General features: G+C 41.2%; 2 protein-coding genes across 3 annotated transcripts; both read left to right on the forward strand.

The window, feature by feature from the left end:
* The first annotated feature begins 820 nt into the window (after positions 1-820).
* On the forward strand, positions 821-50,157 carry dner (delta/notch-like EGF repeat containing). Its single transcript, XM_069147850.1, has 13 exons — positions 821-1,436; positions 28,236-28,580; positions 28,714-28,811; positions 32,753-32,916; positions 35,011-35,159; positions 35,754-35,907; positions 36,744-36,857; positions 41,559-41,792; positions 46,758-46,880; positions 47,057-47,170; positions 47,426-47,557; positions 47,725-47,971; positions 48,683-50,157. Exons 1-13 carry the CDS (start codon positions 1,095-1,097, stop codon positions 48,792-48,794), a joined length of 2,328 nt encoding a protein of 775 aa, XP_069003951.1. The 5' UTR covers positions 821-1,094; the 3' UTR covers positions 48,795-50,157.
* Positions 50,158-52,791: 2,634 nt separating this feature from the next.
* On the forward strand, positions 52,792-84,309 carry pid1 (phosphotyrosine interaction domain containing 1). Of its 2 annotated transcripts, XM_069147851.1 has the most exons (4): positions 52,792-52,965; positions 63,403-63,549; positions 73,502-73,588; positions 81,546-84,309. In XM_069147851.1, the coding sequence occupies exons 1-4, from the start codon at positions 52,936-52,938 to the stop codon at positions 82,044-82,046; spliced, it is 765 nt and encodes a 254-aa protein (XP_069003952.1). In that variant the 5' UTR covers positions 52,792-52,935; the 3' UTR covers positions 82,047-84,309. The 2 variants fall into 2 exon arrangements, with proteins under 2 accessions (XP_069003952.1, XP_069003953.1); XM_069147852.1 differs by lacking the exon at positions 73,502-73,588.
* The last annotated feature ends 59,870 nt before the right edge of the window (positions 84,310-144,179 follow it).

Genomic DNA, 144,179 nt, shown 5'->3' on the forward strand with positions numbered 1-144,179 from the left:
TCTGGTCAGCTGCTGGTTCCTGCAGCTGTTTCAAATTAAAAGCCTCGCAGCCTTTCACAACGTTCGGTGTTTGACCTCGTCTTGTTTCTCTTATGAATCGAAATCATTGTACTCTCGATTAAATTAATATATGCTGCAAATGTCGGCAACACCTCCGAGTATCTTTAATTCACTGTAGAAATTCAAAAAGAAAAACGGACTGATTTGCTTTTACCAGCCGATGCACAAGATAACATCTGAATAAGGGAAGTACTGGCACTTTTTTTTTTCTCTCTCTCTCTCTCGCCATGAACCTCTCAAGAACGACATTGAACCCAGTTTCATGAACCACCTTCATGACTTGAGCCAACCTGGATCCTCTGAGTCCATCATCTTCCTTGTGGTAACACCCGCTGCCCGTTATCAGTGGAAAGCAGCGAATCTCATTGCAAAGCTGATGAGGAATTTCTCCAACCATCACCACCGTTCCCTTCTGCTTCTCTGTCCTCCTCCTCCTCCTCCTCCCCCCCCCATCCCCTCCCAAATTATAGCCTCCTCCCTCCTTTCTGGTTGGCCCGCTTCCACAAAGAGGTTTTGAAGCGAGGAGGGTGCAGAGCTCCTCTCCGTTACTCCACACAGCGAGTGTCTTAGAGAGGCTGGGAAAGGGGGAGGGAGTGTGCACAAAGGTGTGTGTGTGTATGTGTGTGTGTGTGTGTGCGCGTGTGTGTGTGTGCGCGCGTGTGACGTCAGCAAACATCGTCACTGTGACTCGGAGACAGAACCGAGCCGAGAGCCGTCCCCTTTTCCTCCCGCATCCCTACCTTCTCTCCCTCAGCCAGCTTCCTCTCAGTCATTCTGCCCCGCGCACAGCTGAGGCTCAGCATCCTTAACAGTCTGCCTCCTCCTCCTCCTCCTCCTCCTCCTCCTCCCCTCTCTCGCTCTCTCTCTCTCTCTCTTACACACACACACACACAGTCATTCACACATCTCTCAGTTGCTGCTGAGCCCAGCCAACACGAACAGCAGCTCTAAGCAAAGAGGACCAGGATACACAACAACAACAACAACAACAACAACAAAAAGAGAAGAAAAGAAAGCAGCCTAAGAGGATCAGGATGAGGATGAGTGTGTTCAGTGAGCCGGCGGTTCCCTGCCGCCGTCCCGCACACATTGCATGGAGCTCCGCGTCCCCCCTTCTCCTCCTCCTGCTGCTCCTGACCAGCGGCGGCGGCGGCAGCAGTGCCGGCTCCTATCTCTTTCGATTGCCTTTCCCGCTGGCCCCTGACACCACTACCTGGCCCACCCCCACCCAGGCCACACCTCGTCCAGACCCCTGCGAAGGCCGACCCTGTCTCAACGGGGGACTCTGCTTGGCCCTCCCCTCCGCCGGCGGGCCAGAGGACACCAGGGAGTACACATGTACATGCAGCCGGGGCTTCGCCGGACGCAACTGTGAGGTAGGAACCCATTTAGTTCCATCTACCCGTATGACACAGCATCGCTACCGAGCGCTCTCCGTACTCTCTGTGGGAGTTGTTGCTCGAGAAGATTACAGAGTGAACATGAAGTAAAGGACAAGAAGCAGCCAATGGGGTTGTTTATGTGGGAATTTGGTTGACACAACTGCTTCATACAGATAAAACTATTGTTTATAACAATATGTGTTATTTACTTCATGTGCTTTTGATTTATACTTTGATATTCATTATTTCAGTTTGGTGTCTTTTGTTTTAGTCTTGTATTGAACATGTCATCATCACAAGGATCCACTATTATTTTTTTCATTATGTACTAGATGTAAGTGCTCCTTTCATATGGCAGCTCGGGGTTCACCTTGGATGATGTTCGTGATAAAAACCTGCGTCATAAGCTGCAGATTATAGTTTTGATTGGCCTCTGATTGTGTTATGTCAGAATATATGTTATTATACAGGCTGTTGCCCGATGTTTTTTTAATGGGAGCATGTGCTGTCACTGAAACATGGAGACGAGTGCTGCGTTGCTGTGGCAACAGAGAGGAAGAGCAGCGGCAGTGAGATGCAAGTGAAAACTGTGTGAGGGTACATCTATATGTCCTCTATGTGTGTTTGTCCGTTTCTGTGCGAGTATCTCGGATAAACTACTATATTTACAAACCAAGCAGCGCTCAGTTCCTGTAAATGCTGTCGTAATGTTAAATGCATCTTTGCTACACTCTAAAGTGTACGCGTACTGAGATGCAGACTCAAGCCTGGGTGGATTTATTAACCCCCGGGATGCAGATGATCAGGCTTACCGGGCCGTCTTCACGCTGCCTTCATTAACTGCTTCTGGACATCTGGACGGTCATGAATAAGATAAGAGCCGTCCTGCTTCAGGTTCCACAGCTCACATTCCTAAAGCTATCCATGTCTGTCAGCCGGTACTTCAGCCTCTGTCCCTCTGAATACAGGTCCACCTAATGACACGACTCAAATATATATTATCCAAATGATCCGTTTTTACCCCACGTTATGTATCCAGATAATATTAACCAAGACCACAGATTTCCAGCAAAGTGCCTGGCTGATATTAAAATAATCACGCGCTGAATTCTGTATTACCCTAAATTATACCGATTTTTACACTAGATTTGAGGAGTTGTTTCAGTCTTTTGGAAGATGAGCAGTTATTGTTTGTCGACTGTACAGGCATAACGTGTGACGTCTGGACAACTGCTGGAAAAGTACTTCTATTGTTGTACTCTTTTGCTATCCGCTGATTTTGACCCTGCAGTTCAGACTGCAAAAAAATACGGTTGTACTTCTGTTCCCGTCCTCCCATTATTTTTTCATATCGCACTTTATTGATCTTCACATTAACCTGCTCTTCCTGCTGGACTGCGTGAGCTTCGTTCAACCGGCCTGTGGCTGAGCGTCGGTCGCATCAGGATCTGGAGGCAGGCAGGCCTCTGAGTCATGCTGGGGTGAAAGTGAAGCATCAGGCTGCAGCACGGAGGACAAATGAGTCTGCTGCAGCAACCACGGAGGGGAAACAGCAAGGTGACTGGGTGAACTTTAGCAGAATCGCCAACAGGTGGCAGCCATACCCCCCCCCGCCTCCCCCCCATCTTCGTGTTCGCACATACGCATGCAAGCACGTATTCTTAACCTGGTGCGTTTTGTATGTCAGCGCATGTGACCGTGGAAGGTGTAGACAGGTGAGCCCTGCTGGTGGGTCCCCCCCCCTCCCCCTCCCTCCCCCTGTGTGTTTAGTGAAACGTTTAGCCGGCTGTCCTGGTTTGGCGACTCGGAATAGAGAGCAGCTGCAGTTTTGTTACCTCTGCAGCCTGCTGCTGCGCTGCTGCGCTGCAGAAGCCGCAGAGCACCGTGTTGTCACACAGCCCGTACTGATCGCACCCTCCGACGGGACATGTTCAACGCTAAGAAGAGAAGCGACCGCTGCACGAGCACGCTGCCCACGGTTCCCGAGACAATAACGAGACAGCAACATCCACTTTGAGCTTCATCCGTTGTATTGCACCAGAGCTCAGCTCCGGCAAAAAGCCCCCAGCCGGACCCAAGGGGAATCATTGATTTTTTTTATTTTTTTTATTTTTTTTTGCCTCACTCCCCTCTTGCTGCTTATGTCTTCTCCATGGAAACTGTAGCAGCAGTCAATTGAGATTTGGTCAATGACCTGACTGGCTGAGCGTGGAGCTGGTTTGCGTCTCCTGTCCGTAACGACACAGATGGTGTGGCGAGAAAAAAAAAAGGGGGGGGGAGAAGAGACTGACGAAAGAGATCAGGGAAATCAGGAGGAGAAATGTGTTTGGGGGGGGGGGGTAGCGGAGGAGGAGGAGGAAGGCGGGGGGAGGGGGGGTCAAAGAGAGGAAAGAAGAGGATGGGGAAAGGCAAGAGGAGAACAAGGGGCATCAACACTACGGATGTCTATGCGAGTCTTGTTCATGTACTCAACTTCATCTCTCCCTCTCTGATCTTTTCACTTAAAAGTCTGCGTCTGTTCACAAAGCAGGACGAAAACCCTGAGCTGAATCTGTCAAACTAAACTCGAGAAGTCGATTTCGCATTAAAAAAAACAAAACCAAAAAAAAACCCTGGTCATGCCTGTTGATTTCACGATATTTCGCATCTGGCCGAGTCGTTAATCCGGGGGGGGGGGGGGGGGGACAGAAACAAACGCACTCTTACTTGTTAAACTCGCTAGGTTTTAATATCTGCCTCTGTAACTGTCCTGTTGGAGTTCACTGCCACTGGGCCTTTTTTTTTTTTTTTTTTTTGTGAGTTATTAGCTTCTCAGCCTCACGCGTATTCATTATTGAAGGGCCCGCGGTGCGCCCAGACGGATCTGCCGGCTTGCTGTACAACGCAGTCGGGACTGTGGCAGCACAAAACAGCCATCCGTCATGACGCAAGTTCAGGGAGCTCTTGCTGGGTCGCTCAGCCAGTGAGTAAAAATGAAAGCAATGGATCACAGTAGAATTTGCAGGCTGAACTTAAGTTGTTTTATCGTTGTTTGGATGGGGGGTGGGGGGGGGGGGGGAACGTGGGACTGGAGTTGGTGAAAGAAGTGATATACCCGAATACTCTGGAGTAATTTGCTGTAGCTGTTTCTGCAGCGGGCACGTCCGCCTCAACTTAATAAGCTTGGCATGTCTGGAGGGTGATGGACTGGAGGCTTTTTGATCTTTTTTTTTTTTTTTTTTTTTTTTTTTTTTTTTTTTTTTTTTTTTTAGGTCTCAGCTGAGAGTTTTGCTAATCACCACCCATCTTTCTTTCTCTCTCTCGGTTTCACTATTACATAAGCATTCTTCAGGCTACTTGCGGTGATTTCCGAGTGCTGCTCCTGTTTGACCGCCCGTAGCTTGTGTTATAGCACGCTGAAGGATTAAGACATTTTGGGAACGCTTATTTACTTTGTTTTATGGAGTTGCAGCCAGCGGATGGTTAGCTTAGCTTAGTTTGCCTGTTTTACTGGGTTTGTGTCGCACTAATTCTTGATCGGACGCAGTCACTTGCCATATTGTCTTTAAACATCTTATCCGGCGAGCTGTTAGAGCTACTTGAAGGCAGCTTTTGTTCCCTTTGAACTGAGCTCTCTGCTTCCTCCTGTCTGCAGGCTTTATGCTAAAATAATCTAAACTTCATTCAGACTTGAGACTGATATCAATCTTCTTGCTAAACTCTCGGCGAAAGAGTGAATACAAGCATTTCCTTCAAGCTTGTTCAATCCACCCATTAGCTATACTTACATGTACTTAGCTGACACTATGCAGTGGTGGGCCACATCCTGGCTGCCAAGTACGAATGTACTTGTTCCTGCATATTTGGCTGAACTGACAGTATGTTGGCATTAGATGAACCACTCCAGTATTAAACAACTACGCACTGCGGACACATTCTTGAAAAAAAAAAAACACGATATGCTTTGAAAAGCTACACTTGAAAGCTCTTTTTATTTCCACAACGGTCCGAGACCGACTCAAGATGTCGATTAGATGTTCAGATGGGAGAACGGCGAGAAAGTTTGCATCCAAGATTCTTTCTCTAACAATCCAGACAGTTTAAAAACAAACCAAAAAAAAAGTGTCGAGCAGAAAGTGACACTCATTTGGTAATGACGGAAAGTACAAGTTCTTCTGCAGTTAGGCTGGATGCGACAACCCTCCAAGTGCACAAGCAGTTGCATTAAAGTAAATCCCTCTCCTGAAAGTAAACAAAGCCAAGTCCCGAAGCTCATCATAACGGGTGAATCTGTGTGTGCGTGTGGATGTGTGGCGGTCAGCTCTTGTCTCCCAGGGCCATTCACTCTGCTGCTATAGATACAGCCTCAGCTTCATCCAATTAAGCAGAGCTCAGAGCTCATCACCAGCCTTTGGTCTCTTTGATATCCCAGGCTTGTTAGTAAGAGTGAAGAAGCCACAAGCAAACTACACTAGGTCCACATATGTATGCAAGCGTATCAGTGGACTTGCTTATTCTCTTACCACAGATCAGCTTCATTTTTATTGCTTTTTCCATTGGAGGACATAAAAAAAAAAATGTGGCCGTCAGTGAGGTGTGTCGTTTGCTCAGATGATCGTCCGCATGGCCGAAGCTTTTGTTCCCCAAAAATCAGAGATCAGCTCTTGCCAAAGTGTTTTTGAAGCAGTTATGAAATCAGGCAGAGCTGCAAAACGACACTGCTGTGCTTCATGTTTTACAGTAGTTTGCATGATCTGCTGTAGTGCTGGTTATCATAGTAGGCATTGATGGCTAATGATCCAAAAACATGCTCGAGTTAACTAACTGTAAACTCTAATTCCATAGAAATACATAAATAAGGTTTCATTGCCAGATACATCCAATACATTTCTGACTCCATGCAACACTATAGATCTGGGTATAGACGAGGCACCGCCTAGTGGAAGATCACATTTTCCTGTAGCAACCAGAAACAGAACTTCTTTGCAACAAAAACAAGTCGATTTGAGAGGAGAAAGCTTCACCTCAAACTTAACTTCTTTACTAAACTTAGAATTGCATTACAGTCCAAAATTAACAGGGATAAACCTTTTTGTACCGCGAGAGAAGCCACAGTCACTGTGTCATGATATCACATCACACTGAAGCAATGTTGTTCAAAATACAACATCCTCTAAATTAATTTATAATTACTTTAAAGAGTTATTCTCTTTCATGTCTTCTTACTTATTTTCTGTACTTCTCTCTTGCTTCACTTCTCTTTTTCTGAATGAAGAAGCATTTCAGGGTGATTGAAATATTACCTTTCCTTTAATCGTTGCACTTCAGAAACCGCATAATACTGACATTCTAGTCACTGTTAAGAATATTGAAAACTAAAGCTGCATGGCAACCCCTCAGGAGCTTCAATGTTCACTACATTCCACAGTATAAATTTGAGTATTTTGACAATTTACTCTTATCAGGGCTAAGCTTGTGGGCGAAAGAAAAGCTGTTCAACAGTTCACTGCAGCTGGATGGAAATGTGTATTTTCGATTATTCGATATCTGATGTGCAAAGTGAACATGTTGGCCTGAAGGTGGCTCAGCTGAAAGCTTTTCAAGTGTCCACAGTGTGAACAGATCGTCAGCTTGAAATCTCTTTATGGCAAAGACAAAAAACACAGTCTGATTTTACTAAGTAAAGTAAACTGATGCAGTTTTTACCGTCAATTTGAAAAGAAATGATAAACAACAGCAAATTGTTCCTCGTGCATTATTAGCAAAGAGAAACGTGCACACTTGAATAATTAATTGACAGAGGGTTTAATGAAGGCATCAATGTTCGCAGGTACATACGCACAAAGCACGTATTCTTACCTTGTATGTCGGTATATCTGTAGACGGGTGAGCCTGCTGGTAGGTTTGCTGCTTAGAACCCTGCCGATAGCTTTGATTTAGCCGCTACCCATCAGTAAAATGAGACTTCTTTGAGCTATTATCACTGGGCTATCACTCCTATTCATGTTGACGCTCCTCGCTGTTAGGAGACGGACCGCGCTGCCTTTGAACAGAAGGGCTTGTGGCCAAACACTTCAGTCATTTCCATATCACACATCACCTGGTCTTTTGATCTGTGGAAAGTGCATGATGAGGTGCTGGTGTGATGGGTTAGTGAGGCTCGATACATATGGATGACACAGGAGATGATCTGCAGAGCACAAGCAGCTCAAAACCAAGTGCAAATGCCGAACATATTGACGGCTGTGAGGCTGCTTGTTCGGTAGCACTTAAGCCTCATTTTAGCTCAAGGGGTGAAAATGTCAGTATGTCAGGTCTGGCAGTCTTTCAGTCTGTTTGTCTACTGCTTTGATCCTGATTCAAATATCTTAATAACCCCCGGACGGATGTAAGTGAAATTCTGTACAAACATTCACAGTGGCCAGACGATTTTGGTGATCCCGTGACTTGTCCTTTCGTGACACCATCTGTTGATAAGTGGTTCTGTGAGAACCTTCACTATTGTCCTCATACAGAAAATGACATTGGTCAAGTGTTGAAGGGAGTCAAAAGTACCTTTGTGAAGTGTGAACGGTGTGCAGCACAGAGCAGGAGGAAGCATTAACCTTCCCAAGTAAGTATTCAAAGTTTTGTCACTTAACGCACATTACCACCTGAGTTACACACGTTTTTGTGTAGCAGTGTTTCTCGTTGGACATGACCAGGGGGCAAACATCAAATTTTGCGTCAAACTCAGAAAAACAGGAAAAGGAGACCCTTGAAATGAAGCAATGAGCCTGGAGGGGTGTTTTGAAGGACATTCACATTTCCGAGAGGCGGAACGTCGCTGTCCAACAACGAAGAAGGCGCATCAGGTCAGAGGTAACCATTTGGGATTTCTTTGACATTTGCAGGGTTATGCCCCCTTGAATTTGTTCCCCGGGGTCAGACTGTCAACACCGAGTCTACTGTGACATCCCGAGGCATCTGAAGGTGACCTTAACTAACGACCTTAACTGTTTCGCAATGGCACTCGACTCCAACACGACAACGCGCCCGCTCACGTTTCTCACCCACAACAACACAACTCTGAACTTTTTGATCCACCCTCATATTTACCTTTATTTCAACCTCTGGTGGTTGTGATAATTATAATGGAAGGAATTGAGGAAATCAGGTGACATAACATTAAAGGGTGAGAAAGTTAACTTAAGTAGGAGGTTGGAGTGGGCGGGTGGTTGTCAAACACATGACTTCATCCAGGAGACGACTGTTCATGTCCGATGTAAATCCAGAAGTCAACATTGACTTGTTTTAAGTTACATAATGTATTTTAACGTACGATCCATACGTAAGGTAACTTACTTAACTAACATACTCATTTAAACCCCAACCATGATATTTTTGTTAGGATGGATTGCCATGAAAATTGATTCAATGTTCCCCTCAGGATTTGTCGATTGTTTAGTTTTTCATCTAGCGCGATCATCAGATCAAAATTTGAATGTGCACCGTTTTTATGTTTCATGACTAAATACCTGAAAAAGTAGTGACACTCCCACCAGTCTTACAGCATGATACAGCATGTTAGCATTGTCACTGAGACCATCTTAGCATGCTGTTGTCAGCGTTGAGCTTAATTAAAGCACCGCTGGGCCGTCTCAGCCTCACATAGCAGCTAGCAGGCTTTAAACAATCTCATTATTTTTTTAGGCCTCTTCAAACCCACCTAATCCCTAAAAATATTGTGCAAGTTATCTAACTACAGTACAAGACAGTTGAAGGCTTTCGCAAAACATTATTCACTAGGCAGTTTGTCAAAGAACAGCACACACACAGCTTTGCCAGTAATCATTTAAAGAGAATAAAATCTGTCAGACCACAGTCATGTTTCATCTTAACTCCCTTCTTGTTTTTTTTCATTCTTGTTTCCTTAAATACATTCTCAACACTCCTGTCTGTTCACACCTGCAGCCCTTTACTTTGTAATCACTGCCACTTATCACGAACGCTGCTCTTATCTGTGTCATTGGCTTCCTAATATTCCTTGAGTCTGACAGTGAAACTTCCACCTCTGTCCTAGATGGAAAAGAGTCCATTACATTTCTCCCCGTGGTTTAGTTTAGGTGTTTTGTCTGCCCTCGTTTCTATTTTTATCTTTAACGGAGCAGTGAGTCGTGTCACCATCCACAGTCTAATGTAAGAAAGGGCAGAGCAGCTCTTACTCAGCACTAACTCATCCTGATAATAACCCTCCACTCCACTATCATTTTACTGTCGCTTCTAATGATTAGTCTTGTTGTTGCTGTTGTCAACATAATCAGTGTGTGTGGCAGGAGGGAAGTGTGGGTATGTATTTGGTAAAGTGTAATCCGTGTGTGTGTACTTCTCGCAGCTCTACATGTCCTCTGTGTGCACGAGAAGGCACTTTTTAATTATTTTTTTTTTTATCCTTTATCCTCTGTGATAGCTCACAGTATGTGTGCTTGTGCACGCTTGATATACTGTAAATATACTCACAAGAATGATACGGTGGTGAGATCACAGTGAACTTGACCACAAAAAAAAATCTCATCAATTTATTCTTGACTCCAAATGTACATTTGGACCCAAAATATAAAGATATTCCTTAAAGGCATTCACCATATATTGCATTCACAAGGGTGGGTTGAACGGACGGACGGCCAACCTGAAAACACAACGCCTGCGGTCAAAACTGTCAACAGCGCATAGACATGAAAATGAACACAAAGTTGGTGACCATCCATCCATCCATCCATCCATTATCTATACCCGCTTTATCCTGAACAGGGTCACGGGGGGGCTGGAGCCTATCCCAGCTCACATTGGGCAAAGGCAGGGTTACACCTTGGACAGATCGCCAGTCCATCACAGGGATTGTGACGTGGAATCGAATTAAAGCGAAGGATTATGTCTTTACTTGTCATTAAAAACATTACGTTAGCTTCTCCTGGCAACCAAATATGGCGATATTGTGACAGATACAGTATATCATTCAATATTGATTGGTTTAAGGCGAAAGAAAAAAAAGGAAAACAGCACCATTTCGCAACAGGAAGAGACTTGACAATTATAAGCGCTAAATGAATACCAAACCTTTTTTGTTAAAAAAAGAAACATGTTTATGTATTTATTTTTGGGGGATTGGGCTCATTGTTTCCTTGGCAACAATTGCTGAATTGGAAAACTAAAACCAATACAGTATGATTATAAATTATGTTCATGATCCCTCAGCCTCCGAGGGCTCCTCACTGCACATGAACAGCAATGAATGTGTTCAATGGATTGACAACACTCACCACGGATGCTGTGAATGACACAGGAGGTGGTACCAAGAGATGTCGTCTGTCCTCAGTAGATGAAGGCAATATCCCCCAAACAAAATAAGTACTTTTTATATCGTATCACAATTCACGGTTTCACCCATCAGGTAAAAAAAAATGTGTCAAAAGTTGTTCTTTGGAAAATTATTTTCACGCCATTTGTGTGCGGTTGTTGGGCAGGAAGTGAGCCAATTCAGTCAAAGCACGACTCAAGTGCCCATGCTCTTTATCCCCGTAAAGGTGAGGCGGTTGCCTCGCACGCCTGCCTTATGTCAAATTCTGCTCCCGTGTTTGCCTCCCATGTTCGGGATATTGGTTATGGCTGGAAGAGATAACTGTTTAGCATAGCCAGACCTCGCCATGACACCGGCTCTGATCCATGCAAATGTGCTGCAGGAGGGACTGATAGCTGAGCTAGTGCGCGTATCATCCTCGGCTCTGGTGCCCTTCGAACAGACAGTGACTCGGTAACAGATGCAGAACTGACTCCGGCTGTCTCCTTCTCCCGCACAAACACACAAACACACAAACACACACACACACACACACACACACACACACACACACACACACACACACACACACACACACACACACACACACACACACACACACACACACGGACAACTTGTCAGTTTAGTTTATACGACAATATGTTATTTAATGAGGCCAACTGGGGAAAAAAAACCCAGCACACTGTGGCATATTTGTGTGTGAGTGTACTGGTGTATGTCATGAACATCTTCTCGCCGCTGCAGACAATAAATGCCAGCTTAATAAAAAAAATAAAAAAATAAAAATCCCTTCAGGACCGCTAGAGCACCTCCGACAGAGAGAGGAGCGAGGCGCAGTCACCAGCCTCAGGCGTTAGACACACAGATTAGCTCGTATTAACAGCTGGGCCTGTCTTCCAGTTGATAGGAGGATAATTCTGCCTGTCTGCTGGGGATTGTGGTTGAAATGTTTTCATCAAAAAGTACACGTATAATAATGAACAAGTCCACCTAAAACTGTGTTTTTGATTGTAGTGGAAGGAGAGCCACATCAAACTCAAAATGTTCAAAAACAGCTGTCGTTTGAACCTTTAAGTCATTGCATTTAATGAATCTCAAACACATAGGACCTTAAAAGCTTCTAAATGTTGTTAGTTTTCAGTAATATTCAAACATTATGTCACACGTTTTGTATCAACTTACATAATATAACAATAATAAGCGCTAAAACAAGACCGATATTCCCCCTTACATTTATAAGTTGGTTATTTTTTTCAGGTTTCCAGAGAAATACTTTTTATTTATAGTTTTTTTTCTTTCAAGCTGACAAAACACATGACCTCAGTTGTGGCCATATTCCTCTTGTTGTAAAAGGAAACAACACAGTTTCAGAATTTATATTATCCCGTGTTTTTTTCAGTTTCTGTACAAAATGGGTCTTTTTTAAAGGGTAACTAATGAGCAACAATATGAGTTTGAACTGTGGCGGGAGAATCGAGTTCTCTGCCTCGAGGAATTGATCTTGTCTAGAACTTTGTCTCCTGCTGATTTATCTGCCTCCAGCAGCTTCGCTCTGATCTTGTCAAATCTCATTAATCAGCAGTCAGTCGCTCTTCATTAGTGGGGTTTTTACCCATTTCTCCTTGGATTTTGGATACATGCTGGCAAAATTTCATAAAAGTTTTGAAACTTTTCAAAAATAAGATGTAATCCAAATGTTACTTCTGTGTTTTTTTTTGGACAAATATCGAACTCGAATGAAAAATATCGAACCAGACATGTTTTAAATAAAGACGATATTAAATATACACCTAAACTGCTTTTAACAACACCAAGTCTCTATCTTTAAATAAATTATCAAGTAAGAGCTTGAAAAGCAGAGGCAGTTTTTCTTTTCAAGACATTCGAAAGCAAACATTTTATTTCAAATAATCCTCAAAAACAACTGTTACAGATTTTTGACCAAACCAACAAAATTATTCTTATTAATTACACTGGTGAGTAACGACTTGCTGGAGCACAACCCAACATAACATCAGGTTTCAGTGGATGCTCTGTGTGAGAAATCTGAAAATCTGTCAACATATTTTTGAGATGCGCTCTTTCCCCATCTAATAAATGGATATCGTAGTTCATTTTTGAATCAATCTAACATATACTGTCCGGCTGCAATGTATTTTTCTTCAATGGGATCGATGGCCGTGAGGGTGATAGTCATGGCGTGGGAAAGTCAGAGTCTACCGACAGATGAACTTCGTTAGTTTTAGTCTTTTCACAGGGTTTTGTGACATGAACAAAAATAGACAAAACACCCGACTTATCATTAAAATGAGCTTGGGGTAAGAACGCCACCCGCTTTTTACATCACTGTTTTTTATAATTATCTTTATGTGGGCAAACGAAACTTGTCGGCCGACGTCAGTTTCTGTATAACATTAACCAAACCCAGCTCTTTTCAGGAACTACATCCCTTGAATCATATTTGGTCTTGTCGCTTCAGATCCTCCTTCCTGTCATCCTTCTGTCTCCCTCTGTCATCAGTCGAACATGTTCTGTAGGCGTGCATTGCAAATCAGTCAGATGGTCCAGAGCTGCTCAAACAGAATGAAAAGCCGTGTCGTCACTGTCGAGGCGTCTGAAAACATTTTCATCCTCTTCAGGGACCGAGCTGGTGGGAGGAGAGTAATGATACATGTCCAGTGTCGCCTGAGGCCCTGTTTTCATTGCAATGCCCCCGTTCCTCTTCTCGGGTTTCTATGGCAACAGAGCAGTGACGAGGGGAGGCAAAAGATCAACAGGTGCACAGTGCATAACACCGAGCGCAAAATGTCAGAGCCACTTCCTGTTGATGAGCACGTTTTGTATTCATATTAATGCCCCTCATATGGCAATCAGATGAAACTGTAGAAGGTGTGAAATGTTTTCCGTGTTGCTCCCTTGCATGATCCAGTTTCTTACAGAATTATTCCTGTGCACAGCAGCTCCCCTGCTGTTACTCTGACTTCCTGAGGCAGGTAAAATGACATCTGATTTTTCTTGACAATGGGAACAGGATGTTCCACTTCCAGTGTTTCAGTGACTAATTCCCTATGGCAGCAGGACTGGCTCCAGACCCATTTTTAGCCTGACATCAAGCAAAGAGGGATTTTGGTTATTTTAACATCTGCTACACACGCATTTAAAACAATAAAGTGTGACCTGAAAATGATTAGCTCAGTTTTTGAAAACGACAAAAGCCTTGAGACATCAGTTGCCTTTGATTCAAATCCAGAAACTGTTTTGCTTTCATGCCGGCAACCGTTTCATCATGTCAGGGGTAGGTGTCACCTTTTTTTCATAGAGTGGATATCTTGTTTTGCAAGGAACCTTCTGTGTATGTAGGTCAGAGCGAGCAGCGAGCTTGTAGATCAGCGCTCACAATGACATCCATCTCGACCATCTGTGGCCTACGACAGACAGAGACACAGAGATTTTTGTAGCGTGTGTTTTTGTCCTGCAGACACTCATCTATGTATACAAACCACACATTGTATCTAAACCTGTTATACTAATTTACTTTAGTGAGTTATAACTAATGTCGCTGCTCCTCAGTAAGTCAGATCACAGTGGGTAGCAACTTTTTATGTAGAGCGCAATGATGAAACAGTGTGTCATACAGAGAGACAGCTTAAAAACCAGTAGGAGGGCTTCTATCCAAATCCAGAAGTCTTCTGTGTTGCACAGCAGAGTCTGTGTCTGATTTAATGGTTTAAAGAAGGGAGAGAAAAAAAATAGAGAAAATGCAGCTGATCCACTGATGTTGCTATAACGTCCTTGCACACACACACACACACACACACACACACACACACACACACACACACACACACACACACACACACACACACACACATACATACATATCCTTGTTTTTCCAAACTGAAGAAAAACTTCTGCGGCTGAACCATCACCAGGACTGTAAGCCTAAAGACTGCTAATCTGTTGATGTAGATGATAAAGGGTTTGCCATCCCTCATTAGATGATGATGTCAATCATTCAAAAGCTCACACAGTTTACATGGCCCACAAATTACAGGGCATAATTGTGCCGGATCACGGTGAGTACAGGAGACGATGGAATCGGGTTTGATGTCTTGGCTGTTGCTGTCAAACATGGCAGAATACTAAATCCAACTAGAGATGTTGTGTTTGTTGCTGTCTGTGGAAGAAATTGAGTAAAGGAACAAAACATGATGGGAAATGCAATGTCATATTACATGCTATACATTATACAATATGTACTTCTGTATATTGTCCTATGAACTGGGTGACATTTCACTGCTAAGTTACGAATGCCATTGTGTTCGGTCAAAGAGCTAAGCATGAAAAACGAACAAGAAATAATGCAATATATACAATTTCAGTAATAACTGATACTGCGACTTTGCAGTTTGGCACTAAAACTGCGTGATTAGTTGTCATGCGACGTACATTGAGTATGTTATGTAAACTAACTTGCATATACTCGTTAAAATATGTTGACGATCTTTGTTTCCACTCTCCCTGATGAAAGTCCTGTCTTTGACTCATCCGGTCACCCTGATCTCCTTCCTGCGCAAACTTTGCCACTTTCTATGCTTCGTCACCTGACTTCCTCCTTTTGTGCTGAAACACCACTACACAGGCATCTAGAAAAAAAACCCGCTCCACTTCAATGTCATCGCATTTAGCCATCCCGCCGGTCAATGATCGGTCCACCCGTCAGTGGCTGACCAAACCATAATGCGGAAAGGGTTCCCAGACTATAATCACAACCAAGAAAACGAAAGACTTTTGGAAAAACTGTGAGAAATAGTCTCGTAACATCAGGCGAGACTACCACTCGCCTGTAAACAACTTTTAACAGAAGACATCGGTTGCCAACTAGAGGCATGAACTATAAAAGACACAAGCAGTAATAGTAATAGTAAAGGACTTGTCATCTTTCCAGTGTGAACACACAATACATTCAAAATCTGTTGTGAATTAATAAGTACTATGGAACGGGGACACGGCTATGTACAGTATATAAATGCAGCTAATCACATGATATTGATGATGCTGGGAGTTTGCTTGTTAAGAACTGCTCATAGGCCGGTTGAGCAGCTGCAGAAACTAACACCTTTCTGATACTTGATTAGACTGCTGTCACTAACTGGCTCAAAGGATGTGATGAGTAGAGATTCCTCTCAAGATATTTACTTGAATCAAATGCGAATTAATAAAACTTAACCTAACACGAAACAACAGTGGAAGTTGTGTGAAAGTCAGTAATATCAACCATGCAAGCAGTGCATAGACGTGTGTGCACGAGTTGTTGAAAGTTCAAGGTGTATATACGTCCAAGAAAGTTGATGGAGGAGGAGATGGATTTAAGGAGAGACAGTTAGAACATGAGCCAGCTTTTATAGCCTGGAAGTTCAGTGGTATAATGCATCAGTCAATTGCCCTCTGAGGTAGACAAGGACATCCTCCAAGATAGTGGCAGGAGGCACATCACACTGGCTTTTTCTGCAACTCTCCGAAACAGACAATCCAACATTCACATCTACTCAGTGAGTGATTGGTCAGCTGTGTGGATTTGAGAAAGGAGCCAAGGATGTAACTTTTTTTTTTTTACTATTCCCTCTTTTTTTTATTCTATTTTCTCATGTTCATGTGCAACTCCATGAAAGTTATCCAGGAGAGATGTGCACTGTTGACCCTATATGAAATGATTCTCATGTTTAAGCATAACCCAACCCTCTGTCCTCTGTTCTCAGAGGCTGCTAGCTTTGCATGAACGCAGAGCTGCATACTTTTGTAGATGCCTCAACAAAAAAAAAAAAAATCACTGCAAGACTAGAAGCTTTTAGATCTCGGCTCCAAATATGAGCACTCTCTCGCGTCTTAATTATGAACTACAGCATGTCTACTTGAAAATAAAGAAAAGTGGAGCAGTCTTGTTAAGTTCAGCAATCCAAAATGACTTTTTTGTATTTAATGATGTGGATTTTCTGCAAAGCAGTGCCAGAGGTTTGAGGAGGAATTATCAAAATTTTGAAGAAATATTTCACTTTACACGGAAGTAGCTGATTTTTCAAGTGCTGTACTTTGTTCTCGTTGTGACAGCTAAAAATACTGTAATCTCAACACTGACACAAAGCTGATATTCAAGTCAGAGATAATGAAGAACAACTGTAATGTTGTGAAATGTCTTCGCCTGAGAGCCTATCTATCAAGCAGACAGACTGTCATTGCAATGTGAAAAAGCTGAATATGGGAGATGTAATATAGAACAACAACAACAACAAAAAATCTCCTTTCTTTCTATAATTTCACAAAGAGCCCGAGAGCTCTTGATCCAATTTTGTCCCTGTCTGATAGAATAAGATGATAGACAACTGTGTCCCAGTCCTCAAGAAGAGACGCCTTAGTCCCCTGCAGCCCTGGCTCCACTTGGATAGGTATAAATAGAGCCTTGCAGCACCTCCTCTCTTAAATCATTCTCATCTCACTTAGTATTCTCCTTACTCCTCTCCTCCTCCTACTCTTCTCGGTCTCATTTTCTTGCGTCAATCCCCCTCTACTGCTCTGATGGTTTAGCATTTGGCAAAGTTGAGCAGTAATTGTCCTTTGAGGGATGATGTCGGGCAATCATGGCAGGTTATTTAATGTCATTTGTGTGGGGAACCTGGTGGAGCAAAGTTGGCTTTTGAGTGACAGATGTGTAGAAGTAAAGCTGTTGAAATGGAACAGAGTTGTTGACAAAGTTTGGTGGAAAAGAGAAATGTAGTCACGTAAAGTATAGATGTAAATTTATGAGCACGAATGGCAGTTTCACCTCATTAGCATGTCTCCCTCCCATCTTTCCTCTGCTCCTGCATTTACATCTATTTATGCATCAAGGCGAGATTGAAATTTATCAAGGTGCTCGGCCATGTTAGTGTAGGCCTCATGGATCCAAATTTTAAGGGGGGTGGGGGGGGGGGGTGTACTCTTTGAAGCGTCGGGGCCAGGAAGTGATGGGGAAGTTTGAGAGAGGGAGGGAGAGATGGCAGACGCTTTGATGTGCAGAAATAGATAACATTAAAGGCCCACTGACAAAAACACACTTTCTGGCCACAACTTGGATAATGAAGCGAGATCGTTGGAGAGGATTTTTATTCCAGAATGATCTGGGATAGGATTTGGGAAAATGTAGGCCTACTGTGTACATGAGGACAATGAAATTCTTTCAGCCAGGTTTTTTTTTTTTTAAATTTTAAATTTTTTGAAAAATTACCTATCTTGATGAATGCCAGCACAGTTTCATGGTTTCATATTTAAGTTGATAGTCAACTTGTATTGTATCCTCGCATGTTTTCTGTCTCTCCTACTGTTCGCAATGGCACCTCATCAATAACTGTGCTCATTAAGGTGCGTCACATGGCTCGCCCTGTTATAGACTACTGTAGCCAGAATATTGAAAAATCAGTTTCAGAGGCTCAAATCCTTCCCCCACATGCAGTAATGTCTATTTTCTGAGCGAGGATGTTCACTGATATCAACAAACAGCTCGTAAGAGTGAGCTTTCAAAAAAGTTGGGATGCTATGTAAAATGTAAAAAAAAAAAAACATTTTCAGTTTGATGGCAGCAACAAGTTTCAAAAAAGTTATCTAAAAATATCTGAGTATTTGCTGCACTGGCAGTGGCTGAACCCTGTGTAGGGTTTTTATCAGTATATGTTTATATGATTGTACAATATTTCTATGATATTACAGATCGTACTGACACAGAAAAATTATGTTTTTTAAAAACAAAATTTATATTTCTATTCCCAGTTTCCCAGTGGAGATCACTGAAGATTGTACTCGTGTCATTAAAAACTTTGTTCTTCTGTTTTGCGCTCCTTTACTCCTTTTTTTTTTTCTTTTTTTCTTTCATATTAGAATATTTATTTATGAAACTAATTTATTTGTGTCTTGGAGCAGTTTGAACTTTTTTTTTATTTTTATTTTTTTTTATCTGAAGAGCCTTGTTTGCACCTCAGCTCTTATATCACCCGACAGCTGTCACTCTCATCCCAGAGGATGATTTGATTCATGTCTGTCTGCTTTGCACTAAACAGGCAAAGGCCTAAGGATTGTTTTTCTTTTACACTGTTGTGTTTCTTAAACTAACTCCCGGTCCCTAAAATGGGTTTCTGTTGGGCCTACATATGACAAGAGCATTAATATATTTTAATGAGCTGCAATCCCTAGACAGCATCATAATTATTTTGTTTCACTTGCGGGCTTAAAAGATTAAAATATTGTTCAGTTTTCTGGATAAGAAAATACGTCTGTGTTTTGTTCTTGGCCCCAAAATATGTTTCAGGTTCAACGACAGTGAGAAAAAGACTTGAAGGACCAGAGAAGGAAATAAATGTGCATTGAGGTATTCACTAAGTAATAATACAAGTTTTCTAATATGAATATATCCTACCAATCACCTCCTCTCCAGGTGAGTAGCTGAAGCAGTGTCTTTAAGCTGTGTCTGAGCTGACAGCTGAAATGATGAGGCTGGATCATGAGGGGGTTGCATGCTGGGTGGTTTTCTGACTGATGGGTGTAATAAATCATAACAACAATAATGTCTGCCTGGAATACTGACAGGAAATCACTGAAATGCTAAAGCAGAGGTTCAAAGCATGGCATTACCCCAACTTTGAATATCGTTGAGTTCATATTGTTGACTCAATAAGACAATGGCTGAGCAGTGATTCTTTTTTCACTTTAAAATCCATTTGTCATTTCTTCAGAAATATAATATTACCTGATCATTTTCTGTATCAACCTTTTTTCCTGCCCAGGCAGAGCTGGTAAAAGTAAATCCTTGATAGCTTGTCAGTGCATAACATGGCGGATATAGACCAGCAAACTTATCTAACACTGACACCTGACACGGTATAGTTAGAGTGTCCTGCTCACCTGACCTGCCATCTTTGGACTGGATTAAAATCCACGGCTTTTGGCAGAAACCAAATTACTACAATACATGTCCTTGCTGTGAGATGAAAGCTGCTATAATAAACACAGTCATAATTTTACTAGAGATTAGGAGGGCCGCAGAGAGTGCAGTTTTCCACCAAAGCCAACAGTCCACTCCTCTGATTGTAGCGATGCAACAATTTTACTATTTCTGGTTCTCCCTTTTGAAACCACTTTTCCCCCTCGAGTGCTCCACAACGACTGCTTGCTATATTAACTTTGAATAATTACATGTGTATCCCAGAGGATTACTGGTACTCTTGAATGTGGATTTTGATATGGAGTCATCATATTTCTAGAATGGCCTATGTTTTGTCACGACTGAACTTTACTGCCATCCCCTGGATTTCATAATGTGTGACGTTTAGTTGGCTAAAGGCTCTGTCTCGAAATGTTAATGAAAGTCAAACATAGTTTGTGATCCACCCCGTGAATAAGATCTGCTCCAAAGTTTAATGAGTTCTTTCTTGGCCAAAGCTACATCCTTCCACCAAGTTTGATCAAAATTGGTGTCGTAGTTTTGTTCTATAATCCTACTGACAAACAAATACACCCCACCAAAAACATAACCCCTGCTATTAACAAGGCAGAAAAAAAAATAAAAAATCATCAAATCCTCCAGACAAGCACAGCCCCCACCATCTCCCTCTGCTGAGAGTCGATAAGACAAGTGAGTTAGCAAATATAAAGTTTATCTGCACATTCAGTCGAAGTTGTAATTGTCGCCACCTCGCGAATGTCCAACTTTCACTCTTTATTTAGCTCTAGTTTAACAAAAACTCTCTTGGTCCTTTGCTTTAGCGAAGGCTCACCTGCTCGTCAGTACCTTTTATCTGTCTCCTGTTTGATGTTGAGCAAGTAGCTTTCAGTTGCTTTGTCAAAGCTTTCTTGCTCGAAACTGTTGGCTGTGATGGCCCATGATTTCAATAAGGTTTGTATTGACAGGTATTTTTGATTACCAGCAAAGGTTGTTGTGGTACATAGTTTTATTTTATTTTAAAGTGAATCTCTGAAATTAGCAGCCATTTTGGAAATGGTGAAATATTTTTGCATTTCAAGATACAGTGTGTTAGTGGGTGGGTTGTAGAGTAGCCATTTTGCATGTGTGCTGTATTGTGTGGTTTGACTCACCTTAGCTTTGCTGTGAGCAGGTACATTTTAGTGCAGTTTTGATTTGGTTCAAATTTGCTTCGTGTGTAGTGGTGGTTCATTTATAATTTGCCAGCATTTCGTGTTTTCTCTTTTTATACTTAACACTAACCTGCAAAATAGTGCAGTCTGGCCCTACGTGGTTTCTTTTATTTGTTTATGTATTGTGGATTTAAATAATGTATTAAATCATACAATCCATCCCTCCTTAATTAAGACCTGCATTTGAGACTCCCTTGCTGCCACCTAGTTGGATGGAGATAAGCCGTTTATTTTCTGCATTGTCGTTAAAATCAATATTTCTGGTGTAGCAGTCTCTGAGTCTGATGTATTGAGTATCCCCTGGTTACCTTAAGAGGCAAGACATGCAGACTTGATCGATATATAATTAATATGTCAGCACCAGCGATGCCATTTTATAGACTTCCAAAGTAAGTAAACATGTTTTTCACAGGTTTTGAAATTAACACCAGCCACCAGCCAGGTCCTAAAATATTCACAGTAGCTGTGACTCATGAAGTCATCCACTTTCATTCGACACTCAGGGACTTTACTCAGCTGTTTTTTTCATCAGTTTCTTGTTTTATGAAAAGGCGCAGCGATTAGACTCGCTTTCAGAAATGTTGATCCTCTTGCTGCCAGTGCCTGCGCACAAAACTGCCACTTTTCTGCCAAGGATAGAAATGTTTGACTCAGTGTGGCATCATGATGTGACAATTAAATAAAAAGCCTGGTCACCAGCACATATTTTAGCTGTCTACAAGAAAATCAATTTATCTCGGCTCCATAATTGTGTTTATGTTTCTTATATATGCATTTGGAGATACTGCTTGCTTGCAGTTGTCACAGGGCCCCCATGTTTATGTATATTTTGATACAAAAAAAAGTAAAGTCCAGCTTCCCTCTTTTTGTGCAGACCGTTTGGTAGAACTGTATTCACTAGTACGTCGAAAGCTCTTGTGTCTTCATCGCCTGCTGTCTGAACCACCTCCTTGGTTTATTGCTTCCTTACTGTTTGGTTTATTCATTTGTTTTTATGCCTCATTCGGTCTGCTACTCCTCAGCTGTATTCCCTCATTCACTCTGCTCATAAAGCATAAAGCGCAACCTTTTCCTGGGACTTACTGTCAGGATTTGAGACACTAACTCAGAAGAATCATGCGCTGCACATTTTTCACGTGATTAGAACAGCTAATTACGTGCCAGCGACATTTTTCACAGTTTTTTTTTTTTTTTTAACGTATTTACTTCATTTGTGGCTCGTTTTATTCTGTAGACATTATATTAAATCACGTCCAGGGGCTTAAAGCTCATGAGAAGAGACTGCAGAAAACACCGTGGGGGAAAATGACTCTATTGAGGGATGATTTCCAAGTATTATTTTGGCACTATCATGAATTAAATATGTTGTTTTAGCTGAATTGCGGGTGCTCATTATGCACTGCACATTCGAGATAAAAATTACTGCTGGCTATATGAAAGTTTAATTTGGTTGATCTAGCTAATTGCTGTGTGATTGATTATATAATTACAGAGTGTTTGTTCCCTGGCTGTTATAATCACATGCTGTAGTTCTGGTTGGAAGTCCCAAATTGCGATGATGCAGTGTGTTTTCACAGCTGTCGATATGTGGAGAAGAACAGTGTGTTTTTGGTGTTAGGTACATGGCCTGTATGCTTCAGGGTTATATTTTCTCTTTAGCCTTGTGTTTTCTTGATATTTCTTCTGCTCCTCTGAGATTACACAAAGCAGAGAGATGCTCTAGTTTCTCTCTGTAGCCTTGAATTCACCAAACAGTGAATGCTTGACGAATCCATCTTCCTAAAAAGAAGACGGATCCAGATCAGACGTCTTGATTTTTATCTACGTCTCTCATTGGTAAAAAACAACAACATGATATACTACTGTAGGCACATTACATTAAGTTTTCTGCTTATAGTGCTGCGGGTCAGATTGCAGTGAGAACAAATGTGTCCACTGAGATCCTCATCCTGCTATTTGTGAGAAAATGTCATGAGCGAGCGATGAAGGAAATGCTATCTGTATCTATTGTCCCTCCACAGTGGGGGTTGCTGTCACTCTGACTGAAGGAGGTAAAGCAATGATAAACAGCCCAGACGAGGAAGTAAGTGGATTAGAACAGGGATCGTCTCTCTGCAGCATGATGGGACCCTTTGGGCAAATATTGAGACTGTGCGTGTGCAGGGAACAAGTGCGGTGGGGGTGTGAAATTACACTCACTCGCAGTATTGTGTGTAGTATAATGTTCTAATTGCTCTCATGTTACCTAGCTACCCTTGCTATAGCAACATGTCTTGATTGTTAATAAAGGAGCTGTAGAAAAATTTCAGGCCAGCCTGCTGAGTCACCAGCTTATCATTGTTTCACACACGTGTTTTTCTCATGTGATTGTGTGTGTGCTAATAGCTGGGTCAACTGCCCTTTGGCCACTGATTGTGTGGTACAAAGAATAATACTAATAATGCTGTGTTTCTCTTTTTTAATTAAAAAATAAAATATAAAAATCTGTCTCATCAATTCTTTCTGAATGGTTCCTGATTGTAAAACTCTGCTGGAATGTTTCTTCACATGTATGTTTCTGTTCTGTTTTCATGTGATTATCTGAATAATCTGCCCATTAAAGTGAACCCCTCCGTATTTATTTCTGACCACTCAAAAGACTCACTTAAATAGCATGTGGTCAATAAACGCGTTAAATGGAGCGCTCAATTAACTGCTGGCGGCTCAAGCTACGTCAGATGTGGAGACTCACATGAGCTCACTGACCCCTGTTTAGTAAAATGAAATGTTAAAAGCACGAATTGAAGCAAACATTTAACATGTTTTAAATCATCATTATTATTTTTGCTACAGCAGCCTCTGCTTGAATTCAAGCTAAAAGGGAACTGGAAAGGGAATAGAAAGACAGAATTTTTCCAACATTTCGACTTTCAAGGTGTCTCTACCCCCCTTTGCCTTCAGTTGAATGAACACTATTCACCTCCTTTATAGGAAATGTTTCCCATTCTGCCACAACAGCAGGTGAGGCAGTCCCAAAGGCATTGGATGGGGGTGGATGAAAACAAACAAACAAACAAACAAAATGAAAATATCTTCCCTTATTGTGTATGAGGACACTATCATGCCGAAACAAGAGAGGAACTTTCCCAAAGTGTTGCCACAAAGTTGGAAGTTTAAATAGTATGCTGCAGCATCAGGATTTTCCTCAAGCACAGTTACGCAAATGTATGTCTCCCCCTCTCTAACATGAAATGTGCACAGCTGTGATAAAATAACTGACCATCATCTGTTTTATTGGGTAGTACAGATTTGTAAATCCTCAGAACTCCAGGTAATGGTTGTTCTTAAGATTTGCTTGAAGGCTTACTTACTACTCACTCATCTTCAGGCGACAAACAGAACTGATATTCTGAAATCTTAGTTAGCAGCTTTTATGCAACATCAGTTTGCAGCATCGGTAGCAGAAAAATCATCCTACTGCTTATTTGTTTTTCCACAGTGCATCACCTTTTCAAATAACATCTATTGCCACCTTCCTTGTAATATTAGCAAGCTGCAATACAATTCAGCTCAGCCGCTGGACAGTGATATAACAGATTTAATAAATGTTACAAAAGTGCTCGTTCTGAGTAGAGAGACTCTCTTTTTACTCTCTCGGAGGTCAGAGGGCAGCTTCAGATCTGCTTTACTTTAATGACTTGCTCAAGAACACTTGTAACAGGCTTTCTGTCTGAGCTTCTAATTAATTACCCAACTCTGTAATGAACTGATTGACTTGTTAATGCTTTAAACACTCAAACAGCAGCACTTTACCATCCATCATGTAAGCCATCATATAGTTTTTTTTTTTTTTTAGTATTTATGGGTCCATAATTTCCTTAATGATTTCTTGGAAAGAAATTGGAAAGATTTTTTTAAGGAAAAGTTTTTAATCAAGAAAATATTCCCTCATTCTTAATTTACAGCTGATTTTTCTGCTTCCTTGTCCCATTTTTTTTCAGTAATACGACATGCTTTACTTTGACTGAAAGAGTTACCGAATTGTTAATTTTTATATGTGCCACATGAAGGCAATGAAAAGCTGAACTTCAGCCCAGTTATTGAAGGTGTATAGATGTCTGCTACTGCGTCAAAACCGGCTTTATCTCAAACGTGCACTTTGTCACGTCTTCCTCATTAACCTATAGCTCAATGACACAGCACATAAAAGTCTGTTGGCTGCATCATCGCCACATAAACATTTCCTTTCTCGTCAGGGTGTCAGTAAAGTGGTTAATAAATGAAGCACTCCCTCACCATCATAACACCTTTGCTGATTATCAGAGGACGTCAGGTTGTTGGATGCACAGATATACTGGTTTGTTTGGTCTGTCTCTCACACTCAGCGTTTCAGGTGCCGCTGAACTTAAAAGACTTTCACTTCAACTATGGAAAAAGCTTTCACCGTATATACTAAATCAGCAGATTTAGTGGGCCATTTGTGTGTATATACCTTCTTTAATTATAGATGTGTTGCCAGTGTGGAGACTGAGATGTAATACAGCGGGCATGTTCTCTGGCTAAATTGAATTATTCATCATATTTACGTAGTGATGTTCTAAATGCTCACTTTCTCTCACTACTTTACTGATTTTATGGTTTCATGCTGCAGCTTCACCTCTGTAAATCCAGTCCAATTCAAACACAATCAACAGAAATGCACGATAAATGTGAAAATGTGTCTCCCCACCGCAGTGTGAAGAACGTATCTCTGAGTGTGTGAGTGTGTCGCGTGTCTACAGAAACAGACTCATTCAGCCCCTCCACTGGGTTAAATTGATGAGTCCATTGCTTAAGTAGCGTCGCTGTTTCCCCTCCGTCCTGCCATATTGATCCTTCCTCCCAAGGGTGACCATCTCAAATTAACAAATAGATCACAGCACCTTGCAAAGCAATTAATTTGGCCTCGGATGATCCCTTTGTTCTGTGGGAATATAGATAAAGGGACTAATGTGGGTTATTATCAGCTGCTAAGAAGGAATTGATTCACATGGCCAGAGCCCAGGGCATATGAGCTGTTTGGTCCGGGAGAACAACATGCGAAATGATGCAGGGAGATAGGCCTAAATTAACGAATACTAATAGCAACAAGGGGTGGTGCCATGTGCACTGTGCAGTAATGTGGTTATAAGTCACTCGTCCTGAAAAGAGATTTAATCAATTAGTGACATTGTGAATCTCTTACAGACCTAAATGACAGGTTAATAAATCCTATTAATCAGATATAATTGAACTGAGATTAGCAACAACAACCAGTGGTAAAATACGGACTCCAGGGCTGCAGCAAACAATCACTTTTATATCAGTTAGTATAAGAACGTTATCTTGAAAAAAAATCAGTCATGTTGTCTGTGAAATTTCAGAGCACATCTTCAAATTACTTATTCAAAACCTGACGTTACATTTAAAGTAATACTGTAGAGAACACAAAAGCAGCAGACCTTCACAGCTGAGCTACTGGGGACAGTAAATATAATTTTGTTTGATAAAGGACTACTGGTAATTAGAAAATATGGCCCATTAATATTCTAGCAAAGCTGTTTCAGTGATATCAAAATCCCACAGTAATCAATGCAAGCAAATATATACACTCTGTGACCACTTTCTGTAGGGCACCTGTCACATCAAAAGCATCCCCAGTATCAAAGCTGAGCCACAAGTTCTACCTTTACAAAGATAAGGTTGAGTGTTTGGCACCGTCAAAGAGACATTACTCTATTGTCCTTGAGGTTGTAGTCTGCTGTGTTCTTGACCTCCAGTGCTTTATAATGAAAAGTGTTTCTAATATTTTGCCCAGCACATTTACAAACAAAAAAAAAAACATTTGAATAGAAGAAACACAGGCAGTCCAATACAACACCATCATTACCTACAACCTTGGAAAGCTTTAGCAAGAAGGTTTATTTTGCGATGCAGATTTGAATTTATACGTATTGTCCAGCCCTGTTATTAGTCCTGTTGTGTCCTCTTTGTGCTTTGTTAGAGCAGATTTTTTTTTTACTGCCTGAACAGAGACTATTAAGATGGGAGAGAAATCCGGAGTGACACATGGAAAAGGTCATGAGCTGGACTCTAATGCTTCCTGTAGGCCAGACGAGCCAGCGCTGTTGTTCTCTAAAGGTTGATAAACTCAATCCTTGGTGCAGTTAAAGTGGAGATAAGAGCAGCACACTGTGTGAGGACTGCAGAGTGGCTCGCTGGGACTGTTGGGACTGCTGAGCTTCAGAGCAGAGGAAGTTTGAAAGAGGCGTCACGAGTGAAAACCTGAGAGAGATTAGCACTAATGAGCTGTGACTTGGTCACGGAGAGAGCAGACTCGTAATGATGCTTTATTGATGCTGCTTCTCTCTGTGTTTCTGTACATTCACACGCTCGCATCTATATATACCTGGGGGATTCAGGGTGAGCATGATTACCATGCCTCTATTGACCCTCTCTCCAGCCCGGGTTTTTGTGTTTCTCCCGGCTTTATTAGAACTGTGTCTGAACACATTAAAAATCAGACAGCTGGGGCTGCAGATACCTGAGGTTGTTTCAGTAAATAAAAAAAAAATTAAAAAAAAGAGGCAGCAGGATTATAGACATTCTTCAGCTTAAGCAGGCTTTGAAAGCCAGGCAATAGCAACACTGTGTCAGGCAGTAAGCTTGGGAAGCTTGGCTTTGTCCTCTTTCACCTTCAACATCCATACCCGAATGTTTTCTCCAAATATGATCAATTATTGATGGGGGAAACCAGCATGAAGGAGGCTGTCAGACTGCATTTCTCTCATTGCCGCATGATGGGAGAAACCTTATTTGGGGACAAGTGTGTGAGAAGCTATATGTGCCTCCCTACTGTGAGAGGAGAAAATGGAAGGAGAGAGGAAGAAATGCAGTCATATCACAATTTATTAGAAACACAGAGTGGAAGTGTAATAAAAGACGAGCGCAGAGCAGAGCCGAGGCTGTGAATGGGGAGGCTGAGTCAGAGAGCAATAAAAGAAGTAGCTGAGCAGCGTGAGGGAGGGGAGCGACCGCTGCTAGTTCGGACTACTTGTACACTTTCTTTTTCGCCAGCGTTTTAACGACCTGTTCCATGAGCTCATATACAGTTGACATTTTGAGCCTTCACTGTAAGAATTGACAACAAGTGGCGTCCAGGCAGCGTAGAGGAGAGCGGGATAGGCGGGATGACATGTGAAAACAGTTAGATAATAATGTTTTTGTTGTTTTGTTGTTGCTTCCTCCTGTGGGTTCTTTTTTTATTTATCTTCTTTTGTTTATTTTCTCCATTATCTCAGTTTTTCACAGACCCCTGTGCCAGCAGCCCCTGTCTCCATGGAAACTGCAGCCGGAGCGATGGCGGGGAGGAGGGGGAGCCAGCCTACACCTGTGAGTGCACCGAAGGCTACGAGGGGGAGAGGTGTGATCAGATCCTCTTGGACCTGCCGGCCGCCGACTGGGACCCGGCTACCCCCTCCGCTCCTGAGCTGGCCACCCCCGTCGCCTCCACGACCACAGCCGCCACTCAGCCCCCGCAACCAACCACTGTCCCCTCCACCACAACACCGCCATCTCCCACCCTGCAGCCATGGCAACCCAAACCCGGGCAGAGGCTGCTGGTCGCGCCGTGGGAGGCAGACAGAGTGAGATAACTTAAACATGAAGTTCAAGCTTCCTGCAGGTTTGTCTTAAAATGTGTAAAGAATTCATGCTGTGTGTTGTTGTGTGTGTGTGTGTGTGTGTGTGTGTGTGTGTGTGTGTGTGTGTGTGTTTCAGGTGACGGAGGGTTTGCACTGTGTGAGTCCCGAGCTTTGTGAGCTGACATCAGGAACTTTGACTCTGTCTTTGGAGGTGCCTGAAGAGACAGCTGTAAAGTAAGAGTACCACCAAGTACCTTTTATAAGTGACTGATATCTCCTCGAAAGCAGTGTCAGAATAACCAGCTAGACGGCTGCCGGACCAAATCTCGCTGTGGACCTCCGTTCAATTTGAAGGCAGTTTCCCACTCTGCCCGGTTGGTTGTCCAGACTTGCCCTTAAAGCAATAGTCCAATACAAAATGTATTTTTTTGAGTATAAAACAGTCACTGGCTGTTTGCTTGAAAAGTGCCTATGGCAAGTCTTCAGATTCACAGTAGTTCCAATGGATTCCAATGGAGACCCAGCATCTGTCTGCACAAAGTGAATGTTTTATACTTAATGGCAAAACAGAAGCGTTGGCACACACACACACACACACACACACACACACACACACACACACACACACACACACACACACACACACACACACACACACACACACACACACACACAGGTGTTTTCAGTTCTGCCGGATTAGATCACCTGTCTGGACTGTGTGTATGTGTAAAGACGATGCACACTCTGTCTCACTGTGGTGCTTTTTTCCTTGTTGGGATTAAAAAAAAAAATCACACCTTTACCATTGAGTGTTCTCGTAAAAATGAATGTGACACCGAATGAGAATCTTGTGTTTGTTGACCTCCCGAGGAGGGTTTTTACTTTATGGTGAATTCATGGAGTGTTGGTCGAATGGGAGGAACAGCAAACCTCCGGATACTACGATTTGGCCTTTAGTATTAAATATACATTCAATATTTGCAGTCGTTTATTAACCATTTAGTTAATTGCCAGCCACAGGGGCTTTGCTGCCATTTTGCCACGTTTGTTTAGACTTTTTTATGCTTTTTTTATTCGGTGGGAGATATTTTAGCTATCAGAAATTCGTGATACCTCCAAGGCCTTTAATGACAACGAGGGAACTTTTCCATGTCAGCTTCTAATAATTAAGGAACTGAACGATATGACATAAACATGGCATCACCTCACTGATGTAGAAATGCACTCAAAAAGTGGTCAGTATACTCAGGTGTGGTTAGAGGAGCGTGGCTGTTGTGAAAACTTTAAACTTGTGGAGTGGTTTTCAGCTTGTTAAGTAAGGACACAAACTCTCAGAACTTAAAAACGACCTCAGCAAAATCTGTCCTGCTTTGGACCATAATCAGCAAGAATAACAATGGGGCACACTGTACTGTGTATTGCTTTAATAATTATCATAAAGAAAACATTGGAATAGAATCTACTTTGTACAACATTTTATCTGCATGCTTACCATGCAGCAGCTTTTGTTGGAAACATAACACAACACGTAGCTTTTACAGATAATAACCTCATTTGAATCTTCTCATGACCCACATCTGGAACATGAGACACTGTATTACATGATGTGCTCCATCTTCTCAAAGCTTGTTTGCTCTTAAACAGTATAACAATTACTCTATAAATAAGGGTCAGTGGATAATGCAGAAGAAATGGTCAAGGTGAAAGTTGGACGCCCTTGACTTTGCTCCTCATTATAGATGGTAGGTACGTTTCAGGGGCTTAATGATGATCGCTGGCTGGGTGCTACGAGCTGCGAGTTAATCAACTGCTGCTGCTTTGTTTTCAAACTGTATAATTACACACAACACCTGAACGTTCACCCGGACGCAGGCGGTGAAGGACACTCAATCAAACTCACATGCAAGACTTGGAAATGAAGCAGTGATCCAAAATTTACACCGATTTAAAGACGCTCATAGAAATATGATGAAGCTCTGTATCCCACAGAGTGAGAGTTACTCTGTGCACACTGATGCTGAGTATCACTCATGAGAATATTAACTCTTTCATGTCTATGCTTTGAACTAACAATGCATTTAGTTAATGATATCTGACATTCCACTAAATCAGCTTTAATGAAACTAAAAAAAACAGATGAAAACCAACAAAATCAAATTAAACAAAGCCTTATCGAATGTAGGCCATTTACAGAACTGTGCCTCAAATATAACACGGCTCATTTGAACTTGAAGTAACAGTAGTTCCCCAGATATCTGAGCTCCTTATGTCCTGCCTCAGGCTGAAGCAAAGAAAAACTCATTTCAGCTACGAGTAGCCATGTCCACCATCTTATTATTTCGGTCACTGCGCAGAGCTTCACCTCCAGGCTCAGCTCTCTCTATACTGCAGCAGCCGTCATGTTGATCCACCTGTGATGCTCCAACTTGTCCTCAGTCTTGAACTTGACCTTAAAATATGTCCTCCAATGTGTCTGGCCATCTTTTTTCATTTTTTATATTTTTTATACTGACTTACATAAGCAGCAGTCAGTACTCAGAAACACTTTTACTATTTGTAAGATTCATTGATTACTATCTCATGTCTTTTATACAGGCATGTTTGTCACTGGTATTTGACCTTGTGATAACAAGAAGCTTGTCGCTAACACCTACCGTGTGCTAATTGCTTAAAACCTAAAACACACTTTATCCATGCACACATCACACATCTGATATTTTTAATCTAGATTTTCTCTGGAAAGCACTAAAAGCTACGTCTCTTTGTACAAAACATACTGTTGAGGTAATAATAATAATTATTGCTCTTGTAAGTTGCAAGCACTCATTTAAACAGATGCACCACGGCAAGGGTTGAGAGGATAATCACAGACTGCGTTATTTGTTTTTGTTCATGTAGGAATGATTATTTCAGGTGTGGGAGTGAGGTTGGAGGGAAGCTCGACAGCATTTAACCACGACCAGCCTCATTGAAGCTGTTGAATGTCGCTCTTACAGCCCTATTCGACAGATTTGACTCTGCCCAGCTGTCTGTCTTTCATGAGGACTCGCCGTTTGGTTATCCAGCTCAGCTCAGCTTGGCTCGGGTTTTTACTGCCTCCTCAGCGAGCAGCTGTTGGAGTTTGGCATCTGCAGCATGCAAACATGAACTGCATTGTTCTTGTCACTTCGCCCAGAGGGACACTGAGGGAGAAATATTTAAAGATAAAGTTGAGCTTCATCAAAATCCTCCTATTGGCAGCATGATCCTCGACCACGGCGGACCTCTGGATAGAGGGTTTATCCTCATTGTCAATGGTTTTGGTGGGGGTGAGAGATGGAGCGAGAAGTGAACCATGTAACGTTTGGCTTACTGGAAATGTTGATTGGAAAGTTCAGACAAACAATTTGTACTCCATATATCCATGAGACGCGCTTAATAATATCTGTCCATAACATTTTCTGTGTCTCTTTTGTAGTCAGTCTGCTCTTTTCAATTTATCCAATATTAGCCGTATTTCAGGGTTATTTTATCAAATTATTCACCAAACTAAAGACCCTCAACATCCTTCAGACAACCTCAGAGTTGGTGCTAAAAGGAAGCTTATGCAGGTTTGAGAACAAACAGGAAGAGCCGTCATTTATTCATCAGTCCCCAGTACAAATGAGTGTCCTTGAGAACAAAACTGTCAGCCTCATGGCTGCTGAGCTGGTGCTGACCACCATGTGTGTAGAATAGAGACTGGTATTTTACTTTGACTAAAATAATGATAAAAGATAGCGAGCTTTGCATATAAAATTAGCTCATTAATCTTATCTTTCAAGCTGATTTTGTTGACACTTTAATACCGTTTGATGTCTGGCAAGATGAATAAAGTCTTTCCTGCATGTACAAAATAAGAAAGGTTGCAGAATGTGCATTGGTCTTGTAATATTTTGTGCATTCAGTGTATTTCTTCTGGTATAATCCATTATTTACTCTGCACAGCCTCCAAACCTGCAGCACAAGCTGAAAGCGCAGCTGAGAACTGTCATCGATTAAAAGTGGATCATAGCAATGAGTAGAAACTTTTGTTTCAGACCAAACTGTAGACAAAGTCACAATCATGAATTTTTTTTTTCCTGATTTTCCTTCCCCCCCCTTTTTTTTTTTTTGTATCACCTTCCTTCCTCACTTTTCCTCTTTCCTCCAACCAGGGTGGTGGTGAATGTCAGTGGAGCTCCAGTGCTGTGGCGCGTGAACGAAGAGGGTTTCCTCCGGTCGTCCATTTTGAATGGTACCACCATGTGGTTCCTGCAGGCCGCTGATGGACTGGTGGTGCCAGACCACTTGCTGCCCCTGGGCCAGAACTACTTCCTCAGTAAGCTTACAGTCTCCTGAATTCATAAAGAATAGACTTGGCAAACTTTGAACGAAACATGAGCTTGTTAGACTCGTCACTTTGAGCATATTAGCATTCTGTTGTTAGCATTTAGCTGAAAGTCCCAAATGAATTGGCCTCGACTCCTTTCTGTCATTACGTAGGGACATCAGGTGGCTCCTGAAAAAATAGCCACCCAAGAAATGAGTATTTACTAAAATACACTCAGAAACCTGTGATGTCTTAACCTCCATAAATAGTGCACAATTAAAGTATTGAGGTGTCTAATGGCTGGTTAATTAAGCTGTTCAAATCAGACCTGTTTTCACCAGATGAGTTCTACTAAAACTGGATGAAATGTACAGAGAAATGAACAGAAGTCTGCTTTCCTAATCCCTGGTTTTATCATTTAGTTTGTATGACAGCTCATCCAACAACCACACTAGGAATAGGAAACATTTTGAAAAACCTCCAAGTACCTCATTTACAACTGAGCCAAAAACATCAGAGGATTAATGAATTTAAATAACGTGTAATTACCGCGTTTATTCTTGACATGTCACTTGGGAAAATAACACAACATTTGCATATATGAGTCAGAAAAGTATATTTGGATATTGATATTCCATCTGTATATTAACACAGAGTTTCGCACACACTCCTAGAGTTGGTGAACACGTTGCCAAAAACGGTGGCGTAAGCCGCCTCGGATGCCGGAGGGGGTTAATTGGAGTCTCACTCTTTGACTGAAGGGCTGGCTGACCTCTGTGTGTGCGTTACATACCTGATGCTGTTCCAAAACACTTCCTGTCTGCTGACCTTGACATGTCTGCTAACTCTGTGGCTGCCACAGCTTCTGCTTTTCCAGAGAGAGAGAGAGAGAGAGAGACATGGGAAGATGACATTGGAGAGTTAAATCAGAGGGGAGAGAGGATAATGGAGGGTGGGAGAGAGGAAGGGAGGAAGACGGGAAAGGAGAGATGGCAAGACTGAAAGGGATTAGAGGAAAGGACAGAGGGACTGAGGATGCAGACGGAGGGGGAAAAAAAGTGAAGGTCAAATTGTGAGAGAAGGATGAAGACACAAGTGGTTTATTTCATGTTTCTGTTGTCAGAAGTCAGACTTTATGGTAAATGAGCAAACTCGGATTTACAATCGATTTTAAGTGTGTCACATGCTGTAGGGCCTGACGGTGTGTGACCTTGTACGTGTCTGCATGCTGGGGGAAGCATCAGTGAGGACGTCGGATAGGCGACGTCCATCTGCACGTGATGGAAATGCAATGATGTTTTGGACATGTGCTTTAGCAGTTGGAAAGCGCGACGACTGTGCAGGTCTAATATTTGATGTCATTGGGATGATAATCATTTGGTCACGGGTGACAGAGGAGCATGCGCAGTTCTGTCAGCGCTCCGATTGGCCGGGGGAGATGACATCATCGCTCTCGTCATTGGTGAACTTGCAGTTCTCAGATGAGGCTCTAAAAAAATGCAGTTAATGTTCACTATGAAGCTATTTTTATCTTGGTGCCTGTGTAGCTTTCAGCTTTGATCGAACATACAGCAAGCGATGTGTTGAATTTATAGATCCGCAGAGAGACAGGACGCTCTATTTTAGTCACTATAATGAACTGCCTGCATTAATTATTTATTTTTTCTTTTGCAATGATAATATACTCTGTATGACAATGCTGACATGCTGATGTTTAGAAAGAATAATGTTTACCATGTTATTTTAGCCATTTGACATGCTAATAGTACAGCTGGGGCTAATGGCACTGTCATAAATTAGCAGACATTCAGTCATTAAAGTAACGGACAAACTGAAACTAGATGATGGTGCTAGGGAAAAGTCAAGTGTGTATGATTCATCTTCTGGGGACCATGAATGTTTTTACAAATGGTCCAATAGTTGAGTCGGGCGGACTGACATCCCTACAGTCATGCTTCCAGCATGCTTTCTGTTCGTGGAGTCGCATTTTCTTTCCAAAGACATGATGATCGGGTATTTAATATAACTGCATGTACTGTGTTATTGAAATGAACCTTTGAGTGACATGAATAGTTTCTAAGGCCCTCAACTCTTCTGTGGTAGGTGTGGTGCGTGTGGGTGCTCCCACTGCCCCGGAGGTCACCCTGCGTCTCAACCTGACGGTGAAGGCGAGCAGCTGCGTGGAGCCCGGCAGCAGCTTCAGTGACCCCCAGTGCTCCGGCAAAGGCAAATGCATCACACAGCCCTCTGAGGTGAGAGGTCAGCTTTACGTGATCGAGGTGCAAATGCACAGGAGAAAATGCTGCAGCATCATTTGATGCTTCAATAGGAACTCGTATGATCCTCTCCCCGGGTTTAGCTTATGAATCAAAGAAGAGTGCAGAGCAGTGCAAGCATGCAGTGCAACAAATGACGGCAGTGCACCATGATGAAAACGTGCTGTGGTTCATTATTATCCTCTTGCTGATAGTTAATTCATGTGGGTAGAAGAAGGAATCGTTGTACAGTATACCCACGAGTCCTCCTCTATCCAATCATTGAAGAGACATGTAGCGGTAGTGACTCTCACTAAGTGTGAAAAGGTGTTGGCAGTGAGGTGTCACAGAGGCTTTTTCATTGTGTCTCTTTTTATACTCAGTTTCTCGTTATCATTCCCCTCATTAACTGAGAAGATCAAACTGTTCCACTTCTGCTCATAATTGCATTGTTATGTCGCTGAATTATTTTACAATCTGCCGATCTCATTATTTCTGTTTCACAAGTTTTTATTCTTCTTCCTCCCGTCGCTTCACCTTTAAGGCTCATTGATTTGAAATGTGAAATTTGCGTGTGACCCTATTTTGCAGAGCACTTTCTTCTGTGAGTGTGAGGACGGCTACACTGGCATTTTTTGTGAGGAGTTTGACGCCTGCCACCACCGACCTTGTCGCAACAATGGCACCTGCACTGATATTAGACAAGGGGGCGAAGGACGCAACTTCACATGCACCTGCCAACCAGGTGTGTGCGTGTGTGTGTGTGTGTGTGCGTGTGTGTGTGTACTTTATGCTATTACAAATAGCTCCACATGTGTTTATTTCATGGCTGTTTCACGTGTGTGTAAAAGACCTGCTGTGTGGTCTCAGTTGGTTTGATAAGAACTGAAAAATGAGAGCCTTTTTCTTTGTTTTTTAAAAAAAATGTCTGAATAAGAACACAGGAGCAGAGAGCGTATTGAACCTTTGATCTTGTCAGATTTATTTTAAGACAGGGACTTGAAGCAAGGGCCTCTGGAAGGAAGACAAATGTCAGAGCTGACCACTGATTGCCAGTCTCTATTTAATAGGGAACTGTGCTAACAAGCCCTGTGTGAGCTGAGATAAAATAAAAAGGTGGAAACAGACAGCAAGCAGCACGGTCAAATGTAACTTAACTAGGTGGCTCAAATCAGTGCACTTCATGGGTATTGATGACGTATTTATGTAGTTCTGCATTTTTTTTTTTTTTTTATTGAGATCTAGATCAGCGACTACTTTTACTTGCTGCTTTTTGATATATGAAATATTATAAACAACAGACAGTTACATGCAAGTAATAACCCATAGTTTCTACCGTGATCTTTTATAATCAGTTGCATTTGAAAAACTATTAAAAAAAACCAAACTATTCCTGCTCTTAAATCTCATCTCCATTATTTAGTAGCTTGCTGTGTAACCACTGTATGTGGCACCACAATGTAGTGTACACTTGAGAGCCGACCATATGGGTGTTAGCTAACATAAAAATTGGATGATGCCGGTGTTTGTTTGTAGCCTAAACAGATCAAGCGGTCTGATTATAAGCTTTGTGTTTGCCAGGTTATGAAGGGGAGCGCTGCCAGATGCTGGTTGACCACTGCCTCTCCCAGCCATGCAAGAATGGAGCCACTTGTTTCAGCAGCCTGGCCGGGCCCAGGTGCTACTGTCCCGAAGGTATAGCATCCAATTATCGCATGCTGAAACCAATCGTGTGTTTGTTGGTGTGTTTGCTGTAAAGGAATGAAGCGGACAGAAATACTGTTAATGGCGATGACTGCCTAGAAACCCTCCAACAGCTCATCATGTCTGTGGGCCTTTGTGAAAGACAGAGAGGAACTTATAGAAATGAGCGGGGGCATCCTGCAATAGCGTTTTTCAGCTCTGACTCCAGTTATTCTAGACACTGAGTATCTGCTGCATGTCTACCAGTATCTATGCCACTGCGATGCTTAATTTAAATCTTCCTCCTCTATTCTAATTAGTCTTCATAGCCTGAGCGACCTGCATCGGCCTCTGGGGAAATTTGTGACCGCAAAACTGCTGCCGAAACAGCATTCCTCAACAAGAGCACCCTGGTTTGCAATTAACCTACACGATGTACACTGACTGTCTGTGCACATCCAGAATATAGGGAATACATTAGGTAACAATAAACATGGGCACATAAATGAAGAAACAGCAGATGGATGAAAACTCTGGTGGGAAAGTCGTTGCATTGTTCAGTTCGTTCTCAGTCTGGTGGAGGTTTCACTCTCACTGCAACACTGGGTCCTATTATTAATCGACAGCTGCCAAAAGAACAAAGTCTCCAATGAGGGAAGGAATTAACTTCTTAAATAAAGATTAAACATTGTTGAGAAGACAAGACTTGGTCAAAGGAACTGCTTTTAAAAATCTGACCTGACTATTTGTTAATTCTGTGTTTGAGGAAACTTTGACTGATGAACAAACACACCTGTCTGTGTGTCTGTTTACAGGAAGAAAATGTTCATCTGTGCAGCATCATAAGCCATTTCACCATTTTCTGGGTTTGTTGGGAATAAATACTGCGACACTTGGCAGTGAAACAGACCAGAAAACATAAGAGCTCTAACCATATAAACTCAAAAGGGCAAATCAATAGAAAAAGATGTTTCATAATAGGACGTGCTGTTTAACAAGTAATCAATCAATAGCTCGGTAATCATAAAGAATCCTGAACAACTCTCACACTTCTTCAGGAAAACACACACTGCATGAACAAATATTGTCTTTTTTAGGATTAGTGGCTGTTCCACAATGAATATTACAAATAAAGCTTTCAGTTTATAGTTAATTGTAACGTGAGTCTTCAGGGAGTAAATGCAAGTCTTTTAAGTATCCTTCTACCCAGCAAACATGCAACATCCGGGCTCAGATCATGTCTGTATAACGTCATTCAGTCCAGACTGGTGGACGTCCAAGAAGGGTTCAGTATCTGAACCGCTGAACAGGACCCTGTTTGAACGTCCACCAGACGTCCAATTATCATTCTGGCTCCTCAGTGGACGCCAAAGACGTTAAAATTACATCTTTAGGACGTGTCTGTGCTCAGTGGGTAAGTGGCAAAAACAAACATGTATATGAAACACACAGGTGAAACAAGATGTGCATCCACACTGATGAACATATCAAAGGTAGATGATTTGAAATGTCTTTGAATACACAGCCTCGGGCCAAACAATGAAAAGTAGGACGGACTGTTTCATCCAGAATGGTGTTTTTAAGTGGGATGCTGTAAAGGAAATTCTTTATAGTAATGTAAAGTTTCCAAGGGTAAGGAAACATTTAATCTTTTATCAAACAAGGCCCTGTGATGGACTGGTGACCTGTCCAGGGTGTAACCCTGCCTTCGCCCAAAGTGAGCTGGTATAGCCCCCCCCCCCGTGACCCTCTTCAGGATGAAGCGGGTATAGATAATGGATGGATGGATGGATCAAACAAGGCTTACATTAACACTCCAAAGGCTCTCTGATGGCAGGGTTAAGCAGTGAACATATACTGTATGTTGTTGCTTACCTCGTCCACAGCAGTACAAGCTGTAGTTTAGCCATTGTGCAGCTGCCTGCTTCTTCAAACTGACAGCGTGCCGACCCCCAACTACTGCAGGTAATACACTGACTGTGAATAAGTACGTCACACAACCGACAACCGAACCATCCCTTTAAAGCTGCCAAGACCTCTTCTCACATGCATATGGGAACATCAGATCCACCTGTTTGCAGGTTCTAATACTTGTTACTTAAAAACTGTTTTTGGGTGTAATCAAACATTGTAGAAATAGTGTAGATGTTTATGGAGGCTTCTACTCTTTACCTGTCTTTTAGATTTTACTCTCACAATCTTGGTTCAAGGTAAAGTGAAGAAAAAGTCTATCCCATATGAATATCATAAATAATGTGAATTTCATGGATATGTGCAAGAACATTTGCACTCTGACTCCTCAGCAGAGACACATATGAGCTTCTTTCCACGTACACACACTGACAGAGGACTGCAGAGTATGAGTGTTGGTGCTGTGGCTGCCTCCAGTCAAAAGTAGAAGGGCGGAGGAGTGAGTGGGCTCGCTAAATTTACACTACTAACTCCTTGGCAGGTTTGAATGCAAGCAGCAGGAATGAACAGACTCCTCTCTGTCAGCCGGGACTCATGTCACAGTGTGTGTGTGTGTGTGTGTGTGTGTGTGTGTGTGTGTGTGTGTGTGTGTATGTGTGTGTCTTTAGATAGATGTATAGACAAATAAGCTGAAAATAGAAAAAGGCAGAGAGAAATTTAGTTTTTAGACAAAGCACATAAGCTAAATACAGAGGAATACAGGGGATTAAACCATGACAGAACAAATACAAATCCTAAAATGTAATTTATATGTGTGTGTGTGTGTGTGTGTGTGTGTGTGTGTGTGGGAGGAGGGGGGGGGGGGGCTTGCATCTGTGCGTCTGCAAGCATATAAGAGAAAGGGATTAGAGAAGAGGACGCTTGGAAGGAGGCAGAGGACCAAAAAAGGGAAAGGTTGAAGCACAACAAGGCAGTGGACACAAAGAGAAAGAAGAGCGTTGGTGAGACTTTCCCCTGACTGCTGCAGATTACTCCTGTCTCTCTGCTGAATGATAAATGTCCTCTTCACACGGTGAAATAAAGTCTTGCAGATCAATGGATGCTTGAGAGAGCGAGAGCTCTTCATTAGTTCAATGGAGTGTGCACTTTGGTGTAGTCAGCACATGGATTTACTACTTTGTTACCGTAAATCAGAGGACCCACACATACTATGCAACAGCAAGGTGTGTGCGTGTACCCAGTGCAGCCTTTCTCCCCTCTGCAGCATAGTAATGATTCACATGGGAGGTGAAGACAGAGGAGGAGATGGGTTGGAGAGAAGAGGTTATTTTTAGACGTGGATGATAGGTGAAATAGGCGGAGGCTCTAATGAGAGGAGGAGGAGAAGAAACTAGTGGCTTCATCTCATAGAAGGAAATGAGAGCTCGGGCCTGCACTGAACAGACCCCCACACACAGACATGGAGGGGCATTGTTGCACAGAAAGCACAACAGAAACACACCAGCCTTCCCTCCTCCCAAAATACTGCATAATAGTTACACCTCCGTGTCATCTCTCTTAAACTGCTTTTAGCTCTGTCTTTGTCTGAAACAACCAAGAGGAACGGATAAAAGCAAAGGTGGTGATTTCGGTTGATGACTGAATTAAACCGCTTGATTTCTCTCTTTTTTGATCATTAGTGTCTCTCGCAAAGCTGCTGCGTGGAAAACTAAATGTATTAAGTCTTTAAAGTAACGTTTTACATTTTACTTCACTATTTCAAAACTTGACACCACCCTCGTGTCAACCCTGTATCACGCTTGTAATACACCCGTCAGTCCACCAGAGGACACCGTGTCAGTGTCACGTTCTGCCTTGCCTTGGCGTGAAAAGACAGGTGCCTTAGGTTTAACCGACAAAACAAACACACTGACAAGTGTATGACACACTTAGTGTGTGTTGAATATGACGTCTGTTAGCTTAGCTTAGCATTAAAACTGGAAGCAGAAGAAAACAGCTAGCCTCACTTTATCGGAGGTTCAAAGATATTCCTACCAGCACTGCTTAACATTACAATCAAAACATCAGGTTCTATCTTCCTGTCCGCTGACTGCTTTATTCCTTTAGTGACTCCTTCAGTCCGTTCCACTGCTTCCACCCACCAGAGGTCTCCAGTGTCTCTCCATGTGCCCAGTCTCCTCCCTGACACACCCACCTGACCTGCTACCAGTTTTCCAGCTACTTGCCTGTTAACCCAGCAGTATATTTTTCATTACTGTTTGTCAGTTTGTCGACCCTGATTCTCATTTCTGCGATCCCCGATGCTTGTTTCTTCCTGTTTCCTGCTCGTCTAACAACCTGCCTCCAGTGTCGTGCATTTGGGTCTTCTGTAAACTCATGCTTTTAAGTCTGGAGGTCTTTGTGTACTCTTCTGACTGCTTAACCCATACATATTCTCTGTGAGCTCATTTGCATGAAGAGGTGGTTTCATTGGGAAGAAGAGTGGGTGTACTGTAATTTCATGCCAAAATGGATCTCTTACTGCACCACCTGATTTGCATAAACACAACCCCTGCTGCGCCACTCGGCTCGCGTTGCTGAAGGTATCTGAAGCCTCAACATGAACAAAGACTTTCGTCTGACTTTTGTATGTAAAACTGTCAATCTGCCTGCACTTGAACCTCAGCTCCGAGTCTTTTTTAATGACTTCAAGTAGATAAAGAAACTTGTGGTTTTGAAAAAAGCCTGGCAGCATTTTACTCTTTCCGAAGTTTCTGTGTCCTGCTATTTACCTCTGTCGTCTCTGCGTCACCCCTCTCACAGGTTACCAGGGTGCCACGTGTGAGCAGAAGGTGGACCCGTGTGCCTCCAGCCCCTGTCACAATAACGGGACATGCTACGCTCAGGGCCCCGGCCCCCTGGGGTTTGGCTGTAGCTGCACAGCAGGCTTCACAGGCCCCACATGTGCCCAGCTGGTGGACTTCTGTGCCCTGAACCCCTGTGCCCACGGAGTCTGCCGCAGCGTGGGCAACAGCTACAGGTGTCTGTGCGTGCCAGGTGAGCTGCTGCAGCGTCCGGCGTCTCAGTGTCTGGTGCTTTTAGTAAAAGTTTAGAGTGCTGCTGACTGCTGGTGTCATGGTGCTGTGGGCATCTAGAGCCAAATTTAGCCAATGTCAGTTAGAGGTGGCACAGCTCATCTCGTTGTTTATGAAAAACCTTGAAAACAGATTATGCATGACTTTGCAAATTTGAATTCATCTATGACTCATCAGACCTCAGCTGCTGTTTTTTTTTTTACTCAGTTCAGTACTTGCATGTGTGTGTGTGTGTGTGTGTGTGTGTGTGTGTGTGTGTGTGTGTGTGTTCGTTCCTTTTCAGTCTCATTTACAAAAGGGTCTCTAAGAGCAGATAGGTGAGAACTTTTACAGGCAAACAAATGACAAATCCCACCACCTACCCAACAGAGCAGTTTCTGTGTGGTATTGCTAGTCGACCTCAATCCCCATCCACCCAAAAGTATAGTTTGATTACTTAATTTGGATTATTTGAATCTTTACTGTCCGAAAAGTTTTTTTTTTTTTTTTAACACCAGAAGGCTGTTTTCACTTCACCAGGTTAAGATCTGTACGTCATAGAATAATTTTGTAACACCTCAACTTGCTCAGAGGCCAGTCATTTAGCCTCCAGTGCTCATATACAAAGAGTTCACTTTTCAGTGAAGTAGGAAACAGCTTTTATTTATGAGGAAAACTTTTGTTTGCATTTTCATATATTCTGTGTTGTTTTTTTAATAAGGGAAAGGACTAGATGTAATTTTTATGTTTTTTAATAACATAATTGAAAATGAAAAAAATCTGAATTAGATTATTCTTTCTATCAGGATTTTAGTTTTTATGTGATCCCAAACTCAAGTATTTGGTAAATAAGAGGCTGTCTAACTCTTTCCCAAAGGGTGCTAAAAAAAAACGGTCAAAGGAAACCTCTGGTGGAGGTGAAGTTTTCATCAGCAGAACTTTTGAGTATTACACAGCTATATGTTGTGCAATTTTACCAGAAATATAAAACTCTATTTGCGAACAAAGTTGGGACGCCATCTAACATGTAAATCAAAGCAGATTGTGACAACTAGCAAATCATGTAAACCCATATGAAATCCACACTGGCAGTGTCTTACTAAAACAAACAAGACCTTCCCTGAAAACGACATTGTTTGGATGGCAACATATGCTGCTACAAAACCTGTACATGTCGTTTTGCATCAATGGTGCCTTCCCAGATAGGCAAGCTACCCATGCCATCTGCACTAATGTACTGTACCCCCATACCATCAAGAATGCTGGCTTTTGAGCTGTGTGCTGATAAAAAGCTGGATGGTCCCTTTTCTTCTTTAACCCGGATGATGCAGCGTTCATAATTTCCAAAAAGAATGTAAAATTTTGATTTGTCAGATTAAAGGACAGTTTTCCACTTCGCCTCAATTCATCTTAAATGAGCTTGGTCCCAGAGAAGGCGACAGCGCTTATGTATTATGTTCATATGTGGTTTCTTCTTTGCTTGGTAGAGTTTTAACCTGCATTTATGGAAGTAGTGATTAACTGTGTTAACAGACAATGATTTTCAGAAGTGTTCCTGAGCCATTGCAGTGATTTCCACTGCAGAAGATCCGAGGGCCACAATCATCCAATATAAATTTTCAGCCTGTCGCTTGTGTCCAGAGAATTCTCAGGTTTCTCTGAATCTATTATAATTTGATGTACCGTTGATGATAAAATCCCCTAATTCTTTACAGTTTTTTGTTGAGAAACAATATTCTTAGATTGTTGCATTATTTGCCCACGCAGTCTTTCACAGAGTGGTCAACTTTGAGTGTTTTTTTTCAGTATATCCCCACTGCAAAAAATTTAAACATCAAAGTTTTCTTACTTTTGACTATGCCCTTTAACTTTCCAACAAAAATAACAATAACAGTCTCTTGTCTTAAGGCTCCCTTGAACTCTTGGGCCTGTAAGCCTGTGCTTAGGACTGTCATTCAGAAGTCCATTCATGTCTTTAAGATACCTTTTGAATCCTCGCTTTGTCTCCATCTACACTCCGAACCTGGCTTTAATCCCCGCATATCAAGCTCAGTGACAAGTAAAAAGACAGTGACTTGTAGCTCCAGCTCAGACTGAGGTATGATCGTGCTGCTGGTGCTGATGCCTCCGTGATCAAATGAGTGGAATGATGACTTATTGTTGTCCATTGTCTTGCAATTACCTTACTGGGATGGTGAGATAGATGACTTTCCCAGTGGCAATCAATATAATTTGACACCTAGCCCCGGCCGCTTTCGGTTAATACCAGCTATCAGTCAAATGTAAAAGACATTCACCATCTTGAGCTTTTATTCTCCCATTAATACTCCTTCATCATGAACACACACAGCTTCTCCTTTTCCTGTTTCTTTTGCAATATGTCTAAAGACGCTAATTGAACTTGTGTGTGCATGTTATTGATATATCTTGGCTTCTTGGAAATCTTTTCTATCTTTCTACAGTTCTTTCACTTCCTGATTTGAATTTTGAACACTTTAGAGATATAATTCGTTGTAACTTTTTTCAATTTTCTCACCTAGGAAAACTAAATATTAAATATTTGAACTGTAAGAGTTTTTGCTTGAGTTGATAATCCTACCGTATGTCATGTTCTTCATGTTTATTCAAGTGCTTTGACTGTCTTTTTTCCGGTGCTGAACTGTTGCCTTCCAATTATTCAGATATTGTACATTGTCTTCATCATTCTGTGATTTTTTTTTCTTCTATTTTTCATTTCTTTTCTTCTGCTTATCCTTTTGTCCTTCATCATCTTTATCTTCCCACCGTTTACCTCACCTCATTTCCCTCTCATCCACTGTTGTCTGGTTGCCATGGTGAAACAGTTAACTTGCAAGTGTTTGTGTGTGAGTGTGTCTCCCAATCCATTGTGTGAGTCTGTGAGTATGCTGTTTGAGAACATGCTGCCATCCAATCAAATTCCTCTGCTCAGCAGCCCTGTGTAATGGGTTTGGTGAAATTGGTGATTAGTAATTAGCGCAACAGACATTGCAGTGAAAACACACGCATGCATTTTGTGTGTATGTGTGTGTGTGTTTGTGAGCACATGAATACGGTATAGTTTATGTGACTGTCTCTGTAAGTGTGAGTTTGTGGGGTTGTGTAGCTGCCTGATGGTTGTTTGAAAGAAAACTGCCGGGGAGCTGATGTGTAGAAAGATCCGTCCTCCGGTTTCCTGTAATCCAGCTCACATGAGAGGCTGCCAGCCCACAGAAAGCAGACAGAGTCTTGGAAAGGCACTTGACATTTTCCTGCCATTTCACAGAGAGGACCCCAGAGGTAACTGGGCTCCTCATTAATTCCCGTTCTCTCCTTCCCCAAACACACATTAGCCGCAGCCTGAGGGGGCTTTGGTGAACCTTCAGTCAGAACTGGGACCTCAATTGAGAAATATAGTCAAAGTTAAAGAGGACTTAATGAAAACAGATTGTTTGTGACGGTGTAAGAACTCAAGAGACATGGCTTCCCTGCTGATTTTGGTTTTCAGTCATAGATGGTTGAACACTAACAAAATGCAGTAGTCCAGTTGGGGGTGTGTGCAGGTATGTTAGGCGTTACAGCGGTGCATATACAAACATTGCAGCTGTTTGTCAGCTCAGTTACTGCTGATTTCCATAGACGAAAAAAGGCAAATTTTGCCCTGTGAGGGTATTAAAACAAAGAGACCGGAATACAAAATCCACACTGTTGCTCACGTCAGTCTTTACCTCCTGAATCTGTATCAACAACTAAACATCGTAGCACCGAGTAAAACACAATCAGCTGTGCTACATTCTCTTACATATACCGCACATTACACTAGGTAGTTTATTTTTGGCTCGTAATTATTCTTTAGGAGAAACAGAAGAGGCGTTGATTGTCTGTTATTCATGCACTGACCGTGTTTTCAGCTGTTGCAGGCTCATTCTGCTTCAGTACACAGCTGCCATCCCATGGAAAACACAGTGCACTGCAGGTCAATTGACCCTATGGCCAATCACTCTGAAACTCAGTGGCAAAATACAGAGTTTATAATATATCTTCATACACTAATTGGCAGCAGGTGATTTGTTATGTTTTATGGGGCAATATATATGAATGCAATGGGATTTATCAGTACAGAGTCAGGCTGCTGATATTTCCGAGCCTTGCATGGTCGGGATCGCAGATTCTAACTCGCATAAACCTCAGTCAGATAAGAATCAATAAGTTGGGCAAACTAGTAAACATATCCAACAAAAGGACCCCTCTGCCCCTCCACTCTCTCGGCTGGAGGATGGAGAGGGGGGGGGGGGGGGGTGGCAGGTCTCCATCTCTCAAAATCGCCACTGCTTATTGGGCAAAATAATAAAAGTATATAAAAGTGTACATTATAAATCAATATACCAGCTCCTTGGTGATATAAAATGTTGGTGTACTACTAAAGCCTTCTTTAAGATCAAGATGTAGAGGGCATAATAAATCAGGTAAACACGTAAAGGTTGTTTCCGTGGTGACACCAAAAGTGATGGCGGGTACTGATTAAAATCTCTTAATCTTCAAAAGACACGACGAGAAAGACCAACCAATGAGGCAGGCGCTTTTTGTGATGCTACCCGCTCCGTGCCCTGCAGCAGTGTGTTATGGTTGCTCTGGGAAGCTGCCTGGTATGACACTGTGTGAATTGTGGATGAGAGAAGTGCTGCTGAAACACCTTTGAAGTGCTATTACAAGGAACCCCTGTTCAGTTCACAACCCCCAAGTTTTCTGCTCTTAGCCTCTGCAGCGGTCATAGATTCTGCCAATAACGTGCTACATTACAAAAGTATCCACATGCTTTCTTTCACAACGGGGGGCATACAGCAAAACCCTTCCTTAATAAATAAAGGTTGACACATCCTCCGAGGGGTGCAATATCTTAAAAGACTGTAGCATTAGTATAAACTTGTTTGTATTTGTGTATTTCTTCTAGGCTACCACGGTTTGTACTGTGAGGAGGAGTACAATGAGTGTCTGTCTGCCCCCTGCCAGAACTACGCCACCTGTAGGGATCTCATCAATGCGTACGAGTGTGTCTGCACGCCACAGTTTGAAGGTATGTACACGTGTCTGTGAATGAGCGTGGGATTATTATTAGATTTAGCTTTGGTTTCTAGTTTCACAGTTCGTGCATCAGGATGGATTGTAAATTCCCTCCCTCGGTGTGTGTGTGTGTGTGTGTGTGTGTGTGTGTGCGTGTGCGTGTGCGTGTGCGGGCGCGGGCGCGTGCAGGCAGACACTGTGAAATCTACAAGGATCCGTGTCTGAAGATTCGCTGCCAGAACGGAGGCCGCTGTGAGAGCGCAGGATTGAACGCTTCCTGTGCCTGCCCACCTGGATACCTGGGTGAGCAGCGATGTTATGATCAGCCTGACAACCACTGCATGTTACTGTGTTAATCGTGGGTAATGCAGATGAATGTTACTATATGTAAAATTATGCATTTAGTAAACTCAAAAACAACTGCAAGGAGCTGAAGTTTCTCCTGGGTCTGAAAAAAAAGCTGCATCAGGAGTCACATTGTCACCCATCAGCCTCCGTTCCTGCTCCTGACTTTGGTGCTCTAGTTGTTATTAAATGCAACCTTACCTGTCTGCTCAGGGGAAAACTGCGAGGCCGACATGAATGAGTGTGAGAGCAACCCTTGTCACCATGGAGGCACCTGCATCGACCAATCAAATGGCTTCACCTGCCACTGTCCACCTGGGTGGGTGGGGCCCAGCTGTGAGATCCGTAAGTCAGCCTGTCAGAAAACATGTCTTCAGCTATTAATCTAAAACGCGACATGTTCAAAACTGTACGTGTGTGTGTGTGTGTGTGTGTGTGTGTGTGTGTGTGTGTGTGTGTGTGTGTGTGTGTGTGTGTGTGTGTGTGTGTGTGTGTGTGTGTATGTGTGTCAGACCTGCAGTGGAAGCCGGCACACACTGAGGACACCCTGACCAACATGCCCCGCCACTCCCTGTATATCATCATCGGAGCTCTGTGTGTGGCCTTCGTCCTCATGCTCATCATCCTCATCGTGGGCATCTGCCGCATCAGCCGCATCGAGTACCAGGGCTCATCACGCCACGCCTACCAGGAGTTTTACAACTGTCGCAGCATTGACAGCGAGTTCAGCAACGCCATCGCCTCCATCCGCCATGCCAGGTCAGTGGCAGGTTTCATACATAGTACTTACTGATGTACTATAAACAGTCATTGACAGTTTAGTATTTACTGTCACTAAACAGGAAACATTGGTGCACTGGTTTGCATTCAACACAGCTACTCGGGAATCAGTTTTTCTTTTTTCTTTTTTTTAAAGGGTAAAGGTCACCTGTTTTGTTATGAACAGTGTTTCATTGTTAACAGAACACTTTCACTCAACTGTAGGTGTGCCTGATCCCTTTCTCTGGTTCTTGTGGACCATGTGATGTTTTTGAAAACTCCCAAACAAGGGCGCGAGGGAGCTTTAATAAACTGGTGCTATTACAGTTGGGAATAAACTTAAATCCGTTTGCAAGTCGTGAGGACTTCTACTCTGCCTGTGACAGCGGTATCTTCTGGACGCTGCTGAGTTGGGAGAAATGTAGGATCCAGCAGTTGTTAAACTGAAATTCAGAATATCTTTTACATCTTTTAACCGTTTGTATTTTATTATTGTCTGTCTTTTGTGAATCCCCCTGACTGCACAGACAGACAACACTAAATCACAGAGGTGCCCCTTAAATAAATGTTCTTGTTTCGCCTTTTTTTTTTTTTTTTTTTTTTTTACCACCATATCACTTACTGATACCACTGAGTTTCACAACTAGGTTGGGAAACAGGATTCTGTTTTGCACTCGTGACGATCTTTTGGTTTTTGTGCTTTCTCGTTAGATTTGGGAAGAAGTCCCGGCCTGCCATGTATGACGCCACTCCCATCGCCTACGAAGACTACAGTCCTGATGACAAACCTCTGGTCACCCTCATCAAGACAAAGGATTTGTAAAACACAACCAGCTCAAACCATCGCAAGCTGTACACATACAACTGCACATTTACACATGTGCATACGCGGCGCACACACACACACACACCATACATACATGCAAGTCAGTACGAATATAAAACTTATTTCTTAAGAAAAAAATAACAGCAAAACAAAATTGAATGTAAAGTGGAGAAAAAAATATTCTGTAGTTTAAAAAAAGAAGAAATCTGGAATTTGATACATCTATTTTCCTGTCAAAGTCCATACGGCTTTATTGTAGCATTAGAGCATACTTAGCATTACTTAAGTTATTGATGACGGGCAACACTAGCAGTAACCTCTGCTGTACAATAGAGTGATGACTTTAGTCTGCACCAGACTGTCTGTCTGTAGGCGGGGCCTGTAACACGGGAGCCCGCATTTCTAAGTGTAAACTCAGCAGACGGTGCTGAGAAAACAGTCCTTACAGGTGTTGTAGAAATAGGTGCACTTCTAACAGTGCTTACACCGTATCTTTTTCTATATTTAAAAAATAAACATCTGCAGTAGGTTGCCTTACTTCGTGCATGATTAGATTTGATGTTCTCTCTGCAATATTTTAAAATCCTTTGTACTTGTTTGTTGGTTGTTATTTTTGTTTTGTTTTCATTGCAGTTGTATTTCTCTCTGTCAAGATTGTGCCAAATATTTTCTTTAGGTATTTTGTGGTTAGTAGATCAAATACATACGTGTATAAAAATACTAGTCACAGAAGTTTTTTCTTTTTGAAAATACATACAGTATTGTCCTGTTCTTCACACACAAGTATCTCAGTGGTGTACGAGTCGTAAAGAAAGTGGGTTCGCTGGAGTACTGTGACCCTACCATCCTGCTGTATGTATTTCAGTGATATTTAGGATAGTCGGTAGGTATATTTCTCACTGCACAGAAAAATAGTTGGTTTTACTCCGTGTACCTGTGTACAAATTCACCTCTAGTATTGACAGCGTTGAATAGTTTCTGGATGAGAGTTTCTTTGCGAGAATGGACTCTTGCTGGTTTCAGGTTGGAGGAGGAGGAGGAGGAAGAGTAGGAGGTGGAGGAGGAAGAGGAGGAAGAGGAGGAGGAGGAGGAGGAAGAGGAGGAAGAGGAGGAGGAGGAGGAGGAGGAGCGACAGGGAGGATGTCTACTCCAGAATATACTGTATGTGCTTCTGTGTTCTGCCAATGGAAAACTTTACTGTCTGTGCAGCTGTGTTGTTTCTTTCAAGGTCAAGCAATGTTTTACCAATAGGCTCAGCTAATCTTACGATTTTGTTTCTCTCATTTTAAACACAGTAACCACATGATTACCTATTATCTATGTTGAATTATGTAAACAATAAAGACTCAAGTAAACATTATCGACTCACCTGGTGTCTCGTGTGAATTCTGGCTAAAACACAAGTGCATTTTCTTTTTCACAGGCACTGACAACAGAAAATTGCTATTTCCCAACCAAGTATGCTGATCTGTGCTGACTATCACCAATCAGTCATTCACTGCTGCAAACAAAATGTCTTGACCCAGGACTTAGTCAGTTTCACACGGCTGTTCCAGAGGCATTTGTGTTGTGTGCATAAGATTTGAGGCAGGCAGTTTATGCTGTCACCTGTGTGATACCTGGGTTTCACTACTTATACGAATACAATAAATTTGACTTTGAGAAATATGGACATGATTTTCTACCAAATGTTATTGTGCAAAACCCTTTTTCTCATCTAACAAAAAAAATAACCTAAACTTTTCAAATGTTATATGTTGCCTAAACAGACATTTGTACAAAAAAAAAAAAAAAAAGCAAAATAAAAATGACTGAATTCAAGTTTAAATCCAACTCTGATGAAATAAGTTAATAAGAAATACAAATTTAACATCAGTTGAAACAGATGAATTTGAATGCAACATCAGACATTTACATCCATCTATTTAATGGTGGATTCTTTTGACTCTTTCTTAAATTACAATTTCTTTAAGTACAATGGAAACAGATGTTACACAAAAATTCTCCTAAAGAAATGGATGTTATGAACTTTATGACATACATGTTAGTTAATATATTTATCAACCGTATACTAATATTAGTTATACCTTAATATTTAAGTCCTTGAAAATGTTAACAAAAGACAATTATTAAGTTATTTAATGCTAATTATTGTATTAAATATCTGGTAGTCAATGCTCATCACTACCAGTATTTACTAATGCCAATAGAATCTCTATAAACTATTTAATACCTTAGTTAACATGAATACCATTAATAAATTATGATTTACATATTAGTTAACTGTAAATCAACCTTGTAAAAGCTTATTATAAGTAAGGAAAATGTATGGAATGTGTTGCTTCAAGTGAGTATTGACTCAGTCATGATCAGATGACACTGCTGCAGTAAGTGTTGGGCTGCAATGATGAAATTGTTTTTGAAAACGTGGATCCTGAGTATTTACAGCGTCTGTTTTTCTGTCCCAAGGTCGTACCCACCAGACTGAGCCGTCAGCCGTGGGAAAGTCCTTTTATGGAGTGTTGGTAATGTGAGCCCCCTCAGTGACCTCAGGCTACATCCAGATGTCCCCCCCATGTAAACATCTCTAAATACAGACTGGGACCGTGGATTCATGTCGCTCAACACACCTACACATATTACACGTGTACACAAGCAAAGACATGCACGCATATTGGAGGAGCACCAGATGTTATTGGTGGCTCTCACCTTTGCTGATGGTCTGTTTTGGAGGCCTTGTGCTTAACCTTTGCCTTCTGAATGCCATGGAGGGTCAGACTTGACATTGGTCCCGCAAGACGCTGTACTACAGAGAGTTTCTGTCTAATTTAAAGGCCTCCACGTCCGTGAACGGACAACTGGGCTTGAACGAATTGTGTGGTTTCATTATATGGTTGTATCACTTGTCAGAAAAAAAAAAAAAAAAAATATTGCCCAGTGGTTAAAGATGTACAAAATTTGGGCGGCAGCAGAATTAATCAACGTTCTTAGACCTCGTTTTTAGAAAAACAAGGTAACGCCAAGCAGACCTCGGTCCAGAACAGTCAGGCGGGCTGAATGTTTTTGGTAAAGCTGGTTTTTGAGGCGCTTAAGGAGATCAAACTGTGTGGTTACGACATTGTTTGTCCTCAGCTGCCTTTGTGAAACTTTGGTATTATCAAAGCTTTAAACAAACCACGTTTTTATTGCCACTAGCCACTGAAATTATGCCATGCCATTTATGCAAGGTTCTTATTTGATCATTTCCATTTAACTGCATTCCTGCACTGGCTGGCTACTCTGGTCTGGATGACTAATAGTCGGAGGCCTTGAAATCATCTCTGTAATGGCACTAAATATCATTATGGCTCCTTTTTAGTGTTCAGTGGAAAAATAATTTGTTTCACTCCATACTCACATCACCATGGACATAATGAACTTGCACCATTTTACATTTTACGAGTGACAAAGTTTATATTTATGTGATATTTACATGCATCTTTAGTTTATATTCATGATAAATAGATACTCATACATCCCATATAGAGATGTGTATAAAGTAGCTCCACCTGCAGAATATACAACAGTAACATGCTGCTCACACACTGATGCTTCAGTATTAATAATCTAATGATGTCATACATTATAAGAGGGACCAAACCAAGACTCTTACTTGAATACCTTGACTACATGTTGCTGCTTACACAAGTACCTACTTGTGTACTTTTTTTCATGCTCTATGCTACTTTTTCTTGTGATGGAGAAATTTTTTTTACACTGCTGTTGGTACTTTTACTTAAAGATCTGAATTCCTCTTCCACCACTGTGAGAGTGAAATATATTGAAGTTAAACCGTTTTAAATCCCCCCCTCCACAAGCGTGTACAGCACAGCTGCAGGTGTAAGTCAAAAGCTGCGTGAATCCCGACGTCCGACAGCCCCTGAAAGCAGCATGAAGCCGGGCGGAGGGAGCAGGTACCTCCACCTGCTGGGCGGATGCGTTAACTACAGCCAGGCGGAGCAAACACATCCTTCATTACCGAGCAGTCCGGATTGAAGGAGGACAAGAGAGGCGAGCAGTGGGAGCGAACAGATGTGAACCGGACTACGACCACAGGACGAAGCTGTAGTAAAGACGGAGAAGCTGTGATTCTGCTAATATGTGGCAACCTGCGTCGGAGCGGCTGCAGGTAGGACGCGCGGCTCTGTGAGGCGCTTGTTGTGCACAGGTACAGCGGTGGAGACGCCGTGTTCACAGCCACCGGGAGCCGCCGTGCTGTGCGTGGCTGCAGCCTGTACGCTTTCTCAGCAGCTCCACACGCTGCGTGCGCGCAGCGTTTCACTTTGAAAAACGACACAGACGGGTTTTTAAACGAGCCCTTTCTGCTCATCTCTCTGTCTCCGTTTGATCACCCCGTTTTTTTTTTCGGTGCTACGTTTACACGCGCCTATTGACGTTACGCAAACCGGGCGCACCGTGCAACAATCTTGGTGGCTCTGCTGCATTCCTGTGCTCATCCACCGGCTGGAGATCTGGTCTTGTAACGCCAAAGACGCACAGCCTCTGTTTTTAAATGTGCAATTTGGCCCGCAGGCCTTGTGTCATCCAGCACTTCACATTTCACAGCGAGTGCAGCAGGCCTTCTCCTCCTGTTGTCACTCTGGGTTTCACTCATCAGGGTGTTTACCTCTCCGTGTTTGTGTCAGCTCGCTAAAAGCATCCCGAGACCCGTTAAAGTGTAAACTAAAAGAAGAAGAAGAAGAAAAAAAAAAAGTCCCGCTAATGACACGTAGTTTGATATCTACGGGTAAAGCTGCGCACCGACCCTGGCTTCACGTCTCCTGCAGACGTAATGCTCTCCAGATGTCGGCCTGCCTGCACGACTGCCTGCCAAGTGAACTTGCACAATCCCCCTCCTCTTGCCCATGGCAGGCGTCAAGAAGATGGAATTATTAAAAACCGAGAGTTCCGGTGTTTGTCCTCTGCAGTCAGATGTGGAGTTTGGGGCCGCTGTAAATGATCCCCTCAACACGCATCTGCGCTCCAGTTCATGTAAACATCCATCCGAGCTGGAGCTGCTCACAAACCACCGCGATTCTTCACGGGTCGCCTAGCAACCGCGCTCCAGAACGTAGTTCAATCATTGATAAACTATTGATTCAGCTCATTGGTTGGACTCAGAGTGGCCTGCTCAACAAGTGTCACGAAGCCACTGTAGTTTCCTTGAGTATCTAATTCCACTTCACCACATTATATAGGCTGGGTTTTTTTTCCCCCTTTCATGTTGAGTAAAATGATTGATTGGAAAAAAAAAAATTTGATTGAGGGAAATGCAATAACTATAACACATTGTTGAAGATTAAACCAGTAGTTTCCAACCTTTTTGTTTTCTGATGTCTTATTAACAGCAGTGTGCAGTCAGGGTCACGTTTCAGATGTCTCTGAGTTGTTAACAGCGCCACCAAACAGGGATTTTGTCCCTCTAAATTTCTAAAATTTCATTTAAATACATGTTCAAATGATTCAATACCTCACCAAAAACCAAAGACTTGAGAAAAAGTCTAAAAACTGAAAACAGATTTGTATTTCAGAACTTAGTTTTTTTTCTCCTTTCCTCAGTAATCATCTTATGAACCCTCACATTTGATATACAACTGGATATAAAGTAGTTCAAACCAGCTTCACTTGCAGCAGCTACAACAGTAACATGCTGCTCACACACTGATGCTTCAGTATTTATAATGTAATGATGTCATTTGGCTGCTAATACCTCAGTACTTTTACTTGAGTATGATTTTTCCTGCGGGACTTTTACTTATAATGGAGTATTTGTACTTTGTTGTAATGGTACTTTTATCTGAATACTTCCTGCACCACTGTGTGCATGTGACTGTGAGCAAGTGAATTATTCTGCACTTTGCCAACTGCGCTGAAAGAAAAATATACACATGAAGTGGTGCAATCCGAAGCCTCTGACATATGATTGAAATCATTGTATGTGAAGTTATTTTGTTAATTTCTATCACAGCAGCCGAACTATGTCATTTATGTATGTTCATATATTAGTCTACCTCTCTGTCATCATCCCCTACTGTGAAAGGAGTTGTCTTAAGTCTGAAAAGTAACCCCGACAATGCTATCAGAGCTCTGTTGTGTACGCATTATCGTAGTTTTAAAACACAAAAAGTGTTCACATCAACATCCAAGTTATTTAGCTGTGACTGGAAAACTCTGAAAATCAGATCTACGCAACTCCTTATGAGGAGAAGCTGTAAAGTTACATGTATTGGGATGCCTCTTGTCAGCCAAATAAAAGATAGGGTTGGGTTGCATTGTGGGAAATGTACCATCCAGTTTTCTGGAGTTCAGTACTGAATTGCTGGAGGGAAAAAAAAAAAAAAAAAGAGGTTTGTTTGTTTGAAGAAATTTGACTTTTGATAACAGGAACTTGGCTGACACCAGCTCACCTCCTGGAGACCAGCTGTGGTTCAACGTTGATAAAGCGTTTGGTGTTTTTCTCCTGTCCATTTCAAAACTCTGAAGCACTGTGTGGCTTGATGGATGACTTTGGAGGGGAGTTTGGTTCAGCAGAGTGTACCCAGGTTGTTCTGCTCTTGGGATGAACAGCAGAAACCTCCATAAATGTCCTGCTTTGACTTTTTTTTAATATCTGTAAATTAAATTTCTATTGTTTAAAATAACAGCATAAAAAAGACTGAACAACCCTAATGGCAAAAAGTGGTTTTGAATGACAGCAATACCTGTCCATTATCTGCTTTGTAACCATAGCAACACCTTCCTTCAGCCTGGTATCCTTCACCTCTTTTGAGTTGGGAATGGTGGGGCTTATACAGCCAGATCTCTGTTAGCTGATACACAGTAGAATTCACCGGTGCTTATTATCTCGTGTTTTTGTTGTTTTTATTCACTGTGGCATCCGTCCACATTATTCTCACGTGTGCTGTCCTCTGTTGCCATGGCAACACCTGGTGTCTTGCTGCATTTTTGTTTCGCGCTCCGGCGGGAGGAGGGGAGGGGGGAGAGATAGATGGAGGTGTGGGGGTGAGGAGATACAGGTCGCAGTGCTAGTGGCAAGCTGCTGGGCCTGAAGTGTGTGTGTCGGTGCTGCATCATGCCGCCCTCCCCGTCTGTCCTTCTCTGTGTCCATTTCCCCATCCTCCCCACCTCCCGCTGACCACATCCCTCGGTCAGTTTCAGGAGGCCCTTCCTCCCCACGCAGAGGCCACGTCAGTTCACCGACAGATTGCCCAATACACAGTGGTCCGGGAACGACAGCACACATGCACGTCCATTCGTGAGCAAGTTTGTGGGAAGGTTAAGCATGCTTCCTTTTTGTATATAACAAGAAGTTCTAGACGTGCTCTTTTCCGCTGTCAGCAGCTCTTTCTTTAGACGTGGCTTCAGCGTTTGACACTTTAATGTGTGTGACTCAAACTCCAACTGGGCTGAGCAGATGAAAAGACGTGGACCTGACAGTGCAGAAATAGCTGACTGAGGTCAGACACGGTCAGAACCAGCCTCCATCTGTGCATCTTTACTTGTCACTGTGGTTATCTCCGTCTGCCTTCATTTGTTTGTGTGCCTGTGTGTCTCTTTGTTTGTCTGAGGTTGCTTTGTAGCCACAGTTATGTTGTCGAGAGTGTGGTCTTGGTGGTAAAAGGAATTCACAAGCAGACTGGCACAAAGTTCCCATGGTCCCCTTTAGTCCTTTTTTTTTTTTTTTCTTTTCTTTTCTTTTCTTTTCTTTTCTTTTCTTTTCTTTTCTTTTCTTTTCTTTTCTTTTCTTTTCTTTTCTTTTCTTTTTTCCTCCTTATGAACAAATTGCTGACCTGGCTGTTCGTATTTGAGGAATTGGTATAATCTCCTGTTCGTGGTAATTATAAAGTTTCTTAATGGTTTGCATGTGACAGACTGTGATCCTTCTCATTAGTCAAAATGGATTAATTCCTTTTTTTCTTCTTCTGTTTTTGTCCTTTTTGGCCTGACTTTCCTTCTCCTGTTACGTCTTAGACATAGCTGTGTTAACGCCTTGACAGAATACTAAACCCAACTCCACACACATATTAAAAAGGTTAGAGCCACGAAGAGGTGCAAAAATCCAGAATCATTTCCCAAATTTTCAACATTAAACTTGTTCAATGATCTTTATTAATTACTATTTTGAATCTTTTTTCAAGCAAAAGTGCAAAACATTTCATGTTACAATTTTGTCACTTTCATTCTTTTCTCTGTCTTCTCAGTATGTGTGGGATTTGATGGTCAGACAAACGAAGTGATAGTTAAATGTCTCCTTGGGCACTGGATGATAAAATATGTATTTTTCACTAAGTATTACATCAGCAGATAAACTGATGATCAAAATAACAAGGCTGGTCGCCCAAGTAGAGGCTACGTTCGGTAACTGCTGTTGCTCACTGACGCCGATGAGGTCCTCTCCTGTATAAACGGAGAAGTTATACGTTTTAAAACGAAACTTTATCGATATTTAGGCAAGTTATCTTTTGACAATAATTGAAGCAATTCGGTCGGTGCCAGAAAAGTATTACAGTTCATTACCCAGCCCTAATCGGGTGCAGCATGAAGCAGCTAAAGCTGTAGCACGCACGTGTAATTTGCAGTTCAGAAACAGACACACTTGACAAAAGCCTGTTAGTGTTGCCTGACACCGGCTAACGATTGCACGACTGGCTCCATACGCTGCACACTGTTTTGTGAGTAAAGCAAGCCGCATCTTTAAACTGTCCATGTTCTTGACAGCAGGCCGTGTTTTTTTGTCATTAACAGGTCTTGGTTCTGTGTAGACGATTTAACGTGCTGCCGTGGGTTCACTGTTTACGCCAAAGAGTTGTTGATGTTTTTATTGCCAGCCTGGGATTGCCACCCTCTGGCTCTGAAGTTAGGGTTGCTGTTATACCCACATCCTCCTACAGAAGTGACCCACCAATCACAGCGTCCGATCATGACCTTCTCCCTCCTACACGCTCTGATGCGCCAGTTGTGACTGAGAAAAACAGGTTTGCCCCTGTGTAGGGACCTCCCACAATCAACTCCGGGTTGAGCTTGTTCAGACATATTTCCTCTCGTAAACTGTCCCAGGGTCAGAGGGGGAGGCTGTAAACACACAGGGAGACAGCTCAGAAACTTACCAAGTCCTTACCAAGCAGGCAACTGGAGGGATGCGTCCTACCTCTGGCTTCAGGAAGTAACTGCCGCCACACCACTCCTCCTGCTCCACCTGTGGACCACAGCTTCAGTAAGCTGACAGGAAGGAAGGATGTGTTTGTGTGTATAAATGTCATCCGAGGTCCAAACAAGGGCAGAATAAAGCTGGTTGACAGTTTCTCAAGGTTTAAGCCTCAATCTTGTCATTGTTTGGAAAGACGAGGTTTTGTTGGTTGAATTGACCCCATTTTGAGGAGAAAACTCATGAACAATTCATTTGATGTGTAACTTTAGCTCATGTCCTGTTTACTCACTGGGGGGAAAGACACGTTTGAAAAGCAAATCCCTGCTGACAAAATATTTTTGTCGGATATGGTGCGTTTGGTTTGATGGCTGTTGTTTCGTGAGCTCCTGCTTTAAAGGAACACTGTGGAGCCTTTGGCCACTAATTGTGCAATTGGTTGATGTTTTCACGTGAGTGTGTCCCCTTGGTTAGTGTCTCGGGAAAACATTCAGGAACGCATTGGCTCATGGAGTACAGGATACACATTCCTGCCAGTTGTTCCACTAGTCAACAAGTGGTGCTAACAAGACAAGCAATGTAGCACTGGGACAGCAAAAAGCAGAGAAGACTACCAGGCACTCAAGAATGCAAACAATGAACGCTCCAAGGTATTCAGAAAATAGATTCATTTCAAATGTTTTCTGTAAAAGCAAACTCGTAATTTATTATTTCAGTAAAGTCACACTTTGTAAAAAAAACCCGACAATGCTCTCATTCATGTGAATTATTGAGTTTATATAAAAGTGGACGTAGCTTCTGAGTCTGTAAAATGAGGCCGATGCAGAACCACCTTAAACTGCAATACCACAGAGGGCCACCAGGGGTTGGCTCTAAAATGGCTCCAGCTCAACCGACTCCCATTCAATTTCACTCATGAAATACAAACTCAATAATTGTTTTCTACGATACACTTCTGTGTCATTTGCTTAAGTCACTCCTTCCCATTAGTTTCCTGGTGGTCCATCTGAAAATAATCCCATGTTTAATTGAAAATTAGGCCTCAAAAAGCTGTGTTTTTGAGGGCGTGTCTGTTTAATTGACAGGCCCCTGGTGCAGTCAGGTTCAGTGGGCGGGGCGTAGTTTCCTCAGGTTCCCAATCAGATCGAGTCAGACCCACAGCTCGCCCTTCCCCAGCTCCCCGAACAGAACGAATGATCTAACAACAACAAACAGCGATGTTCTACTGTCTTGCTCTTTGCCAACCCCCCCTTCACACACACACACACACACACACACATACACAATGTACAGCAGGTGCATGTCTGACACAGACTTATGGTGTTGACAAACCGTTTTGGTCTTGAGGTCTGTTTTAGGATCCTTAACGTGACTAAACCAGTAGCCATTAGTGCATCCAGTTGCGTATTTTCTCTGATTATAATGCTTTTGGACACTGACATCTATGTGCTTGGCTACTGGCTCTTAATATTATTTCCAGCTGTTTTCTACACTTTTGTCGTGATCCCATCCCATGGAACCAGGACGTTGTGTCTCAGTTGGTGAGGCCGGGTGCCTGTTTTCACCCTGTTATGCAGTATCTTACCATGATATTGACCTGAGAACCTCTTTCCTGTAAGAATGCTGTCTCAGGGGGGCCAAAAGTTTAACTTACCATCTGTGACCTGTTAAGCTCATCACTGCAGGAGGCAAACCGCTCAAAACTCTCTCCGAAGGCCATAGGAAGCCTTCGTTTCTCATGCATGTAACTGTTCCAGTCATCTCCTGAATTTGCATATGTTTCAAGGCACAATTCAAAATTATTTAATAGTAGAGACGCTTTGAAAAATAGCATGTGCACTTGTCTTGATGACACTTGGGATTTCCAGCAGCAATCAGAGACATACTTGGAGAGCAGTCATTCAAAACAGACGAGGGCACTGGGAGTGTTGGCTCCGATCCGAATCTGACCTTGGTCATCCATCATAATTTTAGTTGTAATAATTTTTAGAACCTCCCTCAGAAAAAAAGGCTGGCATTCATTAAATATTGTACGATAAAGTTTATTGGAAGCACTCATTTTGGGTAAATCCATTTTATATGGACCCCGAGAGCCATAAAATATAAATAACTGAATAGTTGTAAAGTCCCACTGTAGGAGTTCTGGCAGTATTAGGATATGTTCTTATTTTTTTTTTTATTATAAGTTCTTTGCTCCATAAATACGCATTAATCACTTTGGTACATGCAGCAATGAGTCAGTGCTGATGCTTTTAGCATTACAGTCATACTGCTAAATTTGTAGACTGTTGGTTTTTTAACAGTAAATGTCAGCACTGACTTACAAAGGACCAAATAGTTTGATGGCGTTAACATCACATCTAAACATATAGAGTGGAATAACACATTTTAGATGAAAAGATTAGATTTAAAATTGCATGCATTAAAAAAAACGTTGACTATGTCACCTTTAAGACCTTTACAGCAATACATTTTACATTTACTTTACTACGTTACTATCTTTTCATTAAGGCTGGAAATCTGTGCGCTATGAATGCTGACATGCATTGTTTCATGTAGTTGAGCCTTTTTATAATACAGTAGGTCTCAGTGCAATTAGGAGATTGGAAAGTGAGCAGTCTGTTGGAGTTTCTCTTCCTAAAATGGCAAAATAGGAAGTTATAAAATTGGTGTGCCACGTATCAAACCCTGGCAGTGGTGTTAAACTTTTAAATATCCCACCATTAGGTATCTGATATATGTTAATGACCCCTCGAGGCCCTCGGTGACTCCGTCAGATGAGGCAAAGATGAAATTGCTGTCGTGAAATGCTTGAGTTATAGTTCCACTGATGGCAGAGCATTTTGTGCATATTAGTAGCACTGAGTGCGTGTCAACATTCAAACAAGGCTGTCTTTCATAATGTTGACAGAGGACCATTATTCAGAGATTTGATGTGTTCTTGTGACCGTAAATGTGAAGTGTGGACAGGATCAATGCCTCGCACCAGCTCAACACTAAGCCAGCCCACACCGGTCTGATGGAGGAGACAGAAAACCTGCCCGAGTCCGAGTTCAAGTCTGAAATAGAATCAATAACAGCAGTAACTTGATGAGGAGTCTGTTGGGACTCGAAAAATAATAATTTAAAAAACCCATTGAATTGCAGTGAAAATATTGTGAGTGGAATTCCAGCATTGCTCAACAAGCAGCCCTCCGCTCAGGCCTTTTGCTCCTGGTGGGGGGTGGAGGACTCTTGAGAGCCCACTGCTGCCACCTCCCCAACCCCCCCTCTTTCGCTCCGTACCGGGGCCAACCGCAGGAATGCAAGCCGCTGTCAGGAAGCTGTAAAGTGCTGACGCGGAGGTCAGCGAGCGTTTACACACATGTGGCTTTACTTTCACAACTCCATCTTGCTTTTTCTCCATTTCTCCTTTATCTGCTCGTCTTGACAGCCCCCCCCCCCCCCCCCACTTCTCTTTATTATTCTCTCAACATGAAGGTCCACTATAGTGAGTGTGCAGGTTGTGTGGAGCACTGTGGAGCATCATCACAGGATTCGACCTATTGGGGCACGAAATTGGCTTTAAGTGTAAAATATTTGTGTTTATCATTTCAAAAATCTTGTGAACTTGTGAAATCTTATGAACTCTACAATAGTTTGAGCTACAGGTAAGCTTAAAATAAGAACAACTCATAAGATTAATATTAATCAAATATGAATTACTTTGCAACCAAATTACAGGTATTCACAGTCTGATTAATGTAACTGAGCTTTATTACTGAAGTAACAATTGATGCAGCGTTGTTGGATTTAGAAAGTGGACACCAAACTTGTTCCTTGAAGTGGACTGAAGATGTCCTACTTGGCTTTACTAAAGCAACAGTGGGGGTTGATGATGGCCTGTATTGGCAGGATTGGCTGAAAAAGTTGATCATCTGTTGCGTTATATTAAAAAAAAAAAAAAAAAAAAAAAAAAAGCTAATGCTGCTCAGCATGGAAACAGCTTTAAAGTTCCAAAAAGTTCAGGACAAAAGTGAGTGACAGCATTTGTAAAAGTGATCTGTACTTAACGAGAAACTCCTCATTAGTTAAGTTTTTTTTCTGTAATGTTCATAATCAGGCCGGTTTTCAATGTATTCAACACAGGAGAGGAGTTTCCAAACAGAACACAAATTGTAGGAAAAAAAAAAAAAAAGTGCCAAATTCCGTTGCCCTCACCCAACTGTTCTTCAGACATTCATGGTCCCCAGATGATGAATCCTGATGACTTTGTTCCAGTTTTATTGTGAGGCTGATGTTTTCAGTGTATTGTGGTTTTACTAATAAGGAAATATAAGAATGCTGACACAATTATTGATAACCTGTCTAACATCAGCATGTTAGCATGCTAATATAAATGTTTGGTTCAAAGCTCTACAGGCTCTTAGTTTTGGTTAAAGTTATCTATAACAGAAAATTTGCGATAACAAATGTGTGAAATAAAGGCAATGATACAAAATACCCTCGCAAGAGGTAGACCCTCGGTCCCCTGAGACAAGCACAGGTAGTTCAATTTATTCCACTGACTTATTATACAAAACCTGTCAAAATGGTTTTGCATGAAATCTCATCCCGAGAAGCTGTAAGGAATAAATTAACATTCCTGAACCTTAAGAAGTGGGAGAATAATTTATTTTAAGGATTTCACAGACAGCCAGAGCAAAACGATCTTTAACAGCTGAGTTCACCGCATACGCCATAAAAGGCCAAGACATGCTTTAGTTATGACAGTCCTGAGTTCATTAGCTGCTCAGTTTAGTCTTGAATGTTTTGAGGAAGCCCAGAAATTCCATAGGGTACAGTGCACGGGGCCAGCTCGGCCATGTGGTTCTGCTCGGCTTCAGGAAACACGGGCCCTGATGGGCTGTTGTATTAGAGCAGGCGGCCTCGCTTGTTTTGAAGGAGACCGAGGAGGGCAGAGCTCCCTTCATCTGTTCCTCACATTCCTCTTGGAGCAGAATAAACCTCTCACACCGTCTCACTTCCAGCCTTCATCTCCGCTCTTCACCAACGAGATGTGTTTTATAAGCACATGTGTGTGTGTGTGTGTGAGGGTAACATTTGGATCTCTAACTGGTGTCTTGTTTTTTTCAAAACAACGGCTTAAAACATGAAATCCTGATGTCCTTTAACTTCCTTGGGCCCATGGCAGTTTCATGAAGCAACAAGTAGCATTATTTTCCTCCTTTAACTTTTTACACTGCAGTAGAAGTCCCGTGTGTTTCTGGACTTGAGGCTGGTGACATATGTTATTCTGTATTACACACTTCTAGGTGACACAAACACTAAACTGCTGATGCTGTTGGAGGTTTAATTATTTGAGCCTTCAGCGGTGTTGACAAGGAAACTGATTGTAAGTTTGCCTGAAGCACAGTGTCTCTATCTTTCTTTCTCCATCAGCACTTTCAGACCATGCTGAAGACCAAGCTCAATGTGCTGACGCTGAGGAAGGAGCCGTTGCCCACGGTGATCTTTCATGAGCCCGAGGCCATCGAGCTGTGCTCCACCACACCGCTCACAAAGAGCAGGACCCATGCTGGATACAAGGTAGGATCACATGAGCCCAATAATCCTCAAATCCAGCCTTGTTCCTGAACAGTAAATCTATAATAGCATTAATAGAGCTGTAATCCAAATGTTTTTTTTGGTCACACATGTTTAATTAATTTCCACTGTGGATTTCTCAATACACAGAGAGTTTTTGTGTCTAAATCACATCCTCGAATAAATACTTAAAATGTCTGTGTGGGCACACGTGTCCGTGTGTTCTGGCAGGGGTGCGCTTGTTTTTCTCCTCTCGCTGGCTCTACTGAGTGTCAAATGTGGAGTTTGATCCAGCTCGCATCCTATTCTCTTTTCTCTGTCCTGAAAACGGAAAACAAACAGGGCTGCAGATGAAAATAGCAGCCTCGCTCTGTTATTACAGCTAACACATCGAGTAACTGAGCGTGTCCTTGTGTATTTGCCTGCTTTGTGCCACAGTGTTTTAAGCACAACAAATAAACTGTGGGCACTTGTAAGACAACTTGAAGTGGCTGTGTGGGTGTGAGGATTTAGTTTTGTGTGTTAAATGTTGCTTCTGGTCCCTTTATCTTGTGTCATTAACAAGCACCATGGAAAAGGACGCGTTTCCAGCTTTACCAAACTAAAATAAACGTTTCATATCTGGCAGCTACTTTTAAAAGGCAAAAAAAACGTTCTTGAAATTTTTGCCAATAAAAACCCACACGTGGAACACAGTGCTTATTGTTGATATTTGTCTGTGTTTGTTGGAAGTGCTAATGTGAAAACAGACAAACTATCATGTACACACACTCGCACTCGTTTAATATAACAGGCCAAAAGTGCTGAGTCGTCTTTGGAACTTCCCATAGTTTCTGCAGTTTCAATATAACATGAAGTGAAAGCGAGTAAGAGGGTCTATACTGGCAGGAGCAGACACGTTCGGTCTGTCTGGGAGAGACACAGGAGACAAACGAGTTAACCAGTTCTCACTGGCTCAAAGTCAGATACGGGTGGTACAAAATGCCCCGTGGCCTCGTCTGTCCATGCTGTTGTAGTTATTCAATCTTAAACAGCAATATGATTTCTAAAATAACAACTCGTGCTGTGGAATTAAAATAAAAACATCAATCCTTCAGTGAAATAATAAAACAGAGCGCTGTTTTTCAGTCATTGTTTTTAAAGTGAAATAGCAAATCTATAGCTTGAAGATGCTCCACCCACAACTCAAAGTAATTAGACCACAAGCTTTCCAAATATATGAACGCACACTTTTGAATCCATGATATTGCTGTTCAGACTACTACTACCCACATCCATCAGCCACAAAGGTCGTAGTAGCCAGCTGGTGTGGTGCTGCATGATAGAGGAGGTTAGCTCTTACCCACCTCACATGTGATCACATAAATTCATGCATTTCTCCCTCTGTGTGAGTGATTAAACATGTTGGTGTTTCATGGGGAGTCAATGGTTACATATGATTACTTTACAGAATGAATTCAGTTGTAATCAGTAACAGTCACGTAAAAAAAATATGTAATCGAATGATAGTTAATATTCAAAAAGTTACATCTGAATATATTTTCTGTAAAAAGTTTATATATAATTGATAATTACAACATTTTCTGTCTATGTTTGGACAGGACCCCATTTATTTGGCATGTGCTCAGATTTTGCCCCTTGCTTTTTCATCTTTGAATTCACATGGCCTCTCGTCTGCTAATGAAATCAATGTGCGTTGGTCCAAGCGACCACACCGAGGCGGTTGGTTGTGTCGTCGGATAAGACAAAGAGATTTAGAGTCATCCAGGAACCAGTGTTAAAAAACCCGTGAACAGTATCCAGCCCTGTTGATGATTCAATCAACACTTATCATGTAGACTTGTTTGAGGTTCTGGCAACATTTTTCCTTCACCGCAGTCAGATGTGATCTAAATGTGATTTGTTTTAGTTGTCGTACTTTCAAAATAATACAAAAAACTGTAATCTTAATTCAAGTTATATTGAAGAACTTTTAATAAAAGTGTGACACTAATCAGTGTCGAGGACTGTTGTGAGGTTTACACTGCAGAGTTTAGATTTAGTTTTTAGGACTGTTTGGCTTTATTGTCCAGTTTAAAACATTTGATAGAAAAGTAATAAAATGTTGTGAGTTACATTACTTAAAAAAAAGCTTGATTACTTAAATGTTTAACTAGTAATTACGCTTCTAAAGTAACCTTCCCAACACTGTTAAAAATTAATATAACACAATTAACATGAGGACATAGATAAGTGTTTGGATTATGCACTTATTATATTGTTACTGGGTCTTTTTAGCTCATGCTGCATGCAGTGATAATTATGTCGCAGGTTACTGACTCATCAGCGTCCCGGTGTTTATCGCATCATACTGTATTTCCCGCCTCACTACTGGTTTTTAATCTTGCGCTAACAATGTTTTGCATTGTGACAAACTAGTAAGAAGCTCGAATGACGTTTTGATTTTCAGGTGGCATCACAAACCGAACCAGATCTGTTCAACCAAATTTAACTGTCTGGTGATGACGCCCAGTTTTTTTAGTGGCAACCCAGCGAGCAGCGGCACACAGCAGCCTCTTGTTTCACCTTGTGGCAGTCGCTGCCATGATAGAGTATAAATATTGACGTATCGCCTTGGTGAACGTTGCACCCAGCTGGACCTGCTATCCCTCTCTGTCTGGTGTGAATTCCAGCATCCACTCGCTGCCCGCTCCTCTTCTGTACTCGCTGCTCTTTCCAGCGTAGCCCAGAAAGCCACGTTGCCATGGATACCACTACATCTTTTCAGCCGAATACCAGCCGCGCGCGCGCACGTACACACACACACACACACACACACACACCGAAAAAAAAATAATTTCCCTCATCTGTCTGCGACCTCCTTATATGCGAGTCTGTGTGCCTCACCGCCTGCATCTGTTGGCTTGTGTAACTTCCTGTCTGAGTCACTGGCTGCCTGTCTGCATATCTGTCTGCCCACCTGCTACAGCACCTCCTCAAAGACACGTTATTGTCTTTTTAAGGCAGAGAACTCAGAAACATTCCTCTTCTTGGACTCCCTGCCATCCTTCCTGGTTGGCTTGTATGAATTACAATACAATATGATAGCATTTTTTTTTTTTTATCGTCATGGAGTGTTTTATGGTCCCTCTCGTTTCTCCTTGGCTCTGTTCTCTCTTAGCCTCCAGTTGTGCTCCCAGTTTACAGGCAGACAGGAAGGCTTGCTGAGGGCCGCTGTCCCCCTGCCAAAGCTAACAGCTAGTGAGGATGAAAGGCCACCTCTCATTGCCCTGCCTTCCCTTCTGCTGTCAAAGCGCTCCACTCCACATCCATTGAGAAAATGTGCTCAATGCCCTTTGCAGCCATGTCAGCTGCATGGGCATACACTCCACGGCAATGCTGGAATTACTCCAGAGTGTGGAGCTCCTTACACATGACTTTGTTGTGTTTGAGAGTAATTAGCTCCCTAAAGAGTAAAATTATAACATGTTATTAACCTTTTAACCTTTTTTTCATGTCTGCCCTCTTTTCATAGCAACACGTATTAATATGCAGTTTATTTAAAGCCGCTTCTTTAACTCTGCTCTTCTGTGTTCACGGTCAGCTATTCAGAGTTCTCGGGCTGGGACCCCGACAAGTCAAATTGACTTTTATAAAGGTGTGCTTTGCATGTGGCCCCTGGGCAATGTATGTGTACCGGGCTTGAGCACACAAGTGTCAGATTCAGGTCCACCTTAGATTTGTAGCAGCTCGGCGCTGCGACAGACAGACAGTGTGTCGTCTGTAGGATGTTGCCACGAGTGAAACCTTCAGTAATTACCGGTCATTCACAGGAAACTCCCTTCACCCAAAAACGCTGCTGGAAATTATACTTGTGTTGCAGTTGGGAAGAGTATAGCTGAAATAATAAATCAGTCAGCTAATAAACAGTAAATATAGTGTGATTAATAATAAATTAGGGAACCGATACTCGGGTCCAAGTTGGTTCCAAAAGCCTGAAACAGTGACGGTACATGTCTCCGATAATACTGAAGTAAATGAGTGGAATGGCCGATCACTGAAAAATAGCAAAAGTTGTGTGTGGATGTATATTGCGTTTGACTTGATGATAAGTTATAGACGGCCAAAAGCCAGAATGAAAAACGGTGCACACAATTCAAGTTGAGACATTCAGTTGTCACCTTTATATCTACAACATGTTATAACAATGTTCACATCCTGAAACGTTACTGTTGTTGTTTGTTAACCACAACAGCTGCTTGTACCGATATCCCATATAAAAACTTCAGAGGCTAATATAGCAATGTTAACCTTTTTAGGCTAATGTAGCGACAGCCTATAACATAAGGAGCAGCTACCGTACCGACATTGCCATTCAGCTCTTTGTACTTGTGTGTAGTGTATTTTTTTGTAAAGTTTAAATGAAGGGGTGTTTTGCTTTTCTTTTTTTTTTTTTAATTACCAGAGTGCCAAATCTAGAATATAATCCTACGATTTAATGGGTGTTCTGGATTACTTATCTAAATTGTTATTGTCCAATTTCAGTCACAACAGATTTCCTGCAAAAGTTTCTAAATAAAAGCCTTGCTGATAAATGAATAGTTTTGTCTACTGAAACACTTGAGGGTGGTTTATTTAAAAGTGATACAGACATTGTGGCTTGTATTAACAGTTCAATGCTTAATAGGGCAAATGGTAGCGGATCAAAACGACGCCTCCAGTTGACATTAATCAATCAATAGGCTACACCTGAAAAGTTCAGGTTGAAAAGCACTCATTTCATTGATACATTTTTTCTTTGAAGTAGAATAAAAATTGGTATCAAGAATTGTGGATTCAAGGTGGTATTGGTATCGACTTCCAAAATGTCTGTACTGTGATAACCTTAATAATGAGTCTCTAATTGATCTTGCCAAACATTTTCTAGCTGCAGCTCTTAAATTGTAAAATGTTGCTGCTTAACTTTGTCTTGTGCTTTTTAATGGCATTTTGAATTCGAGAAAAACGATCGATACCACTCTCACTCTACATTTCTGACTCTCATAGCTCAAAGGTATATTGTCAGCTGCAGCAGGAGTTCAGACCAGTGGTTCTTCTACTTCTGCTCGGCATCATTTCCCCCCTATACAGTGAGAGCAAACCAGTGATAGTGACTGATTCTCCTTCACTGACATCATTCACAGCAGCAGCCCGTGCAGGGCAGACTGGTCCTACCATGCCTTTATCTAATCTGTGAGGCAGAGAGAGTTTTTTTTGTCTCTCTGTACTTGTCATTCTGATGTCAGCCAGCGTGCAGGACGAACCGTCACTCCTCCTCCAGTGAACAGAGAACAGAACACACAGTGATGACATTTAGATGATTAGCAACCTCCGGGTTGAGACGACCGGTGCTCCCAGTTCCTTGTGTTTTTGTTTAAGGCAGCCTTTCTATCAGGGGTTTTACATTCATGTGTGTGTTTACAGATGAAGACAGGACCTAATTGTTGACATGCTGGTTTTAGCTCACTTTGTCATCTGTGATAATGTGCAAGCATTCCTGGATTTTATCTTCTGATCGTGGCTGTAAACTGTTTTCAGACCTATTAGACCAAATGTTCCTCAGAGGAGCGGGCATGTTTCCGCTTAAAAACAAAACCTTGCTTGTGACCACAGTTAAGAATCAGATGCTACACACGCAGTTTATTCAGTGTGAGTTCCTTGTTATTGCTGCTGTGCTTGCATATTATGTACTCTATCTATAGTCAGCTGCCGTCAGCATATTTCAAGAAGACATTATCTTATATAGAGTTACAGTAAATCTGACAAGATAATCTAATGTCAGACAGAACATGCACTGTTTGTGTTGGTAATTTTTTTTTTTTTTTTTTTTTTTTTTTTTATGTAAGCATCTATTAAAGGATTAAAATGTGTGTTTGTTTGTTTATGTGGAAACTGAAGCGTAGAGGAGTTAAGAGGCTGTCTGGATTCTGGTTCAGGTTAACTAGTGTGTTGTCTCTGCTGGCACTGCTGCTCCTCAGTGGAGGAGCCAGACTGGGCTGCAGTTCAGGGCTTTACTCAGATCCAGATAAAAGACCTGTTGTCTGGATGGTGAAACCAAATGCCTGTCTTTGGTCGTCAGCTGTTTCTCGTGTCTGTCTCACTCTCACTGTTGATGGGAGTCAACAATTAAAAAAAATGTCAGACCTGGTCAGTATACGAATATGCTGTACAACAGAGCCTCCCATTGTTTGGTTATCATACCGATAATGGTAATGATTTTCACTCAACACCATCTTTGAGAGTGTATACTGTCGATTGTAATTAGGGCTGGGGATCACCAGAGGCCCCACAATACAATATTATCACGTTTTCAGTTATTGTGATTTGACACAGTTTTCAATATTTTGAGTATTGCAATATCATATATTGAGATAATTGCTATTTATTAACTTTGTGTCCTTAACGAAAAACTTTATCAACATCTGTTTTATCTTTAAAAAAAAATGTCAGTCTGTCCTTCTCCCTTCAGCTGTTTTTATTGCAGAAAAACACTCATAAAAATGGATATCTTAAATTGTCAATAGTTGGCATCTTTGTATCAATATAGTATTGCCATTATTGTAATATCGCAATACTATACTGTACATATATTTTCCCTCAACCCCACTCATTACAATCACCACAGTCACTGCTGCTTGGGAATATGAATTGGCATCAAAAAAAAAATCTGCCTGAGTGGCAGAGAAAAGGAGGATTTGAGCAGCACAGCAGCTTTTGATGGCACTCATTTGGAGCAGTATGTTCTTTATCTAAACTGCACTTTGACAAGACTCCAGTGGAAACCCATTCATCTTACAGGAAGTGAAAAGCTGCCCAAAGCCACAAAAATGTTGGTTGAGAATTAAAAACTTCATTGTGTTGCACAGAAGTTCTGAACTAGATGAACCCCAACATGCTCTGTAGGCCAATCCTGCTCAGTGTAGTGCTCCTGTGCAGCAGTGCTTTATCTAAATCATCTAAATGTCATCACCACGACCAAATCACATGTGTTGGTAAGAAAAAGTTGTGAATACTGTTGCATTTGCATTGCAAATTTGTCCTGGCGGGGCCATATTTTATGGACAGGAATTGGCATCAGAGTCACTTGAGTAAAAAGTTAATGTGTATCTCAACTTAGACATTTTATTACCATGTTTGGCACATGAAGAATCTATGCCTACATATACCTGTATCGACGAGGGGATGAATGTAAAAGCTCTTTTCATATACACTGAGGTGCTGCTGTCCTGACAGATTAACTCAGACTCTGTTTTGTACTGATACACGCAGCACTTTCGTCACACAATACAAACAAGCAAATACACACAGGGCATTATAGGAAAAAAAACAACCTCATCCATCTCTGCATGCCATGGCAAGCAGAGCCAGCTGTACTGTGCTGATTCAATAAGTTTAGAGGAATGTTAACAACCTCCTCAGGAATGCTGCATTCCCAAGCAGTGGATTCCCAGTCCTGTTGGGGGATCCAGACGCAGGGGCCTGCGGAGGGAGAACGCCAGGATAACCTCCATATCTGACAGTGTTTTATCCTTAAAGCGTGCACTATGACTTTATTGTGTGGCTGAGAAAATGTCTTTATCTCAGTGACGTGGTACTGATTGTAGATACGTGGGGAAATCTGGGAGGTTCAAATGTATCGTTGATACTCTTTTGCTTTTACATAAACACAAAAAATATATGATCCAGATGAAATATAAACTTCGTGCTCTTCGGTGGACCAATTATGTAATACGGGCCCGGGCATGGAGTAGTTTGCTTGGTTTATGATTTTTATTTATAAATGGAATAATTTAAAATCTGTTGGACATCCGAGTTCACCTCCATTTGAGTAACTACACTTCTGGATTACTTCATATTTTCAGAGGTACACTTCTTTTGCTCTCTAAAGCCAGGAGACAGTTATCTTAGTGCCAGAACTAGTAACTTCTTGGAGTCTCTGCTGGTTGTCTGGCAACTAAAATTTTTTATTTTCAAATAGGCCTATGTGTTGTCGTCTTTACGCTGTTTGTGAGTTAATAAGTGAGCTAGAGATGCTGATTGGGTGATTTTATTTTGTTTGGACGCAGCCTGGCTAGTTGTTTTCTGATTCTTATGTTAGGCTATGCTAGCCGGCTGTTGACTAGAGATTCATAGCCTATTTGTTGGTTTACTGTACAGACATAAGAGCTTAATCTTATCGTCTAACTGGGCAAGAAAGTCAATGAAATTATTTCCCTAAACCTTAGATTATTCCTTCACAATGAGCCTGATTCAAAGCCGACACACAACAAAAGCACTTTTTCTGTCTTTTCTGAAATACCTGTTGGCAGACATTTTGCAAGTTTCCTTTCTTTCACTGATAATATAAGGTATTTATCTCACTTCTGACGTCTCATCTGACAAAGGATATGAAATTTGGATGGAACAAAATGTGCCCAGTTTGAGGAGAAACACAGACTGTGTGTTTTGTCTGCACCACCTGTTTGCCCTTGGATCAGTTTCTGGGAAAGTGCCTGACGCTGAAAATGACAGTGTTGCTGACATTTTGTACCTTCACACCACAGTCTAGTCCCGGACCTGGACCTGATCCAACGGACCGAACTGCTTCCCTCAACAACTGCCTCCTTGTTCTGGTCTCAGCCCCTCTTCTTCCTCTCTCTCTCCACGTTCCCAGAGCCTCTCCGTGGGGACAGGTATCTCCTCTAAGTCTGAGAAGCCTCTAAGTCCTTCCTCCTCCTCCTCCTCCTTTTCCCTTACCTCCTCCTCATTTCTTCTCATCCTTTCACTTCATTTCTCTGCTGATAGCTGAACCAGCTGTGGCTCCAGCAGCAGCACCAGCTGCCCGAGCTCTACACCTCACACAGGCGTGTCTATGTCAGGCTCTCACTGACATAGACAGACATAGACGGTGTGTGTTGTGCGTGAATTGACCAGGATGTTCCTGTCTCGTCCCACCGGCTCACTTACTGGGCTGCGGATGTTTTTTCTGTCTCCCTCTGTGTATCCCTCTCTTTCTTCTGTCCTTCTTTGCATTCAGTGACTTTCTATCGGGTTTTTTTTTTTCCCCCATCTGTTTATAACCGTTTCTCTCTCTCTCTCTCTTTGAATGTCTCGTCTGTTTGTTCTCTGCCGCTCCATAATTGTTTTTTTTTGTTTTTTTACCCATTGTTGTGTTTGCGTCCAGTGATTCATCAAAAAAAGTTTAAAGTTTGAATGTGTTTGCCTGATTTACACAGAAACACAGAAACCTTTGTTACTCTCAGGTAGTGGTGGAAGATTGATTATTGTTTGATTGATTTGTTATTGTTTTGATAAAGCAACCTCTAGACAAGGAAGACATGATGCACGGTGCCTTTGAAAGAAAGTGACTCGGTGATCCCACAGTGATACTTCCCATTATAAGACACCTGCCCCTTGTGACACCAGACAACATGAATACAACTGAACGATTTACCTGTGGTCCGTTTGTATAAAGACTGTATGAAGTACTAACTAAAACTACTATCACTTTTTTTTCCCCCAACGACAGGTGTAAAATGAACTAATTAACATGCTGTATCTCATTTGTTCAATCCGTACAACAGACAACATAACCAGTAACGTCTTAGTGTCTCCACTGGTTGCCTCGCAACTGGTCCTGGCCGAGATACTGCCCAATACACAAAATTAAATAAATGACATGAAACATTTTAATTAGAGATGCTTTTGCAATGCTGGAAGGCAGATTCTGTTATTTTTAGGCAAGACTAGTTGGTTCCCTGTTTCCAGTCTGTTAAGCAAAGTGAGTGAGCTAGTGGCAGGGGCTTTGTGCTTTAAGTACAGACATCTGGGTACTATCAGTCTTCTAGTTTTACTCTGAAAGTATAAACCTTACAGTACAAGGAGACAAGGGAGCAAAGCTACCAGAACTAGCCTACTGAATACTTCAGCTGTCGATCATGTGACCTTTGCCTTGCAGGAGGCAGCAGGCCATCGAGAGACTCCCAGTGAAAGACAGCCAAGGAGTGAAAGAACGGGAAAGGACAATACCCACCATAAAACAAGAGTCAGTAATAGCAGCCACATGTCTCACCACACATGCAAATGTTTAACTGTGCTCCTCCCCTCTCCCTCTGTCCCCCTCACAAACACTCTCAATATCTTTCTTTGTTTTTCTGTCTCTTCTACGAAGCAGGTATACGTACATATTTTGTGTCTTGTCCGCACCGCCATTCCAGTGGATAATTGGAATTTCACTTTCACATCAACTTGTTTCCCAAACCTTGTTTTTTTTCTTCTCCTTTTTCCCTCAGCCCGTCTGTTTTTCTGTTAATGTTTGCTTTACTTCTCTTTGGAGCATTCCTTCTTCGCAGCCCCCAAGGCCTTCGTTTTCCTATAACCGATCCTTATTTCTGTCTCCGTATGTCTTCACATGGAATCAAGGTATTCAGTCTGATGGTATAGAAATGTGAAGGGAGTGCAGAGCAGAGGGGATGTGAGGATAGACAGGAGGTGAAGGGGGAGGAAAGAAGCAGATGATGGGAGTTCAGGGAAGAAAGGGGTGAAAAAGGGAGAGTGGGGGGGGAAGAAGAGACAACAGAGTGGCGGAGGAGGACTAGAGGAGAAACACATGGAAAGTTAAAACAAAGTGGGGGGGGGGGGTCGCTGTAGATCTCTGGAATGATTTAAGCTGCCTGCTTGACTTTCCAGCACTGAGACGACTGGCAAGCGGGCTGCCAGAGTCCAGGACGACAGATGTGGTCTGAGATGGATGAATTGATGTATCAATTTTATCCATAGCCTGACAAGCTGGAGAGGTTTGCTTCATGCACTGCACAAACCCTGACAGGGTCCTCGGGCAGCTCACTGCTGCTCTGTCAGTGAGTCCAAATTGAATCACGTATCTTCTCCGTCTGCAGAATTTACGATCATTTGAGTCAGTGTATCTCTTCATTGTTCCAATCGTAATTTGTACCTTTGGAAGCCGTCCTGATGCACTCACTCACACTCACACTCACACACACAAACAGACACACACACACACACACACACATACACACACACACACACACACACACACACACACACACACACACACACACACACACACACACACACTCTCTCGCAAAGACATCCACACATGCTGTAGCTGTTAAGTCACCCACTAACTTGTCTCAGGTCACAGTGTGCTTCCAGACATACAGATTGAGCGCAGAGCCACTCGCGCTTCTAGTAACTTTTGAACGCTGCTGCTTGGAGGCTTCGTGTTTAAGTCAGGTGTCTGGTGTCAGATGGAGGTTAAAAATGCGTGCTTTCAGTTTTCATGTGATCATCTGCATCTTTCACTGGCGCCCTTCACTCTGGAAAAATAACCCTTTCCTTTATGTTTTTCTTCACACCAAAAGAATTGTTTTTTGTGGGTTTTTTTTATATTCTCTTCTTTTTCAAATCTGAGCATTATTAATAGGCAAGGCAAGGCAAGTTTATTTGTATAGCACATTTCAACAACAAGGCAATTCAAAGTGCTTCACATAAAACCATCAAAAACATCAAAACATCAGGCAAACGAAAAGCAAATTTAAAAACAATTAAGAACATTGATCGAAACATTAAAAACAGTCATTAAAACATTAAACAAGCTAAAAATAGGATGAAAGTTGCAGTGCAGTTTAAGAAATAAAATGCAGTAATAAAATGCAGAAATGCAGGAAATTGATCAACATCCTTGAGTCTGGTTCAATTGAAGGCAGCAGCAAACAGAAAAGTCTTCAATCTTGATTTGAAGCAGCTGAGAGTCTCAGCAGACCTGCAGCTTTCTGGGAGTTTGTTCCAGATATGTGGAGCAGGAAAACTGAACGCTGCTTCTCCATGTTTAGTTCTGACTGCGGACAGAAAGGAGACTCGTCCCAGATGACCTGAGGGGTCTAGATGGTTCATAAGGTCGCAGCAGATCACAAATGTATTTTGGCCCTAAATCATTCAGTGCTTTGTAAACCAACAGCAGGATTTTAAAGTCAATTCTTTGTTGGACAGGAAGCCGGTGTAAAGACTTCAGAACTGGAGTGATGTGATCCACTTTCCTGGTCTTAGTGAGGACTCGAGCTGCAGCGTTCTGAATCAGCTGCAGTGTTCTGATTGACCTTTTAGAGAGACCTGTGAACACACCGTTACAATAGTCGAAGGGCTAAATAATGGAAGGAATCTATAGAGGGAAGAATCAAAGCAATTCTCCATTTTAAAACAGATTTGTTATATTTATGCTGTTGTCTGACAGATTATCTGCCTTTTCTGCAGTGCTTCAAAAAAAGTTCACCACTCTGTCTGCAAAACCAGAATAATCTAATTGATTAAAGTGATTAGATCTCATCACATCACAGATCTATGATCAAATATGTTTGTTTTGCAGCTTACATGGTCCTATTTCTTAAAACATGTTGCTATATAGTGTAGAGCTTCATATTCATAATTGATTCATATAGTCAATTAATCAGTTAGTTGTTTGACAAAATTATTCGCTTTGATTAGTGTAATTCTTTCTTAATTTTTTTTTATGAAGAAATGCAAAACTTCTCTGATTCCAGCCTCTTAAATGAAAATATATTCTCCTCTATGATAATATAAATGATATCTGTTGTTTGTGGACTGTTGCTCGGGAGTGAACCAGACATTTATGGCTGCACCTTTAGCTTTTGGAAACACTGATCAACATTTTTCATTAGTGCTTGACATTTTAAAGACAAGCAGCTTTTCCATTAATGGACAAAATTATTGAAATATAAATCGATATTGAAAAATACAGTAATTTGCTAATCCAATATTGTGTCTTTCTGAATCATTTGGAACAATCATAATATACAAAGTTTTGACGAGCGGAGCTACGAATGACGCTCGCAGCAGTTTAGGAGGCAGTGCTGCATTTCTCCATAACTGTGAACTACTGAAAAAGCCTCATTTATAAATATCAACATGCAACTTTGATTTGATTACCATGAAGTAAAGTGAGCCTGATATGGGAGGTACTGTCCAAAAAGATCACTCCACAGTCTGACAGATACTTAGAGGCAGCATCAACATGATACAAAAGTTCCATGAGGTTTCACTTATTTTTCCTGCATTGCAGCCTCACTGCTGCGTCTCATTTTGAGCTGCTTGTCGACTCTGGGGGGCAAAATTATCTTTTAGCAGTTGTATTTCTGCCTAGGGTGATAATTTTGTGCCTCATGGCTAAATAGTTTTTCACTCTATAAAGTGTCACAGATTGGTTTTACACTAATCCTGGATCCGACAATGTTTTACAGCAAAATACCACATTAATGATACAATAGCCATGAGCCACAGCTGTTTTTTGTGTCAAATGTAGCAGAATTGTCTTGGTTATCACAAATAAATTTGACAAAATTTTTATGTATCATAGAAAACTTTTGATTAGGTCAAATTTTTTTGTTAATTAGTTGCCATTAATCAGCAGCCAAACCTAATAAACTTCGCATTCAGTTTTGTCTGCGCGTACGTACAGTAAATGGACAAACACTCAGCGCTCCTTACACAAATGCTAAATTCCCCTTCAGACTACATTTTCATACCAGATTAAAATGGGCTCAGTGCCGTCGCAGGAAAGGTTTCTTGTTGAAGTGGGTGATTTATTAACTGCAGACCAGAAATTCATCCACATCCACAAACTGGTGTATTTGTTTTCTTTATGAACGCTGCCTCACTGAGCACTGTTTTTTCTGTTTCCATCTGTCGCTCGTCTTTCTGCTTGAGCAATGTAACAATTTCCTCTTCATCTGCCTGTTTGGTTTGGACATCAAAGAAACAAACTCTGTTTGCCCAGTCTGGTGACCTCCTTACCTCAAATACTCCTCACTTATCTCTCTGTTCACCTTGCACACCACACCACACCACGTACACACCAACCGGTTTTATGTCAGTTTATCTGTATTCATCTCTGCTGGCCTTGAAAGTTGATGCTCAAAGAGAGGTTTATCATTCAGCAGAAACAGTTCGACCTGGCCGTAGATAAAGAAGTTGCTGCTTCGATAGTCCAGCATGTTCTGTTTTTTATTAAAGAACTACATTTTTGTTTTCTGATCTATCTCTTCCTTCTTTTCTCCCCTTTCTCCTATGCAAGCCTCTTGCTCAGTTTCTCCTTGCTCAGTTTATACTGACCTTTGATTTTGTAGTTTAAAACCCCTTCAACTTTAGTAGATAGCCTATGTTAGTCACTAATGATTGGTTAGGGCAAAATTATAGACTGTACATGTGTACCAGTGAAGCCAGTGCAGAAATGCTTTAAAGTGTAGTACTGCTGAGGGCCACTAGAGGCTGGCTCCAATCCACTCCACTTCATCCTCTGTCATGCTATACACAGTCAATACATTTTTAAGGTGTGCCTGGTTTGATTGACAGGCCTGGGATGGAGTTAGGTTGCCAGCATAGGTGGATAGGCGTGGTGTCCTCAGGTTCAGTCAGATTAACACTTTGCCCCTCGCTTCTTGCTCCTCCACAGTTTCTCCAAATATGGTCACTTGTGGCAAAAATCAAATCAAAGTGGCGACAGCTGAAATGCCAGACTCTCAGCTTCAAACGACACTTCACAACTGAGTGGGTGACGTCGTGGAGGGTAGCTGCTTGAGCAAAATTAAATCTTTCCCTTGGCAAAAAAGGACAGGAGCTCTTGTCAATCACTTTGAGTGTCAGGCTGCTGCAGATCTTCACCCCAAGCTGAGATTCAGTGGACCACTTCCTTGTCTTCCTTAACTCGACAGTAGAATAGAGCCCGTTAAGCAGACATAGTTTGATTGAAAGAAAACATGAAATAGAGTGAAACCTGACAAAGCAGCCAGTCTTCAGCGAGCAATCAGCAAAAAACAATCACAGTTTAAAGAAGTAACTCAATATCAAAATAGAAGACGCATAGAAAAGAAGCATACAGTATAACGACTCTTTATAGCTGTTTGACTTACAAACAGCACAGTGTGGATGGTTGGTGTATCTTGGCACAGTCTTTGGGTTTTGTTGGATGGCTGAGTGACTGACCGCCGTTTGGCTGCGAGAGGGTGTCAGTGTGGTTGGCTATCTAAACCGCCCTGCCTCCAGGCAGCTCCTGCAGACCTGTGGTGCTCAGCTGAATGATGGATCCGGTGCGAAGGCTGTATGTCCCACCCGGTGCTCACCACTAATGAAAACCAGGCACGAGGAGGCAGCTGCTTTTAGTGCCTGGATCTTTTACTCTTGTCTTAAAGTTGTAATGCTGCAATCGGGGTATTTCAGGGGCTAATCTAGTGGAAGGAGGCCGGTGTTTGTTTATATATGGAACAGAGACAGATGCCACTTTTGAGCAACCAAAGCTTCTTTAATAAGGTTTGGAGGATTTATACAACCCGTTCTGTTTATTCAGCATTTGACCTTTATAGTCAGATGAGATATTCTTAACACTGTTGATCCAGTTTTCTACCTTATGCGCTCACCACTGACTTCTGTCTTTTAAAAAAATTTAGTTTTTGCTCACGATGGAGCTGTATTAATGCTGAGATGAAATTTGTCGCACACTGTCAATATTTGACTGGGAAAAATCTGATTAAATTTCATAAATGGGCCTTTTTTATATATATAACAAATGAAATGATATAGGAAACAGCTTTATATAGCAGTATATTGTACTAGTCCAACATTTTTTTGTAGGAAATTTCTTTCCGGTGAAATAATAAGATTAAAAGATTGATCCGGTTTCTTTATCTTAAGGACAGAACCGAAGGTTAGGGTTAAAAACGGTAATCTCATGTTCTGTAACTCCCCTAGAACTACAAATTGTCATTATTACCTTTCTGTTGTATGTGTGTGCAAATTAAACAAACAAGAAAAAGCATATTGATAAGAAAGAAGCTTTAGAGGCGTGTTAGAACAGACCCCATTAGCGTTTTCCTCCTGCTTCCTGCTTTTGTAATGCTAAGCTACGCTAACCACCTCCTGGATCCAGCTTTATACTTAACGCACAGACACCACCCGGACATCTAACTTCTCGTCTCACTTTTGGAAAGAAAATGAATTGCCATGTTTTAACTGTTTAGTTAAAAGGAGGGAAGGGGAAATGCTTACGTCATATGTGATACATCTTTTCTAATATATACAAACTGTTTTTGGCTCCGTAGCTTTAGGATTACATGGGGTGCATTATTTTACAGGAGAGAAATGAACCACTTAATTTTGCCGAACTTTATTGTGTCCTTCCTAAACATATTGATGGTAAATGCTACACCTGCCCTACATAAGAGTAACTGCCTCTCCGGCTGAGAGATGTGAGGCTGGCTGATTGTTTGGTGTGCTAACGCTGAAAGGTCCCATTCAGTCAGAGTCACAGCAGAGAACGAGGGCAGGTAGACTTGACAGCTGCAGACTAAACAAAACTGGTGAAAGAAGAGAAGCAGTCAGATTATGTGATGAATGAAACGGGACCGGGGCTTTTGCTTTTTTTTTTGTCTGATACTCTCAGTCTGGCGCTGGTATCTGTCTGAGGACTTTTTCCAATATCAGTACAATAAAATGTAAGCACTGAAAAGACTTGTCCATAATAGTCTACTTAAATTTGAGGGGGTTAGTGTTATCAAGATCAGGGTCTGGATTGACATTGGGGAGATGTGCATTGAGCCATACATGTTGATATAAACGATACTCATCTTTCCGTTTGGAATTCACATTTATTGCTGCGCTCATGTTATTTGCAGCCATGTGCCAGACGTGTGCTGCATGTAAGCCAGCTGTAATGCACTCTGCCAGAGTATTCCCCTCTTCTTGAATAAACACAGACAGGAGTGAAAACTCTTTGAGAGTTTGACTCGTAGCAGGCTCCTCCTCTGTGTATTTTTGTAAAGCCATAAAGAACAGCATGTAGCAAAGTGCACAAGTCAGCCATTATTCCCGGGCCGTTCTAGAATTGGCCACTCTCCCGAAGAAAAACTCCAGCTTTGTTCACTTCTTAACTCTCTCTCCCCTTATCCCTCTCCATCTCCTCAGTCTATCGCTCTGCTGGTATGCGGTGTCATTACTATGGTATTCTATGGTCCTTGTTGCAGCCACAGCTCAACATAGCATTTTTTTTTCTCTCTTTAATAACACACACACACACACACACACACACACACACACACACACACACACACACACACACACACACACACACACACACACACACACACACAGCCTGCAGCATGTCAACACAGTCACCAAAGAAAATTAGTAAAGCCTTCATCACCACCGGTGCCTCCTAAAACACGTCCTTAAACCAGCTCAGTTTTTGAGGTTAATTAACCTAAAGATAATTAGTTCACAGTTTCACATTTGTTTTCATTAGCTCCCAGCACCTTTTAAGCAGTAATATTAACATTAGAACAGCCCGAAGTGAATTACAAGTCAGAATGGGTCCGCTTTTGCTTTTCACGGTTAATGTTTTGAAAAAGATAAAGACCTGTTTAGTGACTCAGCATGTGCAGATGCAGACATGAGTTATTTGCAGAACATTCAAAGGTTGATGCTCTTCAGTACCTTCTGAAATATGGTTTAGCTTTCACCTGAATGACCTTTGACCTGTGTCCATGTATTTTTGGCCCACTGTTGTTTTCAGTTTACAGGCATTCAGTCACAAAACTGTCACGGTATTTTTGTTTTAAGAGCAAATTTCTCACACTGCAATCTAAAATTAGGTAAAAATATTTAAACTGAAAATATAATTATTTGGATTGCAAACAAATTCTCCCTTACAGATTTGTTGGTTTTGGGCACAGACGTGAGAATTTGGCTTGTCATAAAAAAGTTTTGCGTGCAAATCAGCGAGTTGTGAGTCACAAACATTTGGTTGTGAATCACAAATGAATCAAAAACCTTCATACAAAACCGCACCAATCTTTTCATTGCTACGGAGTGGCAGTTGAAAGTGTAGTGGTGTGTTTGTAGCCAGCTTTACATTTGTTCCACGTTGCATTGTAGAAAAAGACTAATAGTGTCTGTGTGTGTCTCATTGGCTGCAGGTGACCTACTTGGGCAAGGTGACAATCTCTGGGACACAGTTCTTGTCTGGCTGCACAGAGTCGGCGGTGGTGGGTCTGGTGGAGCACCGGGCCTTGTCCCAGCAGCAGGGCACCTTCCCCACGAGCAACTCTCTGCTGGAGATCCGGCCCTTCCAGGTGCGTCTTCACCACCTGGATGAGCGTGGCGAGGCCTCAGTAACCATGGACACCTACCAGGTGGCACGCATCGCCTACTGCACAGCCGACCACAGCATCAGACCCAACGTGTTTGCCTGGATCTACCGGGAGATCAACGACGACCTGTCCTTCCAGATGGACTGCCACGCTGTGGAGTGCGAGAGCAAGCTGGAGGCCAAGAAGCTGGCGCACTCGATGATGGAGGCTTTCCGCAAGACTTTCCACAGCATGCGTAGCGACGGCCGCATCCACAAGAGCGGCTCAACGGACGACTTTGCTGAGGACTCATCCACCCCTGACGACTCGACCCCAGACGACGGTTGAACTGAAACTCCCCTAAAGTCCTGATCCCCATCCTAACAAAACGAGGGGTGACTGGAAGGATGGACAGATTACCTGCTCTCTCATTCTCCCTTACTATCACTTTCTGTTATCAATTTGGAACAAAATTAACCGGCCCCGCGAACCAACATGCACAGGATAATGAAGTAGCTTTTAAATACCATTAAGGGAAGGTAGATGAAAACGGAGTTACAAATGACTTACATTTACATACAGTGATAGTAAAGTCCTGCCCGTTTGAGTGAATTGGCCCTTGAAGACCCACCTGGGGGCTTTCAAGCACCTCTGTAATCGCCCTCAAGAGATTCGCTCAACATGTTCCTTTTCAACCCCTGTCACTCCTGCACCTATCAGAGGCACCAGTTGTGGTTCCTAAGCTTTTTCACCAAGGAAACAAAACAAAGCTCAGTCCCTGTTCTTTAAACCTTATTGCTACTCTTGCCATTTGGGACCCAGCAGAAATATGCTTCTTTCAGGTCCCAACACAGAGTTTATGAGACTGTTGGAGCACATCAATTTTTAAAATGTTTAATTATGTGGACAATGCCTTCGACCTCGGTAATAGCAAAAGAGGATGTGAACGTAAAGCGAAGCCTTTCAGCACTATTCATATCTTCGCTATGGTACCTTAGTCTGACCCCAAAAATGAATTACAGAGCACGGCTATTGCTCATGTGGATGACAGAGCGACTGCCTCTGTCTCCATTTTCTAGGTACTTAAAGATTCAATACGTGTAAGGCACCTGGGAGGTGCTAAATAGGTTACGTTTTAGAAGTTCTCACTGGGCTGAAAGCCTGGGCCTCTCTGAGACACCCTAGTCATCCACATCTGACTTCTGTTTTGAGTATACCAAAATTCAGGCAGTCTTTTGCCTGTCAGATTATGTGCCTCTCGCATTATAGTTTGGTCCCAGGTCCCACCGGTTATGTGTGGTTGTGTGTGCTCGCTGATCTTTTATGTTTTCTCTGTGTGTATGTGTAATTGCTTACTTCTGTACTTTGTTGATGTGTACATGTGAGTGCCTGCATCTGTGTGTGTGAAAGAGAAACGTTAAAGGAGGAGGAAGATTAGGGTGGACGTTGTACGACTAGCCGGAAGGGAAGACTTCTCGTTGCCCCGGCAGAATCCGTTTTTGATGCTCAAAGAGGTGTTTTAAAATCAAACACGGTTCTGTGACCATTTGCCACGTTTTCTTACTTTTATCTGGTATGAAAGAAGAACAGGAGTGTGAGAGTGTGAATGTGCCAGTCACCGAGGTTGGAGGACCCGAAATCACAGCCATCCGAGATAACAACTTACACCTCCTGGCCTCTGCTGAATGTATGATGAGTCCGACTTAACTGTGAGCGCCTCACAGCATCTGCAGTCACTTCAGTCTCCCGTAATCTCCTCATGCTATCACAGACAGTTCTGAGGGAGCGACTCCTGCCCCAGAGGCAACGAGCCAGTTCGCCCTGCTGCCCTGTATCGCCTCTCCGAGTGACTGAGGCACCATTGTGGGGAGGAAAAAAACAAAACTCATCTGAACTCCATGCCACTTTCTTCTTTTCTAACTGGACTGTACTGAACAGACTGGTCGCCATCAGTGGAAACAGTCTTCAGATCAGTGACTCAAACAGAATAAACATTTGGCTCCAATCAACACGCACGCGCACGCACACGCACACACACACACACACAAACACACACACACACACACACACACACACACACACACACACACACACACACACACACAAACACACACACACACACACGCACACAGATATACAAACCTACAGACATCTATTGATATGTACACACATTGTATTTGAATCTCGCTCAATAAGCTTATGTAAATACAAATGTATCACTTTCCAAATATTACAGCATACATGTTGATAGCTATTTTAAATAATAAAAAAAAATGTTGAGAACCATCTTACCATACAGAAACAGTGTTATAAAGCCTACTGTGAATTATAAGTGGAGAGCCCGATAGTGGTGGCTGTGTGTGTGTGTGTGTGTGTGTGTGTGTGTGTGTGTGTGTGTGTGTGCGCGCGTGTGCGTGCATGCGTGCGTGTGCGTGCGCGCGTGGACGGGCCAGAGATGGAAGAATGTTTATAAAGCTGTAGATTACTGTGCCATGTCTGTCTGAAAGCTCAGACGCGCTTTTAATGTTAAAAAAAAATGTTACCTTAAGTGTTTTCTATACAGTGTTTGCAAAGATTACAAAAAAACAGTTGCATATAAAGTATTTACCAAGACCAAGCGTATGATGGTGTGGTCTGTTTTGTCTCAAATCCACATCACGATTCTCCTCCTCCACAGAGTTCAGCAGATTCAGGCTAAAAGAAGTTTTTATTCTTTAAAATCATCTGGATTTGAACCTAATGGACTCCCTGCTGTGGCTGCGTGTGGGAGGATAAATACAAGGCATGGCCAGTTTCTGAACCAACAGATTGGTTAACCAAATGATCTCCTGACAAGGCGCCAGGACAGATGTAAACCCTAACCACCACACTGTCGGGGTGTTCTTCATACTGGAATGAGACTTTCCTGGAATTATTGCAGTTATGAAATATTTACGGGGGTCTCGTGTGCTGAATTGTCAACAGGTTTGAGCCCCCTCACTTCTGATACCATCACCTCCGCTGCTTATGGTTGCAATACCCGGAACCGACTCATAAACGTTTGGGTATTTCCAACCATGTTTCTGGTTTAAGTGTGACCCAGCCACAGCTTTGTCCATCCTCAGAGGGAGGTTTCACTCTCACATTCTTCCGACTTCCTCAGATCTTTCTTTTACAGAATTGTTGTGCTCCTCTCGTCTGCCAGAACGGGCAGCCCCTTTCTCTTCAAAGTGCCCACATCAACAACAAGATAACTGGTTGCTCTCTGCCTCTCTATGGCTGGCGATCATTTTGCAGCTTAAGAGCTGCAGAGCATTGGATGCAAAATGGATGCTGTGAAGAATGTTAATGTGCGCTGAATGTAAACACTGCCTCCCTCTGGCAGGTAGAGCGACTGCTTTGGCTTTGACAATTTGTTTTCAAAGAGGCCTGTTCACGTTGTCAGTCCAGCTCCTTATAATGAAATCATTACTTTGTATATGGCCGGAGAGAAACAAATTGCTTTGCCATTACATCACATTTAATGGTAAAAAGAAGTTGTTCATTCTGAAAGGACATTAATGTATGTTGTCTTTATTTCCTAATTGACAGTTGTTGTTTTTTTCTGTTTGTAAACTGAATTGAAGGATACTCTGTCCGCAATACTGATAATCATCTCTTCACTGGAAGTTTTCTAACAGTGTCAACAAAGCTTTCTGCCGCATCTCTTCCAGCTCACTGTGCACAAGCTTCACTGTTTAGATGCCTCTTTGTCTTCGATCTCTGCTGAGTGCACAGCCTCCGATAACTCTCCACTGTGCGCTTGTGTCTGTCTGACCCACTTCCAGCAGTGCATCAGCACAGAGGGGCCCCTGTGGGGTCCCAGAAAGAGGCCACCCCGGCAGCTTGCGTCTCTGCTCCGCTGAGGCGTCAGCCAGTCAGTCAGCTCACAATACCACTCTGTTACCACTCCAGCTGGCGGCTCTTCCTTCTCCGAGTCCCAGAACCGCCCGTGTATCTGCCCGCCAAGGGCCCACACGCTTGAGGTCCGGCTGGGGAAGGGAGCAGTGCCAATATGGCTTCTGATCAGGCTCCTCTTACTCTCTCACTATCTCTGCCTTACTCTCTTTTTCTCCCGACTGCTGCTGCCCAAGTCGGGGGCCTGGGCCTCTTAGAGCGAGTGTGGTGGAGTACTGTAAACATATGTGTGTAACATATGTGTGAAGCGGACCAGGAACTGTACACATTCTTTCTGCCTGCGGTTTGACTGATAAAGCACGCTTTTCACTGCATGAGATGCAAAAGAGTCATGTGGTTGAATCTGGTGACATTTTTTTTTTAACCTTTCAAACATTCAAAGACTATTTGTGGAGTGGGTAAGAAGAATTTTCTTTTATATTTTTAGTTTGTTTGGCCCGGGCCCTCTACCATTACATTAAATGCGTCATGACTTGAAGGGGAAACTAAACATTTCTAGGTAGATGCATATTGGAACAAATTGTTTTACCATAAAGAGAAAAAGGTAAATGCTTTGATTTATGGGATCATAATTTCTAAATAATTTTTAAAGAATCTTCATGAAAATGTAATGTTTTACTACTAATGGAAGGGGGAAAAAACATCCTTCCATTTAAACCAAGAAGATATTAAAAGACTTAAATTAATTATGGAAACTATCTTTCACTGTTTGTTTGGCTTAAATTAATGCCTCCCCCTATATATGTTTCTTTAATTAGTCACAAATCACACTTGTTCCACTAAACTTCAGGTGAAAATCTTATGCAAATACAGATCTGTAAAAGGAAGCCATACCATGATATAAATAGAAAAGTAGTTTAATATCTTGTGGTGCTGAGTAATGTATCCTCCAGACCTGGGGATGAATGATTTCTTTCAGACATACAAAGCATTTCCTCTGATCATGTCCAGATCCCCTCTCATCCTTCCAGTTTGATGGGTCTCTGAGGCCTTCGTATGATTTAAGATTCCTGTCATAATGAAATGTGGACTGGAATGAGGAGGGGGTGTCTGCGCCTGCATGTCACAACCTCCAAAGACTCCAGACTCTCTGTTGAACTAAGCCTGAAGGATTCAGTGCACATCACTGTTGCAAAACCCCTAAATTCACATACAGATGAGATGCTGTCCTGAATCTCTGGGGGTCAGGAAATGTCTGGACGGAGATCCAGGAGGAGCGGGTTTGTCATGCAGGAACGAGGGATAAAGGTCTGAGAGGACAATAAGCTAAAACAGATCCAACAGGAATGTCAGTGGCTCTGTCTCTAAATTCCTACTGTGTAATGTCTTCAAGCTTTTCAAACACTGTCAGATACCTGTTGTTGTTGTTGTTGTTGAGTTTAACATAAGTAACATTACTGATAGAAAGTAGCCTGTTTGTGTGCATGTTTTACATATAAGAATATCCCACTTTACAAGTGAATATGACATTTTCTGCCTCGTCGCAATAGAAAGTAGAGTTTCTGACATTAAAGAATGCAGAACATATAAGGAAAAGTGTCACAAAATAGGATTTGACAGAAAACACGAATCCAAATATGCAAGTGCTGTAAAATTTGTAGTTATTTTTTTCACAAATAGTTCTTTTGTAAAAAAGGCTTACATGTTTTCTTGTCCAAAAGTCAGACCGGAAGATTGATATCACTCACATGATGAGCTTAGAGCCAAATTTCTCATCTTTCAGCAAAACAAGAAAAGAAAATAACCTCCCAAAACTATTTTGTAGATGTATGTCTTCTTATATCTTATACATTTTTGAGTAGCAGATATTGTTTTAGCCTTCTGCTTGTTTTTAGGACTACATTCAGTCTTTAGACAAAGAACAGATTTGGACAGTTCACTGTCAAGAAAGTAGCAGGGAAGAAGCAACGACGAGACGTCGAGGAATGTGGAAAAGAATGCTTGCGTGGAAAAGAGGGGAGAAAAACAAAGAATAGGTGACAGGAGCAGAGACATGGCTCATCTGGACGGGCATGTTGCATCCAGATGTTGAGGGAAGAATTGGGTAATCCAGCTCGGTCGCGTGGCGGCTGGGCCAAACGGCTCAGAAAATAAACAACGGTCTGAGCTGTCTTGTGAATGAGATCACTGATATAGACAGATAGATGCCTGGAAAGAAAAGAGAAACACTTTTGCCTTTGCAGCTTTGTGAATTGAGTCTAAATAAAAGCACAGATGTGACGAAGTCTATCCAGGTGATGTTACCTACTTTGTCCACTTGGTGTCATCACAGCTCAAGGTTTAAAAACAGTCACAGGCTCGCATGCTGTTTGAATCAGAAACTGAATTCAGTGAGACTACAATTATGAAAATGAACAAGTGCCTTATGTAAAACTAATCTAGGGAACTTGTATTAATTTATATTATTGATAGTTCCTGAGCTCTATTTAACTTGGTATTCGTATAAGACAGAGTGGGAAGTTGATTTAGAAAAGTTGTTCATTCCTCTGTTTTTCTTTTGTCCTTCATTACAATAGGACCCCCTTAAGAGTCAGACTGAGGAGTTTTAAAGTGACATTGATGAAACGTTTAAAACTACTGAAGGAAGGCAAACACAGTCTGTTTCAACAGCATCCTCTTGGAATTTATCTAAAGGTTAGAGGTGTGTCTGTCTCTTCTCAGTCTCTGCAGGGTTTCTTTCTTGAAAATGTCATGGTTTCTTCTGGACGGATTCACATTTGCTTCCCTCCCCACTTGTCAGAACCTTTTCAGCGGACTCCAAGATGAGATCACTGAGCACTGAAGGCTTATGATGATGGGGGCAGTTCATGTTGCTAACGAACAAATCTGACTAATGTACCTACACATAAAATTGGGGGTAAATATAAATTTTTTTGGCCATATTGTCAAGTTGAAAATGTCTTGTCTTTATCATTTCAATTGTGCCTTATCAGGGATACCAGCCTGCCTAAACTGAAGAAAATCGAGCGTTTGAGTAGTGACATTTTGCCTTGCCCCTCGAAGTAGCCAGCCACCTGTGTAGCTCAGCTGGTCAGATCTTGAAGCCCAGAAACTCTGCAGGTTGCTGGGAAGGAGGGAGATGGAAGTTACAACACATCTTCTGAACACGGGACAGATCTCACAGCACCGTGTTATCGTTTCATCTGATGGCTGTTTGTTTGTATCAAAAAGATTTGTAACCTTAATCCGAGATGGGAAAAGGATTTCATATTTGTCATCAGTGATAGGATCGACATATTGAATGCATACAGCAGATATCCAGCACTGTGTGACACTCTTTTTTCATAGAAAGGGAGGCTTAGACCAGAGCTGTCTATATTGACAATGAGATAATGTTGTGGCTTAATGTGCTTCATGTGTGGTGTATGGTGACTTTAAATCTCTTGCATGGTTATTTGTAGAGCAAATAGGTATGAGGATTCTGGTTTTGTTTGCTGACATTCAGTCAAATAAAGCAGAAGCAATTCCTATAAATTATTCCTCATTCAGAAGACCCTGATAATAAATCTAAATAAACTGAAAAGCAGGTTGAGTATTGTATCATTTTGTGTCCTAGCTGATTTGTAATCGTAATCTGCTGCTTATTTAGATGACAATTTATCCAACAGCTAAGAAATTAATACAGATATTCTGAAACCCTCCCCAGATGTTTGGCAGACATCATTTTCTAAAAGTCAAAATCCTATTAAAGTAAAAAAAAAAAATTCTGTTTGAGGAGAGGCGGAACCAATAACTGTGATTTTCACAATCAGAGCAGAAGTAAAAGGGATTTAAAAATAACTGGCAGTCCATTACTGCATCAGCTGCCATTTATTTGGGATTGCTGTGAATATTAGAATTTGTATTTCTACAAAACTGTCATAATTGGGACGGAATGTTTGAGTTTATTCGGAAGCCAACTATTTTAAAATTTTTTTTGGATTAAACTGACAAGATGCTCAGAGAGTTGGCTATGGCCTGGCGCTGTAGTACCGTAGATAGCATATCAGTTAATCTTGAAATACTATAAATATGATTGAGGAAAAAAAATGAAATGGTTTTTTTTTTAATTATTGAACAGAATTTCTTTTTTTTCTTTTTTTTTATAAGTTTCCTTTCTGTAAAAGTGCACACCCAGGCACATTACTGGTAGTTGTTTTGGTCTTTCTGCCCTTTCATCTGTTTTTTTTTTTTTTTTTTTTTTTTTTTTTTACCTGTATTACTCCCTCTTCCCACTAGAGGTCCCCAGTGTCCTCCTTGCCACGCCCACCTCACCTGCTGCTCACACTCTGCCACGCCTGCTGCCACTCTGCAATCAGCCCACTCAGTCTTTTTTGTTTCTCAGAGTTAAACCTTAGCTTTCTGTTTTCTAGTGAGATTTTTTTTTGTCATCTTGGGACCCTGCCCGGACTCCCAACTCTGATTTTCTCTTGGTTTTGTGTCCACCTGCCCGACCTTTTCAACAAGTCTTTGTGTGTAAAGTTTGCTCTTTGCTTCACACTTGCCTATGTTTTGTGCATCTGGGTCCTTCAATCCCTTGTTGAACTGTGACAGTCGCAGAATAGTCAAGTAGCTGTGTAACATATAGCTAAATTATAAAATGAATTGTAACTGTAATCTGTTATAGTTACTGAGAAACAAAAAGTTGCCCAATAAGATTAGATTTACTATTAAAAATGTTGGCAATCACAGATGGTATTACATCTGAATATATTATATCAGTACAAAGCTGAAATGTAGAATATAATATTTATTCGGCTGCTTGGCATCTTTCTCGCTGTGCAGAAATCCTTTCTGTCTTCGACTAGAGAGGCTCTATTTATGGTAATGTGCTCTCAAATTCTGAGCCTTGCTTTTGGTCGGTTCTCTTGTTTTGAATTTGCACCACCTCTCAGCTGCCAATCAAATCAGTGCACATTGTTCCTAGCAGCCACACCGAGCTGGTTCGCCATGTTGTCAGACCACATAAAGAGGTAGATTTAAAAAGGGTCATTCATGGACCAGTGTCAACAGCACCCTGCCATGTTGATAGCCCTATCTTCACTCAGCTCTGTTCAATTTAAGTGCCCCATTAAGACATAACACTGTGCACAATCCCAGGACCCTGAAGCTGAAGCAGCTAAATGGAATTCAGCCAACATTTAATTTTATTACTTCAATCTGTCCTGGGACTCTTAAAAAAAAAAAAAGAGTCACTGGTGTGATGAATATGTTAAGACCTTCACATAGTATTTGATTATTAGTCAGCTTTACTAACGCCTGATATGTTGGTAATGATTGAACACTTGAGAAAGTCATTGATTACCAATACATTTGATTGAATCGACAGAACCGAAGGGTTCATCTTCATGTTTCTCCTCGTCACTGTTGCCACTGAATTCGAATTATCTCGGTGACACAATCTATGTTGTCATTTTAATTAGGATTGTGCCTCAGAGGTCTCAGGAGCATCAGGCGGCTGTCCAGATTCACTGATGATAATGACAACACTGACGCACTCTCTGTGTGAATGAGCAGACCAGATCCTTCACATTTTACTGCTCTCATTCACTACGACTGATTGTTTGACTGTCTTTGGAGTGGTCCATCGACAAACAATTCAGGTGGTTGGCCACTTTATTTCCAGTGTGCTCTCAAGAGTGTCCTGATTGCAGTGGCCGTGCTTTTTTGGGCTTCAAAGGCCATTCAGGGTCCTGTGTGGGAAGGTCATGGTCAGTCCTGAATGACAACAAAATGTGTAAGAACTCCTCTGTGGTCTGGTGCAGGATGTGTGCCGTCAGAACATGCGGCCTAGCATCAGAGCGCTGTCACAAGAAATTAGGTTGCTCATTATCTGTCTGCACATTTTATTGAGGATAATCACCTGTCTTCACTACGTGGGGACTAAAAAGGTCACAGGTCGCTCTAACTCGAGGGGACGACTCGGACTCTGAAATAAGAAGCAGCTTTGAATTCACAGCCTCGGGACTCTCTCCTGTCACTCACAATGTTCTGTACGATCTGATATCTGGAGTTTTCTGTAATTGATAGTTAAATAATACTACATTCAGCTAACATTTTCAAGAGGACAATATGTCTTTAGGTATGTATCTGAAAATTACACCATACAGACACAGAGCAGGTTTTGGTGTAATTTGCTGCTTACAGTACATGTTAAAATAAAGTGTAAAGATAGTAAGTGGTGTTAAGGGTAGGTTCTTAATACAGTACTAGTACTTGATTTCCTAAATCTGTATGTTTTTGATTATATTTTAAGTTTCATAAAATGTTTTTTGATAAATTTGGCTTACTAATATTATAATATTAAAACCAATTTTTTTTTTGATCATCGTCACATTAAAACTGTGTCCTTGGTGCGAACAGGTAGTTTCAGTGAGGTCCTTTTGAGCAGTTCATCATTCTTCCCTTTGTGTTGTTCCTGTTGTGTGTGTGTAGTAGTATAAGCACTACCAGCGAGGGTTTTTATGAACCTGTTTTTTCTTTATTATGGTCAATTAATGCAATACCTTCTGAAATAAGGACACCCAGTTTTCTGGGGTTTGCAAAAAAAAAAAAATCATCATAAGAAAATACATGATTGAACAGAACAATGTTCTGTCCTCAGTCTCTCCTACATCAGATCTTCGGGTGGCCGGGGTTCTTTGCAGGTGATCTTGTTAAAGTTCCCGTTGTCAACATTCACATTTTAACATTAAGCGTTGCCTCACAGAGAGATGCTGTATGAAAACTGAAAAGCTGCAACCTTTGAAAAAGCCTCAAAAAACACTGGCAGGTGAATTGAGGCTCACATTACTGCAATTCATCTAGCTCAGGGAGGCAGCTCACAATATCAGTGGGTTTCAGACATATCCAGGGTTCTCCCTTCAAAGAAACAACAGATGCCCACTATCAGTAAATAAAATACCCTGCCCCGTGTTTTGAAAACCTAAACCACTAACCGGATTTAGATTGAGACACAGTTTGAAACATGATGCAGAAGTGTACTCTCACTGCGAGATGAGGGACATAAGTAAGAAGTTAAGGGTTTGTTTTACTTCATGGAGACAAGCAGAATATCGTGACGACCCTGATTAAGTTCATTGATTTGCAACTGGTCAATGTATTGATTTAGTTTGTTCATTAGCTCACTCTGCACCTTTCCTGAAGGAACATTAAAGTTGTATTGGATGTTTTCAGAAATACAGCCCCTTATAACAGGTTTGGTTTACAGTCAACATGGCATTTTTGTGATTTTTGCATCATGTTTTACCTCTGGAAGTATAATTTTTCTGGGTATTTACTTCTAAAACATGCTCTTAGTCGGCCTTCTCTTGACCTTCTGCTCATGTGGTCCAGCAATCGGCCACTTTGTTCATCTTGTGCTCTCGTATTCTCGGCATGTCTGGACAAGTCGGCCCAAAATGTCTTTGGTCAGCCTTTCCATACTTGAGCAGATCCATCAGCCTGCAGCCAAAGAACCTCACATCACCTCATCACTGTTCGGTTGCTGTGACCTCAGAATTTGCAATGTGCTCAGCAATTAATGTTGTCTTAGGAGGCTTTTCATCCTCCCTTGCCAAAATGTTCAGAAATACTTTGTTATAGACAAAATTACCTCTAGGTATTTAATTACTTACTCACCGAATTTTAACTTCCAAGGGACTCTGAAGTTATTTTTAAAGTATAAGACTCAAAGGCGTCACATTTCGTTTGAATATAAGTTGCTGAGGAGGTCAGGAGGGGAAACTGGTTCCCTTTACTGTCACCAGAGAGGACACTCTGTTGGTCTGTAAGCAGACACCTTGTCAGTTATCTTTATCCTTTATTCAAGGACATCCGTGTGTGTTTGTGTATTTCTGTTGCCTGTGTCTGAGTAATTCCTGGATCACCCCCCTCTGGGTCATCTAGATTTCCCTGTCAATGTGTCACATCCCACCACCGGGCTGTTCTTGGAGAGGCTTGGCTGCAGATTGGTGAGTTAAAGCAGCTCCTGAGGGACAAGGTTACCAGTGTGTTTGCATGTGTGAAACTGGAACCTCCAAATATCCTTTGCATTATTATATACATTTGTCAGTGCATTTATTTTCATGCTCCAGTTTATTCAGCGTGATTTGAAATATGTCTTACTGTCCCTTCGCTGCAGCATCGCTCTGAAAATGATGCTTCAATGCGCTCTTTTAGAACGAGAACAGAAGATGCTGTTCCATGACCCGCTGTCAGACCGACGCATCCCTCTAACTAGGTCAGAACAGAGTGTTAACTCTAAAACATGCATCTTCAAATGCACAATTTCGCACTTCCTACGCCTCCATCACGGATCAACAGATATATGTATTGATGTATTAGACTCGTCCTAAAACTGCATGCGTCCTTGAGGAGTTGCAGTTGCTCCTCTCTCGAGGTTACATATGACCATTTAATGAGACATTGTCCTTGGACTTGTCTCTGTGTCACAGCTTGCTCAACACGTGAATAAATAAGGCATGGAAACTGCTTTAGGGGAGTAGACAATAACAGGGAAATATAGAGGTAGCACTTGATCCAAATGGACTTTTCTCATGAATAATAATATGTCCATGTGAATAATTTAGGGTATACAGGCAAAGACAAATGTCCCATCAAACGGGGAAGCCTTCTTCACCTCTGAGGGTAATGAGAGGCTTCAGCAGCTTCGAAGGAAGCTAATCCGACCTCCAGATCAAAAACAAAAAGTATTTTTAGCACCACAATGGACTATTAGGCTGTATGAGATTTATAAAGACCATCAATATTCTCTTGTAATTATTGCGTTCCAAGGAAATAGGCGTATTTTTGTATAAACCTAAAACAATTCTTTTTACCTGAAAAAAAAGTGCACAAATTTGGAATCATCAAAATAGTGTATCAGCACAGGATAAAGGTTGTATACAGTATATAATGGATGACTTGCTGCTCCAAATATAAACCACATTTATATTTTATTTCAAGCTGAAGTGATGAATGCAAACCACGGCAGTACAAATGAGCATATGTCTGTGGCAAAACAGGTGTTGCACGAATATGTGTGGTTTCACGGGTTGAAATGTGGACAGGCTGCAAATACAGTCACATAACCTTTAACTCAAATACCTGTGTGATTCTCTCCCTCGTTTTACTTTGGTTGACAGCCAATCTCCACTCCTCAATCTCACCATACTTATTTAATAAAATTGGTTTCCTTCCTGCCCTCCCTCCTCCTGACCTTTCTCTGTGATTACATCACAAGTCCCCATCAGTGCTCTGACATTTCCTTGCCGACCCTCTGTGTTCATTACAGGCCTCGCGGAAGCAAACAACAAGCCCAGGGAGTTCAGAGGCCGAAGCAGGTGGTTGGCCTGTGTTTGAATGGTAGCGGCTCTGGTGATGGAAGGTGCATCTTTTTGGCTGTCTCGGTCTGAAAGCTTTCTTATGTTTGTGTCTTCTGTGAACGCAGGACAACAGTGTCAGGCTGATATGAACTTCATTCTGTCATTCAGACAGTATTAAAGTAACATACAGTACAATAAATGGTCTGTTTTACTGAGTGAAGAGTTTACTCTTAGCTATACATTAATAATGATATATAAATCAAATAATGCAGATACTGGCATTAAATAACCACTGTTATACATTTTAAAATGTATTATTAAATCTGTAATTTTGGTTCCCTCTACAACTTCATAAGGTCTTTTCAGCAGCCCCTGTCACTTTTGAGCTTTTGGTTTATTTTGATGCATGAAACATGGTGTGAAATTAGTCCCTTCCAGTGTGCACGCTCTGTTTTGTCAAACAGGACAGTGTCAACCTAACAAGCCATGACAACCCAATCCTTTTCATTTCCAGAGTTCAATGTCAACCAACCATAGTAAATCATTGTCTAAAATACTGCACTGTGTAGTAACAATTAAATATTGCATTTTATTTTTTATTTCAATGTTATAACATTATGCAAATGTATTAGTGTTATAACAGCTGTTTTATTTATGGATTTAAGGTGGTCATCGTATAATAGGAGTCTGGTCACAAAGAAGGAAAGGTCTTCTTAAGTCTACAACTCGACCTATGTGTCAATCTGTCAGTCATGTGGTATGGAATTAATTGGAAGGAAGGAGCACCATTTAACTCTAACTGCATATACCATTGAAATATCATATGAGGATGCTGACCATCTGATTCAGGAGGCAGCGGTGGTGAAGATGTGATGATATAAAACCCATCTGATTAATTATTTTTTTTAAACGAGAAGGGCAGCGTTTCAGCCTGAAATGCAAATGTGTTTTTGATGACGCATTTGTCACATGCAATCATGATAGCTTTTTTTTTTTTTTTTTTTTTTTTTAAAGCCATAGGGCTTTTTTTTTAATTCTCATCTTTCCTTCATTACCCTTTCCCTGTCAATTTCAGAGAAAGTCAAACTACAAACTATAAAGTTACTATGTAGTTATGTAATGCATAATAAATATGCTTTGTGCATAATTCAGACACACATTATCAGTTCTACCGTATTTATCGCATGTTTACAAGAGTGTATCTTTAATACATTTAAGAAAAATTGTGAGTTGCGGAAACAAAAGGATTAAACTGTGGGCACAAAGGCCCAAATAACTGCATTTATCTATCGGACATCAAACTACCATTCAACTTTTATCAGTAAAGTAACCACAGGGTTAAATCTAAGGTACCTGTGATCTACAGATCTGTGAAAAGGACTCGAAAGCATAAAGCAGCTGCTGAATGGAGCAACAGTCAACGACATCAGATAAAAGGGGATGATCTTAGAAGAAATGAAATATCAAATCAAATACCAAAAACGGTATACACAATACAACCTCTAAATATGAATCCACAAAAAACGTAAATGAGCAGATACGTATTTTATTCACCATGTTGTTGGGCTGTCGCCGCCCTCACCCTCAACCTCACCCTCAACCTCACCCTCACTTGCACTTTGACTCAATGGGGAAGAAACCGCCCTCTGTTTATTTCTCATACTTTGAGGTTTTGTGCGCTGAATTGACAACAAAGCTGCTGAACTGGAAGCCAGGCTTATATTTCATGCTCTATGCAGTCACGATAAGAGAAAGAAATGGAACAGCTGATTGGATGTGCTGCACGTCTGGAGAGAAAAAACACGAGCTCTGAAAAATTGTTCACCACCTCTCTGTCTCTGTCTGTTTGCCTCGAGCCTTCTCTCGCACACACTCACACAAAATTCATAATGCGCAGTTAAGTGCAGAAGTACTATCTTGAGAAAGTCAGGCTCTAAAGTGCCTGATTTGCCGCCAGTCTTCTGTGTTTTGGTGTCAAGGGTCACTCACTCATCCTCTATGATAGACCAGAGAGAAATCATGCACAGCTGCCAGCTCATAATGAAAAGATTGGTAGGCTTATAGTGATAAGGCGGAGATACACTGAAAGATGAAAGGGCATAGAGCTACGTCAGGTAAGAACATAAAACTTAATAAATGGAGGAAAGTTCCTGTGATGAGACTTATTGGTTGATTTAATGTGCATCATGCGTAGGAGAACAAGAAACAAACAGAAATACAGGCCAAGTCATTCGATATAAACATTAGATGAACATCTTAATAAAACCCTTTCTTCTCATTAAGTTAAAATATAAATGCTTTAGATGATTATGTGATGTAATCATTATTAAGCTGAAGTGCATATCTTTACAACTGTGTGCAGGATTCTGCCTGTTGAGGATGTTGACCACAGCGGACACACCACACGAAAAGCCTTTCATTTTCCAGCTGAGTGGCGCAGTTAACCTTTCTGACAGGCCAGTCATCCACATGGTTTGATAGCCAGAGAGGTACAGAGAGGTGGAGGGCCGGGAGGAGAGAGACCAAAAACTGTGAGAGAGAGGAAGAGGAGAAACATTAGCTGAAGGGTTAATGAAGTCCAGCAATCCTTGAGGGCAGATTACTCATCTCTTAACAAGCTTTCTCCATCACCCTCGCTGCCGCCCCTCCATCGCCATCTCTCTCTCCCGTTGACTCTCTGCTACCACCAATCACAACTGATTACTGTTTCTGAATTTATAGCCCCAGGTACCCAGTCCTCCTGCGTTTTGTCAAACTCCACATGCATAAGAAAAGTCTGCAAAGTCACGCTGCTGGTGAGGATTCAGAAAAAAAAAAAAGAAGCTCTGAACTGTGCGGGGAGGATGTGCAGCAAAGCTTGGAAGTTATTTAAGGTTACACTTCCTTTTGGTACAACATAGCTTCAACTCAACTAAGAGGATGGATGAGTTTCTTACCATTAGATGCCCTAGGCTCTGGATCTGTATGTGTATAAGAGGGAAATCAAACAGTTCAGAGACTGCTCCTCTTGCACCAAACGGAGACTAGCACCGTGATGTGCACAGAGCAGGAGGAAGCTACAACCTTTGCAAGTAAGTATTTCAAGCTACATGGCCTGATCAACATCAGTACACCGGTTTGTGTGACCACAGCATGTGGGTTTGCAATTTCCCCATTGATTTGAGCAGGGAGCATAACTTCTGTCAAACTCAGGAAATTTGCCAACAGAGGCCCTCAAAATACTTCAGAAAGCTTTCAACAACGAAGCAATGAGCTGAGAGAGGTGTTTTGAGTGACATTCATGTTTCAGGAGGGACAGGACATCACTGACCAAGACCGAAGAAGATGCGTCAGATCAGGAGCAACCAGATGGGTTGTCTTTGACAGTTGTCGGTTGTGCACCGAGAATTTGTCCTCCAGGTCAGGCTGTCAACAACAAGTTCTACCAAGTGCAGCCCGAACTGTGGCGCAATGGCACTTGGGTTCCTTAACATGACATCGCACTCACGCTGTTAAAAACATACGGGTCTTGTGACTTATTTCTGCTCCCAACAAACCTGACACAAAATTGAATGGGCGCCATGTAAGTTTCAGGTGCATGGAGAAATCGCAGACGTGCACATTCTCGTGCTCACAAAAGCGTGTGCAAGTAAGGGGGTGATTTTACTCAAGCAATGAAAACTTACTTAAGAAGGTCATAGCTTCTCCATGCACGTCGGTGCACAACCGGAGACGTCTCCGAGCTTTATGGCTGTGTTTCAAATGACATACTTCACAAATACTTGTCTTGCCGACTTGTGCAATGCTTGAATTTCAACCAGGTAGTTTTAGATTTTAGATTTAGTCTTAAATCACACAGTGCAGTTCTACACTTTCTGGAAATAACTGTAGCATTTGAATGCATCACCTCCCTATGTTTCTATTGGCTTTAATTATTTTACCCCAAAATGAATGTGTTATTGTGGCCTCTGTTTAACGCACACAATAAAAAAATACTGATAGCTTCTATCCAACAGCAACACTTAGCAAAACATAAACACTATTATGCAGATTCCTTGACTGCAGCAGTTTGACATTTTTTTTTCCTTCTCTATTATGTAGCCAAGATGGTAACCTTTGAGTGTGTGTGACAGAGAGTGCCTGTAAATGAATAGGAAGTCTTCTTTTATGCACACAAAAGGTATATTTCTCTCAAATTTTGCTCACAAATTTGTTAAAATCTACCTTTGTGAGCACTAAACACCATAATCACAGCACAAGTGTCCTTGGATCTGTCACAATAAAAGCCCACTCGAGAATGTATCTTAGTGAAAAGAAGAATGGGTTTACTCCACCCCTGCACTCACCTGCTGTTCACGTTGACCATCAAGTCGGATGAAGTGAAAAACAAACGCACCTGTCCTACTGTAACGTGCACTGCCTCAGTCACATGACATGGATGCTGTGACGGGGTTTATATCAAACGAACCCTTTCCTGTGAGGCGGGCTATTTAAATCTATCGGTGCCCTCCACTGCGTTTTGCCAGTTCCAGCTGCTGACAGCAAGACAGCTCTCCTGCTGACCGCATGTTTCGTCTGGAGGTTTTACTGTGGAGGACTGCGTTTTGTTTGCGTGTCTCTCCCCGCGCTCCTGTTGCTCCGCAGTTTTTGGTGTCGACCTTCCGTGGCCCTTCCGGCCGGCAGCTGCAGGTGTGTGTTGGGCCGGCAGCCCGCACGGGGACGTCGGTCCCTTCCTCTCAAAGGATTTATTCACCCGTGAGATGCTGGGGACATATTCACCGCTGCACCTGAACAAAGTAAGTGTCTGCTGCTTGTGCTGATATGTTGTCGGTGAAGATGTGAGCTCTGGTCAGTAGCTCAGCAGACTGACCTTAGATCAGGCTGTGGGGCTGCTAATTGTTTTGTTTGTGGACAGTCTGTTTGCGGCCCAGCTATTTAAACATTTTTGTTTTTGTTTTATTTGTCTGTTGCCTTGCATGTTTACTACGGTTTTTTTTTTGTTTGCTGTTGTTTGATATTGTGGTGAAACACCAGTAGTTCTATTTAGGTATAATCAGTCTTAATTTATTTTGGCTTGTTTCCATTGCAAAAAAGGTAGTTATGAACTTTACAGGTGTATACATTAGTTGTGTCTGGCACTGCGTCCATTTACATAGTATTTTACTCGGTGTTGATGGCAGACATAATCAATTTAAGCCACTCATTCTGTCCTAAATTTACAGAGGAAGCTGAAGCTGAAAGCCTTCTGAGTTTTCTTGCCAGGTGAGCCCTGCCTTTAGTGCCTGCATGTACCAGGATTCATTGCATGCCAACTTCTGATACATCACCCTCAAATCCTTCAGTTGTATTTTCCAAGTCTCTTCCCTCGTCGCACCCACTCAACAAGAAGTCGTTGCAGTATGAGTGAATAGAACAAGGTCTGGTTTTGCTTTGGAGCAGCATCTAGAATGGACTCCCTGACAGCCAGACAGCTCATTTAGCCTGTAGTTCTTCCTGTCATCAACTACGTCACTATACACATCAGTCTACAGTGCTGGGGCTGAAAGAAAATGTCTTTTTTTTTTTTTTACACCCATAGGACAAGTGTTCACTTTCCCCCTTTGTCCACATACTACAAAGCATTAAAGAAATAACCAACACGTTTATATGACAGTTTGCTTTATGGCCCTTCGCATCATAATTATATAAGAATTGCTGAGCTTCTCTCTTATGGTGTTTACTGCTGCTGCGGTCATTACCAACTTTAAAGTCACGCCCCTGCACTGACTGTCATCTTCTTATCATGCCACATAACTTTTCACGAGAAGCTGTAAAGTTTTGTACATCAGCTGGATTTTCAGTTTTTTTCCCCAATAGAGTTTCCTTTCTTACAGTCTTTTTGGCTTGTCATTGTAGGAAATTACATTAACATGCATGAGCAATAGGAAGACCATGGAGCTGGTTCTCCTGAGCAACATGGTGGCAGGAGCTTTGCCCTCACATAATAGCTACCACATAATAGCTGGCATTGCGCTCTGTATCCAATGTGATTTGAGGGGGGAAGTTAATTATCGCCATTCCCGAATGTCTGCTGTGCTGAGCTTGGTGTTTGCTTGCGGGGTCAGAGCCTAGACATAACATTTTATCTCTACACTTACTCTGCATTCCCATTATCTGTTCCCTGAGTGGGTTTACTGAAATGCACTGGTATAAGTGAAAGACTCAAGCCGCAAGAACACATATTATGTACATTAACACTCAAAAATATTGTTGAGTCATGTGTTAAACTGATGCATGTTGTCATTGGTTACTAGACGGTCATCCATGTTACATGTAGGACTATTTGCTTTCTACAGTGCCGAGAAAATGTAGTTGTTGGAACAAGGTGAACTTGTTGCTTTTTGTGTTTACTAGGCCTTTTGCTCCCATTTAATCACCATAAAAACAGTGTTGCATTACTTGCGCATGTCGCTTTGCTTTTGTAGGTTGATGAACATGAATTTTGCTCAACATGCACCTGCTCTTGTGCGAGTTGTGGTAGATTCATAACATTTGGGCCTGCTGTAGGACAAATTCGATGTGTTTGTAACACCAAAGCGTTTAATCATGGCTGCTGTTGTTATCAAGGTCTTTTACATCCATCAGTGCACGGCATTTTCTGTCCAAAAAAAAGGTTGTTAGCCTTGCTAATATTGCCTCTATATCTAAAAAGGTCTACTCACCTTCTATAGATAGATAGATAGATAGATATATACTTTATTAATCCCTCAGAAGGAAATTTGTATGTCACAGCAGCATGTACAGGGCAAAAATATTGAATATAATTTTTTTTTTTAAATGCACATTCTATACAATAAAATAAAATAATATTAAATAAAACTAAACTAAACAAAACTAACCTAAACCTAAACAACAGTGCAATGGATTAGAACAAAACAACATGAGTGCAAGGGTGTCATTGTTGTGTGATGGATTTTGCCAGGGGTGAGTTATTGTACAGTCTTATTGCAGTGGGCAGGAATGATCTCCTGTATCTGTCCTTGTGACAGCGGACTGGAAGAGTCTTTTGGAGAAAGTGCTCCGCTGTCCCCGCAGCAGGTGGTGGAGAGGGTGGTCAGGGTTATCCAATATGGATAATAATTTCTTCAGCGTCCTCCTCTCCACCACCTATTAAGATGAATTCATTTTTACTTTTGGTAATCAGGACAAACCGCAGCATCAATTACAGTAAGTGGGTAAATTCCTTTTGAAGGTACATTTTTATCTATTATTTCAGACTTTTAAGCCATGTGCATGTTTACATACCTTACATGGTGTTGCCTCATATAAGTAAAGCATTAAGGCATGGATATTTATTCATTTATCTATTTAAAACAACAAGCAGGTGCATCTCTTTTTGTCGACAACTAATTGTCATACAAATAATTGCAATTGACCATTTCATTGTGTTTTCGCTTAATTTTATGCCACTATAGTGTAATTGTGTTGAATAATGTACACACCTCATGAAGAAGAAACAGTTATTGGTTGCGGGTTTTTTCTTTGCAACTAAATCTGTGATGTCAATGTTAACAGATGCTGACTGAAATGCGGTCTGTTGAATATTAGAAGTGAAGCATCTCGAGATGAACAGATGGTGGATATTGAACCACAGCAGAGGAAGGGGGGATAATGAAGTAATACCATTCAAAGAGCAGTAGTCAAACCTCAAACGATGTAAAAATTACCTCGTAATAATGATGTAAATATGACATTTCTGTTAGTTTTATCCATCTGTTTCTATGGACATGAATGGAAATGATTGTAATGATTATGCAAATTGATTGCGATCAGCTCAAATGATTGCAATCAGGTGATTATGTAATAACAGGCCTACAAAGGTGTGGCTGTGGAATTGAGACCCATGCAATGCTGTAACTGAGCACTTCACAAAACAAACTCTAAAATCATCACTGCTTTTTTGCAGAACAAATGACATCTTCTCCTTGACATCAAATGATATCCTTGACATTAAAATATTTTCACTCACAAATAAGGTGGATTTCATCTGAAGGACTGAATGACCTTGAACAGTTTTGTTTTTGTGTTTGAAAGCAGATATCTTTGAATTATAGTCAGACCCTGAGCTCTGTGTCCACATCGTCTTCTAACTGATTAAGTCCCTCATGTTTAGAGACGCTTCTGTTATTTGTCTCTCCTTAACGATGCAAAAACTTCTCCTAAAAACAAATGACTACATAACCAAATGCACATTTTAAAACTGATTAATGGTGTGTACTGCCCCAAAGAGCCCTGGTTTTATTTTGTTTTGATAAAGAGTGAATTTTCTTTCACTTATCAGCTTGAACCAAAAGAGCTACAGGCTTACTTGCTGTGTACGTTTCTCTGCTACAGTCAAAAGGGATTTTTGCATAATATTGAATATTGAATATATATTTTTTTATTTTGGAGTGAATGGAGTATATATATATATATATAAAATAGAGTGAATCTATACCTTTCTCTGAAAAGCCTGTTCTTTTTTTTCCGATGCTGGATGGAAGGAAATTGAATTTTTAAATATTAATTTCAGGTGGTTTTTAGCACTTTGGTATATCCTTACTATTTAATGGTTAGAAATGGTTTTCCTCCTCTCCCTTCTTGAATTTCTTTTTTCAACATCTTCTAGCCTATGCCAGAATGAAGTCTCCCTTGGCTGAGTGTTAGTTCTGTGTTGGTCCAGGAGACATAATTGTGCTACCATTTGTTGCAGATTATTTTCATAAAAGTATTAAATCATAGTCATAATATGATTAAAACTCTTTAACTGTTGGATACTTGGTGTTTCCTTCAGGACAGCAGCACTGATGCTGGCTAAGTTCAATGGTAGTTCACCTTTCTGACAACAGTTAAGCTTGAAATGAACTTTTATTTGTACTTTTGGTTGTCTTACAACTGGCTGGCTGATCGTTGGCTGTTCAACACGTCCTCATACCGAAATGACAGAATAGTTATTTTCGCCAAAACAAAATATATGGCTCTCTGAGAATACCAACGACAAGTGTGCCCGACCTTTATCATCATGGCAACAATAATATACACGTGGTTGGGAAACGAGGCCAGCTTGGTTAGGTTCTTTCACCAAGTACCACCATACTGCTGTTGGACAGACGCCATCAGTGTGTTTATTGTGTGTGTTAAACAGAGGGCGCAAAAACACATTTCTGGGTAAAATAATTAAAGCTGCGAACATATGTTGCCAGGTGATGCATTCAAATGATGCGTTTATTTCCTACAAGTCCAGAATGTTAATGTGTAATGAGACAACACTATCCTGTCGAAATTCAAGTACTACACAACTAAGAGTCCTAATGTAAGAGCACGAGTTAGTGTACGAAGGGGAATACGTCATTTGGAACACATTATCTGTCTTTACTGCAGCAGTTGACTTTCTCCTTTGCTCCCGTCATACTTACTCTGATCACTGGAGGTGGCAATAAATGTAAATGGGTCGTGTTAAGCTGCTTGCACAGATGACCTACTCGGGTGTGTTTTAGGGGAGGACTTTTTGGGCCATTTGTGTTGAGCTCTCACCTGTCCAACTCTGTTGAGGAACTTGTTACTGCCTTTCTTACGTTTAGTTGTTCAGAATGTTTATATTATCATCTCATTGTTCATTATCTCTCCCCCCCGCCAGCATCATGCACTTACTACCTCAGATTGCTTTGGTTTCCTAACATCTGACTGACCCTTGTGAATCCAGGTCATGTCCCAGCTACTAGGACTCTATTATTGGAGCAAGTCAGTGTGTGAGATGTCTTTCCCAAGGACTCGTACCGGCGCTCAGACCAGAATTTAAATAAAGCCTCCAAGTCACAGTAAAGTACTGACTCTATGTCCAAGGTTTAAATGCAGAAGAACAACATGATTTCAGCTTTGCTTTGGAAGTTTGACTATTTTTCACAAGTTGTGTATATGTTGTTTGTCATAAATGCTCACTGCTGGCCTCTTCAAACATTTCAAATGAGTTCTGTACTTTTGTCTGTGCAAACATGAAATTTTAGAATGCACGAATTTGACGTGAAGCCCCTGCTGTAGTATTTTCTGTAGTTGAACCTGTATTGGCATGATTTCTGAAGAGAACCGCAATCGCAATCATTGGCCAACCTGCATATAAACACTGCTTTAATTCTTTATTATTGCCCTTTATCTCATGGTTTGTCATTTTTAGTAAAACCACTCCTCAATGCTTCAATAAAAAAAAGGAAGTAAAAGGACTAAAACCACAGGAGCAGCCCCACACTCCTTTATGTGCACACCAGTGGTTTGTTTGAGCACATGGTATAAAAACATGTTTTTGGTTTGGCCATACTGAGACCAGTGAGGGCATGCTGTGAAAAAGCCTCTGGAACTGCAGACCCACGGGGTCAGCTGACAGCAAGGTTAAGGGGAGACCCACAAGGTCCAAGGACAGCTCAGAGTAGTTACACAACCCTGAAGTCTGAGTCCAGAAATTAGAAATGTTGTCAAATACTCTTTTGTGTAAAAACAAATTAAATATTTCACATTTGTGTTTTTTAGGCAGCTGTAGTTACAGGAATAATATGTAGGCCTTCACTGTGTATATTTTTCTTCATAATGGATTTACAATACGTGTCTAATGCAACCTGCACACCTCTCTCATTACCATGTAACTACATTACTTTCCTTAAGGGTGTGACACATCATTGCACGGTGGAGACCCCAACTAGACATGTATGAACTCGGGGCCATCGCCAAGGTCAAACACCACCGTATGCTCAGCTGGTGCCCTGTTTCTGTTTTTTATTCCCGCAGTTCTTCTCGTATGAGCGAGGGACCACGGAGGATGTTATGTGTCTGTACTTCTTGATATTTCTGCAGCTACAGTTGCTTTATTCAGAAAAGGGTAATCGTGACTTTTTGTGTTATTTCTCAGTGTATAGCCTTTCTGTGCAAAATGCATCTCGACATCTATGATTTGGCATCTTTTCAAGAAATTTCTGCAGAGCTCCTCATGATTGCAGACATCGTATCATTAGTCTTGTACATAGTCATGCAATGCTCTGCATATAGTAGACTGAGCCATTTTATATTACCCCTGGCAGACTTTCACATGACCCTTTTTTTTAAACCAGCAGCTTGCATGAAATCATTTCTCAAGAGACTGCTGTTACCGCTCTCTCAGTCTGCAGTAATTATCAAGCTAATTAAGAGCTACCCTGCTAATAATCCTATCTATGTCCTACAGTGTGGATTTTTGTGAATAATATATCAGTTAGAAAGACGCAGGTCTGCACTTCCATGGAAACTGACCAGTTAATGGTTAAAACTATCTGAGCAGGAATTAAAAAAAATATTAAAAATATATAATTATATATATATATATATAAAAAAATTGGTGTAAAAAAAAAATAAAGGATAAAAAAATATTGTTATACCCACTTTCGCTCAGTTATTTGACCATTAACTATGTTACATCCAAAGTAAATTATATTACTGCAAATACTCTAATTTGTTGTGGTAATTCTTTATTATTCCACCTTTTTCTTTCAATGAAATAGTACACAGTAAACAGAACATTAAAAAAAATGACCATGTTATTTTTTTTCTTGCAGAGGAAAAAGCCTGGTAAAATTCATTCTCTGGTCCTCTGAGTCTTTCTGCTCTGTTCCTGCTCTGATTCTTGTTTGTTCCTCTTCTTCTCCTCCGCGTCTCTGTCTTCAAAATAAAACTCTGGGTGCCTTGAAGTTCTACAAAGAAAGGGAAAGGGACATCACACGTTATAATTTTATATTGGTTCACCTAAAAATTTTTTCAAATTGTTTGGGCCAAAATTACACCACAAATCCACCCTTACAGGTTCACTACTAACAAAAGGTATTTAGATAAAGGTAGATATTAAAGTATATGCCTGATTTACAATTACTGAACTGTTTTGATTGTGTGGGTGACCTCAATCATTCCCACATTTCTGACTGATGTATTTAAACTTTGCCACCTTTCATGTAATGACATTAGATGCCACCAGCTTTCATACTATGACTTTCATAGCACTTTACGCTAACACCACACATACTAAGATGTCTGTGCTGTGAGAATGCATGAGCAGCTTTTGAAGCTTCATGCAGCAGTGAATGGACAGAAGCTGTTTGCTGGCTGGCCTGTCTCCAGACAGTCTTATCAACAGCCACTCAGAGAGCTAGTAGCTCAATGGATGGATGGATTTCGCATAACACCTACTCCTAAAACTGTCCTATGATGAATGGCCCTAATTATACCCATGACCTTTCTCTCTCTGTTATTCTCTCTTTTCCCCTCAATTTCTTTCATAGACTTTCTGTTGGTCTGTTTACCTTTCTGTCGTTTCCTCCATTTGTCATTAAAGCTCTATTGTCTTTCTGTCTGACTCCCGCACCTTTTCTCTCTCTTTCTTCCTGTTGGTATACTTTTCTTTTCCTGTGGCCAAATCTTATCAACCTTTTTTGGACAAAACTATGAAATCAAAGTAAAAATCCCCAATATGCTATAATAAAAGAGTGATTTTGCATTTGTTTCTCTGATTCATCAGACTTAATTGCAATCAAGCAAGAAGCAGTTTATTAAACTGTTTGCCCAAAGCTCTCTTAAAGTCCAGTGTAGTTTAAGTCTGTGGCACTTAAGTTACTATGCAGAAGAAAATAAAAAGGGTGCTTTTGAGGTGTAAACGGTATAGATGTGACCGTTTTATTTTGATTAGACACTTGTAAAACACAGTCACCTGCATATTTAAAAAGTGCTACCATAGCTTACTGACTCTAAATAGTTAATGTGTAGTAATAAGAAAACAAAAAATGGACCCAAAACGTTACCCTGCGGAACGCCACATTCAATAGTTATTCTGTGGATGTCATTTTTGGCTTTGTAATATAATTTAAACAGCAGACTAAGTTATAATAAATTATTACCCATGTAAGTTACATTTTTAACAACTTCTCCTGCATGGTTTTCTTTTCTTCAAGAAGCTTCTGTCAGTCAATTTTCCTAGCTGCTCATGCTCATTGGGCGATTCTCAACTTATTCATTATTACCTACCCATTCATGCTATTCATGTGTTTATTTACATGTTCTGTGTCAGCATATTTCTCTTTATAAATCACCATGTTTCCGTCACAATATTTAATCTGAAATGCGACTCCTTCCTGGTTCACCTTATTCAGACAGTTAAGCCTGACTGTTAAGTTTTTCTCATTTAACCTCACAGGAACCATTCACCAGTCACCATCCCACTGATTTATCCAATTATAATCACCTACAATGCACTGATTTAATCTCCTCAATGCTGTTGCTGGGTGTCACTTGGAGGCAGTAATTGTGGATGTTGAACCATATTGGCCGCTTGCACACTGATAGTTATTGGAGTCAAAACATCTTGGGAATTAACTTTAAAAGATATAAATGAAACACTCTTAAGATGTGCATGCACTCTGCAACAACCTTCAATGCTTGAGCTGTTTTAGGATTTGAGTAATCAGTTGAACATTTCTTGGCTTTTTTGTTGATTTCCAGTAGTCTGACCAAAATCTGGTCGTAATGAGTCAAAACCTAATTTCTGAGGTCCTGGTTAAAATTCATCAGAAGGTTTGAATTGAGGTTAGGTTAACATCAGGGTTTGGGCTAAGCTGTCCACAGTGAATGGAAGTCAGGGCAATGGATCTAACAGGGATAGCTTCGCCCAGCTATTTTGCTCGTGCTCTTCACCTCCTCTCTCAGTATTCAATCGTCTCTGCCTCCTCCCCCGTCTCCTCTCCTTGTTTCTCCCATTATCACTCCCTGAACTTTTTTTGCTCGGTTTATGTGCTATCCCTCCAGGCAGAGGAAGACAGATGTCTGATAGGTTTTCTTAACAGAAAAGGAGTGTGGGCGATGGCTGCTGCAGATGAAGTGGATGATGGAGTCTGGGAGTGTTTTGGTCTCAGTGTGGCTGTTTTCAACTCTCTCCTACTCCCAAATCCACAAGAGCCATGTTTATATCTTAGAAAAGGGATGAGATAAAAAGCCAGTCTTTGAGCTTGAATCTCTGGTTTGAATAGATCAATTACATATCAAAATAATCTTAATGGACCTGTCTGGTTAGATAAAGACACATGCTCCCATTTGGATTGTCGGATAAGATTTTCCAAAGCTGTAGCCATTTTTGTTTGAGCGTTGCTTTGTGAATAAACTTCTACATCATTTCAGATGAGGCCAGATTTTGGAAAGATGACTTGTTGTAAATCCTCACTGAGTAACAATCAATCCACAGTCACCTTTGTTAAGACTTACTTCACTGTGAGGGAAAGTAGTGCCCAACTGGATAGTCAAAATTACAGCTATGCCTTTAAGGGGAATTGTGCGTTTGAATACAGATATTGTATGATGACTAAATATCTACAAAGCCGCTGTACTAATTACTTTTGTCCAACAAGAGGTTCCCGTTTGGACTTTTGATGTTTGGAGTTTGTTGTAAATCTTTAGAAGTCAGGCGAGGATGTCAAGCACACTAAAAACTGTATAAAACTCACACAACTCCACCCTCAATTGTTAGTTGTGTTCTAGAGGGACTGAAATAATTTTTAGTTGTGTTTTATAATGATTGTAATAATTTTGAGGTTTTTTTTCTGCAGTATGTGCTGTAGTGGGCCGACATAACCGGGCACCCCACCTGGAGAAATGCTCTCACTTATTGCTCAACGTTGAATGACACAACCAATTAATCCCTTACAGTCCCATAATCCAATGTGGAGCCATAGACACATAGCGTGCACTATAGTCATGTAATTCTTCCTGTTTCTCAGAGCAACGTCTAGCTGATAACTTGGAAATGCCTTCTGTGTTAATGAGAGCCTTTATTATTATAGATAAAGGTTGGAACTAGCTCTTGGTACTTGTGTTTTTATTTGATTTTTAAAATTTGTTATCATGTTTGTTGGATGCTGTGAATTATTTGATACATTTTTTTTTTTTTATTGTATTGTTAGTTGATTATCTCTTTTGATATTAATATTTACTTGATACATTATTCATTCTTTTTTCTTTTTTTTTTTTTAAACTGAAATTGAATCATTTGATTCTCGGCACGATAAGGCTTCATAATTATTCATCACCATTCAAACTTACCTGAAATGGTCACAGTGACTGTCACTATAAGCCAATGATCCAGGCAACGGTGTAATTGTTGGCCAAAAGGGTGAGAGAGCAGTCCCATTGGTCAAACAAGGCATAGTTGCATGAAAGGGTCAACAAGGTGCACTTAAACTCAATTAATCTCCCTACATCTGTGTGTATTTTAGAGGACTCCGGGGAATTTAGCATCTGAACGGAGCCGTGGAAAACATGATGCTAAGTCTCCTCTGCGGCAAAGAAGCCAGCTGGAAAAGACTCTCTGCACATCATCTGACTCCCCCATGAGAGGGAGAATTTGTATGTCTTCACATCAAAAAGAACTGGCATCTTATCTTTGGTTTTTGTCAATACATAGACAAATAAAATCTTTACACATTATGCTCCCTAAATTTATTTTTGCCCGATTGCTGGATGCCTCGCTCCTGTTAAAAATGCAAGAGAAACTTCATTTATCTTGTTCTTAGCCGCTGGCTACAGTATATACATGTTTATGTGTGTGTGTGTGTGTGTGTGTGTGTGTGTGTGTGTGTGTGTGTTTGTTTGTTTGTGTGCATAGTTGAATGATCATGAGCACTAGACTCCATACGGAACTTCAGTTAGTTTCTGCTTTTGGTCAGTTTGCAGTTGCAGACACATTCAGGTTGATTGACCTTGTCATTAGCACAAAACATAGGAGCTGCTGACTCTCCTTTTCCATTTTATCAATGTTTGCACCTTAGTTTAGAATCAAAAGAAGCTACGGTTTTAAATGCATTGATGAAATCTAGTAAACCAAGGCAACCTTTAAGGCATCTGCTAAATTTATCTGATGCCCTGCAAAACCCAGCTGCTCACAGGCCAAGCATATGTGGTAGCACTGGGTATCCCCCGGCTATTTTTGTGTTGATGTGTTTTACCTGCCTTCGCTCACTCAACTGCTCCCACAGTCGCTGTTGATGTGAATTTGCCATTAGTCAACAGACCTCGTTCAACAAGGGCAGAAGTAGTTCTAGGCTTCAGACTCTTGGTAAATATGAACGATAAATATCACTGCATGTCGCAGGTCTCGCCCTCATACAAATAAAAATCAAAAAAACATTTGAAAACCTAAATAAGGATTTTGGTGACAGGGACAATATTGTGACGTTTGGTGATTTTATTATTGTGCCTTGGGAACACGTGTGGACGTGTGAAATGATTCTAACAGCTGTAAACCTATGTTGACATGACATGAGCATGATAATGTGGATGCATCCTTTTGGACTGTTTTTATTTGTACATTTTTCAATGATACAATGAATGTGTTTGTGAGAGAGCAGAGAACTGTTGGCACATGTTCTCACTTTTTTCTCGCTAGCTGTCCTTCTGTTCACAAGGTTGCCTCTGTACCCTTTAGGTTCTCACCATCCCTGAAAGCATTAGTAGCATTTGGCTTTTTGTCAGCGTTTGGGCTTTTTGCTGTGCTTAACTGGCGTCAGTGTCAAGGACTAGCTCTGTTAAGAGCTCATCATACTGCCCACTAATCTACTTAAACCTTCATGGTGTATGTGTGTGCATGAGTGTGGCAGTGAGTTCATTAGCAATGACCTGCGCTGGAGAGCTGGGCAAACAAATAAAGTGTCGTTTAGATGTGGTCGGCTGTTATCCTTCACATGTGGAGAATAAGATTTCCGCTGGAATTTTTTTTTACTGTTTTCAGCACTGAAAAAATAAAAATATATCAAAAAGGCTCTATTACCATTCATTTAGCTGAACTACCATCACGTGTCTGAGCTCATGGTGGCCTACTCTACTGTCCAGACATTTTCTTTGCAAGTCATCACTTTGCCAAAATTGAATACACTGCTACCGCGTCGCTACGAAGCCAAAATGTACCGAAGATATTCAGCAGCGTCTTGGCAAAACTGACGTTTTAGAAGAATACAGATGGAAAGTAAAGAAGTAGGTTATGTTGCTCGAACAACAACAGTTATTAAGTACATTTGGTAGGATACACAAATGCGTCTGTTTTGTCAGACATTAGATTACAGTTATCCAGGTCCCAGCCCCAGCACATAGGCACATACTAAAATATCCCTCAGCAGAATCAGCTCTATTTAACTAAACTAAACTCTTAATTTTATATTTGAGGCGGGGGAGTGTTATCAGAGGTGAATTATGCAGCGATTCTGGCTTGCATATCCAATGCTAGACTGAAAACATAATGGAGGAATAAAAACACGTGGGGCATTGATTCAACTCGGACTGCAATTCTTGCGGTGTGCAAACTTTATTTCGACATGCTCTTTGACATATATACAAAACATCACATGTCAATATCAGCGCTTCTCATTGGCTGTTATCATTGTCCATTATACAGTACCTCCATTAACTCCAGTAAATTTGCCTTCGTGACAATACTAAAATAAGGATTAATATTCACAATTGGGAGCACATTTCTATGTACAGTGGGTACGGAAAGTATTCAGACCCCTTTACATTTTTCACTCTTTGTTTCATTGCAGCCATTTGCTAAAATCAAAAAAGTTCATTTTATTTCTCATTAATGTACACTAAGCACCCCATGTTAACAGAAAAAAACAGAAATGTAGAAATTTGTGCAAATTTATTAAAAAAGAAAAACTGAAATATCACATGGTCATAATTATTCAAACCTTTTGCTGTGACACTCATATTTAAGTCACATGCTGTCCATTTCTTCTGATCCTCCTTGAGATGGTTCTACTCCTTCATTGGAGTCCAGCTGTGTTTAATTAAACTGATTGGACTTGATTAGGAAAGGCACACACCTGTCTATATAAGACCTTACAGCTCACAGTGCATGTCAGAGCAAATGAGAATCATGAGGTCGAAGGAACTGTCCAAGGAGCTCAGAGACAGAATTGTGGCAAGGCACAGATCTGGCCAAGGTTACAAAATAATTTCTGCAGCACTCAAGGTTCCTAAGAGCACAGTGGCCTCCATAATCCTTAAATGGAAGAAGTTTGGGACGACCAGAACTCTTCCTAGACCTGGCCGTCCAGCCAAACTGAGCAATCGTGGGAGAAGAGCCTTGGTGAGAGAGGTAAAGAAGAACCCAAAGATCACTGTGGCTGAGCTCCAGAGATGCAGTAGGGAGATGGGAGAAAGTTCCACAAAGTCAACTATCACTGCAGCCCTCCACCAGTCGGGGCTTTATGGCAGAGTGGCCCGACGGAAGCCTCTCCTCAGTGCAAGACATATGAAAGCCCGCATAGAGTTTGCCAAAAAACACATGAAGGACTCCCAGACTATGAGAAATAAGATTCTCTGGTCTGATGAGACCAAGATTGAACTTTTTGGCGTTAATTCTAAGTGGTATGTGTGGAGAAAACCAGGCACTGCTCATCACCTGCCCAATACAATCCCAACAGTGAAATGTGGTGGCAGCATCATGCTATGGGGGTGTTTTTCAGCTGCAGGGACAGGACGACTGGTTGCAATTGAAGGAAAGATGAATGCGGCCAAGTACAGAGATATCCTGGAAGAAAACCTCTTCCAGAGTGCTCTGGACCTCAGACTGGGCCGAAGGTTCACCTTCCAACAAGACAATGACCCTGAGCACACAGCTAAAATAACAAAGGAGTGGCTTCGGAACAACTCTGTGACCATTCTTGACTGGCCCAGCCAGAGCCCTGACCTAAACCCAATTGAGCATCTCTGGAGAGACCTGAAAATGGCTGTCCACCAACGTTCACCATCCAACCTGACGGAACTGGAGAGGATCTGCAAGGAAGAATGGCAGAGGATCCCCAAATCCAGGTGTGAAAAGCTTGTTGCATCATTCCCAAGAAGACTCATGGCTGTACTAGCTCAAAAGGGTGCTTCTACTCAATACTGAGCAAAGGGTCTGAATACTTATGACCATGTGATATTTCAGTTTTTCTTTTTTAATAAATTTGCACAAATTTCTACATTTCTGTTTTTTTCTGTCAAGATGGGGTGCTGAGTGTACATTAATGAGAAATAAAATAAACTTTTTTGATTTTAGCAAATGGCTGCAATGAAACAAAGAGTGAAAAATTTAAAGGGGTCTGAATACTTTCCGTACCCACTGTATGTCAAAAGGGAGCATTACTTGCATGGTAACACAATAATGCATGACTACACATCTAGATTGTATTTAGTTTGAAGTGACTGTCAGTCCTGACTTTCCACACCGTTCAGTGTCAGCACAGGGTGAAGTGATCAATACATGTGGACATGTGTGGGCATGTATTTGCCTCTTAAATACGCATGATGCTGTGATTATGAACTATTGTTGTGTAGTAGAAGGCCTGGACTTGCATACAGAGAAAGGGCTGATATAACCTACAGGGAATCAATGGCGGTAGCCATAAAGATATAAAAATGCAGTATTCCTTGATTAACCTGGATATGTGAAATGTAATAATTCTGCAACGCTTGATAGGTCTGTAAAATGCTATAAAACAAACAACAAGGACCCCTTGACAAGATTAAAAAAACGTAAACAGGCCCCCACCACTTCATGAATCCCAATTTAACCCCTGTTTAGTGTGTCCAACTCTCCAGTGAGCGGTTGCTGCGTAGCACCGACTCTACTCAGCAGGGATTAGGCAGGCTAAGACACCCACGTTCACATCCACACAAACACACTGTACAAACACCCCGACCAAATACCCTCTATCCTTAGCCTCCACGAAACACCGCAGCGATCAACACAGCAGGAGAGCAGGGACAGGTTTTAAAAAGTACCATTTATAAGGAAAGGGAGAGGGACAGCGGTCTAACCTCTCCCTACAAAGGTGATCTGATCGACCCTCGTGACTGTGGTGAGTCTTGTACCTGTTGTTGTTAAATGTACGCCCTCTTAGGATACCAACAGTAGTGTGGATGAGGGGGTGGTGCATATGCTTTTTTATATTTGTGTATATTGTGTGTGTGTGTGTCTGTATGAACATATCAAAGGACTTTGTGGCCAATGCTGCAATTATTTATTTATTTTCTTGTAAAACTGGCTTGTTGTGCACCAACAGTTTAATTTGACATATTCAGGTAAATACAGTTGTGTTCATCTTGATTTATCACATCCATATTGTGTGACAGGAATGCTGCGTTGTCATTGCACAAAACCCTAATGCTTGTACGTGGTCATGAGTTGCTCAGTGTGCAGCACTTCTCAGCCTGAATTACATCAGAACATGTTTACACTTCTCCTGGGTTATGGTTAGTAAACCTCAATGACTCTTTAGATTTAGATTTTGCACCTTGTAATGTTGTGACACATTTTTGGACGTAGTTGAGGCACCCATATGATATTTTATAATTATTATTTTATCATTTCTTTTCCATTTAACTTTATTCTGGTTCACTTGGCTTCTGCTGTGTCATGTCATTAGCGTCATCTGACAAACTATAATCCCTGTTACAGCGCAGATCATAAACATTTGGAGAGTTACACATTTTTGTTGGCTCTGTGCTTCCAGCATATTCAATGCAAAATAAAATAAGAAAGCAGGTTTACTTCAGTACTGAAAGATGTGTGTGGGTTTTATGGTTGTGTAGAGCAGGTTAGCTGGTTATTCATGATTCTGAAGGTTTGATTCACGGTGCGGCGCCAACACGGCCACTGTAGCTGATAGCAGACATTCTATAGACAATGCTTATGAGTCCACCAGATGTGCCACAGCATGTTTGACAAACAGCTCTCCGCGCTGCTCGGTTAAAAATACACGTGTTGTCTATTTTTGTCGGTTTTGCCACTTCAAGCTGCTCAGCGGAGATCGACCCAGCAGGAAGTCCTACTCGGGAACGGCACACAGAATTTGGTCAATTTTCAGAATGAAACCCCTGTGCAGAGTCCCAATTGTAAATCACATCATTACATCAATGTCTACCCCTCCAATCTTTGAAGTAGGACAAGAAATGTGTTCTCCTCCTGCTAACAGGCATGTGTGTGAAATACTAGGCTGAATGTATTTTTTAATGACGAAAACACAGCCAGCTTTATTAACTTTGTCAAAAGGAACACACACACAAAAGAAACCATTTAACAATGTAGCCTACTTTTACATGATAGAAGCACGAACGTTAAGGAAAAATAACCAAATCAGCAAGTCAACAAAATCGGAAATACAAAATGCTTAATTTCTAAAATGTTGGTGGGTTTGAAGGACAGAACAAACGTTATGGACCAGGTTGAACCCACAGTTTGTCCCTCTACAAAGTCTTTTCTAGTCTTTTCTCAGTATGAAGTGTTTAGTGTGACACGTTTTAAAGAAACACTGTATGTCTCTTATGAATTTAGTTAAAAAAGTGTCCCTGCTTTTGAAGCTTGTGGTACCTCGGGTGACCACTCAGCTCACCCACAGCAAAAAAAATTACCCTGTGTTAACACTGTAAAATGGCTGCTATGCATAGCAGTGTGCCAGGCTAAAATTGCTGACTCTGAGTTCGTCAGACAGGCGAGCAGCAGTCAGTCATGCTGAAGGCTCACACTCTTTCTCACCTTCTGTCTCTCTGATAAATGGACGTTAGGCAACAGTGAAAAGATGGATTGCTGCACAGAAAATGCAAAATCAGATTTATGATGCATTTGTTACAGACCACAGGAAGTGCTGTTTCATTTTTAGCGATGTCTCCAACACTGTCTTTCATATTTACTTTATGTCTCTTGACATGTTGTAGTGGTGCTCTTCAACGAGTCCCTTCAGGCTAGTCAATTTGTATTACATAAGACCCGTGTCCCAGTTTAATACAACATACAGAATTTGAAGCAGTTTTTGAAAACGGAATTTGTTGGAAGAGTGTCAAAATTAATTAGTTTACTCCAGATAATCAGTTTGCATATTATAATTGCTGGAATTGTGCATCACTTCGACGCAGTGCAAAACAGAAATGGTGAAGCTTCTTGCACCTGTAAAACATAAAAAAAAAAAATTGGGGTTGGTGGTAGAAATGGCAAATAAAAATGTTATTTGATATAAGGAGCTATTCGATTATTAATCGAAGACACACCCACTTCCCAAAACTTTCAAAAAACAAAAGTTTTTGACATTGTTAATGAAAAGCACATTTTTAGCTTTATCTTTAAAATCAGATGGGGTGTTTGTGCTGCAGGTCTACCATCAGACTTACTTCATCAGGTAACAAAGCTGGCCGTTGATTGCACACAGTGCTATGCATGCTTCCTGGAAGCCTGGTAGTAACGTGTTCCCCTTCTCCTCCTTGTGTTGTTTGATGGCAGTTGGCCAACAGCTTTTAGGTGCATTGCGTTATCATCTTCTGGTGGTAGTAACGCATTACTAGCAGGCCCCGGTAAAAAGAAGGGAAAAAGGATAATAGTCTCAAAGTATCAAAGCTCAATACACAATCACTGCATAAAGACTTGAAGCTTGATGGTGCTGAATGATGTCGTAGAAATGATGTGTTTCCACTGAGAAATGAACTGATAAACAATGATACAATGAACTGTCTTTTGTAAATAAGAAAAAACAAACATTTAATATAAGAATTTTCAAGAATTACAATAAGAATATTACAGAATCAAGAATCTCAAATCAAAGAATTACAGATCAAAGAATTACAAAGTCAATATATTTCAGCCGAAAGGACAGGCTCATGCACACAGGGTGTGCAACGTGAGTCTGACCCCACATACAGATACAGTCACACATTAGTGAACTAAGACATGTAGTCAAAACATAGAACAGGGACATCTTCTACCGTGGGAATGTTTTGTTTCCCTCTTCACTAGACATAGCTAAGCAAGCTTCCCACACACAAATATAATGTTCTCCAGGTCTGCTGGAAAGTTACAGAGATTCATTGTAGAACACAGGCTATTATATATATATAAATATATATGGTAATGATTAATTTTGCTGTTACAAATAAAAAGTCTGAGGATGACCAATTCATCTTTAAGGGGGAACATGAATATGTGCTCTAAACAACATTCATTTCACATGAACTAATTGCAAAAAAAGTTTACAATCAGCAGATATTGTGTACAGTTGCCAAGTGAGACTGAAATGTAGCGTGTGTTTTCAGTGACCTTTAGCAGTGTGAATGTATCACCTGTAAAGAAGTTGGATTGAATGTTTGTAAGGCCTATGACTGCAGTAACCGTTTAGCACAAAGAGGAATTACAGAGGAGCTAACTGGATTAGTGTAAGGCGGTTTAGCCGCTTCCTGCAGCGTCACAGGAGGAATTGATGATGCTGTCGCTTCTCTGTTTGCTTTTTGACTTCAAAACATGTTTTTAGAGTTGAAGGGAAAAATGCATCATCTGCGAGCCTGTTTTATTCAAAAAATTGTACTCCATTTCATCTCTGAAAACAATAATTATCATGTAGTGAGGGGCGCTTCGAAGAGGGATTCAGAACGACCATCGCTATGAAAGAAACTAGAGGAGCATGAGAATGAAGGATATGATGATTGCAGTATTTTTATTTAAAATTTTCCTGTCAAGGACAATGTGCGGAAAGAAATAGATTCATTTTTCAGTGGATCCGGGGAAAAAGGAGAGAAAGGAATTTGTGAGCGAAAGCAAGAAAATAATTGTGACTGGCCTTTGCTCGACGCAGTCTGTCGCCCACAACACATCTGGATCACGGGAAAATAAAGTGGGGAAAGAGTTCTTTTAATTGATGCTCCGAAAGGCCAATGGTTTAGCTTGTTCACTTCAAATTGCTAATATTGTCCCTGTGATCTTTATCCAAGCAAGGATTGCTTAATTTGCTGCCTCACTGCTGCTTTAGCAAAACTTCAGCGCACACAGAAGCACAGACGCACTTGAAATCTGTCACCACAGAGGGAATTTAAATAAAGCCCCTCTGAACACACTGAAATGTGCACACACACAGTCACACACACATTGTTTGTTGTTGATAGTGTAAGCTAAGGTTTGGATGGGCCTAGATAATGTCTTTTGATTGACCGTATTAAAGTAGATCATTATGAAAGATTATTAAACTGTAGCCAATGATCCATCAGTATTAAACCAATAATCTGTCATCGCCTTCATACCTCCATTTGTTTTGCATTTTTTTGGGGGATTCTTTGACATCATATTAACATTTGATAGATTTTTCACAGATGAATTGTGGGTATTTTCATTGAAGGCTTTGCCCGAACTGAGTGAAGCCAGTTTTGTTCCAGTCCCAGTTATAAATAGAGTACATTACAAGGGTTGCGATTGTTACTCATCATACTTAGCCTTTTAAAGATGACCATCTTGTTTATCAGATATATTGCGCAGCTTCCCCTCGGAGGTGGAGTGAGCTAATGTGTCTGTCACTGAAGCCGTCGCTGTCACCGCGGCGCTTCAACTCTGCTGTTTGTGCTGTCACGACTCATGCTTGTCTGTTGTCATCTGTGGCTGTCAAAAAACTGAAGAAAGGATGAATTACTTCCTCACCGAAAGGAAAAATGTCTGTTTACTGATTCTGGAAAAAAGCAAAAGAACAAACTTAAAGTAACACATTGTAAAGAAACACTCAAGTTCACTTGGTTTCAGATTTACTTTACTTGTAAAGGAGCAATTCCCCAATGTTCAACCTGGTCTTTATCCTGCTGAATTGGGGATGTAGTGCGAAAAGGAACAACTGCTGTCATCAATGTTTTTGGTGTCCCCGGAAAGCGGCTTAAAAATATGTTGTTTTTCCGGCAGCAACATCATTTGACGTGTACAGTGTCATTGTTGGTGGCTGGAAAAACTGCAGGCCACCTGAGCTGTGTGGGTAGTCAGTGGCAATGTTTTACATTACGCTCAAAACCAAAACAAAGCCTTGTTCTCTTCTCTTGTACTGCAGCTAAACGTGTTTTCCAACAGTGAAAAAAAAAATCCTAAAGAGTGCAGAGGGTGTTATGGACACTTCGCAGTGTTTAAGCTGACTCGGATAGTCAGACGTATTTATTTAAACGAGAGTATGCGGGCAAAGAAATGCAGCAGAGTAAAGGGCGAGGCCACGGCTGCATTAACCATAAAAGAGGATATGGCAGGTAGGGAACATCCAGAAACTGAGCTGCCGAGAGCAAACAGCAACTGGTGGTGCCTTTGCTCGAACTGCCCTCCAATGCCAACACAACCTGAATCACTTTGCTCCAATGAATGTCAGTGGAGGCCATTTTTGTTTGACACAGTTCCCAAAAGAGCTCTTTGTGCAGGGAACGTTTCACTCCTGACTTGGACGGAGGTGGGCTGGAGATAAAAAGTCTCCGTTTCAGATGGCCTTTCAGTGAGTATTCTTGTCACCTTGACCATCAAGTGGGTAAAGGTGGTGATAATTGGCAGGGTTGGACAGGCAGATTTCTCAACGCTTTGTTTGTTTACAATTGCTTCCTGATGACTAACCGTCTTCTTTCCTGTCTTTCGCTCTCTGCAAACAGCATCATCTGGCTGCTTATCGTCTTTTTGTTTTTGTTGAGTGGGTACTACAAGGAGAGAGATTTGGCAGAGGGAACTGGGTTTTGAACAGATTTGGCTGTTGGGCATCTCAGCTCATCTAATCTCAGGTCGGCCAGTGTAACACGCACTGAGGAATTTATTGCTTCTATTAATTACATTTAACATTGACACTGAGTGGACAAATCCACATAAAAACAAGCAAATAATACATTTAAGGGATAATCCAGAATATTTGTATATAATATATACAATAAACTGCTATTGTAAAAAATAATTTTGTTAAATCATATCAGAAAAGTCTAATTTCATGAAAACGAAAAGAAACACTTCAAGCTATTACACAACGCATGTTGTGTAACGACGCTTCACAGTTTCATCATTAATTAATCTGCCAGTTACATTCTCCATTAATCAAAAAAAAAAATTGTTTGTCACACCCATGGAGTGATGTAATTAAAACGCTTGTCAATGTTACCAACAATCCAAAACCCAAAGATATTCAGTTTCAACCCGGTGTCACGGCAGAGCGTGTAATAGACATGCCTTTACACTAAGGCAACACGTGTTATTCTCACACCTAGACAACGCCAGGCGTAGTTTGCATGTTTTGTTTTAATTGATGGGTGTGTCTATTACACGCAGTGCTTTACAGAAAAAATTAAACCAAGTACGAGGTTTCAACCATGCGCTTTATAGAAAAATGAAATCACGTACAAAACAGCGTGGTTAGAATGAGTAATAATAACAACACAAAAAATACAACAACAACAACCAAAAATTCCACTTTGTCACCTCCTGAAATCAAACCTCATCGTCAGTTAGCGACTTACGCCACTAAGCCACACCTCCTGCCTCCTGACTGCACGGAAATTAGGCCTCTTATTAAGATGTGTGTATTGGCTTTTACAATCAAATGATTCCCCATGTGTTCCTAATGGTGTGCGAGTATTGATAATCCACTGATAACTATGGTTTTTCATGTAACCCATAAATACCCCAACCGCAGCACCTTTTAAATGATTTGCAGTTTTAATCACACACACTGAAAACCAAAGGCAGAAAATGTGTAACCTACTTCGCGGCAGACTTTCACAATCCTCCCCACAGTTTCACAAATCCCCGCCTCACGATCCGACTGCTCGCTCTGTCTTCTCTGTGTTCTCTCTCAGTGACTGGTTGTTCTATCTTCACAGGAAGCAAGTAGCTTAATGAACACCCTGGCACAATTACAGAGTAGGGAAATTGTGACCAACACCATGCCTCTGTACCGGGTAATATAATGTCCCTTGCAGATCGCAGAAACAATGAGTTAATAATAGTTGGGAAACAATAGCATCTACATCACCAGTCCACGCTCTCTGGCCAATTTCTGCTCCCGTGCTGCAGCGCTCTCATATTGTTCCCAACAATGAAGGATAATGACAACAGAGCACAACAACAGCAGACTCTTTTCATTTCTGTCCCACTTGTCTCACTGTTTTCGTGTCTCTGTCACTCGCTGTTGCTCACATTCGATTATTCTTTCTGGTTACTTGTATCTATCGCTTTCTCCCCCTCACAACACATTATCACTCGCGCCTGGACAAGAGGGGGAATGTGGACTATTAAATTATTCAAACTGGTAGAGAGTGTCACCATCAGTGAGCCTCCATTCACAAGTATTTATTTATAGATTTTACAGGACCAGTCCAAAGGCAGAGGCTGGGATCATTTCCTGTCTCTTCTCCCAGTGGAAATATAAACTTTTGTTTTGTTGGTGAGGGCCAAGCTCCAAGAAGCATTTGTGTGTTTGTTCCATTGAACATGTCTGTGTGTGTGTGGGGGTGTGTGTGATTGAGGTCACCAGAGAGTCATCATCAGCTGGGTCTGCACAGAGCAGCTTTTCTCTCTCCAATTTCCATTTTCTTTTCTTTTTGCAATATTTGGTGTTTTAATGCACTAAAATAGTTTGAACTTAAACTGGAGCTTTTAAGCATGAAAGAAACGCGAGTTAGACCACATCTCCTTCACATTCAACCCTGCTTGTCTTTGTGATATGGCTCGTTGGATATTTAACAAAACATCTGTCTTTCTCCTGCTGTTTTTCTCCTTTCTTCTTCCAACAGAATAAACAAGCTCTATACTGAAGAATTCAATTTATTCACTGACCCAAACAATAATATAAACACTTTACAGAAAAACTTGACTTAAAAACAGTGTTTCCCTTGAACCACTATTTTTAGTATCCAGCTGGACGACAGCTTATTATTTATCACTACTGATAGCACTATGTTAACCACACTCATTTCCTTAAGTCACCACCATTTAAAGACAAAACAGTTCTGATTTAATTTTGACTTCTGTGGTGCTGCACTACTTGTGAACAGAGGACATTTGATCCACTGAGGCTAATTTTGCAGAATAGCTAACAAAAACAAAACCATTCCATCTGTGATTGTGTGTTCAAGTAGCCACTGATAGAAAAATGGCAAACCAGCTGAGATAAACAGCGTCCCACATACAAAAAAATGTATGCCTGAAGGGACTGTTGCTGTACGACAAGAGGAGAGCCCTCTTACTGTACAGCACGGATGTGTTTTGGTTTGTTTCAGAAGAAAATCTCACTCAAAATCCAGACTTCTGAATAATAATTCTTAGATTAAGTGATTCGAGCATTGCCTTTTTATAACCATCCCATATCACTGGAGAGAAAATCTTGACTCGGCTTCATAAAATATATTTAAGTTTACATTCACAATATTGCAAAGTTCTCTTCACAGTCCTGGGAATGTGCAGACATTAAAGTCTGGTAAAATGGTTTGATAAGTCCCCTCAGTGACCTCGTGTCTTTTCAGGTAAAGCAAAAAGTAAACAAAAACAACTTTTAAAGTTGCTCTGAAAGATCACCTTCAACCTACCTCCTGTAATTGCACTACAGTGCTTTGGAAGTAGTAAGTCGTTAATGCTTGTTGTTTGGTAATTGGTATTGTTGCTAGTTTTGTTTTGTCATCGTACAGATACAATACTGCAGTTTAATGTTGTTATGCCAGAACTATGTTGTGTTTTGACATTATGTTGCCTTTTTTATTTGGTAGCAAAGTTATTTGTGACTTTTGTATATTTTGTTTTGTGTTTGTGTAGGATTCTTTGTGTTTTGACACATTTATTTCATAATTTTGTAACTCGGATTGTGTTTAGCTGAAGCTGAAGTCCTGTAATGTTTTTCTGAGATCAAAACTGTGCAAGAATAATTGTTATGAATGGCATTTGTCTCTAATCCTCTGAGGTTACTGTGATTTTAACTCATCTCATCTGAATGTTAATGCATTCACATTCAGTACCTTGGGAACGTAAAAGGAGGAGGCAGGAAGAAGAGGAAAAGGAAAGAGTGCTTTCAGAGGTGAAGAGGGTCCATCACAAAATCATCCATCATATGCTCAACTAAAGATGTGCAGGCAGCACATGTGCTGTTTTTGCACGTGCTTTTTCACATGTGAAAATGTGTGAATATTTGTGCCTGCTGAGGGTCACCGCAGTGACAAGAGGGGACCCGCTGTGTGCAGGATGTTGTCAGGACAGGGATGAGGATCCACCAGTACGAGCAGCAGTTTGACAGCTAACATCCTCCAGAGTAGAGCCGAGTGGACGGACAGGAATAAACGGGATACCAGCCCAGGCATGCTAATCTGGCATGAGCCTAGATTGTGTTTGGATCGACAATGTGCGGTGTTAATGCCCGTGTGAGTCAAAAAATAGTATTCGATAATGATGAGACAGCTAAATCTGATCTGTGTTTATATACCCTGTCTAATACTGTCTTTGGTGTAATAACCCCAAACACTGACTGTTTGCTGCTGAAGGAATAACTAGACGGGTGCAGTTATGTCACCACAAACCAAAATACATTTTTCAGATTGACCTTTTTTGTTAGTTCCAATAAACATTGGTGATTTCATAGTCTTACTTTTGCAGGCCCTCTCATTCACTGTGACAGTTTACCATTTGGTAATTAGCTGGTAGCCTGCTCACTGCCATTAAAACGCTAATGTTGTCCTAAACTGTTAAGACCGCCCACATGACAACTGCTAAAAGGAGTTGGCAAAGGGGGGACTTAGTGCTCAATTCATGACGTCAGCCATCGTCCATCATCCATCAATTCAACCCTGCTTACTACCTACTAAAGTAACCTATCCCAGCATTATCGCTGAGGCCAAAGAGCCCATACTACTTTATTCCATTGCAGGTTGAAATACAAGGCAACAGCTATGTCCTGCTTTGTTAAATTTTGAGGATGTTTACTTTGCATCACAGCATTTGTTGTCAGATAACAAAGTGATGGTAGAACATAGAAGCCTCTCGCTTCCTCGAAATGTGAACAATAGAGTTAGCATGCTGCTACAAGACCCGAATTGTGCTGTGCGTAGATCTCTGGTTAATTTTGAAATTATTGGAGCAGCCTTCACCAATTGGCATCGTCCACCATGTGTGACTTCACGTCATTGCACTTAACCACAACCACTCATTGCTGATTGCTCCGCCCTTCAGAGTGTCTGACAAAACGATAATCCAAATAGAATCCTAGACTATAATCATAGGTCTTTAGCAAGATATCTTTGTAGATGTTGAGTGCAACGTGTGTATAGAATTTTTAACAAAGATGTAAGTTTGTTATATTTGAGTGAAGGATAGGTGTGTATTTCCATTGTTACTGACATCACATATGTTTAAAAGGACTCTACTACACACAGTACATCATAAAAATGTAGTACGTAGAAACTGTTTTTGCGGTTTTCTCTTGAGCATTCGGTTGCTTAAACGAGAGTGATTCATCCTGGGTCATGGCTCCTGTCCTTCTTTTTCTGCCTGTATTGGCTTTCAGGAGGTGACAGAAAGCATGTTGACAAGTTTGAAAGTGTGTCAGACTGAGAAAAAGAGGTGTACAGACGAGCAGAAATTGAGGGAGATGCAGGTGAAAGAAAATGGAGATTGTCTGCGAGAGAGGGTGATAAGAGAGGTGAATTAGAAGGAGGAGAGGAGTCTGAAAATGTCTGAGGAGCCTGGAGAGGGACATGGAAGCATAAAGAAACAGCAGAGATTTGGAGGAGAGGTGTCCCTGTACTAATCCTGTTAGAGAGGGTAAGATCAGGTCGGCAGTTTGTTGCCGTCACTCCAAAGAGATTTTCTTTGCTGCTCTTTGAAACCGGTTACAACGTGCCATAGATTTCCTTTAATTGAATCCTTTTGGAGCGTCACTACTAGCCCGTTCCTCATGAGCAAGATTTCCTGAGCAAATCTGTTGCTGCCTGCTGAGCAGCAGGATATTAAAGTGTCTGCTTGTTCATATAGAACTGATAAGTGAACATGTACAGCATGTTACATGGGCCACTGGAATTTTAGTATTTACTGTTTGTCATTGACAGGTGACAAGTGGTAGTGTTTGTCTATTTTTTTTAGAGTAAAATAATGTAATAATTGATTTGGCCAGTGACAGATAGGTCATCCTCAAAGATCTCCTCCAATGATGGCCAAGTTGTTGACCACCATGTGGTGTTTTCATTAGCTAGAAGACAAAACAATGAGTGAAAAAAGCAGTCAACGCCTTGTCTGAGAATTGTCATTTTTGAACTGCAGTGTAGCAATAACAGTGTCAAAAGTGGGGATTCAGACAGTCAGGGTTTCATACGTTACATTGCTGAGGAACCAATTTCTTAAACATGTCAGGAGGGAGTTTTCCAGGCGAGCAGCTCGATGTGTGCTCTCCGGTGGAAGTTGAGACAGAGATGAGGAATATTTGCATATTCATAGATCCATTCATACCGAATGAAAGCAGCAGCAGTGTGGAGTTACATCTCAGACACTTTTTTATTAGGAGATATTACAGCAAAAAGTGTAATTGCGATGAATAGAGATGAGCTTTGAGGGGTTTAATCAGTACCAGGAGAGGAACTTCAACAATTTGATAACTAGTTAAATAGGAAATGTTTCAGTTCATTTAGTATGTGTCTATTATTGGGACCCAACAATAGATTTTGAAATGTGACCTCGGTCTCTGCGACTTGGAGATAAACAGGCAGAGAAAATGTGATATTGTTTAAATATGGCAATACCAGGGCACATTTTCAGTCTGCATGTACTATCTCCATAGCGTTGCTCTTGGTTGTTCACATGAAAGCTGACAGAAGTAGTCGTGTCAACAAAAAGATAGAGCTGGAGGGAATTCAATATGCTGGCTTTTTTCTTTCTTTGTTGGTTTTTGGCAAGTTACAGAAATACTTTGACACAGACTCCCCCTAATTTTGGTGTAAGAAAGGAGTTTTCAGGGGTTATTCAACTGTGCAACGAGCTCAGTCCACTGGCCACTGAAGGAATAGGGGTAAAAATACAAAGTCCTCATTCTGTGCAAAATTGCATTCCTAAATTCAGCTCAAGTCAAACTTGCGGTGTGGAACTTTTGTCTCCACCTTCTGCCAGTTTACAAAAACACAACTGGCATGTGCTTACATCGTTCTCTGCATTGGCCTCCTCTGTTACTGTTGCAGCTGTGAAATGGTGCATAAATTAAATAAAAGCTGTCACAACCTCAAAAAATTTGAAAATGACTTGTTTCATTATATCAGAATTTTATCTGATTGGTCCCATAACATTTCGAAAGTCTGGAAGAGCCACATGATTAAATTCATTAATCCCCATTCAAGTTGGCATAAAACAAAATCAGAAGTTAGACGGCTTGGCTGGCAAAAGTCTGAAGTGCATGCTCTACTTATATAGTATGCCCAGTTTGCATTCATCCGGCAGTGAAGGAATGTCAAACCAAACACCAGATGTAAAAGTTACATGAATACGAAACCAAAACGATTTATCCAGCAGTCATCTGGCTTCATCAGCTTTGTATGGATTTATTTGACAAGGGCTTGAATGTAACAGACATTCATGTGTAAATCCGGCACTGTGGCTTTGATATAAACCTTCATCAGCTGGAGTTCATCTAATTAACTGGGAAGATTTTGTCCACTATCACTTACAATGGAATCACATTTCATCCGTCAACCTGGATGTCTTCATGACCAGTAGACAGGAGCAATACTCCTTAGGCGTAAAGGAAGGGGATTGTTGTATAAAGAACAACTTGAAAACATGTGAAACTGTTCTCTAATCTCGAAGGCAAGATTGTACATGATTTATTTTATGATTTGGACTCAGCAGTGTTCATCTTGTTGTTTTATTTAACCACTTTTTCTGTGGATCAGATTGACAGTCGCAGTGGGAGTAGATATCAAATGATCAAACGATACACATGAACCCAACCGCTGACCACTCCAGGGCAGTAAATACTTGCGTAAACTCAGCAGCACCATCCCCAGGAACATGTTTTTATCTGTTCTTTAGTAATATAAGTGGTTGCCAGCAAGTGGATGTTGTCAGACTTTTGTTATAGAGATGGAGTATCGGTCTCAGATTCCCTCTATTTCTACTTTGTCTCTTTTTCTTTTTGTTCTCTCTGTGCTGAGGGAGGGAGGGAGGAAAGGAGGGAGGGTGTGTGTGTGTGTGTGTCTGTGTGTGTGTGTGTGTGTGTGTGTGTGTGTGTGTGTGTGTGTGTGTGTGTGTGTGTGTGTGTGTGTGTGTGTGTGTAGTTCTCTGTTAAAAGGAACGTTTCTCTGAAAATGATAATTTTGTGAGTTGGCAGTGCCCCTCTGTGTGGAAACAAATGTATTTTCAGATGGCAGCCGATGCATGAGCCTGAACCCCAGCAGTGGGTGTTGTGGGATGAGTGCGGCCTTATCTTAGCTAGCCAAGGAGCCCCTGGATCCCCTGGCTCATCACCCAGCAGCCGATTACCTTCTCCCTGAATCTCTTCATTGTTTATTACACTGCGTAGCTCGCACTGATAGAAGTGATGGAAATTTAAATTTCACTTTTAAAAAGAATCTATGTTGTCCTAGCATCGTGTAGGGTTGAATTAAGGCTACAGAGCTGAGTAATGACCATAGCAGGTGCTGGTACCTGCTCTGAACAAGACACCGAGAAAACAAGTGTCATTGCTCTGTACTCCATGACCGGCTTGTGGAGATTCAGTTAAACTATAAGACAATTTGTTGATGTAGATCAATTGAATACAACTCTTTATGTGTTATACGTGATATGTTTTATGTATTAGGAAAGTCCCACATCTAAATCAAGTGTGCCCCTGTTCTTGCATTAAGTCTTTAACATATGCCATTACTCTCAGTCCCAGTGTGATATCTATATTTTCCTGAATAATACAGCTGGTACTCAGCCTGCATTATCGACCTACAATAAGTTTTGTTCGCGCCTCAGTTCAAGTCATTTGCACTGAATGTTTTCCCTCAGATGCTTTACAATGTCACAGTAGAGCTTGGTGTTGACTGTCTGACCCTGGGGGACAAACTCACAGGGCACCACCCCGCGGATGTCAAATAAAACCCACATAGTTGCGTGCCTGACCTAAAACAATGATGAAAGCAAGTGCGTTTTTCTACAGGGCCTGTGGCTCACTGAAGCTGATGAGATTTACTTCTGAATAAATGTAGGAAAAGTTATGAATCTTAAAACAGAAACATGCTCGTGTGGACGTAAATTAGGAATAAACAATTTAGTACTGAATGATGAGGCAGTTTTAAATAGTCGATGGTATCCTGGCGCTGTGGTTGACTTTAGGCAACAATCCTGATCATGTTTAAAAGAATATCTAATGAACTATGTTCAGGACAAGATCATGCTCCAGGTTAAAATAATCTATCATGTCATATTGAAGAGTGTCTGTTGTCCATCCATCCATCCATCCATCCATCCATCCATATCTCCTCCTGTACAAGTTTTTCAGCACATAGACAAAATAACTCCTGAAGCCATGAGAGTTCCTTGTCATGCTAACAAAGATTTTGTTTTACACGTTTCAGCAAAGAAACAACGTTGTCGTGTTTCTTTTAAGTCTGAAAGCGGTGCTGCTTGCTATATGGTGCACGTCATCAGTACTGACATGTTCAATGAAGCAGTTCATGCTGCTAACCAGAGGTCACATTTTGCCTCTACCTGGCTCTCTTCTAAGAATCAAAGCACGCAGAGAGCAGGACGGTACTTTTTACAGTGTGGGCAGAGCTGCCTTTTCCTGTGCTTCTCCTCTCTGCTCTCAGTGATTAGCTCAGTTTGTCATAAGACAGTGAGAGAGAGACCCGAATGAGGCTCTCACAAGTGTCCTAGATTAATGGATTATAGATGAATGGGCTTCTTTTTTTTTTTTCCCCGCACTCGGTGACAAATGAAACACTTTATTCTCTTATTCTACCACTCACTCTTTCTCTCTGTCTCTCGCTGTCTTTACCTCTGTCTCTCGCTCTTTTTCAACAGTATGGGATTGGATTTTTAATCTTGTTCTATGGAGTGTGGTCTGTTGGCTCATGGATGACTGCCTCCAAACATTTTGCATTAGGAAAGGTCACGGCCTCCAGGTTGACACCATATTGTAGTTGGGTGGGGCGTCTCATGCCACAGCTCTTTGCTGCTCTCACTCTTCTTTCTGCCACCGTTGGACTCCTAGAAATCATGCACACTGTCACCTCGCATCCCTCCTTTTACTTTCTTTCCGTATGCCGTGGAGACACCGGTCTGCCAGACACAACTAATATTCAATTCTTACTGACATCTCTGTTCTCCTGCCATGCTTGTCATTGAGTCACTGTTAATTCAAACTGCCATTTCTAACTGAATGGGCCACATGAATATAGTTTAAACTGTGACAGTAAATTAACATGGCTTCAAGCTTGCAAAAGTAGCCAAATGAAGTGTTTTAGTTGCAAAGGGATTGTGCAAACAGATAAGGGGCAGAAAAGGTGGGAAGACATCACGAATAGACAACATTCATTTTACATGCTTTTAAAAATATCTGCATCTGCCAGAAAACTAATTCTGTCAGCCATTATGGGTTAAAACAACCCTACAAAACACATAGTCGGAATGAATGACTTGACGTAGGAGCTGAATACACCAACAAGACAAAACATCCCTTGAGTCTCTTACAACAAAGAAGTATTGAATCTTCCTAAATTTACAAGCAACCACAGACACAATCATCCGAAAGTCAGTTAAGTCACTTTTAAGACGAAACATCCGTGGTCCACTCTGCATTAGCTCAATGTCAGATTAAACACCCAATGTTTGATTTTCTAAACCGAGGAACATGTTTGTGTTACGTCACAAAACACAGCGTATCAGGAGTTGATGTTTTCCCTACCATGTCACCTTAGAAAAACTGCAAGTGAGGCAGTTGCCTAGTTACGATGATAGATTAATGAATAAAGGGAATAAATGAATGAATTGTTTTAGCACTTAATGTGATGTCAGTCTCCCTGTTAATATCTTTCTCTCCTTTTTTCAACCTTTTTTTTTTTGCCACATACAGCCCTTGAGAAATTAATTTAACACACCTTGAATGGTAATCAAATAAATGGTAATTACTCTTTTGACAGCATTAGTTCTTTTTACATGACCTCTATTAACAATGCAGCATTGCTTATGTTGTCACCAGTCATTTTTTGCCATTCGTGCCCACTGCTGCCGCTTGTGGCCAGAGTTGCATGCAGGACACTGTAGACTCTGCAGGGCTAGACTGTACTGGACAGCAGATTGGTTAGAGTGAACATCTAGTAGACAGTTTGCTATTCTAATTCACAGTACTATCATGTGCACACATTGCAGCCAAAAAAAACCCCAGCAACACTGGACCCAGTTTTGTGGTTGAAAAAGTGATGCTTAGGAATGAAAGTGTCGTCAGCAGCAGGGTGAGACTGCTCCTGCATGTGAAGTGACAGCAAAGGAATTCAATTATTTCTGTCACATACAATTGTCTTTTTCTCATATGCTTCGGGGCCAGGTGGTGTCCACACGTGGGCTCTGAGACGTATTAAACGCACGCACACACACTAACAATGTGTACATGATGTGTGTCTGTTTGTGTGAGGTGGGAGAGTGATTGCCATTCTCCAGCTTCAATAGGTCAACAGCACTGAAGCTCCCACCAAGTGGCGAACATAAACAGACAGATGGCAAAATAAACGTGGTCATTGTTATTCCACAGGGAGACACAGGTCGTCCTCTCAGCTGCAGAAGTCTTTCTTTCTTTCTTTCTTTCTTTCTTTCTTTCTTTCTTTCTTTCTTTCTTTCTTTCTTTCTTTCTTTCTTTCTTTCTTTCTTTCTTTCTTAAATTTTTTGTTTGTTGACAAACTGCATCATGTCAGGCCAAAAAAAACATGAAATGTCCACAGGGTCAGTAAACACAAGCGTGGAACACGTTATTTTCTCGTTTGTTTACAACATACTATACAGTTTGGACCACAACTTAACTGCCTGACTTCCTGCTTCAGCTTTGACTGAGTGTGCTTGGCATTGATGTACGTACTCAGTTTTCAAGAACAATGATGGATTATTTGACCACATTACGGATGGCCCCAAATAATAATGGTAGGTAATCTGGCTAAACTGCCGACTAGACTGATTTTTTAACCACTCGGGCTTCTTGGACAGTTGGACAAAAAAGTAAAAGCAGAAACGGACTTTGTGAGGTTATGTACTGAAACTATTTCCTGTCTCCCGTCTAACTCGCCACCAGAAAGTGAATAAGTGCATTTCCGATTAGCTTGTTTGTTTTAAGATACATTTATTCTTTCGTAGTAGATTAAAAATGTACAACCACAAGCTTTTGTTTCATGCATGATGTTTTTTTTAGCCCTGATGTCCCATGCGGATCTGTCAGATAATAACTTTTAGCTAAAAAACAATCTCCGAAAGACACTAAAAGAGAGAGTCTGGACATACAATGAGGACTGTAAGGGGAAGTATGGTTTCTAAGTGAACATTTATGTTTCTCTGCGGCTTTTTTGTCACTGTCCCTGCACAGTAGTTTATCCTTTATTTCTTTCTCTTCATTGTACTTTTTCTCACTTCTGTGTCTGTGTAGTACCCCTGCGTCCTGTGAGAGGTTTGTGCACTAAGTGGAGCAGAGGAGCATTAAGAAGGAGTGCACAGTGAAATAATATTCATCTGTGCTTCCATGCATTCATCCAGCAGACAGGGACTTGACTCAAAGTGAAGATTTATTTCAGATTGTGTTACTTTATTTTCTTAGCATTACACCCAAAATAATAGCCCCCCAAAAACAAATATGTGCAAGCCTTTGAAAGACAGATTGTTCTTTCTTTTGTGCTCAGTTAAGTGAGGAGAAATTCAGCTAAGTGTCAAGAAAATAGACATTTTAGAGCGCACGATCAGTTTTATTGTTCAGACAAGAATTTGTGTATATAAGAGTTTTAGTATATTTCATGTCTCATTTGCTAAATATCCTCAACATAGTTTGGCTTTGCTTTATGCCGTGACATTGAGTGATAAAAGAAATAGAGAATTAACCAATAAGTCAATCAACAGAAAAGTAATTGACAGCAGTTTTAATAAAACGTCTTAAATGTGTGGATTAGTTATTGTTGTTTTTTACTGTTGTTTACCGTTTTATTTTTGGTGTTTGAAATGTTGGATGGACAAAACAAACAACGTTAGAAGCTGTTCAGATAATTATCTTTTAATTACATCAATCAATTCATTGTATTGTTAGTATCGCCCTAGAAAATGGGCAATAGCAACTGGCTCCTGTCAGCTCTTTACAATAAAAGAGATTTAGAGTTAATAAGGCATCTAGCAGGAAAGAGATGACGAGACGATAACAGTGAATGAGTGGGAAGTCTGATTTTACTGCACGAATCCTGCAGCGCAGTGCTACACCACGTGCCGCTGATCATTAATATGCACTGTGGAACTATGTGACAACAGGCCATAGTCGAGGCAATTTCATTTCCGAAGCAGGGCCTCTGAGGAGTTAATTTCTAATGCCCTCCAACCACAACTCGGTCTGAGTTGTATTTGGAGGTAGGAAGCGGCGTAATTGAGGAGTGAAAAAAACATTTGCGGCTTGCCACCAATTAAAAGGCAGAAGTGACACGGTAACAGCAAAATATTAAATTTTATGAATACATGATTCCCCCTCCAGTGTGTATTCAATCTCTGTAAACCACATATCAATCTTTTCCCTTGATGGAGGAGATTGTCCTGCCTTTGGCACTAGTCGTGGTCTGGAACAAGGGCTTCTCACCATCAGCTCCACTTGTTGCATTTCCACTAATCAGACACATCACTCACATCGGTAGTGAATGGTGCTGCTGATGGAGACTGATGGAAAGAAATTAGGTTCGTGGTTTTCCTTTTGAGGAGCAGCTCAGACTGATTTTCTGTTACAAACCTTAGAATGAACTTTTAAGGCCTGTCTGAGGATAAATCCAGATCTTATTTCAGAGGATAGTTTGTCATTAAAACCAACATGCTGGTTTCTTTTTTGTGTTATAGTGCCTGTTTTGCCTAGCTAAGTATAAACACTGCAGCTTTAAAGGGCCAGTGAGGAGAAGGCATGACCTGCAGTACTCTGCCTCTGATTTGCAAGTACGTGTTGCCTTCGTTTGAAGAGTTAGCATAGGCATCAGGAGTGTTAAGTGGTTGGGGTTAGAATAGGAATATCAGGGTAAACCATGAAGCAGCATCGGGCAGGTCATGCCTCGCCATAGGGAAAAAGTATTCCTACCAGTAAGAGGCTAAGGCAGAGAAAGGGGCACATGCCTTAATGCATTTTGCCTTCTGAACGTGTAGTTCAGCAACTTTCATGATGCATTTCACATGTCTTGTATGTTGAAAACAATGACATCATCTAAAACGTGCCTAACTCAGAACGAACCAGTGACTGGCCAATCCTCTTGCCCTGCATTAACTCTTCCTGGCCCCGGGACATCTGGCCAGCAGTTACTGTATGTCAGACCTTTTCTCATGTAACTCCCAGTAAGACTACAAGAAGGTATAACTTTAAGTGTTGTTGTTCGGACAGATGAATATAAGCCCAATAGGCTCGAAGCTGAACTGAAGCCAAAGCCAGGCACTGATTCATAGACCTGCAGAGGATAAATGGCTTTAGGGCACAGACTGTAAGGGTGAGAAGCCTCTACATTGTGCACTGAGCTGGATGCAGTTTGGAGAGGACCAGGTGGCTCAGATGGGAGCAGAACACAAAGGAGTGGTCGAGAGAGTGAGTCTGTGCAATCAATGGCATTTAATTAAACTGGTGAACAAACAATGTAATAGATCACTGGAGCTACTCTGGTTCATGCTGCATACAAGCCACCCTAAAGCAGAGCTTGACTTATGGTGTTTTAATCCATCACAAACAAACACAGCAAATCCCCTCTTTGAGCAGTTTCACAGTATGTTTTAATAAATGAGCGAAACACATGGATATTCAGGCATATGCACAGCCAGGAGAGATGACCAATAGAGTGCTAAACAGGAAAGAGAATTATTGGAATTACATCCTCTGCCATCTCTCCGCTTTGCTTGGCCACAGCCCTTGATGGATGATACATAATCGGTGCTCTGGGATGGGACATTGGTCAGTCACTTGAGAGCAACAAATGACAGACTTAATTTAGGTCCTGTGTTAATTGTCCTTTGTCTGTTCCCTTTTAGCTTAAAATATTTTCTGCACTGTAAAATTAGCCATGCTACTATTTAATATGCAATTTTTGTGGAACTTGTCCAAATAACCTCCATCCTGCAGATTTTATGTTTTCCCTTCCTGTCTATTATTAGCATGCAGCAGCAAAGACAAAAATTACCACCTGTCACGGCAGTCAGCCAGCAAAGGAAATTCATTTCCGTTATTGTCCCCCCCCTTTTTTTTTTTTTATAAAACATCTTTTCACTAAGAAGGGGGTGGAGGGTGGGGGTATGGTTTGGTCTTGCCTGTGGGAGTGCACCAGAGGGGAAAAAAAAACTAAACAACCAAAAAGCATGCCTTTTTAGTAATAGATCAGAACAAGCTTTTTCTTGCTCCCAGAGGATTCTGCATCTCACAGAGGAATAAAGAAAACAACAAACACTCCTGCTAGGGTGACTCACCAGGCTTTAAAAGGAGATTAAATTCCTGTTTTCCCTCCTTGCTCCCCTCGCTCCCCCCAGTAGACCGGTAATGGTGCCGGCTCCCTGCAGATGAGGGACACTCTTGAATTTCCTGAGGTGAGACATCATCTATTGAAAGTTCAGAGAGCTATAGGGTATGTAAGCAACATTTAGAGGATCCTCATTTCTTCACTAAAATGTATTCCTAGAATAACAGAAGGCATTATGTTGCAGCAATAAGAGCAAGGGAATCGTTCTATCTTTCCTCATTACTTCAAAGGGGGACCCATATGGTGAGGCTGAGTAGGGTGACGGCAGATACACTGAATGACTGGTAGCCACGTAGTGGAGCCAGTACATGAAACAACGAGTTATCCACTCAGCTGGTCTGGGCTTCTGGTCCAAAACTAATGACCCCAGCCTCTAGTGGGAGCATCTTTGGAAGCTTGAAGCCTCCACAGATCCCCTGCAGATTGCTTATTTCACGGCCCATGTGTGTGATTTCACCGATGCTCTTGGGAACGGAGAGTCTAATGATGCATGCTAATGGGGCTCGCTCCTCCATCTTCAGCTCATACTGCCCATTCTCTGCCTCTACCACTTCTCTTAACACAACCCAGAGACACACACTATTAATAGCTCACGCTGGAATCAAAAGCATTAGATAAATTTGGAAAAAGCATCAGAAGAAATTCAAAGCGCTCACCTACTTCCACGTGCTGAGATTGTGTTTTTGGGGGGTAAGTAAGAAAAAAAAAAAATAGCTCTGAAGTTGTTTTGAGCTATTCTTTGTCCACTCAGATAAAAATTAACATAACGTTGTGTGTGCAAGTGAAGCTTTAAACAAACTGAGTCATAAAGTCATTTCATATTCTGCAACAACACTTTGACATAAATGACATATTTTATCTTGCTGGAAACACTGTACATTTATTAGACACAATGACGGACCGCTGACACAGACGCACTACAGGCATCGCAGTATGAATCCAGATGTTTTGACTGACTGTTTGTGCACCATGGATCAAGCATTAAAATGGAACTGGGGCTGCATCGTCAAAGACAATTTCAACAACATTTTGGTTATGTAAAAACCTAGTTTTTGAGTATAGACAGATGGAAAACACTTCCAAGTAAGAGAGATGTGAGAGTTGAATGCTAAAGAGCAGTACAGGATGTTGTGAAAATTACACATGGCATGGATAGGGGAATGAGTTGTTACAAGCAACACTAACACACACTGGAGCAGATGTATGTGTTTGGTAGACTGATGGACTATAGCAGAGGACGGAATATAGGTGAAGACAGTAAATGAACATTTTAGTCACAAACATAATAACGGCAAGAAATAAGAGGGGAAATGGACGGGGCGACTCTCAGCACTCAAAACAAAATTCAATGAAAGGTGCAAAAGTGGAAGATGAGAGCGACATCAGACAAGACTGGTGTGGCGAGAGGAAACTCGATCAGTACCTCTTCACTCTCTTTAAGGGAGAGAAAGAAGAGCAAAAAGTAAACCAGGCGGAGAGGGGAAGAAATGCATCACCAAGTGATTGTTTCCTTTTTCCCCCTTTGAAAACTGGACTGTAAGGTTTCTATTTTGTAGAATTTAAAGCAGGAGAACAGAAAATAACCTCATAACAGAGTAACACATTTACAAAATCATACATGTCATTGAAAATAGACACATTTAAATAAGACTTTCCCCACTAGGTAATTCTTTAAATAACATTTTTAATTAAAGATCCGTATCATAGCTGTTTGTCCCTTTCGCTGAGAACTCCTCATCAGCAATCATTTCAAAATCAAAATGATCTTCTTTATTTTAATTGTCCGTTATGCTCTTTTAACCTCCTTCAGACTATAATTGAGCAACTAACTGTGACAATTTCCGTGGGAGGTGTTGCAAATGTGTTAAAAATCAGTTGCTATGAAACAATATCTCTGCAGGGTGCTTTTCTTTAGAATAATAATCTTATGATTAAACTTTTTTTTTTTTTTATCAGATACAGTGGTGTGAAAAAGTGTTTGCCCCCTTCCTGATTTCCAATTTTTTTGCATGTCTGTCACTTAAATGTTTCAGATCATCAAACAAATTTAAATATTAGTCAAAGATAACACAAGTAAACACAAAATGCAGTTTTTAAATGAAGGTTTTTATTATTAAGGGAGAAAAGAAAATCCAAACCCACATGGCCCTGTGTGAAAAAGTGTTTGCCCCCTCCTGTTAAAACATAACTTAACTGTGGTTTATCACACCTGAGTTCAATTTCTCTCGCCACACCCAGGCCTGATTACTGCCACACCTGTTCTCAATCAAGAAATCACTTAAATAGGACCTGCCTGACAAAGTGAAGTAGACCAAAAGATCCTCAAAAGATAGACATCATGCCGAGATCCAAAGAAATTCAGGAACAAATGAGAAAGAAAGTAATTGAGATCTATCAGTCTGGAAAAGGTTCTAAAGCCATTTCTAAAGCTTTGGGACTCCAGCGAACCACAGTGAGAGCCATTATCCACAAATGGAGAAAACATGGAACACTGGTGAACCTTCCCAGGAGTGGCCGGCCGAACAAAATTACCCCAAGAGCGCAGCGACGACTCATCCGAGAGGTCACAAAAGACCCCACGACAACATCCAAAGAACTGCAGGCCTCACTTGCCTCAGTTAAGGTCAGTGTTCATGACTCCACCATAACAAAGAGACTCGGCAAAAATGGCCCGCATGGCAGAGTTCCAAGACGAAGACCACCGCTGAGCAAAAAGAACATTAAGGCTCGTCTCATTTTTGCCAGAAAACATCTTGATGATCCCCAAGACTTTTGGGAAAATACTCTGTGGACTGACGAGACAAAAGTTGAACTTTTTGGAAAGTGTGTGTCGCATTACATCTGGCGTAAAAGTAACACCGCATTTCAGAAAAAGAACATCATGCCAACAGTAAAATATGGTGGTGGTAGTGTGATGGTCTGGGGCTGTTTTGCTGCTTCAGGACCTGGAAGACTTGCTGTGATAAATGGAACCATGAATTCTACTGTCTACCAAAAAAGATCTTGAAGGAGAATGTCCGGCCATCTGTTCGTGACCTCAAGCTGAAGCCAACTTGACTTCTGCAGCAGGACAATGATCCAAAACACACCAGCAAGTCCACCTCTGAATGGCTGAAGAAAAACAAAATGAAGACTTTGGAGTGGCCTAGTCAAAGTCCTGACCTGAATCCTATTGAGATGCTGTGGCATGACCTTAAAAAGGCGGTTGGTGCTGGAAAACCCTCCAATGTGGCTGAATTACAACAACTCTGCAAAGATGAGTCGGCCAAAATTCCTCCACAGCTGTAAAAGACTCATTGCAAGTTATCGCAAACGCTTGATTGCAGTTGTTGCTGCTAAGGGTGGCCCAACCAGTTATTAGGTTTAGGGGGCAAACACTTTTTCACACAGGGCCATGTGGGTTTGGATTTTTTTTCTCCCTTAATAATAAAAACCTTCATTTAAAAACTGCATTTTGTGTTTACTCGTTATCTTTGACTAATATTTAAATTTGTTTGATGATCTGAAACATTTAAGTGTGACAAACATGCAAAAAAAATAAGAAATCAGGAAGGGGGCAAACACTTTTTCACACCACTATGTTATAATTTAGGGGGATTTATTTAACAATTTAAATAAACTTCCCAAAATATTTGAATCTAATTTTCTTTAGCTTATAGCTTTGCACCACTTGGAACATCAAGTTGTATGTTGCAGGACAAACGACAGCCAACGATGCTCGTGGCTCTGGGAAGCAGTACTTATCAGGTTTTAGTCTATACGCCATATTGTAACTTTATTTTACTTTAACATAGTTTTTCCTCTTCTAAAGAAAACTTTCGCAGGTGTACACAAGTTATGTTGGCTTTTGAGCGGCTGCCGTGCTGAACAAACAAGCAAATTATCACCCGTTTAGTCCTTTGGCTTGTCCTTTTTCAAAGCAAAGAAGACGACGTGATAATAAGACTGTTTAGTGTGGGTGTAAATGAGCTAATATTGTGTATTTTCTCATGCACCACAACAACTCGATAATGAGTGGGACTATTTTATGTTACACAGTAAGTCATTCACATGTCTCTCCTTTTTACTCTTTAATCATACAACACTGAATAATTGTGTTCGTGAAAACATTATTTCCCCAAATTCAGTATCTCCGTACTGTAGTCTGCTGTTATCGCATATGGAAAAAGGAAAAATGGTTAATTGATGGTAGATTTCCTAGTTGTAACTGATTCATGCAGCAGAATTGCACCATAAATTGTGATACATTTGTTTTAATAAAGCATAGATGTAAATTTCAACAATCCAAAAATTGTCTTTTCAGCTTTTGAAGAGTTTAATAAATTCAGTAAATGTATTCCTTGCTTTAGGCAGCAGTAGTTTTAATAATGACGCACATGACTCAATCTATCGGGTATTTTTTTGAGCCAGAAATGGAAAGTGGAACAAGTGACCTGTGCAGCATGGATGACGTTTCAGAGCTGGGGTGTGTGGAGAGGTCAGGCCGACCATGAATTCATTCACTCCTACCCCTACCCCTGTCTCTGTCACTGCCTCCGAGGGACGAATCGAACACCAATGTAATCTAAGCATATGCTTCGTTTTGCCATTAACTGTAATTGGCTCCTAGATTCATATTGAGCAGCTTGTGCTGACAAACAGTCTTCTGCCGGGAGCAAAGAAGACAGATGCTCTCATTCTCTCTTTCTCCCTCTGCATCTGCCAATCTCTTCTGTCTGTGATCTCTTTCTGTCATTCTCTCTCTCTCTTCATCTCCAAGTCTCGTGAAGCTAATAATTCTGTACAGCATGGAGCAGATCATAGAATTTGCTGGAACTAGTGATGATTATCAAGTCTATGAGGCAAACCATTTGTCAGACTGTGAAATTTCGATTAGAATTTCAACTCAACAAAAATTATGCAGTTTTTTGTGTCAGATGATGGAGCTGTCTGATTGGTCCCTAGCATGAGTTCATTGCTGCGTGAAGATTGCATAAATGTTGATTTTCTATTAATTTTAATTGGAAAGACTCAAATTAAATGTAGGCAGTAAAATAGAGGCCAGCATGTGCAACTTTATTTTTTTTATAAAACACTGAATATTCTGCAGAAATACTCGCACAACAACCCTGTTGTCAAAAACTTCCGTTCATGTACAACAATAATTCAGAAACAAGGTGTCTATGATGAACAAAAACAACTCTTGCTAATTTGATTTTTATAGTCATGTTTTTGCAACTCAAAGCACGGTTAAGGTTAAACTTTTAAAAAACCCAGCTGTGTTAATATGAATATTCCTTTATCAAGTTTTCACAGCCATTTTTACCCGTATTTTATAAATCAGCATTGCATTGTGGTAGGAAGAACCCCTGTCGAGCGTGAAAATTGCAACAGGCAAGGTGGCAATCACAGACGCCAATCACTCAGTCAAAGTTTCATTCAGATCTCGGAGTTGGAGAAATCTTTCTTACACTTCTGTGGTAAAAAACTAATAATACTTTTTTTTTTTTAAACTGAAGTCATTTATGTAAAAGATGTAAAAAAACGTTTAATACAGTAACTTTAACAGGGCAAACGGTAGCGGATCAAAACAAGGTGTTGAGTTGAAGTGATGAATCAATCATTTTATTGGCTCTCTTGCATGACAGTAAATCCATGCTGACTTGAAGCAAGAGAAAATCCTGCAGCTAGCCGGCTTAATTAAGCATACAAACTGGAAATAAGAGGAAACGGCTAGACTCCAAGTGCAACAAAATTTGCCTTTTATCAAATTTTATATTTCGTTTGTCAAAAGTGTAGAAAAACCGAAGGATAAAAGGACGAGTTGTCGTGTTACAGTTAGTTTCTGCACTTTGGCTGGGAGCAGTTTGTTTTTAGTCCTCTTCTTGCCAAACTAAGTGAACCGGCTGCTGGCTTTAGCTTCATATTTACTGCAGAGGAGTGAGGGGTATCAATATTTATCTCCCTGCAATGTAACTGTATTTCTCAAAATGCTGCCTCATTGATGTAATCAGATAATGATCTTTCACAAACTTTGAACGTGTTTTAGAAGCCATAAACTTCACAACACCTGGGATGGCAAACACAGCTTTTTCTGTCTCAGTCATGGACTTTGTACAATTATGGCCCTTATGATTTCCTGCCATTTTCTGTGGGATTATTGTAAAATTGTAACACTTGCTGATTAGAAAACACTTTCACTGACATTGAATGTGATCCAGGCAGCAATTAGTTGTCATCTGACATGTATTTGGTAGAGAAAATTAGGGGTGTGTAAATATACTGTGTTGGCGACACAAACATACTGTAGGACACTGAAAGTTCCATAAACATAAACGGTAAATACAATTAGTCATTTCAGATGTTTGCTTTTTCTTCATCATTATTTTTTCACACATTTACTTTCACAAACTTGCCTCATTTGCAGTCATTATTTATTCTTCCATTTCTAGCTGTTACGACTGTCACCTGTATTTTGTTTGCAGGTGTGTGTGTTACCTTAAAGTTGAACAGTGACACAGACAGCCTAGTTTGCAGATCGGACAATGAGTGTGATCACACTCTTTTTTTCTTTTCTTTTTTTTAAAGAAATAATAGAACAAAATGCAGACCCTCCCTCCCGGAGCACAAACTCACCCGAGATCTGACTGACAGTTTTTGCTCGCCAGCCAAATGCTCAGACAATTGATGAGTCAGCCATGATACAGAAATAGGGCATTTTTCATGTTTTTCTTTTTTCTGTTCTCTTTGTGTCAAACATCTTGGAAACAAGCGCTGCATGTTGCGAGGGAGACACAGACTGAGTCACCGCCATGACAATAGAGAATGGAGAGGCTTTATTAGCCATGTGTGCATTTCACTGTGTTGATGCATGTGATCATGCCAGCCTTGTTCCATAGTTTCATTGATGCAGTATTTGTAATTCGGTTTCTATAATTCTCAGGACTAAATTAGGTATTATTTAGCAGGAATAATAGGCTATCATGTGGTCCAGATGGAGAGAAGACCAGAGATTGTAGTCTGAATATACTGATATCTGAGTTTTCACCTTTATTACATTGATGCAAACAAGTAATAAAAAGGACATTCAAATATTTCTGCCTAATGATTTGATGCATTGCTCACGGTTGTTTTATATTCGTAGACATTTCAAATGGGCCGATTTCACAGTATGTAAATAAGTGCAGTGCTGCTGGAGAACACTGAAATGACGCTCTGCCACTTTTTGTTAGCAGCCTCATGCAAGAAAGCCAATAAAAACAAAAGGAAGGGTCAGAGTTGTAATATTGACATTTAAGGTGTCTTGATTGATTTACAATGTCAACCCGAAGCCTCGTTTTGATTCCCTACCATTTGCCCTGTTTAAATAACTGTATTACGCGTCAATACAAATTCATCCCTTGCCATTAAAAGCCCTCTAGAGTTTCAATAGATAGAATCTCTCATTTGTTAATAAAGGCTATGTCTCTTAGTGATTGTGGAAAAACTGTAATTGGATACATCTGATTGACTATTGCATGTAACTCTAGAAACACAACCTCAGAAAACAGCAACAACTTAACTACCCGTGTCACTAATGCACTCTGGTATTTCAACAAATAGCACTGACAAACGTTCACCGTCTCATCATGTATATTGTCATATCACCCAACAGCAGTCTGCTATTGGCTGTTATTAACAGGATAAACTGTTTAAAATACAGATATCGGCTGCATAATCTGACTCTCCCAGTTTTTGCATTGACTTTTATCATTGCAAAAAATAATGTCAAATACCGTAGCTTTCTTTGTACTTGAGAGATATAGCCATGTAAATTTAATTAAATGCATATCTGATCTGTAATGGATTAATGATCAGGTGCACAGTAATACAATAATGGTTATGATTGTGATGATGAGAAAACCCAAAATAACAGATGAAAGTTCCTCTAAAAACTTGCAATAGTTAAAAAAAACAACAACAACAACAATGTTTCTCCGTCTCTTCTAACTCCTTCATTTTTTCCTTTCTGTCAATTATTCAGTTATTCTAATACAGTTATCGAAATGAAAAAATATAAACGCATTACTTCAGCCATCAATCATAAAGGCCAGATAGATCTAATTGCATTACAGGGTCAAATGCACTATTTTCCACAGCGAGTGGCAGCATTTTGATTTTCCATTAGGGTCACCTTTCCCACATCACCTTGCTTATATTGATGGGACTCTGGCATCACATAACAGCTAAGGGGGGGAGAGAAAGAGCAGCAGGGCCCCCAGGAGATGTCTAGATATGTAAATCTTTTTCTAATGTGCCCGTGTTAAAGTTTAAAAATACACGGATTTCACATTATACACATGTACATTATGCATACACATACAAATAGAGATTTACATTTAACTGCTCTCCAACTTTTAGACAAAGGCAGCATAAATGATGCAGCACAGTAATTAGCAAATGTTACTACTGGTAAAATGTCTCTTATCTTTGCTTTTTGCTCTGTGTCTATATGGTGGTTTACTCGGTGTCTCTTTCTCCCGATACACCCACATCACCCTTCTTCTCTTTCATCTTACAACCTGTCATCTGTGCCATCCCTAATTACAGCAGTTAATTACACAGTATTTCCAGAGACCAAATGGATTTGATCTGCATTGACCTCGCATTATTTGTGTCAGAAGACATGAGGGGAAAGACAATTTTCTGTGAAGCCTGGCTGCAGTTTTTCTGCCTCGTATATTCATCCGTTTCCTCTGCATTTAAACTTCACGCACCGCTCTGTGGATAATACAGACCTAGTAAA

The sequence above is a fragment of the Embiotoca jacksoni genome, unplaced genomic scaffold (genome assembly GCF_022577435.1).
Source record: "Embiotoca jacksoni isolate LCO1_2020_lvr unplaced genomic scaffold, fEmbJac1.0.p SCAF_14, whole genome shotgun sequence".
Lineage (NCBI taxonomy): Eukaryota > Metazoa > Chordata > Actinopteri > Embiotocidae > Embiotoca > Embiotoca jacksoni.

Coding starts and splice junctions, on each gene's coding strand:
- pid1 (XM_069147851.1), top strand. CDS start 52,936: ATGTGGCAACCTGCGTCGGAGCGGCTGCAG. Junction 52,966..63,402: donor CTGCGTCGGAGCGGCTGCAG/GTAGGACGCGCG, acceptor TTTCTCCATCAG/CACTTTCAGACCATGCTGAA. Junction 63,550..73,501: donor GGACCCATGCTGGATACAAG/GTAGGATCACAT, acceptor TTTGCCTTGCAG/GAGGCAGCAGGCCATCGAGA.
- dner (XM_069147850.1), top strand. CDS start 1,095: ATGAGGATGAGTGTGTTCAGTGAGCCGGCGGTTCCCTGCCGCCGTCCC. Junction 1,437..28,235: donor TCGCCGGACGCAACTGTGAG/GTAGGAACCCAT, acceptor CCATTATCTCAG/TTTTTCACAGACCCCTGTGC. Junction 47,972..48,682: donor GCCTCCATCCGCCATGCCAG/GTCAGTGGCAGG, acceptor CTTTCTCGTTAG/ATTTGGGAAGAAGTCCCGGC.